This window comes from Lissotriton helveticus, chromosome 2_1, assembly GCF_964261635.1.
Source record: "Lissotriton helveticus chromosome 2_1, aLisHel1.1, whole genome shotgun sequence".
Lineage (NCBI taxonomy): Eukaryota > Metazoa > Chordata > Amphibia > Caudata > Salamandridae > Lissotriton > Lissotriton helveticus.
Genome location: NC_136059.1, coordinates 1450663601 through 1450807779, shown reverse-complemented (window position 1 = coordinate 1450807779; position 144179 = coordinate 1450663601).

The following is a 144179-nucleotide window of genomic DNA, read 5'->3' as shown; positions in this document are numbered from 1 at the left end:
GCCACTCACACATTCACTGGCTCTTATGCACAGTTATTTATATATGTCAACTCTCACATGTACTGTGTTTTACATATGTACTTACTTTGACATGTAGCACTGAGATATTCATTCACTCACCAATACACTCATGCACACAGTCAACCGCCCATACAGCTGTTTCCACATGCACTTTTGAACCCATACATCTAGTGAATCAACTGCTCACACATCTATGCACAGAGTCATACACCTCCCAGCCACCCACACACACACTCAGTCTCCCATACAAATACTTGGGCAACCAATCAATAACCCATATAGTTACTCATATAGCTAATGATCAACACATGCAGCAGATTACAGAACAACAGACATAATGATGCACAAATGAAGACAGTTTAGTCACTAACTCATGCACTCAGTGAGACACATTTAATCACTCACTCATACAGTCAGTCATGCACCTACTAAATCCTTCATCCAGACACTTATAAATCCACTCATTATTCAATATGTAAGACATATTTTAACTTTACAGAATCATACAGTCACTGGATGTAGTCATCAGTGATGTCATCAGTGATGTCATTTGAGATGTCATCAGTGATGTCATTTGAGATGTCATCAGTGATGTCATCAGTGATGTCACTGACCATGTCATGAATGATGTAATATGTGACATGATCAGCAGTGGATTGCGGGTGCGCGATATATAGTTAGTGCAACTAACTATATATGCGAATTTCAATGGTTTTGTGTGAGTAAAATAAGGTTTTGTAACTGCTAATTCCTAACTATATATGGTGTATAACCTATGGTTTTTTCAGTGAATTTTCAAGGTTTTGTAAATGCTAATTCCTAACTATATATGGTCTATAACCTATGGTTTTTTCAGTGAATTTCAATGTTTTTTTAATAGCAAATATCAAAAGCTTTAAAATGTATTCTTCTTTAAATCGAAAAATATATTTTATATGTTTTCAATACAATTTTTTTATGTATATATTTTTTTTTTATTTGTTTCGCTACCGGTCCGCGCACCGGGTAGCTTCCCGTTAGCTCAATTTGGTGCCGCGACCCAGTCCGCGAACCGGTAAACGTTCCGTTTGCGCAACTGCCGCGTTAGAAAACAACATTGTGACGTGTCGCGTAAGCGCGACGTATCGCGTTGTCGCGTAATGTGTCTTATGACGTGCCGCGTTAGCGCACCCGGAAGTGCTCCAGAGCGCGAACCGAGGCGCGAAGCGCAGCTCCCCGGAAGCGATCCGGGGCGCGGCGCGGAGCGCGTAACGTAAGCGTAACAGGTCATGTGACTTGTTAATAAACTTTTCTATTGGTTCCTTTCACTTTTGGTTTCCTAATGATGTAAGGCTAGGTCATGTGACCTAAAAATAACACTTTTCATTGGTTTAGAACATGTTTTTTTCCCAAATGATGAAAGCCCCCACCTTCTTTCCTCACTCTGACTTTCAACTTTGTGAGAGGAAGACCTATTTTGATTAATAAGAAATGGCTTCATTAGTAGCTGCAGCTGGTGCACCCCCACCACCACCACCACCTCCTAGGAAGGAAGGACCACCTCCTCAGGTCATCCTTAATCAAGAGGAGGAGGAAGAAGAGGAAGAAGAGGAAGAGGAGCAAGAGAGGAGACAGTTTTTGCCTGAAGAGCCAAGGAGGTCCCATGTGAAGGATAGTTATATCTGGCAATTCTATACATTTCCCCGTGGCCAAAAAAAAGTAAATGCCCGCTACGTCACAAGTCTGATCTGTGACAAAGCTCTGTCCAGAGGGACTGATAAAAAATACAGCTTTGGGAATTACACCATGCATCGGCACATGGAGAGGTGGCACCCTATAAATTATAGTGCTGCGCAGGTACGTGACCTGCAGGAAAACCCCCCTCCTGTGGCCAGTACATCAACCGAAGAGGCAGTGACGGGACCAGAGGCGAGGGAGACGGTCCCAAACATTCAGATGAACTTCGGGGTCGTGAAGCAAGTCTGCATTTTTTGCGGCAAATTAATTTGCTATAGGGAGAGTAGCATAAATCTTATCAACAGAGCTATTGAAAATCATAAATGTCCAAAACGCCCCAGAAAGTAAATTTTTTTTTGTTGCTACTGTTGAGCCCTTTATAATGAAGGATTTTCGTTACCCCCCAAAAAAACCCCCAAAAAAATATAAAATCGTTCAAAAAATACAAAAAAAGTAAAAAAATGTTCAGAAAAATAATAAAAAAAATAAAAAACAACAAAAACAAACAAAAAAGTTCTTTTCAGAACTACCTCCCATTTATAAAAAATTGCTAGAATGTTTAGCACTCTGGCAACCTCTATTTTTTTTGATTCGCTTCCCGGTTCGCACGCCGATACGCGAACCGGAAGCGAAACAGAATTTTTTTTTAAAAAAAAAAGGAAGAGTGAGTATAAGGGAAGGAAACAGAGAGTAATGTTAAAAGAAAGACAGCTAGAGGGAGTAACACAGAGATACTGTTTAATAGATCTATTTACCAAAGAAAAGATGTAAGAGGGTATAATTGAGAAAAACAAAATAGATAAGGAAGTGAAAGAAAAAAAGGAGAGTAGAAGAATAATAAACAAGAGTTTCTTAGAGAATGTGAGTGAATGTTCAAATTAAGAAGAAAAACAGTAAAGGATGTGGAATGAGAGGTAGGGATAGAACCGGACTAAAAGAACAACCCTGAGGGAAAGTGTTAAGAAAACAGTGAGCGAAAGTAAATAGGAATAAAACAAGATGTATGACAATGACTAAGGTTAAAACATGTGGAATAACAGAGAGAAAAAACAGAAAGCAGAAAAGAAGAAGTGACAGAAAAGGAATAATTGAAACAGCAAAGAAATGTAAATAACATAGTGTGCTTGAACTACAGGGAGAAAGCATAATGAACAAGTAGTGAAAGAGTGATGAGTCAGAGACAGTGAGAGTAATAGAGACGGAGTGAGTGAACAGGAGTGAGGAACTATGAGAACAGAGGGACTGAGAAAAGGAGTGGAAGGAGTAGAGTAAGTAAGTAATAGAAAAAGGAATGAGGGAAGTAGCAAAGGCAGGAAACTGAGGGTTAAAGAAATGAAGCAGTGGAACTAATAGAAGTTAAATGTGATAGAAATGTAACGAAAAGAGTACAAAACACTTACCTTATAATTGTCGTTAGCTTAGTCACTTGTTATTTTTATACTTTCAATCTGTGAAAGAAAGAACAAAAATTTGAAAAATATTAAAACATGTATTTAAAAATTAGAAAAGACAAGGGAAAAGATTGAAAATCATCCAATTTTACAAAGAAATAAAGTTAGAGATAAACATGCAGAAAAAAAGAGAAAGAAACGGTGATAGACAGTCAGAGACAAAAAGAAATTGTAATTGAGTAAATTACTAAGAGAAAAAAAAGGAAGATACTTTCAGTGACAGAAAAGAAGGATAGAAGAGAAAACTAAATTGAAGTTGTGTAAGCTACTAAAAGAAAGTGAGTAAGGTAAACTATATAAGGAAAGGGTGAATAAGGAAAAGAGAGTGAGGGATAGAGGAGACAGAGGAAGTGAAGGAAAGAGTGTCAGATACAGACTGAGTGAGGCAACAAAGAAAGATAAATGAGTGAGGGTGAGTTATACTAACTGATTGCACCAAAAAAGGAGAACCCAAAAATATTTAATTTAGAAAACAAAGGGAGGAAAGATGGAAAAGACAAGCGAAGCAGAAGGTCTAAAAGCTGGAAAATGGTGCAAGGGAGAAAAGAAAAAAGCAGAGTTGGAATAGGGAAACAAAGGTTGAAAGATAAGTGGAGTTAGAGAACAAGGGTGAAAGAGAATAAAACAAAAGGCAATGTGAGTATGTAAAGAGGATTGATAGAAGGTAGTAAAAGACGAGTGAGCATGAGACAAGACGAGTACAAATTAAAATTCACTATACAAAGTACAGAATTAATTATACATGTTAAATGGTTTATTTTTGCTGTTCTTAGAATATATCAAATTTCACTAAAAACAGTGAGTTGAAGGTATTCATCATATAACAGCGGGGAAAAAAAACCACAATCAAAATGATTGTGTTTAAAAAACCCATATAACATAACCAATCAGAAATCAGAACTCCTCAAAAGTAACTTACTTTCCATGACGTTGAAGGATGTCCTATGAACAGCTTATACTCTGTTGTGCTGTTATTATTTTCTGCCAGCCACTTTCTGAAAGAAAAGCTCCATCGTTTTGACAAATATGTTACATACAATAAATGACTTCTCGCTCTCTACCACACTTCTCCTCAAGGCCAAATAGTGTAAGAGACATTTATAACTCTTGGAATTCTTCTAAGCAAATCCCGTCATTTTCTTTTTCCACAACTTTCAGAAAGAAAACGTTCAAGATCACTTTCACAATCCTGTACTAGTAATATCTCACCCTTCTTGCTCACTCATGTTCCACATTTCCTATGACACTGATACTGCTTACTATGAGGCACACTTACACTACCTCTATGACTACTACAATTATTTAATTCTCTTGATCACTGTTAATTACAAAGCAATTTAAAACAGTACATAAAATTATATCAACTCCTAGAATCATTATAGGCCAGTTACCTACCCTAAATTCTTTCTTCTGAAAACACAAAGTAAGAATATTTTAAGTCAAAAGGCAACATTGTTTCATAGTCAAATGGGAATCATTTCCGAAACACCAGCTTTTTTTACATTTTAAATAAGCTGTGTAATAAGCGGATGTTGTCAAAGGACCATCATGTCATATAATAGCTGCAGTTACAAATGTTCTTCCTAAAATCAACGACTGTGTAGCCACAACATTTGTAATTAAAGTTGAAAACTTACTTTCATCAGGTTTATATAGTTGGAATTTTAAAATGACATTATAACCAAAAGTTTGTACAAATAATGTGGACAGCATTGCAGACTTACATTACCTCTACTCCATGTTTTGATTGGCTGCTTGAATTAGCTTATTAAAAGAAACAGTTTTTCTGAACTCATTCAAAGTGCAGTTATTTTTCCATGACGTCAAGTGTTATGGTAAGAACACCGTTTGCTTTGGGAAATACTCTGTTGTCCTTTAACTAATCCGTGCCCACCACTTTCTGTAAGAAAACCTTCTTTTTTTTCAGGAAGTACTTAAAACTCAAAAATAACTTTTCACTCTGTACTACACTTATCCTCAAGGCCAAATAGTGTAGGAGCCATAAGAACCTCTTGAAACTCATCAGAGCAAATCCAGAGATTCCTTCCCTAAAATTTTGGTTGTAAAAACACCAGGTAAGAATTTTAAGGTCAAAAGGCAATCTTTTTTTGAAAGTTAAAACAGAATCATTGCCGAATGACCAGCCGTTTACAGACTTCAAATAAGCTGTGTAATGTCCTGATGTTGTTGAAGGACCGTCATGATATATAATTGCTGCAGTTACAAAAGTCCTTCCTGGTATTGACAACTGCGAAGCCACAAAAGTTTTAATTAAAGTTGTCAATTTTGTTCCATCAGGCCTACATCGTTGGAACATTAAAATGACATACTGGCCATATGTTCGTATAAATAATGTGGACAGCATTGCAGACTTACATTGGCTACACTCCATGTTTTGATCGGCTGCTTTTACTAGCTTATTAAAGGACACTGATTTACTGTCTGGCAAAGTTAAATATATAAATCTTTCTGAGTCTACACTAGTAGTACTTGATACCCTACAGTTCTCGCAGTCATGCTGCCATTGATAAGAAAGGCCAAACAGATGATCTACATCTACACCTTCATCTTGCAATACATCAAGCATATACATTAAAAACTCCTGACAATCTTGCTGAATATTTTGAGAGAATTGCGTTTGACCTGAACATTTGTCTAACAGATTTTGAATTTCAGACACACTTTCTATTTTTGTTCTATCAGTGCTACATTTCTCTAACACAGAATTCAATAAACAGCAAAAACTTTGATCCGAATTGATCACAATCTGTTCTTTTAAAGTTTCTAGAGAAAAGACAACATTAACCACTACATTAGCATAGCAGTTGACACCAGAACTATTTTCAAATTGAAAACCAACAACATCTTCAACAGAATCCATTTTCTTTCTGCTTATAATTTCGGGTTCATCGACTTTTCGTCTTTTTGCTACAACCTCCCTACTATTGGTCACCTTTCTTCGTTTCCGGCCTAACACACGTTTCTCAAACAAAGGATATTGAGGCAAATGTGGCGCATACTCTCTTCTTAACCTATTGTATTCCTTAACACAATCTAGATCCGCACAAATGTTTGTGACATCACACTCAATCAAGTACAATCCCGATAAAGTTCTGACTCATGACAATGCCACATATGCCATACCCTCCTTGAACACAGAACTGCCAATATTCACCAATGCACTGTCTACACTTAAACCTTGCGATTTATGGATTGTCACCGCATATGCCAAGCAAACAGGAAACTGTTTACGGCGAACATATAAGTCTTTTACAAGCAAAAACCTAGCAGAGCAACGACCAATTAGCTGTACTTCCTCAATGCCATCAAATTTAATTTTTAAAAATTCAATTCCATCTCTATTTCTGTATTTCTCAAAATCAACAACATTACCCATTGATCCATTTACCAGACCTCTTTCAACATGTAAATTCCTTCTCAAAATGATACGGCAATTTAAGCACACATTCAGAGTCTTTTCAAAACAAGCAGTTTTAGATATAGTCTTCTCTAATGAATCCAATTTAGATTTCAAATTCTCAGACAAAATAATTGTTGCTCCCATATGCTCTATTCTGTCAATAGCTTCCAGTTTCACAATCTCTTGGTTTTCTAAATTCAACATTTTGTTGTTGAAGATGGCACATTCTGCAAGAGTTGGCATCAAACATATTCCAGATTTCTTCTCAGTAATTTTCCGAAAAATATTCTCTGGCAGAACGTCTTCTTCTGGATACAAATTTGACAGTAATCGTGCATGTAAAGCTTCTTTCCCATGCTCGGTCACTTTTCCGATTCTAACATCTTGTAGAATATTCTTATAATCTTCATCCTTCGCTTGACGCATATTTTCACGCAGTTCAGCATAATTGAAGTTTAACCATATATTAACATTGCCAATGCTCCCTAGGCACTTCCTGGTATCTTCATGTGTAAGTAGTTTAAACACTGGTTGTCCTTTCACTGGTGTCAGGTGCAGAAGATCACCGAAAACAATGATGTGTTTGCCACCAAATAATACATCATACTCTGTTTTAAGAACTTCTTGCATTCTCAAATGCACAAAGGCAAGCATGACATTGGAAACCATGCTTACTTTGTCAATAATAAGAAGTTTCATTTTCCTCAAGACTCTTGAAACTTCACAACAAGCATCTCCAGATAACTTGTGGTATTGTAATTTGTTATCATGCTCCACTGGCAGCATCAGTAGACGATGCAAAGTAATACCTTTAATGTTATGTGCTGCCAGTCCAGTTGGAGCGGTGACAACACAAGACAGCGATGACTCAGTCCTTTTCTGCAAATAACATGAAATTGCTTTAATGAGGAAACTTTTTCCAGTTCCTGCTTCTCCACTCACGTACAGTCGGACAGGCTTCAACGACGTACATGAGCACTCTTTCTTCTCATGACTTAATCCATGATCAATTTGGTTGGTAACTTCGTCATATATTTTCCTCTGCTCAACGTTGAGTTGTCTTTCCAAATCTTCTAAGTTAACCGCATCCTCCTGAGCATGTGCCATGGCCCTTTCCACTTCAATCATGGCAGTGGCAGCTTCATTTTCGATAACTGGTCCTCCTAGTGGATCCTGACTCAATGAAACAGAACTCTGACTGTCCTGAGAACTGTCTCTAGCAATCTCGGCTGCAATTGTTGCTTCCTGCTCGATTTCCGCATTCAACATTTCTAGATATTTTGGAAAAACAGGACATTCTATGGTCTCCTTGGCTGCATTGAAAGAGTCTTCGTAACAGAGGAAATCTCCAAGCAGTTCCTCTTCTGCACGCCAAGGCTTGAAAAGTTGCAAAAGAGATAAATAGAAAAACTCTTTTCTTTCAGGAGATGCGCCACTCAATTTTCGATGATTTACCAATTGGCATTTTCTTTGCTTGACCAGACATCCCTCACTTCCAATTACAGCATACACTCCTTTATCAATATCTTCTTTGATGTTCCTCTTGAATATGTAATTTTGTAGAACCTCATACAGACAAACATTCTCGAGGTGACTGCTTCTATTTGGATAATATGTATCCAACATGTTGGTCTTCAAAATATCTGTACTGTTTGGCTCCTTTTCCGCCAAATACTCAATTTCCCGTACAGGTTTCAGAACTCGATTACGCGTTGCAGCAAGACCAAGACTCGCCCAAATGATACTCCTAGATTTGGCATAGAGACTTGCTGAAGATAACTGGTCAGAACATTCATAAGCTCCGATTTCTCGATGCGACAACATCTTCAGACTGAAACTGTACAACTTCTTACTGAGGCTCTTTTCATGGGAAATGTCCTCCCACATATCCTTCAATTCTGTCTTTTCTTTTTTTGTGATGTAAGATGTTATATACCAAGCCACAGCCATACAGTTATCAGCCACAAACTGTATATCCATGTTAGCATTCCACATGGACAAAATCACTGGGTTGTAGTCGTTGATGTACTTGGACTCTTCGTTTCTTTTCAAATTGTATGTATTTTTGGGTGATTTCCTCGTCACATTATGTCGCAGCGAAGACATCAAACTGTTCACTCTTCCTTTAGAAATCACCGGTCGTGGAAAGCCGAAACGACATTTTGTGTAGAACTTGTCCTTGTTTCTGAATTTACGACGACAGTACTTTCCACAACGATGGCTTTGAAAGCGTAAAACTTGTTCTCTTAGGCTTTTGTCTTCCTTTGTCTTTGGAACAGCACATGTAGAATACTGTTCTATGAAACTCATCACCAAGTCATCCGGATCTGTTCCAAATTTGGGTGCATCTTTGATCCATAGCAGCATATGTATATGAGGAGCACCTCTTGCTTGATACTCCTTTCTCCAGAAGAAATCCAACACCTCTCCAAGAGGTGGATTTTTCTTGTTCATGATGAAAGACATCATAGCTTCAAATCTATGATTGAAGTACCTGCATACATTCACTGGATCCAAAGAGCACAGTTCTCCGGGTGTCTTGAATTCGATATTTTCAATGTTTCCATTTGCCTCTCGTAGAAATTCAAGTAAGTCTTCCCAGCCATACTCGGCACAGCTGAGAGTGAGGAACCATGTGGGAGTTCCTAAGTTCCTCAGCATACATTTTAAATCTCCATGTCGACGGTACCCGTACTCATTAGTACCACGCTGACATGCCATGAGATTAATCAGGTGAGAATCCAAAATACTGTCTTGCACATTGACTTTATCCATAAAGTCCCTTGCCGAGATATTTTGCATCTGTACACCACTTTTCAAGATGTGGTTCACTGCATATGACAGTCCAGACAGATCACTTTCAAACAGTAGATGAAACAAATAGGGAATGCGTTGACGAAACCTAGGATCTTCTGCATACAATCGTAAAGTCCGGTATTCAGAAGCAGGAATTTGATCAGGTCGCTCATCATATCTTCCTCCTTGACTTGTTGGAAATAGCTGTGGGAAACACCGAGCTTCCAAACTTTCCTCCCAAACACTAATGGGACTCCCTTTGGCTTGTTTCATTTGAAACAACTCAATAGCATTCCCCATGACTTCCTTGGAATGCAAAGGATGAACACTATAATGTTCATATATTTCTTCATTTTTAGAGGCTTCTACTTTCTCAATTTGTCCAGCACACAAATCGCTGTCCTCTTCTTCATTTACTTCCTCTTCTGCAACACATACATTCTTGTAGTACTCATTGTTTTTCATCAAATACAATGTTGCCTTTTTGACTTTCCTAACATCCACTAAATCTTGCCAGATTTTCTTACTCTTTGTCGGAACCCCATTAACTAAGATAACCAGAGGTTCCTCTTCCACTTTCTCTACTCCAATTGTATTAATGTTTTTCTTCAAATCTAGAGGCAAATAAACAACTCTTCCCTTTAATCCTCTCTGTAAATCTGATGGAGGCAATTTCCCTGTCTTTGGCTCCATTCGTACAATAGCCTGAAAGGGATGGACACTTAGAATCAAAATAGATTCATAAGTATTTAAATCCTTCAATTCAGAAGGAATGTCAACCAATTCCAGATTATTATGAACCGCTCTAGCAGGCATCCGGTTTTGATTTAATTTGTTACAACAATAAGTACACACACGTTGATCCGATCCCAAATCAAAACAATTTTCTACCATCAAGTATGTTGCGAAATCCTTCCATTCACTATTATTTTCCCTTTCACTTTTTGCATATAAATCCACTAACTTAGTCTGATTCTTATAATAAGTGCGTCGACAACACACACAAGTGAAATTAGGCCTCTCACTTGATTTCACCTGAAACGTGGCAATTTCCTTCTGAAAATTATCTGTACTGGAAACCTGTACACTCTCTTCCACATTACCTTCTTCTTCTGGGTCAATTTCAACATTCTCCTCTTTACTTGCAAAGTAACAAAACTCAATTTCTTCACAAATATTCTTCACATCTACTTCAGAACCATGCAAAAGAGCACTGCTTAATTGTTTAAGCTTAATTGCTGGACTCTTAGCAAAATACAACATTCTCACTAATTTCCTCACTTTATTATGATGGACTGCTAGCATCCTGAAATGATGAAAAACACTCTGGCATACTCTCCTGGAAAGACAAGCCAGTGAATGACCATGTAAACCTGTCACTTCTCTCACTCTGCATGGATCTAATTCCTGCAACAACTTCATTTTCTGTTTTAAACTTTTCTTATTAAATGTCCGTACAAAATCACAAAGCAAATTGATGGAATCCTGTCGCACACTGCAAATACTACTACACTTCCAGGTGTACACTGGACCCTTAGGACGTCTCCCTAAAACTTCATCATCACCTAACACCTCTTCTCCCTCTGTTGACACAAGTTTTTCTTTTTCAACTGGACAACCGTCTTTCACCTCATATGCTCGACCACTGGTGTCAACTGCATGCACCAAATCATTATCCTGGAAGTAACTCTCCTCATTGAAAAATGCCTCACAACTTGAACTATGCATCCATTCTCCTGAAAATACTTCACAAAAATTTGTACGATTAACTATTCTCTTCTATCTACTATTTGTTTTGAATTCATAAATTGCCTTGTTTAGTTTCATAATTCTATTGATTACCAAAATAAATAACTTTCACTTCATTTCCAAAGCCTGATCAATAATTTTCTCAACATTTTTTTTTCTTATAAAAAGCCAGTTTCTGTTGACCTTTCTTTACATTTTTCATCAAATTTACAATTATCCTGTTGCGGAACATTCGTCTACGAATGTCCCTAAATTGATTATGCCTTCTACCGGCACTCACAGAGTTTTCTCCTGCTCTACCACTAACTTTATTAAGGGGCCTTTCCTTCCTGTTTAAATTGACTCTCTTCTTCTGGACTAAAACATGTTCTGTAGTGATACTTTTTTTTCTGGAAATGTTTCTTAGGAAAGATTTCGTTGTCTTACCCGGAGCTTTTTTGGTGACTTGACGAGTTTTTATTGTAGAGGACTGCTGCAAGCATGTAGTAAGCTGCTGTGTTTGACGTTTTGTAGCCTTTCTCCTCCTTTGCCTCGAAGGCATGTTTTAATTTTGAAATGATCTGCAGTTGAATCTGTGGTAAAATATAATAAAAAAATGTATTAACCACTATTACCAAACAGTAAATCAATAACAGTCGTCAAAAAATGAACACACTAGTTGTCAATTCTACATACAATAATTTTTAGTGCATTGACAAATTTAAAACTCACAAATAGTAGCAAAGAAATGGAATGCTTCTACTTTTGACCTGTGCTCTTTTATATGTGAATCTGAACTAATTTTATTAGCATATTTCACTATTTTATTAAAGACACTTCACACAAGCTGTTTTTGAAGTTGTATTTAATTTTAAATAAAACGGTTAACATGGTTACTTTTCATTTCCAGTAACTTAAATTTATTTTTAAAAGTCTATATAGTTTAATAGGCTCAAGCAGGTCAGCTGCCCACCCTATGTCATACAATTCTGACAAATCAGCATCCTCATCATATTCTTCATCATCCACAGGATATAAATCATCCAAGGGATCTACTACCACTGACGTTTCAATGATAAGTTCTATGATAAGATCGAGATCAACAGATTGCTCATTATCACTCATGGTTGATGTTGTCGTTATCTTTAAAGAAAGAGAACAACAATGAGATGTTGCAGAGTAAGAGACAAATCTCAGAGACTATAATAGTAAAATTGTTTAACAAGAGTAACATTTTGTAGATATTATTTAGCCATGTCCAGCGATGCTGAGGAGGTGAGGCCTATGTCCAAGTTTTCAGTGAACAGGACTCATCTCTTCTTAAACTTGGATAAGCCTCACCGACTCTGTGTCCCCTGCTCATACTTAAATGTAAAGGGGCAGATTTATGTTAACAGGCGCATCCCCAGGGATGCACCAGTTAACGTACGCCGCTGCTCTGCCACCCATGGTGTGCCGCATTTACAATGCGGAGCACCATGGGGCAAAAACAGCACAGATGCATCACGCATCTGTGCCAAAAAAGCAGCGCATTGCAGGAATCACGTCGCAAGCGCGACATGACTCCTGTAATGCACAGGTGCAAGCCACACATTGCATGGTACGTCACTCCTTATGCCTGTTTCAAACAGGCGTAAGGATTTGATTCAGCAATGCCATAAAGCTGACTCAGTGAAATCTTGTAAATTTCACTGTGTTAGTATTACAGGGCTTTCATGCAAGTGAACGCCCACCCTGCAACAAAACGCCCACATGAAACCTGACGCAGGTTTCATGTGGCACAGGACTTTACAGCGTGACACATCTGCCTAGATGCATCAAGTTGTAAATATGTCGCAACATAGCGCATCTTTTGCGCCGCCGCTGCGTCACAAAAGTGACGCAACGGCGGCGCAAAAGAGGCGCACGGCCATCATAAATCTGCCCCTAACATTTTAAATGATTGGTTCAGGATGCCGATAAGGTGTGGCCTATCCAGAGGTTTGTTTGAGGTGAGGCCTACTCAGGGTTGCAGATGAAATTTAGGCTTGTTGAAGAGTACAGAGGAGATAATGCATGTGCAGGCCTACCAATGAAGTGAGTCATGTCCACTGCACTCTTGAACAAAGGCCAGACCTCCTCTGTCTCCCTGGACAGGCCTAAACCTCATCTGCACAATGTGATTCGTAATGTTAGGAAACACAGGTGATGTAATTGAAAAACGTGCACATTTTTTTGCTAATTTCACAATCATATCACCTGTGTTTCCTTTGCTTAGGTATCTCATTGTGCAGATGTAGTCTAGCATATCAAAGAGTACGCAGAAGGTGAGCACTGTATGCAACAAATTTGACACTTACAGAAGCCTCAGCTTCTCCATGCCCCCTACACAGTCCTAAATGTATACAGTTTAAACTGACGGTATCTTGTTGCAGATGAAGTGAGGCCTATCTTGCAACATGGTGCATCTTTTGCACCGCTGCTGCATCACAAAAGTGACGCACCGGCGCCGCAAAAGAGGCGCACGGCCATCATAAATCTGCCCCCAACATTTTAAATGATTGATTCAGGATGACGATAAGGTGTGGCCTATTCAGAGGTTTGTTTGAGGTGAGGCCTACTCAGGGTTGCAGATGAAATTTAGGCTTGTTGAAGAGTACAGAGGAGATAATACATGTGCAGGCCTACCAACGAAGTGAGTCATGTCCACTGCACTCTTGAACAAAGGCCAGACCTCCTCTGTCTCCCTGGACAGGCCTAAACCTCATCTGCACAATGTGATTCGTAATGTTAGGAAACACAGGTGATATAATTGAAAAACGTGCAAATATTTTTGCTCATTTCACAATCACATCACCTGTATTTCCTCAGCTTAGGTATCTCATTGTGCAGATGTAGTCTAGCATATCCAAGAGTACGCAGAAGATGAGGACTGTATGCAACAGAGCAATGTACATTACTCACCTCCCTTGACACTTACAGAAGCCTCAGTTTCTCCATGCCTCCTACACAGTTCTAAATGTATATCATTATCATCATAGTGACTAAGAAACTCTAGCAGTACATATTGTGAAACCTAAATGTCTTAAAGTAACGATTTTTTAACCGACAAACAAGTAAATTATTCTCCCAGATTGATGGTGAGAAGTGATATATTTATTTAAAGAAGCAGACACCATTTTGTCATTGTCATAAATGTAAAAAGCATTCCTTTTCTTTAGGAACCATTTTCATGTCATAATTTGAAAACACAGCACAACTCCTATGTACAAGTACACCCTGTCAGTACTTAAATTTGCCAAGCACACATGCGGGCGTATTTACAAGAGCCTTGCACCACGGAGAAATGACTTAAATTTACCAAGTACTCATGAGGGCTTATTTACAAGGACCTTGCACCACCTTTAAAGTCACTTTTAACGTGGGGAAAATGACGTGAATGTGGCTCATAACCTTTGTAAATTTGCCCCCATGTTGACTATGAAACTCTTGCAGAACATATTGTGAAACCTTAATGACTTCAAGAAACGTGTTTTTAAACCGGCAAACAAGGAAATTATTCTCCCATATTCATGGTGGAAAGTGAAATATTTATTTAAAGAAGCAGACACCATTTTGACCTTCTCATAAATGTGAAAAGCATTTCTTTTTTTTTTAAAACGATTTTCTGGTCATAATTTGAAAACACAACACAGCTCCTATGTACAAGCACACCCTGTCAGTACTTAAATTTGCCAAGCACACATGGGGGCGTATTTACAAGGACCTTGCACCACGGGGAAATGACTTAAATTTGCAAAGCAATCATGAGGACGTATTTACAAGGACCTTGCACCACCTTTAAAGTCATTTTTAACGTGGGGAAAATAACGTGAACGTGGCTCAAAGGCCTTGTAAATATGGTCCATGCTGACTATGAAACTCTATCAGTACATATCAAGTAACCTAAATGATTTCAAGAAACGTTCTTAAACACAGTTTTATGTTGATTTTAGAACTTGAAACTGTGTAAATCTTTGTAGCACTATCTCGAGCGCTTTAGGGGGAAGATCAATTTCCCTCCTTAGCGTCAACACCCACGTGACTCGGGGCCACGCCCCTCCCATGTAGCCACGCCCACTCCCGGAAGTACAAAACGCCGCGCTGAGTCTGCAGCCAGTGTTGACCTGCTAGCTACCCTGAGGCGGAAGCCGGGGTGTTTGCTCTTTGACTGAATTTTAATTTTGTATTGCACGCACACTGTTTTATGTTGATTTTAGAACTTGAAACTGTGTAAATCTTTGTAGCACTATCTCGAGCGCTTTAGGGGGAAGATCAATTTCCCTCCTTAGCGTCAACACCCACGTGACTCGGGGCCATGCCCCTCCCATGTAGCCACGCCCACTCCCGGAAGTACAAAACGCCGGGCTGAGTCTGCAGCCGGTGTTGACCTGCTAGCTACCCTGAGGCGGAAGCCGGGGTGTTTGCTCTTTGACTGAATTTTAATTTTGTATTGCACGCACACTGTTTTATGTTGATTTTAGAACTTGAAACTGTGTAAATCTTTGTAGCACTATCTCGAGCGCTTTAGGGGGAAGATCAATTTCCCTCCTTAGCGTCAACACCCACGTGACTCGGGGCTACGCCCCTCCCATGTAGCCACACCCCCTCCTCCTCCTCATTACCATGCTCAGCCCTCGAAAGCGCAGCGGTCGAGCGCAGCGGGCACACCTTCAGCACGCCGAAGACACGCCTAAGACTAGCCCGTCTGTGCCCGTCCGTGACAGGACGGGGCACGAGGCAGAGGCTCTCACTTCCCTTACATCTTCAAGGCTGGTAAGATCGTCATCTGATTTCAAAGCACTGCGCCCCACTCCCAATCCGAGGTGCTCAATATTTAACCTCCACAAAGTCGGAATACGCTCTTGCTCGGAATGTAAACTGTCCACCTCAATATGCCAACCCCACCCTGACACTTCCAGGAGACATAGGAAAAGCAAATTACTGCGCAAAACTGAACCTCTAACTTACGTATTTTACAGTACAAATTGCAGATCATCGCCCAAACATAAATATGATATCTTCAACCTCCTAGCTGAAAACGGTCCCAGTGCCCTTTTCCTAACCGAGACCTGGCTGCACGACAGCGCCGGACCGGATGTTGCTATCGCCCTCCCCGACAACTATGCCATTGTCAGAATAGACAGGGATAAACAGCTAGGTGGCGGGATAGCTATTATCTTTAATAGAGAACTAAAATGCACCCTGGAGCCTGTAGCTATTCCAGACTGTGAAGCGGGTCTATTCAAAATTTCCTTGAACCCGAATTTCACAATGTCAGGCCTTCTGATTTATCGACCCCCAGGCAATTCCTCTCAATGGGCATCCAACTTAGCCAATCTTATCACCCCTTATTACATCACGCTAAGCAATTTTTCCCTGCTGGGTGATTTGAAACTGCACCTAGAGGACCCCACCATCCCCTACTGTTCTAACCTACTTGAAGACCTAAAGGCCCTAAATCTGTCCCTGATAAACTCTAGCCCTACTCATATAGCTGGCCACTTGCTGGACCCTATAATATCCAACATCAGTGAACTAAGTTGTATTGCCACCCTGCCCACAGGCTGGTCTGACCACCATCTTATAAAATTCAACATTAGTTTTCCATCCTCACTCAACCTGCAATATGATGCTCAAGGCTCATGTAGGAAAAATTGGAAGCTAGTAGACCTAGAACTACTAAACTCGGCACTACAACATAACCCACCAAGCTGTAGCTCTAACATGGATTGCCTAGCAACCGAAGCGCAAAATTGGCTCAGCGATGCAGCCAACAAATGTTTGCCCTCTACTTGTATCAAAGGGAGCAGACACCGCCCTCCGGCTCCATGGTATAATGATAGCCTAAAGATCGAAAAATCCAAATGCGAAGCGCTCGAACGCAAATGGCGTAAGAATTACGCCCCTGATGCAAAAAGAAGCTACCAGGACGCCAGGAATCTTTATCACTCGGCCTGTGCAAAAGCAAGAGCTGCTTTCGTCTCAAAAACTATCATGGAAGCCACAAATATGCCAAAAACCCTCTTCAACAAAGTTAAAGAACTGGCTGGTGCACACACTACAGCTGCTGCACCCCCATTAAATACTCAACAATGTCAGGAGTTAGGATGCTTTTTTACTGAGAAAATTTATAAAATCATCCTAGATATCAAGGCAAAAAATACAGAACTATCCGCTCCCTCTGACCCTGCACCAACATCCCTTGGTGACAACTTACTGGAATCATGGCCTGCTCTTTCAGTAGACAAACTGAAATTAATTCTTAAAACCATAAAATCCGGCTCCCCCAGGGACCCCATTCCTATCAAAATCATTAAACAACTTGTTGAAAACTTATTGGAGATCATTGCTAATCTCCTGAATTCATCCCTTGATTTTGCCACTGTCCCAGCCTTGTGGAAACATGCCATGGTTACGCCCCTTCTGAAAAAACCGACTGCAAACCCGGAAATCCTCGCTAATTACAGACCCATATCCCTGCTCCCGGCATTTTCCAAATGTTTGGAGAGACACGTTCACTCTGCTTTAGCTACCTTCGCAGAAGAAAACTCTCTATTACATCCATCACAATCTGGCTTTAGGGCTGGCTTCTCTACAGAAACCGCCCTGCTCGGAGTCACTGAACATATCCGAAAGCTACTTGATCAAGGTCAGACGGTCGCGCTCGTGCTATTGGACCTGAGCGCGGCGTTCGACACCATCTCCCACGAAACTCTTATCAAAGAACTGCACAAAAATGGTGTACGAGGAAAGGCACTGGATTGGATCCGGTCCTTCCTGACAAACCGATCCTTCCAGATCACATCTTCACGAGCCGTTTCGGACTCCCTACCTGCATCCCATGGAGTGCCACAAGGGTCTATTCTAAGCCCTCTGTTTTTTAATTTATATCTCAAACCCCTGGCCGACCTTGTTGAAAAATCGGGTCTCACTCTTATGAACTATGCCGACGACTCCCATATCATCTTTTCCCTATCCGAATCTTGTCCTCATTCCCCTTCGTTACTCAAAGACGGACTCCTAAACATCCTGAACTGGATGACAAAAAACCAGTTAAAACTAAACGGCGACAAGACGGAGATATTGGTCCTGGGAAAAGATCAAGATCTGTGGAATTCCGCACACTGGCCTGATCAGATGGGCGCCCTTCCTACTCCGGTGACCCACGCTCGAAATTTGGGCTTCATTTTGGACAATTCCCTATCCATGAACCAACAGGCCAGTAAAGTAACTGGCCTATGCCTCACCATAGTTAAATGGTTGAGGAAGATCCTATGGATGCTGCCTTTGTCCACGCAAAAGACCGTAGTCAATGCCCTCATTACATCAAGGCTTGACTACGGCAACATTCTGTACCTAGGCGCAAACAAATCTGTAATCGGCCGACTGCAGATGGTGCAAAACGCAGCAGTTCGGCTACTATGCAATATTCCCAAGAACTCCGGAGTCTCGAACCATCGTCGGAAACTCCATTGGCTCAGGATTGAAAACAGAATCCGCTTTAAAGCCCTGAACTACATGTTCAGAATTAAAGCAGGCACAGCACCTAAATATCTTCAAACCCTCGCCTATCTTTATAGTCCCAAGCGAAACCTTCGGTCGCAGACGGCAGCCTTTTTCTGCGTACCGAGATTCAAACGGGCGAGAACAGGAGGCAGATCCTTCGCCCATCTGGGACCCTCCCTTTGGAACACGCTCCCTCCCTTCATTCGGAAGGAAGAAAATTACATCAGATTCAGAAAGCTTGTTAAGACCTGGCTATTTGAACAATAATACTCAATAGCCATTTCCCCCCCTTTTCTGTCCTCAAACTAGCTGTGTCTAGGTGCCGGGAAACCCTTTTTGGGTAGCTGTTGCGCCCTATAAATTGAAAAAATAAAAAAAATAAAAAAAACACATCAAGTAAGCAAATTATTCACCCAGATTCATGGTGAAGTGACTTAAAATGCCCTAACACACATGAGGGCATATTTTACAAGGCCCTTGCACCACTTTTGCGTCACTTTTAACATTGGGAAAATAACATGAAAGTGGCTCAAACATGAGAGTGTATTTACAAGGCCCTTTCATCACTTTAGCGTCACCTTTAACATAGGGAAAATAACGTGAAAGTGGCTCAAAGTCCTTCTAAATATGCCCCATGCTGGCTATGAAACTCTAGCAGCACATATTAAGAAACCTAATTGACTTCTAGAAACGTTTTTAAACACATCAAGTAAACAAATTATTCACCCAGATTCATGGGGAAGTGACTTAAAATGCCCTAACACACATGAAAGCGTATTTTTAAGGCCCTTGCACCACTTTTGCGTCACTTTTAACATGGCTATGAAACTCAAAGAAACTAAATCTATTTGTAAAACACTTGACACAAAGCAACATTTTAAATACACAACTTTCTTCATAATTTTCTCCCTAAAGCATACTATTCTCTATCTAAATTAAATGAATCTTTTCTCACCGTAGCAAATACTTTTTGAGTTTCAAAACAGTCTCAGACACACACCAATTTTTCTTTAGCAGACAAAGGGTATGCACTCCAGAGGCTGCAACCAACAAAGGCACAGAAATGCTGTAATTCATCACACATATCTCTCATGTCACCCAATCAAAACTATTCCCTCACTTTTTTCAAATCAACACCCTTCCCCCCTCTGCCCTTTCTGCCTTTTTTCCATAGCAACCACCTCCTGAAAGACCTGTCATGTTTACAAGTTCACACAACAATGTTTCAATTGAACTCTGAACTCCCAGTACACCTGCGTATCCAGTGCAATCTTTCATAAAATGATTTTTTCTTGACCATTCAAATTACATCTTTCAAAGAACTCATCCATGCACCCTAACTTTCTGTTTACAGCAATCAAAATCCACCAATCACTGCTACTAAATCATTAGCACAGAAACTCCACAGTTTTTTTTATAACAAACTCCTACTGTTTCAACTGCCATTTCATTGCCACACTTCATCTGACTGCAGCAGAACCTCCTCTCACCATGTTTTCTGTCTGGATTGTTGGACATAGTTACATCCACTGGGCTCAAAGGTATGCTGATAACAGAAATTTACACAACCTCAATTTACAAAATGTGGAAATCAACTGGATTGGCCACAGAGGATTAAGATGTCACCAATTGATACCATTGGTGAAAACCTTTTTGCATTTGCCAAAACCTGACCTGTTAATTGTGCACTGTGGAGGAAATGACTTGGGCACTTTGACTGGGGTAGGTCTGGAAATGCTTTTAAAGGACACCTTTGAGCAATTGATGGCACTTTTTCCTCAAACTGCCTTGGTATATTCAAATATATGCCAAAGACAGAAATGGAGGTGGTCCAACCAATTTTGTTCACAGATTGAGAAATCGAGGAAGCATGTAAATAAGTCTCTTTCAGCTTACATGAGAGACCATGGAATGGGCTCCATCTACAACAATAACTTGCGTTATTACATGCAAGATATCTACAGAGGAGATGGAGTTCACTTCTCAGATGAGGGGAACAGAATTTTCACCCTGAATTTAAGACTATGTATTGGTACCTACTTATAACTACCTAGAACTTACACAGAACCCAAAAGCTCTTTTCAGAGCTACCTTAACTATGATTACTCTTTAAAAATGTCAAATGTACCTTTTTTCACTAATTTTCACTTTTGTTCGCTTCCCGGTTCGCTACTCGGTTCGCGTACCGGCAGCTAACCTCGCGAAAAATTCAATTATTTTTTTCTTTTTCGACATATATGAGCCTCCTCAGCCACCCTTAAAAAACCTAGGGGGTCAGGATACGTCTCCCGTGCCCCCTTATACCCTTTCCCAACATTCTTTATCCTCCATCTTGTTTCTAAATTCATCCGAGACACAAGATGGCGGACTTCCGTTACGCTATCGGTTAGCTTCCCGGTCCGCGAACCGGGGCGCGCAACGGCAAACGCAGTTAAAAAAAGGTGGGAAGTTAATTTACAAAGAAAGCACTGCAGACACTTTCACCAAGTTTGAAATAGTTCCTAATGCATACCAGTCCCTACCATTTCCCCAAATTTGAATGAATTCCATCGAGCCATTCAGGCTCTAGCCCTGTCTAAATATCCTTAGGTAAATTACATGACAAAAACACATTGGAAAGAGTTGACATTTCCAACCATTGATAACATAACTTTCAAGTTGTATTTTTATGTGCTGTCATTTGATTGGTTTGGTACATGAATATATATGAAAAATAAGAGGGAATGACAGCCATTATGACTGGAACTCCCTGAGGCACATTTAAAGAGCATTTCCTGGCAAAACCTTAGACACTTTTGTAAAGGTGAGTTAATAGTTTCTATGAGGAGATATGTTGTGCACCTAAAGTTAATTTTATAAAAACGTTTTCTGTTAGTTATTTACTATCCCTCAGTTATAGTTATGGATTGACTTAGGCTTCTCTGTTGTAGTCATGGTTTGAGTTAGAGTTCATCACATGCTGTACTTTATATTTCTACTTCCTGCCTTGTACCATACACTGTCCAAACATAAATTCACTGTTAAAAACTCAGAACTATGTTGTACACGTTAATTAAAAAATAAAAATGTAGAAGTTTCTAACTTAAACTCTATTTCTCTCTCTCTTTTTATGCTACCTTAACAGCAATTATGGATAAAGAAGCTCAGGAAGCTAAACTTCAATCAGAAATTCAACAGGACATAGATGATTTTTATAATGAGGCTGTGGACAAACAACTTTTAGAATTCATGGACAATTTTGATAAAAAAGAGACAATTCATGAAAATAAAGTTGAAGAAATTCCAAAAGAACTTTTACTCGAAATTTCCAACAATTCTTACATTTAACATAATTATATGTTATTTATAAATTAAAAATTGTTTGAGACATTATTATTTTTTTCCAAATATAAGATATAATAGTAGAGTAATTATTTAAAAAATTCAGACTAATGGTTAAAGATTCAACATTTTAATATTACTATGTGCTCAGGGAGTGCTCAAAGGATCTGTTTCTGCTTTCCTGACAGACTATGTTATGGATTCCATATTAGAACATGCAAGACATCTACAGAGGATGATGGTGTACATTGAATTTTAGACTCTTCATTGGTACCTACATGTTGCTACTTTCATCACCCACACAACACAGCAGCTCTATTCAGAGCTACCCTACCTCAAAGCACTCTAAATATATTATTTTACTGTTTCCCTTGGTTTTCCCCTTGTTACGCTATCCGGAACGCTACCCGGTACGCAAACCGGACGCTAACCGCGCGAAAATTTGAAAAAAAATGTGGGTATTTTTTCGCATATATGGGCCTCCTCAACCACCCTCAGAAAACCTAGGGGGTCAGGATACGTCTCCCGTGCCCCCTTATACCCATTTCCCACATTGTTTTTCCTCCATCTTGTGATTAAATTTGACCGAAACACAAGATGGCAGACTCCCGGTACGCTACCGGTTAGCTACCCGGTTCGCGTACCGGGTAGCGCCTCTACCGCGAAAAAACGGAATTTTTAATTTTTTTTATTTTTTGCCCCGCGGGACCCTTTAATAGCCCCCTCATCAATCCTAGGGGGTCAGGAGGGGTCTACCTTGCCCCCTTTCATTAATTTCCCCCTTCGTTTTTCTTCACCTCTTGTCTCTCGATCCTACCGAGAGACAAGATGGCGGCCGCTCCGGACTGTTTAGAATGTTGACAGACACCGGAGAGCCAATCAGCTTCGCTTCGCGAAGTTCCGTTACGCGTCAGGTACGCGAACCGGGTCGCTAACCGGAGCGCTGTTACAGATATATATATTTTTTTGAACGTTAATTTATCAAAATCCACTGGAGCACATATATTGAGACCTAGCAAAGGCACAGCGGGCAAACAATATCTACAATTTTGCCAAGTTTCGTGGAAATCCATTCAGCCGTTCGAGCTAAAAGTGAGTCCAACCGCCCTATGGAAAATTGCATGGGAAAAACGCGTTTTGGGACCCCCCTTTTTTCTCGGCCCCCCTTGACGAAACCCCCCCAAATTTTCAGGGGCTGCTCAGAAACAAAATGTTCCATTCTCCTGAAAAGTTCAGCCAATTCCGTCCTCAAACGCCAAAGTTATTCGACATAGAATTTTCAAAAATCCCATAGGAAAAAAATCCTAACTATATATACCTACTGGCGACCGCCAGTAGGTAAAAAAAAAATATATATATATATATATATATATATATATATATATATATATATATATATATATATTTTCACTGAAAAAACCATAGGTTTCACACCAGTTATAGTTAGCTGAACATTTTACTCATACAAAACCATTGAAATTCCCACGTTACATGCACTCATTCTTCAATATGTAAAACATATTTAAACTTTACAGAAACACACAGAGACTGGATGATGTCATCAGTGATGTCATTTGAGATGTCATCAGTGATGTAATCGGTGATGTCATTTGAGATGTCATCAGTGATGTCACTGACCACGTCATGAATGATGTAATATGTGACATCATCAGCAGTGGATTGCGAGCGCGCAAGTTATAGTGAGTCCAACTAACTATAACGTGGGAATTTCAATGGTTTTGTATGAGTAAAATGTTCAGCTAACTATAACTGGTGTGAAACCTATGGTTTTTTCAGTGAATTTCAAAGGTTTTTTAAATGCTAATTCCTAACTATAACGAGGGTCAAACCTATGGTTTTTTCAGTGAATTTCAAAGGTTTTTTAAATGCTAATTCCTAACTACAACGAGTTTGAAACCTTCGGTTTTTTAAGTTAAATATTATGTTTTTTTAATAGCTAATTTTTATAGCTATTAATTATTATATTTTTTTCTATTTATTCAAATATTCTATATTTTTATAATAATATTTTTTTAATGTATTTCTCCTGTTTTTTTTTTTTATATTTCAACCATGGAGCGCTCAGGTGACGCGCACCCGTAAATGCAGCCGTACACGTAGCGTGAGCGCTATCTCCGCAAGTGAAAAAAAATATATTTATGTATTTAAAGTAAATAATATTGCAAGACATTCAGTGGCATACACATAAAAGTAGTATTTTTGATTTTTAATGACTGTATTTTAACTTTTATACACATTTCCGAAAATCGAGCAAAACTCATTCATTCGTGCCGCGTAAGCGCCCCCGGAAGCGCCTTCATGAGCGCCTACATACGTGCCGCGTAAGCGCCCCCGTAAGCCCCACGGAGCGCGCAGCGTAAGCGCGCGTCAAGCCATGTGACGTTAAAACAACACTTTTGATTGGTTAATAACAGTTTTTTTCACAACTATGGAACGTCTCCACCCATTTCCCTCACTACCTCTTTGTAATTGCTGAGAGAACACCTCTTCTCCATTCTTCTTCAAAATACTTCTTTTTCTGGAAAGATGTCTGGTTCCAGGGACCCCTCCTCAGACTCTGATCTGGAATTCCTGCCTGAGGACCCCCCCTGAGAAAAGTGAAAGAGCACTTAATTTGTAAGTTCTTTACTTTCCCAGAGGGGTAAAAGAAATGCAATGCTGCAAAGGTAACGTGCCGGATTTGTGACACAACTCTGTCACGTGGGGATCCCACCTGCAAATACAGTTTCGGGAATGCCACCTTGATCCGGCATGTAGAGAGGAGGCACCCAAATAATTTCATAAGGGAGAGCACCAGGGACCTGGCACGCAATCCCCCAAGAGATGGCGGCAGCACCTCCACCGGAGGAGCAACACCTTCCGGAAGAGCAGCAGCTCATTTGATCCCTAACATACAGCCGGTCTTCGGAGGTTTGAAAATCGTCTGTAAAGATTGTGACGAACTTCTCTGCTACAGGGAGCAGAGCATTGAACTTATTGCTCACAGAAAAGAGGAACACCGCTGCTCCACCAAGCACTAATTTTCCCCCTTTTTTTTGCTCCTGTTGAGCAGTTTTGGATTCCCTGGTTTTGTTTTTCTCCCCTAAAAAACCCCAAAAAAGTTTAAAATCGTTCTGAAAAAGTATAAAAAAAATATAAAATCAAAAAAAGAAGAAAAAAAAGTTATTTTTAGAACTACCTCCAATTCTCCAAAAAGAGCTATATTCCTTATATATTCTCTCATTCTTTTTTTCAATGAATGTGCACTGCATAAATGAATGGATAAAATGACTGAATGAAGGGGAGAAAGTGACTGAGGGAACAAATGACAGAAGGGGAGTGAGTGTGGTTGAGTTTATGACAGTGAGGGATGGAAGGTGAGTGAGGGTGAGTGAAGAGGGAGTGACAGAGTGAGGGGATGGAGGGAGTGAGGGTAAGACAGAGGGAGTGAGGGAAGAGGAGTGAGGAAGTGACAGGACAGAGGGAGTGAGAGAAGGAGTCAGTGAAGTGGAGTACGGTGAGAGAGGAAAGGAGAATGAGTGAGGGAGCGAAGGAAGGGAAGAGAGGGGAAGGGAAGTGAAGCAGGGGGACTGAAAGAAGGTGAGTGTGAGAGGGGAGTGAGGGGAAGGGGAGTGGACATGGGGAATGAGGATAAGTGAGGGAAACGGAGTAAGGGAACAGGGGTGAGGGAGGGTAAGAGAAGAGCAGTGAGGTTAAGGAAAGAGTGGTGATAGAGGGTGGATAAAGGCAAGTGAGTTTGAGACAAGGGGAGTGAGGGAGTGAGGAGACAGAGGGAGTGAAGGAAAGAGTGAGAAAAGGGGGGGACTGAGTGAGGGAGCAAAGAAAGGTAAGTGAGGGAGTGTGGGAGAGTTAAAGGGAGTGAGCATGAGAAAAGGGGACTAGCAGAGAATGAGGGGACCGAGGGAGTGAGGCTAAGAGAGAGGGAGTGAGGGAAGGAGAGTGAGGATGTGAGAGGACAGAGGGAGTGAGAGAAGGAGTGAGTGAAGTGGAGTAAGGTGAGTGAGGGAAGGGGAATGAGTGAGGGAGCGAAGGAAGGGAATAGAGGGGAAGAGGACTGAAGCAGAGGTACTGAGAGAAGGCGAGTGGGGTATGAAAGTATAGGGAAGGGGAGTGAAGGATGGGGAATGAGGGATAGTGAGGGAACCGGAGTAAGGGAACAGGGTGAGGGAGGGTGAGAGAAGGGCAGTGAGCGTGAGTAAAGAGAAGTGAAAGAGGGTGGATAAAAGTGAGTGAGGGTAAGACAAGAGGAGTGAGGGAGTGAGGGGACAGAGGGAGTGAAGGAGTGAAAGAAAGGGACTGATTGAGGGAGCAAAGAAAGGTAAGTGAGGGAGTGTGGGTGAGTTATAGGGAGTGAGCGTGACGGAAGAGGAGTGAGCGAGTGAGGGGACGGAGAGAGTGAGGCTAAGAGAGAGGGAGTGAGGGAAGGGGAGTGAGGAAGTGAGAGGACAGAGGGAGCGAGAGAAGGAGTGAGTGAAGTGGAGTACGGTGAGAGAGGAAAGGAGAATGAGTGAGGGAACGAAGGAAGGGAAGAGAGGGGAAGGGAAGTAAAGCAGGGGGACTGAAAGAAGTTGAGTGTGGGAAAGGGGAGAAAACATGGGGATTGAGAATAAGTGAGAGAAGCGGAGTAAGGGAAAGGGGGTGAGGGAGGGAGAGAGAAGAGTAGTGAGGTTAAGTAAAAGAGTGATGAGAAACTAAATTTTGTTTGTCAAACTTACCTTATAAGTAATGTAAACTTAATTACATATTTTTACTAAATTTAATATCTGTGGAAGAGGAAAAAGTTATAATTTTTATAATATATATTTCAAAATACAAGAGACAAGGCAGGAGCTTAAAAGTCATAAAAGGGTACTAAGAGATAAAGTAGGAGTGAAGGACACAGAAAGGGAAAGAAAGGAACGGTGTAGGACAGAGAGAGGGAAAAAGAAATAGAGGGAGAGCAAATTACTAAGAGGATAATGAGGCGGATAGATTCAGTGATACAGAGGAAGAGAGGGAGAGAGAAATGAACTGAAGGTGAGTAAGATACTAAAGGAATGTGAGTTATCAAAATTGAAATTGAAAAAATAAAAAAAATAAAAAAAACACATCAAGTAAGCAAATTATTCACCCAGATTCATGGTGAAGTGACTTAAAATGCCCTAACACACATGAGGGCATATTTTACAAGGCCCTTGCACCACTTTTGCGTCACTTTTAACATTGGGAAAATAACATGAAAGTGGCTCAAACATGAGAGTGTATTTACAAGGCCCTTTCATCACTTTAGCGTCACCTTTAACATAGGGAAAATAACGTGAAAGTGGCTCAAAGTCCTTCTAAATATGCCCCATGCTGGCTATGAAACTCTAGCAGCACATATTAAGAAACCTAATTGACTTCTAGAAACGTTTTTAAACACATCAAGTAAACAAATTATTCACCCAGATTCATGGGGAAGTGACTTAAAATGCCCTAACACACATGAAAGCGTATTTTTAAGGCCCTTGCACCACTTTTGCGTCACTTTTAACATGGCTATGAAACTCAAAGAAACTAAATCTATTTGTAAAACACTTGACACAAAGCAACATTTTAAATACACAACTTTCTTCATAATTTTCTCCCTAAAGCATACTATTCTCTATCTAAATTAAATGAATCTTTTCTCACCTTAGCAAATACTTTTTGAGTTTCAAAACAGTCTCAGACACACACCAATTTTTCTTTAGCAGACAAAGGGTATGCACTCCAGAGGCTGCAACCAACAAAGGCACAGAAATGCTGTAATTCATCACACATATCTCTCATGTCACCCAATCAAAACTATTCCCTCACTTTTTTCAAATCAACACCCTTCCCCCCTCTGCCCTTTCTGCCTTTTTTCCATAGCAACCACCTCCTGAAAGACCTGTCATGTTTACAAGTTCACACAACAATGTTTCAATTGAACTCTGAACTCCCAGTACACCTGCGTATCCAGTGCAATCTTTCATAAAATGATTTTTTCTTGACCATTCAAATTACATCTTTCAAAGAACTCATCCATGCACCCTAACTTTCTGTTTACAGCAATCAAAATCCACCAATCACTGCTACTAAATCATTAGCACAGAAACTCCACAGTTTTTTTTATAACAAACTCCTACTGTTTCAACTGCCATTTCATTGCCACACTTCATCTGACTGCAGCAGAACCTCCTCTCACCATGTTTTCTGTCTGGATTGTTGGACATAGTTACATCCACTGGGCTCAAAGGTATGCTGATAACAGAAATTTACACAACCTCAATTTACAAAATGTGGAAATCAACTGGATTGGCCACAGAGGATTAAGATGTCACCAATTGATACCATTGGTGAAAACCTTTTTGCATTTGCCAAAACCTGACCTGTTAATTGTGCACTGTGGAGGAAATGACTTGGGCACTTTGACTGGGGTAGGTCTGGAAATGCTTTTAAAGGACACCTTTGAGCAATTGATGGCACTTTTTCCTCAAACTGCCTTGGTATATTCAAATATATGCCAAAGACAGAAATGGAGGTGGTCCAACCAATTTTGTTCACAGATTGAGAAATCGAGGAAGCATGTAAATAAGTCTCTTTCAGCTTACATGAGAGACCATGGAATGGGCTCCATCTACAACAATAACTTGCGTTATTACATGCAAGATATCTACAGAGGAGATGGAGTTCACTTCTCAGATGAGGGGAACAGAATTTTCACCCTGAATTTAAGACTATGTATTGGTACCTACTTATAACTACCTAGAACTTACACAGAACCCAAAAGCTCTTTTCAGAGCTACCTTAACTATGATTACTCTTTAAAAATGTCAAATGTACCTTTTTTCACTAATTTTCACTTTTGTTCGCTTCCCGGTTCGCTACTCGGTTCGCGTACCGGCAGCTAACCTCGCGAAAAATTCAATTATTTTTTTCTTTTTCGACATATATGAGCCTCCTCAGCCACCCTTAAAAAACCTAGGGGGTCAGGATACGTCTCCCGTGCCCCCTTATACCCTTTCCCAACATTCTTTATCCTCCATCTTGTTTCTAAATTCATCCGAGACACAAGATGGCGGACTTCCGTTACGCTATCGGTTAGCTTCCCGGTCCGCGAACCGGGGCGCGCAACGGCAAACGCAGTTAAAAAAAGGTGGGAAGTTAATTTACAAAGAAAGCACTGCAGACACTTTCACCAAGTTTGAAATAGTTCCTAATGCATACCAGTCCCTACCATTTCCCCAAATTTGAATGAATTCCATCGAGCCATTCAGGCTCTAGCCCTGTCTAAATATCCTTAGGTAAATTACATGACAAAAACACATTGGAAAGAGTTGACATTTCCAACCATTGATAACATAACTTTCAAGTTGTATTTTTATGTGCTGTCATTTGATTGGTTTGGTACATGAATATATATGAAAAATAAGAGGGAATGACAGCCATTATGACTGGAACTCCCTGAGGCACATTTAAAGAGCATTTCCTGGCAAAACCTTAGACACTTTTGTAAAGGTGAGTTAATAGTTTCTATGAGGAGATATGTTGTGCACCTAAAGTTAATTTTATAAAAACGTTTTCTGTTAGTTATTTACTATCCCTCAGTTATAGTTATGGATTGACTTAGGCTTCTCTGTTGTAGTCATGGTTTGAGTTAGAGTTCATCACATGCTGTACTTTATATTTCTACTTCCTGCCTTGTACCATACACTGTCCAAACATAAATTCACTGTTAAAAACTCAGAACTATGTTGTACACGTTAATTAAAAAATAAAAATGTAGAAGTTTCTAACTTAAACTCTATTTCTCTCTCTCTTTTTATGCTACCTTAACAGCAATTATGGATAAAGAAGCTCAGGAAGCTAAACTTCAATCAGAAATTCAACAGGACATAGATGATTTTTATAATGAGGCTGTGGACAAACAACTTTTAGAATTCATGGACAATTTTGATAAAAAAGAGACAATTCATGAAAATAAAGTTGAAGAAATTCCAAAAGAACTTTTACTCGAAATTTCCAACAATTCTTACATTTAACATAATTATATGTTATTTATAAATTAAAAATTGTTTGAGACATTATTATTTTTTTCCAAATATAAGATATAATAGTAGAGTAATTATTTAAAAAATTCAGACTAATGGTTAAAGATTCAACATTTTAATATTACTATGTGCTCAGGGAGTGCTCAAAGGATCTGTTTCTGCTTTCCTGACAGACTATGTTATGGATTCCATATTAGAACATGCAAGACATCTACAGAGGATGATGGTGTACATTGAATTTTAGACTCTTCATTGGTACCTACATGTTGCTACTTTCATCACCCACACAACACAGCAGCTCTATTCAGAGCTACCCTACCTCAAAGCACTCTAAATATATTATTTTACTGTTTCCCTTGGTTTTCCCCTTGTTACGCTATCCGGAACGCTACCCGGTACGCAAACCGGACGCTAACCGCGCGAAAATTTGAAAAAAAATGTGGGTATTTTTTCGCATATATGGGCCTCCTCAACCACCCTCAGAAAACCTAGGGGGTCAGGATACGTCTCCCGTGCCCCCTTATACCCATTTCCCACATTGTTTTTCCTCCATCTTGTGATTAAATTTGACCGAAACACAAGATGGCAGACTCCCGGTACGCTACCGGTTAGCTACCCGGTTCGCGTACCGGGTAGCGCCTCTACCGCGAAAAAACGGAATTTTTAATTTTTTTTATTTTTTGCCCCGCGGGACCCTTTAATAGCCCCCTCATCAATCCTAGGGGGTCAGGAGGGGTCTACCTTGCCCCCTTTCATTAATTTCCCCCTTCGTTTTTCTTCACCTCTTGTCTCTCGATCCTACCGAGAGACAAGATGGCGGCCGCTCCGGACTGTTTAGAATGTTGACAGACACCGGAGAGCCAATCAGCTTCGCTTCGCGAAGTTCCGTTACGCGTCAGGTACGCGAACCGGGTCGCTAACCGGAGCGCTGTTACAGATATATATATTTTTTTGAACGTTAATTTATCAAAATCCACTGGAGCACATATATTGAGACCTAGCAAAGGCACAGCGGGCAAACAATATCTACAATTTTGCCAAGTTTCGTGGAAATCCATTCAGCCGTTCGAGCTAAAAGTGAGTCCAACCGCCCTATGGAAAATTGCATGGGAAAAACGCGTTTTGGGACCCCCCTTTTTTCTCGGCCCCCCTTGACGAAACCCCCCCAAATTTTCAGGGGCTGCTCAGAAACAAAATGTTCCATTCTCCTGAAAAGTTCAGCCAATTCCGTCCTCAAACGCCAAAGTTATTCGACATAGAATTTTCAAAAATCCCATAGGAAAAAAATCCTAACTATATATACCTACTGGCGACCGCCAGTAGGTAAAAAATATATATATATATATATATATATATATATATATATATATATATATATATATATATTTTCACTGAAAAAACCATAGGTTTCACACCAGTTATAGTTAGCTGAACATTTTACTCATACAAAACCATTGAAATTCCCACGTTACATGCACTCATTCTTCAATATGTAAAACATATTTAAACTTTACAGAAACACACAGAGACTGGATGATGTCATCAGTGATGTCATTTGAGATGTCATCAGTGATGTAATCGGTGATGTCATTTGAGATGTCATCAGTGATGTCACTGACCACGTCATGAATGATGTAATATGTGACATCATCAGCAGTGGATTGCGAGCGCGCAAGTTATAGTGAGTCCAACTAACTATAACGTGGGAATTTCAATGGTTTTGTATGAGTAAAATGTTCAGCTAACTATAACTGGTGTGAAACCTATGGTTTTTTCAGTGAATTTCAAAGGTTTTTTAAATGCTAATTCCTAACTATAACGAGGGTCAAACCTATGGTTTTTTCAGTGAATTTCAAAGGTTTTTTAAATGCTAATTCCTAACTACAACGAGTTTGAAACCTTCGGTTTTTTAAGTTAAATATTATGTTTTTTTAATAGCTAATTTTTATAGCTATTAATTATTATATTTTTTTCTATTTATTCAAATATTCTATATTTTTATAATAATATTTTTTTAATGTATTTCTCCTGTTTTTTTTTTTTATATTTCAACCATGGAGCGCTCAGGTGACGCGCACCCGTAAATGCAGCCGTACACGTAGCGTGAGCGCTATCTCCGCAAGTGAAAAAAAATATATTTATGTATTTAAAGTAAATAATATTGCAAGACATTCAGTGGCATACACATAAAAGTAGTATTTTTGATTTTTAATGACTGTATTTTAACTTTTATACACATTTCCGAAAATCGAGCAAAACTCATTCATTCGTGCCGCGTAAGCGCCCCCGGAAGCGCCTTCATGAGCGCCTACATACGTGCCGCGTAAGCGCCCCCGTAAGCCCCACGGAGCGCGCAGCGTAAGCGCGCGTCAAGCCATGTGACGTTAAAACAACACTTTTGATTGGTTAATAACAGTTTTTTTCACAACTATGGAACGTCTCCACCCATTTCCCTCACTACCTCTTTGTAATTGCTGAGAGAACACCTCTTCTCCATTCTTCTTCAAAATACTTCTTTTTCTGGAAAGATGTCTGGTTCCAGGGACCCCTCCTCAGACTCTGATCTGGAATTCCTGCCTGAGGACCCCCCCTGAGAAAAGTGAAAGAGCACTTAATTTGTAAGTTCTTTACTTTCCCAGAGGGGTAAAAGAAATGCAATGCTGCAAAGGTAACGTGCCGGATTTGTGACACAACTCTGTCACGTGGGGATCCCACCTGCAAATACAGTTTCGGGAATGCCACCTTGATCCGGCATGTAGAGAGGAGGCACCCAAATAATTTCATAAGGGAGAGCACCAGGGACCTGGCACGCAATCCCCCAAGAGATGGCGGCAGCACCTCCACCGGAGGAGCAACACCTTCCGGAAGAGCAGCAGCTCATTTGATCCCTAACATACAGCCGGTCTTCGGAGGTTTGAAAATCGTCTGTAAAGATTGTGACGAACTTCTCTGCTACAGGGAGCAGAGCATTGAACTTATTGCTCACAGAAAAGAGGAACACCGCTGCTCCACCAAGCACTAATTTTCCCCCTTTTTTTTGCTCCTGTTGAGCAGTTTTGGATTCCCTGGTTTTGTTTTTCTCCCCTAAAAAACCCCAAAAAAGTTTAAAATCGTTCTGAAAAAGTATAAAAAAAATATAAAATCAAAAAAAGAAGAAAAAAAAGTTATTTTTAGAACTACCTCCAATTCTCCAAAAAGAGCTATATTCCTTATATATTCTCTCATTCTTTTTTTCAATGAATGTGCACTGCATAAATGAATGGATAAAATGACTGAATGAAGGGGAGAAAGTGACTGAGGGAACAAATGACAGAAGGGGAGTGAGTGTGGTTGAGTTTATGACAGTGAGGGATGGAAGGTGAGTGAGGGTGAGTGAAGAGGGAGTGACAGAGTGAGGGGATGGAGGGAGTGAGGGTAAGACAGAGGGAGTGAGGGAAGAGGAGTGAGGAAGTGACAGGACAGAGGGAGTGAGAGAAGGAGTCAGTGAAGTGGAGTACGGTGAGAGAGGAAAGGAGAATGAGTGAGGGAGCGAAGGAAGGGAAGAGAGGGGAAGGGAAGTGAAGCAGGGGGACTGAAAGAAGGTGAGTGTGAGAGGGGAGTGAGGGGAAGGGGAGTGGACATGGGGAATGAGGATAAGTGAGGGAAACGGAGTAAGGGAACAGGGGTGAGGGAGGGTAAGAGAAGAGCAGTGAGGTTAAGGAAAGAGTGGTGATAGAGGGTGGATAAAGGCAAGTGAGTTTGAGACAAGGGGAGTGAGGGAGTGAGGAGACAGAGGGAGTGAAGGAAAGAGTGAGAAAAGGGGGGGACTGAGTGAGGGAGCAAAGAAAGGTAAGTGAGGGAGTGTGGGAGAGTTAAAGGGAGTGAGCATGAGAAAAGGGGACTAGCAGAGAATGAGGGGACCGAGGGAGTGAGGCTAAGAGAGAGGGAGTGAGGGAAGGAGAGTGAGGATGTGAGAGGACAGAGGGAGTGAGAGAAGGAGTGAGTGAAGTGGAGTAAGGTGAGTGAGGGAAGGGGAATGAGTGAGGGAGCGAAGGAAGGGAATAGAGGGGAAGAGGACTGAAGCAGAGGTACTGAGAGAAGGCGAGTGGGGTATGAAAGTATAGGGAAGGGGAGTGAAGGATGGGGAATGAGGGATAGTGAGGGAACCGGAGTAAGGGAACAGGGTGAGGGAGGGTGAGAGAAGGGCAGTGAGCGTGAGTAAAGAGAAGTGAAAGAGGGTGGATAAAAGTGAGTGAGGGTAAGACAAGAGGAGTGAGGGAGTGAGGGGACAGAGGGAGTGAAGGAGTGAAAGAAAGGGACTGATTGAGGGAGCAAAGAAAGGTAAGTGAGGGAGTGTGGGTGAGTTATAGGGAGTGAGCGTGACGGAAGAGGAGTGAGCGAGTGAGGGGACGGAGAGAGTGAGGCTAAGAGAGAGGGAGTGAGGGAAGGGGAGTGAGGAAGTGAGAGGACAGAGGGAGCGAGAGAAGGAGTGAGTGAAGTGGAGTACGGTGAGAGAGGAAAGGAGAATGAGTGAGGGAACGAAGGAAGGGAAGAGAGGGGAAGGGAAGTAAAGCAGGGGGACTGAAAGAAGTTGAGTGTGGGAAAGGGGAGAAAACATGGGGATTGAGAATAAGTGAGAGAAGCGGAGTAAGGGAAAGGGGGTGAGGGAGGGAGAGAGAAGAGTAGTGAGGTTAAGTAAAAGAGTGATGAGAAACTAAATTTTGTTTGTCAAACTTACCTTATAAGTAATGTAAACTTAATTACATATTTTTACTAAATTTAATATCTGTGGAAGAGGAAAAAGTTATAATTTTTATAATATATATTTCAAAATACAAGAGACAAGGCAGGAGCTTAAAAGTCATAAAAGGGTACTAAGAGATAAAGTAGGAGTGAAGGACACAGAAAGGGAAAGAAAGGAACGGTGTAGGACAGAGAGAGGGAAAAAGAAATAGAGGGAGAGCAAATTACTAAGAGGATAATGAGGCGGATAGATTCAGTGATACAGAGGAAGAGAGGGAGAGAGAAATGAACTGAAGGTGAGTAAGATACTAAAGGAATGTGAGTTATCAAAACTAAATGAGGAAAGGGGAGTAAGGAAAGGGGAGTGAGTGAGAGGGAAGGGGGAGTGAGTGAGGGTGCATTCACAACAATGAGGGATGGAAGGTGAGTGAGGGTGAGTGAAGGGGCGTGAGAGAGTGAGGGGACAATGGGAGTGAAGGTAACAGAGAGGGAGTGAGGGAAGAGGAATGAGTAAAGTGGAGTATGGTGAGAGAGGAAAAGAAAATGAGTGAGGGAGTGAAGGAAGGGAAGAGAGGGGAAGGGAAGTGAAGCAGGGGAACTGAAAGAAGGTGAGTGTCGGATGGGAATGAGAGGAAGGGGAGTGAACATGGGGAATGAGGATAAGTGAGGGAAGCGGAGTAAGGGAACGGGGTGAGGGAAGGTAAGAGAAGAGCAGTGAGGTTGAGGAAAGAGTGGTGATAGAGGGTGCATAAACGCGAGTGAGCGTAAGACAAGGGGAGTGAGGACATAAAGGTAGTGAAGGAAGGAGTGAGAGAAGGGGACTAAGTGAGGGAGCAAAGAAAGGTAAGTGAGGGAGTGTTGCTGAGTTAAAAGGAGTGAGTGTGAGGAAAGGGGGAGTGACAAAGTGAGGGGATGGAGGGAGTATGGATATGAGAGGACATAGAGAGTGAGAGAAGGAGTGAGTGAAGTGGAGTAAGGTGAGTGAGGGAAGGGGAATTACTGAGGGAGCAAAGGAAGGAAAGAAGGGGAAGGGGAGTGAAGCTTAGAGACTGAGAGCTGGAAAGTGGTGGAGGGGAGAGAGGGGAAGGGGAGTGAAGGAATGGGGAATGAGGGGTAGTGAGGGAAGTAGAGTAAGGGAACGGGGGTGAAGGAGGGTGAGAGAAGGGCAGTGAGGGTGAGTAAAGAGGGGTGATGGAGGGTGGATAAAGGTGAGTGAGACAAGGGGAGTATAATATATATTTCACAATACAAAATACAAAATAACTTGTACAACATGTTATATGGTTTATTTTTGCTGTTCTCAGAATATATTGAATTTCACTAAAAACAGTGAGTTCAATACTACTCATCATATGACAGCGGGCAAAAAAAAACACAATCAAAAATATTGTGTTTAAAAAACCCATACAACGTTTCAATAAATAATGTAAAACTTAGAAAAAAACATATCTTAAATGTTTTCTTCCAAATAAAAATTTCTTACGTACATATCAACAATCACAAATTAATAAAACATTAGTATGTCATTATTATACTCTCAAAGTAAAGTAATATAGGAACATAAATTAACAACATTTACCCGAAATACTCATTTTTGATTCATTTACTTTTCCACGAGGCCAAATAGTATATGAAAAGTCCTTTTTTTTGGAAATTACTTAATAGTACTTTTAAACTTCCATTTACCCGACTTTCCGAATGAAAAGCTCCAACATCTATTCGATCATCTAACAATTGTTATATTTCCACCTCTGGCTCACTCATGATCAACATTTCCTATAATACTGATATCACTCACTATGTGATACACTTACACTACCTCTATGAGAACTACAAGTTTTTTATTATATTGATCACTCTTACTAACAAAGTAATTTTGAACAGCAGACTAACTTTATTAACTGCTCTAATCTTCCTAGGCTAATTACTTTTTCTAAAATTTGGGTTGTAAGAACACTTGGTAAGAATTTTGTAAGTCAGAAGGCAAACATTGTTTGAAAGTCAATTGAGAATTGTTACAATAAGTCCAGCCTTTTTGACGTTTTAAATAAGCTGTGTAATGTCCTGATGTTGTAGAAGGACCATCATGGAAAATAATTGCTGCAGTTACAAAGGTTCTTCCTGAAATTGATAATTGAGAAGCCACAAAATTTGTAATTAAAGTTGTCAATTTAGTTCTATCAGGTCTACATCTTTGGAACATTAAAATTACATACTGTCCATATCTTTGTATAAATAATGTTGATAACATTGAAGAGTTACCTAGGGTACAGACCATGTTTTGATTTGCTTCTCTAACGAGATTATAGAAAGACACTGATTTGGAGTCTGGTAAAGTTAAAGTAGTACTACTTGAAAAGGAACAATTGTCGCAGTCATGCTGCCATTTATAAGAAAGGCCAAAAAGATTTTCAACATCTATACCTTCATCTTGCATTACAACAAGCATATACATTAGAAATTCCTGACAATCTCGCTGAATATTCTGTGAAAATTGATTTAGACCAGAACATATGTCTAAAACATTTCGAATATCAGAAACACTTTCTATTTTTGTTTTATCACTGTTACATTTCTCAAACACAGTATTCAACAAACAACAAAATCTTTGATCCCGATTTTCTACAATCTGCTCTTGTAAAGTTTGGAGAAAAAAAACAACATTAACCACTACATTAGCATAGCAGTTGACACCAGAACTGTTTTCAAACTGAAATCCAACAACATCTTCAACAGAATCCTTTTCCTTTCTCCTTACAATTACTGGTTCATCTAGTTTTTTTCTTTTTGCTACAACCTCGCTACAATTTTTCTCATTTCTTCTTTTTCGGCCTACCACACGCTTTTCAAATAAAGGATATTGAGGTAAATTTGGGGCATATTCTCTTCTTAACCTATTATATTCTTTTACACAATTTAGATCTGCACTAATCTTTGTCTCATCAAAATCAATCAAGTATAATCCAGATAAAGTTCTGACTCGAGATAAAGCAACATATGCAATACCCTCCTTGCACACAGAACGTCCAATATTCACAAAAGCACTATCTACACTTAAACCTTGAGATTTATGAATAGTCACCGCATATGCCAAACAAACAGGAAACTGTTTTCTGCGGACATACAAATCTTTTACAAGCCAAAACGGAGCAGAACAACAACTCAATTGTTGTACTTCTTCAATTCCATCAAATTTAATTTTCAAAAATTCAATTTCATCTCTATTTCGGTAATTCACAAAATCAACAACATGACCCATTGCTCCATTTACTAAACCTCTTTCCACATCTAAATTCCGTTGTAAAATTATACGACAATTTAAACATGCATATAGACTCTTTTCAAAACCAGCAGTTTTAGATATTGTCTTCTCTAAAGAATCCAATTTTGATTTAAACTTTTCTGACAAAATAATAGTAGCTCCTTCATGCTCTATCTTATCAATAGCTTCCAGTTTTACAATCTCTTGATTTTCTAACTTTAACATTTTGTTGTTGAAAATTGAACATTCTTGCAGAGTTGGCATCAAGCATATCACAGATTTGTTTTCAGCAATATTCCTATAAATATTCTCTGGGAGAATATTTTCGTTTGGAAAAAAAATTGAAAGTAATCGTGCCTGTAAAGCTTCTTTGCCATGTTCACTTACTTTTCCAATTCTTATATCTTGAAGAATATTTTTATACTCTTCATCCTTTGCCTGTCGCATATTTTGAAGCAGTTCTGCATATTTAAAATATAACCATATATTAACATTTCCAATGCTCCCTAGGCACTTTCTGGTATCTTCATGCGTAAGCATTTTAAACACTGGTTGTCCTTTCACAGGAGTTAGCTGCAGCAGATCTCCAAAAACAATGATGTGTTTGCCTCCAAATAACACATCATACTCTGTTTTAAGAATTTGTTGCATTCTTAAATGCACAAAAGCAACCATTACATTTGATACCATGCTTACCTCATCAATGATAAGAAGTTTCATTTTCTTCAGGATTCGGGAAACTTCACAACAAGCTTCTCCAGATAGCTTGTGGTATTGTAATTTATTATCATCCTCTACTGGCAGCATCAAAAAACGATGTAAAGTAATCCATTTAATGTTATGTGCTGCCAACTCAGTTGGAGCGGTAACAACACAAGAGAGCGATGACTCAGTTCTTTTCTGTAGATAAGTTGCAATTCCTTTAATTAGAGAACTTTTTCCAGTTCCTGCTTCTCCACTCACGTACAGTCGGACAGGTTTAAATGATGTACATGAGCACTCTTTTTTCTCATGACATAAACCATGCTCAATCTGTTCTATGACTTCGTCATATATTTGTTTCTGCTCAAAGTTTAGTTGCTTTTCCAATTCTTCTAAGTTTACTACATCCTCCTGAGCTTGCTCCATTGCTCTTTCCACCTCATCCATGGCAGTGGCAGCTTCATTTTGGATAATTGGTCCTCCGAGTGGATCCTGACTCAACGAAGCAGAACTCTGACTGTCTTGAGAACTGTCTCTAGCAATCTCTGCTGCAATTGTAGCTTCTTGCTGTATTTCATTGTTCAACATTTGCAGATAATTAGTGAAAGCAGGACATTCTATAGTATTTTTGCTTGCATTGAAAGAATCTTCATAACTGAGAAAATCTCCAAGTAGTTCCTCTTCTGTACGCCATGGCTTAAAGAGTTACAAAAGAGCTAAATAGTAAAATTCCCTTTTGTCAGGAGATTCGCAACTCAATTTTCGATGATTAATCAAATGTCCTTTTCTTTGTTTCACCAGACATCCTTCACATCCAATTACAGCTTATACTCCTTTATTTATATCTTCTGTAATATTCCTCTTAAAAGTACAGCTTTGCAGTACTTCATAGAGACAAACATTGTCAAGATGAGTACTTCTATTTGGATAGTATGTATCCAACATGTTTGTCTTGAAAATATCTGTACTGTTTGTTTCTTTCTCTGCCAAATACTCAATTTCTGGTACAGATTTCAAAACTTGGTTTCGTGTTGCAGCAAGACCTAGACTCACCCAAATGATTGTTCTGGATTTGGCATATAGACTTGCTGATGATAACCGATCTGAATATTCGTATGCTCCAATTTCTCGGTGCGACAACATCTTCAGACTGTAACTGTACAATTTCTTACTTAGGCTCTTTTCATGAGAAATTTCTTCCCACATTTCCTTTAGTTCTGTCTTTTCTGATTTTGTTATGTAAGACGTTACATATCGAGCCACAGCAATAGAGTTGTCAGCAACATATTGAATATCCATGTTAGCATTCCACATGGACAAAATGACTGGGTTATAGTCATTTATGTATTTGGACTCTTCATTTCTTTTTAAGTTGTATGTATTTTTTGGTGATTTTCTTGTCACAGTATGTCGTAAAGATGACATCAAATTGTTCACTCTTCCTTTCGATGTTACTGGACGTGGAAATGCAAAACGACATTTTGTGTAGAACATGTCCTTAGATTTGTATTTTCGACGACATTATTTTCCACAACCATGGGTTTGAAATCGTAACACTTGTTGTCTTAAATTGTTTTCTTCTGTACTTTTTGGTACAGCACATGTAGCATATTGTTCAATAAAACTCATCACTGTCTCATCTGAATCTGTTCCGAATTTGGGGGCATCTTTGATCCAGAGCAGCATATGTATGTGAGGAGCACCTCTTGCTTGATACTCCTTTCTCCAAAAGAAATCCAGAACCTCTCCAAGAGGAGGATTTATTTTGTTTGTGATAAAAGACATCATAGCTTCAAATCTATGATTGAAATACCTGCATACATTAACTGGATCCAAAGATCACAGTTCTCCAGGTGTCTTGTGTTCTATATTTTCTATGTTTGCATTTGCCACCCGAAGAAATTGAAGTAAGTCTTCCCAAGCATACTCAGCACAGCTAAAAGTAAGGAACCATGTAGGAGTTCCTAAGTTTCTTAGCATACATTTCAGTTCCCCATGATGACGGCACCAAAACTCGTTGGTACCACGCTGACATGCCATGAGATTAATTAGCTGAGACTCCAAAATAGTGTCTTGCTGTTGGACTTTATCCATAAAGTCCCTTGCCGAAACATTTTGCAGATGTACTCCACTTTTCAATATATGGTTCACTGCATAAGAAAGTCCAGACAAGTCACTCTCAAACAGAAGATGAAACAAATATGGAATACATTGGCGAAACCTTGGATCTTCTACATATAAGTCCGGTATTCAGATGCAGGAATTTGAACAGATCGGTCATCATATCGACCACCTTGACCTGTTGGAAATAACTGATGAAAACAACGAGCTTCCAAGCTTTCTTCACATACACTAATGGGACTTCCTTTTGCTTCTTTCATTTTTGTGGTACTGATTGTTTTTTACCAAATACAACGTTGCCTTTTTGACTTTCCTAACATCCACTAATTTTTGCCAGATTTTCTTACTCTTTGTAGGAACCCCATTAACTAGAATAGCCAGAGGTTCCTCTTTCACTTTTTCAACACCAATTGTATCAATATTTTTCTTTAAATCTAGAGGTAAATAAACAACTCTTCCCTTTAATCCTCTCTGTAAATCTGAAGGAGGCAATTTCCCTGTCTTAGGCTCCATGCCAACAATAGCCTGAAATGGATGCACACATTGAATCAAAATAGACTCATAAGTATTTAAATCCACCAATTCAGAAGGAATGTTTACCAACTCAAGATTATTATGTACAGCTCTAGCAGACATTTTGTTTTCATTTAATTTATTATAACAATATTTACTGATGAGTAGTATTGAACTCACTGTTTTTAGTGGAATCAGAACCCAAATCAAAACAATTCTCTACCAACAAATAAGTTGCAAAGTCCTTCCACTCATTATTATTTTCCTTTTCCCTTTTTACATATAAATCACCTAACCTAGTCTGATTCTTATAATGAGTTCATCGACAACACACACAAGAAAAATTTGGCCTTTCACTTGAAATGACCTTAAACTTTGTAATTTTATGGTCAACATTTTCTGTACTTAAATTCTGTACATTCTGTTCCACATTACCTTCTATTACTGTATCAGTTTCTGCACTGCCCTCTTTTTCACCAAAGTAACGTAACTCAATTTCTTCACAAATGTTGTTCACATCTAATACAGATCCATGCAAAAGAGCACTGATCAACTTTTTTAACAGTAGTGCTGGACTTTTTGCATAATACAACCTTCTCACTAATTTCCTCACTTTAGTATGATGTACTGCTAACATCCTAAAATGATGAAAAACACTCTGACATACTTTTCTAGAAAGACAAGCCAGTGAATGGCCATGCAAACCTGTTTTTTCTCTTACTCTGCAAGGATCTAACTCTTGCAACATTTTAATTTTTTGTTTTAGACTTTTTTTAGTATATGTACGTAAGAAATTGCGAAACAAATCAATTGAATCCTGTCGCACACTACAAATACTACTACAATTCCAAGTGTACACTGGAGCCTTAGGATGTCTCCCTAAAACTTCATCAGCTAACACCTCTTCTGCATTTCTAGGCACAATTTTTTCTTTTTCAATCGGACAACCGTCCTTCACCTCATATCCTCGACCACTGGTGTCAACTGCATGCACCAAATCATTATCCTGAAAATAACTGTCTTCATTAAAAAATGGCTCACAACTTGAACTATGCCTCCATTCTCCATTAAAAACATCACAAAAATTAGTTCGATTAATTACTCTTTTCCACTTACTTTTTGATTTCAAAACATTGATTACCTTGTCTAGTGTACAAATTCTATTGATTACTAAAATAAATATTTTTTTTTTCATTTCAAAAGCCTGATCAACTATCCTCTCTATACTTTTCTTTTTCTTATATGAATCAGTTTTCCTTTTGCAATTTTTAACATTTTTTAATAAATTTAAAACAATTCTGTTATAAAACATTCGCCTACGAATGTCAATGAACTGATTTTTACGTCTATTAATATAGACAATATCATATCCATAAACTTTTTGTACATTTTTGCTGGGATTTTGCTTTTTCTTTGTAGTTGCAGAAACATTTTTTTTCTTTTGTGCATTATCTTGACTTTTTTTACATTGAGTTAATTTCTGTATGAAATGCTTAGTTGCCTTACTAGGAACATTCTTCTTTTTCTCCGTATTTTTTTTTTTTACATACATCTTGTAATTGCGTTTTCTTGGAAAAGTAAGTTTTCTTCTTTTTTTAATGAGATTTTGTAGGCATTTTGCTACTTCTTTTTGTTGATAATTACAATCTGTTGTAAAGAAAATTTAAGATATTATAGACCACTACTAACATACTACATAGCAATTACAATAACTAAACGATATAAACACTAGTTTACAACATAAGTAATTTTATAGCACAGCAACTGTGTCTCACCAGAGTAGGTAATCATGCAGTGAGTGCTGTTTCTCACTTTATCCATTAATATAAATGGGGTAGCCCAACTGGTCTAGGACCTGGGTATTTAACAGTATTGGAAAACAATGGTCCACAGACTAATATTTTATAAAGTCACAATTTTGTCAACGCATTCATAATTTTCAAAGAGAAGAAATCTCACAATGCTACAGCCAACATAACAATAAACAGTGGCGATTTATTAATTTTTCTACCACTCTCATATGATATAAATCAACATTTGTAATACATATAGGTCATGCTGATTGCCCCAAAAGAAGCGTGCAAAAGTAGAGAGATGAAATAGTGCTCAGTGATAAGAAAAATATAGAATTGTATAGATTTGTGACATAAAAAACACACTTTTTGTAGTTTATACACTAGGGTTAATGATTATCCCTATATTCAAACCTGGCCATAAATCAATTCATCCATAAGTTTTGAAACATTCTGAAACCTACATATTTATAGTAATTTAGAGTGCACAAAGGAATAACACTATGTAGGTCCAGATAAGTTATCAAAAAAGTGTCGATGTTTCGACTCGACTTCTGGCCTTGCGGTGAATTAAGCCTGGGCAGTGCGAGTCTTCATCAGGACTAAGAGCGGGCAACCATATATCGTTTGATGACCCTATAAAACAAAAAATGTGTTCTAAGTGGCCTGTTGCTAATGAGTTTAAAAGAGAAAATGAAAAAAGGCAGGGCGAATGACTTACCCTGACGTGGAAATAAATCCTGTTCTATTTTTTCATTAATGCAATTTTCAATTAATGTAAGGTCCTCCTAGAAAACAATGTAGTCTGGTAAGGACCTGGAAGTTAAAAAGCCAAACGCCGTGTAAATGGAGGAGGATAAGGATATTACCTTGATGGTTAAATTCCCTCGTGATGCTTCGCTCATGGGATTTTCAATAAACTATCAAAACCTATGAAAGGAATGGATATGTTGGAGTGACAAGGAATACTCATTTAGGTTATCATACTACCAGGAATTTGGAAAGGTTCTACCTGTATCATTATACGCTGTGTGTTATATTTTTCATCCCCATGAATCGATACTTCACAGTTTCCAAAATCGATAAAGTAAGGCTGGAAGAAGGGAGGGAGGACAATACTTTAATATTTTTGGAAACACTTGCCCAAAACTGTTAGACAATTCCACATGACAATTTGCGGCTTACCTAATTTCAATGGAAGAAGCTCGAGGCAATTACTATTCTATGATTCTTCAGGGAGGCAGTTAATGTATGATACCCCGTATTAGAGACGCTGCAATCATAAAGCGTAACCCTGTCAGAGCCCATTCAATATTCATAGTCCCCACTATTCCTAATTATAATTGATCAACTCACCTAACTCATTTGTTCCATATATATCCGGGATATCGATGATTATTATCAAAAAATTAATTTGATGTCTTCGCCATAAAACGCTGAAAAAATCAAAGATTTATATAGGTAAAGTTGAATTACCCCATAACCTTCCTTTTAAACTACCGCCATGAGGAATCAAGTAGCGCTTACCTAGTTCGTTCGTTTTAATATGGCGAAGAGATTGCCATCAGGTTCTGTACGGATTTCCGCTATTGATTTAAAAAAGTTTTTCGTGCCGCCGTCATTGGAACGCTGAAATATTAAAGCGTGCCCACATTAAAATCTTAAATGAACCAGTGATGTAATTATCGTAGCCGGACAATACCACGCTTACCTAACTCGTTTAAAAGTAAAGTAAAGTCCACATTTGTAAAGCGCACAATCACCCGTAAGGGTCTCTAGGCGCTGGGGGGCCGTCGGGAAGATTAAGCGAGCTATTGCCCAGAGTCACATGGTGCTGGGCTAACCTGCCGCCGGAGCTGGGGATCGAACCGTGGTCCCCAGATTCCAGCGTCAGTCGCCCTGGCCGCGGCGCCACACCTCTCCCCAACAAGCGTCGTGGCCCATTTCACCAAATCAACGCGTCTGTGATCCAAGGCCGTTCTGTTGATGTTTTTTTAAAAAGTGGGGGTTAACCGGAAAACCGGGTGGTATCATAGAAGAAGGACTATTTTGAAACCAGTTCCTTATGTTTAGAATGGCACCATCTTGGAGGATCTCCAGATGTATCGAAATAGAGTGGTTGCATATTTTTCATAAAGGAGTAGTTATTACTACAGCGTATTATAAGGATGTTTTGGCGGGCATTTTATTTCATTGTAATAATCGTTAGCTACATATGAAGCGATATTCTTTTTTCTTTTTTCTGGACAATTAGAAGGCTGAATTCAGAGTGACCAACATAAACGAAGGACTGCATCATTATTTACATCTTAGACGATCAAGATAAATGCATTTTATCTTCAATTTGGAGCCTACAAAATGAGTATAAGTTTGATAAAAACCATGAATATAGGTTCGATTAAAAAACCTCCATACATATATGGCATGTACTTAATATCACATTAATCTTTGACGAAGAATTTACACAAACACACAGTAAACCATACTGTTTTCACATTTATACATATACAAGTTTACAATACAATGTCCAGAAAAATGATCACGATAAGATTCATCTATGATTCACAATGTAATCAGCCCAGATTATACAATCAGAAGAGACACTTGTCTAATAATCTCCTCCATTTCGTTCAATCCAGACTGTACAGTGTCCAGGAGGGGTATACACATACACTCTCTCTTGTTTAAGATTGCCCCCAAGTCACCTCCTCTTGGGTTTGGTCTTACTTTTTCAATTAATAATATAATAATATTAATAATCCACATTTGTAAAGCGCACAGTCACCCGTTAGGGTCTCTAGGTGCTGGGGGCCGTCGGGAAGATTAAGCAAGCTATTGCCCAGAGTCACATGGTGCTGGGCTAACCTGCCATCGGCGCTGGGGATCGAACCGTGATCCCCAGATTCCGGAGTCAGTCACCCTGGCCGCGGCGCCACACCTCTTCCTAATTACCCACCATTGGAGGTTGTCGGGATCATGGTCAAATCTAGTGAAATGATCCACTAGGGGTGCACCTTGTGTTTTACAACATATCCTGCTAGTATGTTGCAGGATACGGCATTTGATCTTTTGAATTGTTTGCCCCACGTATAAAAAACCACAAGGGCACTTGATAGTATAAATTACCCCCGAGGTATTACAATTACTATGGGATTTTAGGCTGTATGTCACATCATTGTGCACAAAACTTGTACATTCCAAGGTGAGTGGACAGGCCTTACATCCGCCACATTTCGTATAACCCAACATTGGAGTAAATCCCCACAGTGTTGTTTGGCTAACTTGTTGTGGTGATTGCAAGAGTGATTTTATGAGATGGTCTCTGATATTCTTGCCTTTCCTGAATGCATGTAGTGGAGGGGGCATCCCACCCAATTCATCTTTTACCAGGTGCCAATGACGGTTTATCAACTTCTTAATTACACTGCTCTTGGTATTGAAGGTTGTCACGCACACTAGGCGTTCAGCACTTTTTTCTTTTGGTTGTGGGTCTAAAAGGTGTTCCCGATGATTGTGCCAAGCACGTTTATGTGCCTTTTTAAGAAGATGTGGCGGATATCCACGTTCAATCAATCTACCCAGTAGCAGAGAGGATTCCTCAAAATAGTCCTCCTTTTTTGTACAATTCCGCCGCAACATCAGAAATTGGCCGAATGGTAAATTGTCTCTGAGGTTGCGGGGATGATGGCTCGTGTACCTAAGAAGAGTGTTCCTTTCACTGGTCTTGCGATATAAAGTGGTATACAGAGTACCTGCCTCAGCCTTGATCTGAATGTCCAGAAAATTTATAGACATGTTGTCTGACTCAACTGTGAACTGAATGTCCACTGAGCGTTCGTTGAGCCAGCCATGAAATATTGATAACATCTCCTTATTGCCTTTCCAAATCAGGAAGACGTCATCAATATATCGGGCCCACATAGAAATGTAGTTCCGATATAGGTTGCATGGATTGAGGACAAATTCAGATTCAAATTCACTCATGTAAATTATCGCCAGATTTGGCGCAAAGCTTGCCCCCATGGCTACGCCCCGGGTCTGGATGTAATATTTATTTTGGAACACAAAGAAGTTTTTAGTCATTGCGTTAGTGAGCAACTTGATAATAAAATCAGTGGAAACTCTGTGTGGTGCTGGTCTCTGATTTAGAATTCGCTCCATACATATTAAGGCAGACTCTTGGGGTATGTTTGTATAAAGGGCAGTAATGTCCATGGTGACCAACAAGGAGGTAGTGTGGTCATACATCCGTCCGTCCACCAATTGCATGGTTTGGGTGGTGTCTCGTTAATATGTAGACGTGGCTGTAGCTATAGGTCTTAAAAAGATGTCTATGTATTTACATAAAGGTTCTAACAGAGAACCATAACCCGAGATGATCGGGCGGCCCGGGGGATTAATCATCCGCTTGTGCACCTTTGGAAGGGTATATATGGTGGGCATGCGTGGGTGTTTGCTATTTAGAAACTCATATTCTAATTTATTTATTAAACCATCTTCCAGAGCTGTTTTGGTGATGGTGTTAATAAGTAAACTGATTTCTTTTGTCGGATCTTTTTTCAGCAACATGTAATTGCCTTCTGTTACCAGCTGGGAAAGTACCTCATCTTTATATTTATCAATATTCTGGACAACTATTGCTCCCCCCTTGTCCGCGGGTTTTATCACTATATTGCCGTTTGTCTTTAAGGCAATTAGAGCATCCTTTTCCTGTTTACTCATGTTGTAAGGCACATACTGACGACTAGTCAGTGCCTTGTCGGTATCACGTAAGACCACTTATTCAAAGGTAAATATTTCGTGATCTAAAAGGTGGATAGGGGGATTGAATCTAGAGGGTGGTCTTAAACCACTACCAGAGAAAGTTGGATTGTAGGGAGTTTTCAAAAAATAATGTTTTAATCGTACCTTTCTGAAGAATTGGTGTAATTCAATCTTCAGATTAAATTTGTTGACAGGATTGTCTGTAGGATAGACTACCATCTGTAAAAAAAACATGTCAGAAACATTACAGATGGTAGTCTATCCCACAGACAATCCTGTCATCAATCTGTCGGACCATGAACTTACCCCCGTAGAACAGGACGTCTTATCAAAGGGTCTATCTTTTGTCCCCACATCTATGCCCAACAAATTTAATCTGAAGATTGAATTACACCAATTCTTCAGAAAGGTACGATTAAAACATTATTTTTTGAAAACTCCCTACAATCCAACTTTCTCTGGTAGTGGTTTAATAAATAAATTAGAATATGAGTTTCTAAATAACAAACACCCACGCATGCCCACCATATATACCCTTCCAAAGGTGCACAAGCGGATGATTAATCCACCGGGCCGCCCGATCATCTCGGGTTGTGGTTCTCTGTTAGAACCTTTATGTAAATACATTGACATCTTTTTAAGACCTATAGCTACAGCCACGTCTACATACTTACGAGACACCACCCAAACTATCCAATTGGTGGACGGACGGATGTATGACCACACTACCTCCTTGTTGGTCACCATGGACATTACTGCCCTTTATTCAAACATACCCCAACAGTCTGCCTTAATATGTATGTAGCGAATTCTAAATCAGAGACCAGCACCACACAGAGTTTCCGCTGATTTTATTATCAAGTTGCTCACTATCGCAATGACTAAAAACTTCTTTGTGTTCCAAAATAAATATTACATCCAGACCCAGGGCGTAGCCATGGGGGCAAGCTTTGCGTCAAATCTGGCGATAATTTACATGAGTGAATTCGAATCTGAATTTGTCCTCAATCCAAACAACCCATATTGGAACCACATTTCTATGTGGGCCCGATATATTGATGACGTCTTCCTGATTTGGGAAGGCAATAAGGAGATGCTATCAATATTTCATGGCTGGCTCAACGAACGCTCAGTGGACATTCAGTTCACAGTTGAGTCAGACAACATGTCTATACATTTTCTGGACATTCAGATCAAGGCTGAGGCAGGTACTCTGTATACCACTTTATATTGCAAGACCAGTGAAAGGAACACTCTTCTTAGGTACACGAGCCATCATCCCCGCAACCTCGGAGACAATTTACCATTCGGCCAATTTCTGAGGTTGCGGCGGAATTGTACAAAAAAGGAGGACTATTTTGAGGAATCCTCTCTGCTACTGGGTAGATTGATTGAACGTAGATATCCGCCACATCTTAAAAAGGCACGTAAACGTGCTTGGCACAATCATCGGGAACACCTTTTAGACCCACAACCAAAAGAAAAAAGTGCTGAACGCCTAGTGTGCGTGACAACCTTCAATACCAAGAGCAGTGTAATTAAGAAGTTGATAAACCGTCATTGGCACCTGGTAAAAGATGAATTGGGTGGGATGCCCCCTCCACTACATGCATTCAGGAAAGGCAAGAATATCAGAGACCATCTCGTAAAATCACTCTTGCAATCACCACAACAAGTTAGCCAAACAACACTGTGGGGATTTACTCCAATGTTGGGTCATACGAAATGTGGCGGATGTAAGGCCTGTCCACTCACCTTGGAATGTACAAGTTTTGTGCACAATGATGTGACATACAGCCTAAAATTCCATAGTAATTGTAATACCTCGGGGGTAATTTATACTATCAAGTGCCCTTGTGTTTTTTTTATACGTGGGGCAAACAATTCAAAAGATCAAATGCCGTATCCTGCAACATACTAGCAGGATACGTTGTAAAACTCAAGGTGCACCCCTAGTGGATCATTTCACTAGATTTGACCATGATCCCGACAACCTCCAATGGTGGGTAATTGAAAAAGTAAGACCAAATCCAAGAGGAGGTGACTTGGGGGCAATCTTAAACAAGAGAGGGTGTATGTGGATACACCTCCTGGACACTGTACAGTCTGGATTGAACGAAATGGAGGAGATTAATAGAGAAGTGTCTCTTCTGATTGTATAATCTGGGCTGATTACATTGTGAATCATAGATGAATCTTATCGTGATCATTTTTCTGGACATTGTATTGTAAACTTGTATATGTATAAATGTGAAAACAGTATGGTTTACTGTGTGTTTGTGTAAATTCTTCGTCAAAAATTAATGTGATATTAAGTACATGCCATATGTGTATGGAGGTTTTTTAATCGAACCTATATTCATGGTTTTTATCAAACTTATACTCATTTTGTAGGCTCCAAATTGAAGATAAAATGCATTTATCTTGATCTTCTAAGATGCAAATAATGATGCAGTCCTTCGTTTATGTTGGTCACTCTGAATTCAGCCTTCTAATTGTCCAGAAAAAAGAAAAAAGAATATCGCTTCATATGTAGCTAACGATTATTACAATGAAATAAAATGCCCGCCAAAACATCCTTATAATACGCTGTAGTAATAATTATGAAAAATATGCAACCACTCTATTTCGATACATCTGGAGATCCTCCAAGATGGCACCATTCTAAACATAAGGAACTGGTTTCAAAATAGTCCTTCTTCTATGATACCACCCGGTTTTCCGGTTAACCCCCGCTTTTTAAAAAAACAACAACAGAACGGCCCGGGATCACAGACGCGTTGATTTGGTGAAATGGACCACGACGCTTGTTAAACGAGTTAGGTAAGCGTGGTATTGTCCATCTACGATACTTACATCACTGGTTCATTTAAGATTTTAATGTGGGCACGCTTTAATATTTCAGCGTTCCAATGACGGCGGCACGAAAAACTTTTTGAAATCAATAGCGGAAATCCGTACAAAAACTGATGGCAATCTCTTCGCCATATTAAAACGAACGAACTAGGTAAGCGCTACTTGATTGCTCATGGCGGTAGTTTAAAAGGAAGGTCATGGGGTAATTCAACTTTACCTATATAAATCTTTGATTTTTTCAGCGTTTTATGGCGAAGACATCAAATTAATTTTTTGATAATAATCGTCGATATCCTGGATATATATGGAACAAATGAGTTAGGTGAGTTGATCAATTATAATTAGGAATAGTGGGGACTATGAATATTGAATGGGCTCTGACAGGGTTACGCTTTATGATTGCAGCGTCTCTAATACGGGGTATCATACATTAACTGCCTCCCTGAAGAATCATAGAATACTAATTGCCTCGAGCTTCTTCCATTGAAATTAGGTAAGCCGCAAATTGTCATGTGGAATTGTCTAATAGTTTTGGGCAAGTGTTTCCAAAAATATTAAAGTATTGTCGTCCCTCCCTTCTTCCCTTCTTCCAGCCTTACTTTATCAATTTTGGAAACTGTGAAGTGTCGATTCATGGGGATGAAAAATATAACACACAGCGTATAATGATACAGGTAGAACCTTTCCAAATTCCTGGTAGTATGATAACCTAAATGAGTATTCCTTGTCACTCCAACATATCCATTCCTTTCATAGGTTTTGATAATTTATTGAAAATCCCATGAACGAAGCATCACGCGGGAATTTAACCATCAAGGTAATATCCTTATCCTCCTCCATTTACACGGCGTTTGGCTTTTTAACTTCCAGGTCCTTACCAGACTACATTGTTTTCTAGGAGGACCTTACATTAATTGAAAATTGCATTAATGAAAAAATAGAACAGTATTTATTTCCACGTCAGGGTAAGTCATTCGCCCTGCCTTTTTCATTGTCTCTTTTAAACTCATTAGCAACAGGCCACTTAGAACACATTTTTTGTTTTATAGGGTCATCAAACGATATATGCTTGCCCGCTCTTAGTCCTGATGAAGACTCGCACGGCCCAGGCTTAATTCACCGCAAGGCCAGAAGTCGAGTCGAAACGTCGACGCTTTGTTGATAACTTACCTGGACCTACATAGTGTTGTTCCTTTGTGCACTCTAATTTACTATAAATATATAGGTTAGAGTATGTTTCAAAACTTATGGATGAAACGATTTATGGCCAGGTTTGAATATAGGGATAATCATTAACCCTAGTGTATAAACTGCAAAAAGTGTGTTTTTTATGTCACAAATCTATACAATTCTATCTTTTTCTTATCACTGAGCACTATTTCATCTCTCTACTTTTGCACGCTTCTTTTGGGGCAATCAGCATGACCTATATGTATTACAAATGTTGATTTATATCATATGAGAGTGGTAGAAAAATGAATAAATTGCCACTGTTTATTGTTATGTTGACTGTTGCATTGTGAGATTTCTTCTCTTTGAAAATAATGAATGCGTTGACAAAATTGTGACTTTATAAAATATTAGTCTGTGGACCATTGTTTTCTAATACTGTTTCTCACTTTATGGCAGTGCAGAACAGGTTCAACATTAATGTCACTCTCTGACTGCACTATCTCTCTCTTTGCGTATGTCATCTCACTCTCTGCCTGCGCCATCTCTCTCTTTGCGTGTGTCATCTCTCTCTTTGTGTATGTCACCTCACTCTCTGCCTGCACCATCTCTCTTTTTGCATGTGTCATCTCTCTCTTTGTGTGTGTCATCTCACTCTCTGCCTGCGCCATCTCTCTCTTTGCATGTGTCATCTCACTCTCTACCTGCGTCATCTCTCTCTTTGCATGTGTCATCTCATTCTCTGCCTGCACCATCTGTCTCTTTGAGTGTGTCATCTCACTCTTTGACTGCGCCATCTCTCTCTTTGTGTGTGTCATCTCACAGAGAGAGAGATGCCACAGGCACAGGGAACATCTCTCTCTTTACATGTGTCATCTCACTCTCTACCTGCACCAGGTCTACCTTTACGTGTGTCATCTTACTCTCTGCCTGCACCATCTCCCCTCTGCCGGCATCATGTCTCCCTCTACCTACGTTATCTCTCTCTTTGCGTGTGTCATCTCATTCTCTGCCTGCACAATCTCTCTCTTTGCGTGTGTCATCTCACTCTTTGCCTGCGCCATCTCTCTCTTTGTGTGAGTCATCTCACAGAGAGAGAGATGCCACAGGCACAGGGAACATCTCTCTCTTTACGTGTGTCATCTCACTCTCTGCCTGCACCATCTCTCTCTTTGCATGTGTCATCTCACTCTCTACCTGCGTCATCTCTCTCTTTGCATGTGTCAACTCATTCTCTGCCTGCACTATCTCTCTCTTTGAGTGTGTCATCTCACTCTTTGCCTGCGCCATCTCTCTCTTTGTGTGTGTCATCTCACAGAGAGAGAGAGGCCACAGGCACAGGGAACATGTCTCTCTTTACATGTGTCATCTAACTCTCTGCCTGCACCATCTCTCTCTCTTTGCGTGTGTCATCTCACTCTCTACCTGCGTCATCTCTCTCTTTGCGTGTGTCATCTCACTCTCTGCCTGCACCATCTCTCTCTTTGCATGTGTCATGTCTCTCTGCCTGCGCCATCTCTCTCTCTTTGTGTGTGTCATCTCACAGAGAGAGAGATGCCAAAGGCACAGGGAACATCTCTCTTTTTGCGTGTGTTATCTCACTCTCTGCCTGCATCATCTCTCTGTTTGCGTGTGTCATCTCTCTCTGCCTGCGGTATCTCACCCTCTGCCTGCATCATGTCTCTCACCGCCTGCATCATCTCTCTGTTTGCGTGTGTCATCTCACTCTCTACCTGCGTCATCTCTCTCTTTGCGTGAAAATGCTTTTAAAGGACACTTTTGGGCAATTGATGTCACTTTTTCCAAAAACCGCCTTGGTATATTCTAATATATGCCAAAGGCAAAAATGGAACTGGTCCAACCAATTTTGTCCACAGATTGAGAAAGCAAGAAAACATGTGAATACATCTGTTTCTGCTTTCCTCAGAGACTATGGTATGGGTTCTATATACCACAACAACTTGCGTTACAACATGCAAGGCATCTATAGGAGAGATGGTGTACATTTTATAGATGAGGGGAATAGAGTCTTCCTCTTGAATTTTAGACTCTGCATCGGTACCTACTTGTAGGTACAAAAAACACCCACATAACACAACATCTCTTTTCAGAGCTACCCTACCTCTAAGCACTCTAAATTCTTTTTTTACTCAATTTTTTTTTACTGTTTTTCCCCGTGGTGTGCTCAGGGTACGCGTACCTGTAAACGCCCATGTACGCGCACCCTGAGCTTATTCCGCGAAATTAACAAAAAAAAATGGTTTTTTTTTTGCCCTTCGTGGTCCTTATAGGCTACCCTGAGAAAACCTAGGGGGTCAGGGGGTCTCTACCCTTCCCCCTTTCAACGTTTTCCCCTTTTATTTTTCACCTACCGAGACACAAAATGGCGGACTCTCCGGACTGTTTCGAATGTTGACAGACACCCGAGAGCCAATCAGCTTTCCACTCGGGCACTTCCGTGGCGCGCCGGGTGCGCTTACCGGTACGTGTACCCAAAGCGCTCTGAGCGCGCATATTGATATATATGTGTTTTTGAAGTTAATTTTCATAAACACCACTGGAGCGATTTTCACCAAATATAGAAAAGGCCCTACTACGTACCAGTCCCTACCATTTTGCCAAGTTTGGTGTAATTCCGTTTAGCGGTTCGGGCTGTAGCCGTGTCTAATCGTCCTATGGAAATTAACATGGGGAAAACACATTTTGGGTCGCCCCTTTTTTCTCGGCCCCCGCTTCACGAACCCCCCGACACTTTCAGGTAAGGAGCGGAGCGTAACGGGCCTTCTTTGAGAAATTCACAAAGATTCGTCCACCTATAACTACCTACTGGAGACCGCCAGTAGGTAATATATATATATTTTTTCTTTCTTTCCCAAAAAAGACATCTAAAGAAAAGAAAAGATTCATAAAGGATATAGAATGGGGTACTATACCCATAGACAAAATGTTGCCTTATCAGCGCGTAAAAAGCTGCAGCGTGCAATAAACACAATGATAATGAATCACTAAATGTATATAAGACTCAGCGCACAAGATGGTAAAAATGCAATGATAATGAATTGCGAGTTCTTACAATGTAGAATAATACATGTCACGTATAGTTTAATGCCATGCATATATTGTATATAATTAAAAACTACTAGTCCCATGATGCACCCTAATAGCTAAATGGGATAAATAGTAGACAGAGAAAACAGCTCACTTACCGTGAAAAAAGCCTTTGCTAGGCTGAAACGCGTTGGTCCGAGCTTGAAGCAGCAATAAAACTGAAATAAAACCCAAATCTTAACGTTTTGGGCCAAGATCCGGCACCTCTGCAGAGCTCCAGTAGATGAGCGCGTGGAGTCCAAGGGATCGCATTGTGGAAAATATATATATAAATATATATATATTTATATATATAAATATATATATATATTACCTACTGGCGGTCGCCAGTAGGTATATATAGTTAGGATTTTTTCTCTATGGAATTTTTGAAAATTCTATGTCTAATAACTTTGGCGTTTGTGGACGGAATTGGCTGAAATTTTCAGGAAAATGGAACATTTTGTTTCTGAGCAGCCACTGAAAATTTGGGGGGGGTTTGTCAAGGGGGGGCTGAGAAAAAAGGGGGGTCCCAAAACGTGTTTTTAACATTGAGTTTTCCATAGGGCGGTTGGCCTCACTTTTAGCCCGAACGGCTGAATGGATTTGCACGAAACTTGGCAAAATTGTAGGGACTGGTAGCCCGATGTGCCTTTGCTAGGTCTCAATATATGTGCTGCAGTGGATTTTGAGAAATTAACGTTCAAAAAAAGATATATATCTGTAACAGCGGACCGGGCAGCGCTCCAGTTCGCGTACTTTTCGCGTTACGGAGCTTTGTGAAGCGAAGCTGATTGGTTCTCCGGCGTCTGTAAACATTCCAAACAGTCCGTAGCGGCCGCCATCTTGTCTCTCGGTAGGATCGAGAGACAAGAGGAGGCCAAAGCGAAGGGGCAAATGACCATAAGGGGGCATAGTAGATCCTCACTGACCCCCTAGGTTTGATGTGGAGGTTTTAAAAGGGCCCCGCGGGGCAAAAAAATAAATAAATAATAATAATCGAACGGCTGAATGGATTTGCACGAAACTTGGCAAAATATTAGGGACTGGTAGCCCGATGTGCCTTTGCTAGGTCTCAATATATGTGCTCCAGTGGATTTTGAGAAATTAACGTTAAAAAAAAAGATATACATCTGTAACAGCGCTCCGCTTCGCGTACTTTTCGCGTTACGGAGCTTTGCGAAGCTGATTGGTTCTCCGGCGTCTGTAAACATTCCAAACAGTCCGTAGCGGCCGCCATCTTGTCTCTCGGTAGGATCGAGAGACAAGAGGAGGCCAAAGCGAAGGGGCAAATGACCATAAGGGGGCATAGTAGATCCTCCCTGACCTCTTAGGTTTGATGTACCATTTTGCCAAGTTTGGTGTAATTCCGTTCAGCCATTCAGGCTGTAGACGTATCTAAATGTCCTATGGAAAATTGCATGGGGAAAACACATTTGAAAGTGTTGAAATTTAGAACCAATTAAAATGTTACTTTGGTTTTGTATTTGTGTGTGATGAAAGTTAAGTGGTTATGTATATATCTAAAATGAGAGGAAACCACAGCCATTTTGTGATACTACTGTCTGAGGTATATTTGTGAGGAATTTTTGGTGCTCAATTTCTGGTGTTTGATTTACACAGTACTAACACTTCTCCTACTTTTAAAAAGGTGAGTTGTTAATTTGTAAGGGGAACTATGTTGTACACTTTAAGATAATTTGAAAAATGTTTTCTGTTATTTATTTACAGTCCTTCTGTTATACTAAATACTTGATAAAGTTAGTTTTATATTATGTATTACTAAAAACGATAAATGAAAGTGATTATTTTTTTCTGCAATTTACAGCAAGCAATTTCAAAATAAAATGGCTCACAATGAAGAGACCGTGGCAATTTCTTTTGAATTATCCACTACATTTATTGAAATTGACAGCACCAATAATGAAATATTCTCACAAGGAGGAGATGACTTGATTGATTTTTTTGATCAATCTCTTGATGGCGAATTTATCGAATGTTTGGAGACCATAGAGTTACAAGAATCATCATTGTAGACTTTTCATGAGGAGATTCCTGATGAGATGATTGAAGAGGAAATTCCTGATGAGGACATGTTACTAGTTCTTTCAAATTTTGAAAATTCAGAAGAATAAATTTATATTTAGAAATCAAAAATTGTTTGAGACATTATTCATTTTTATTTTTAATTTATGAGGTTGTAGCGAAGTGATTGTAGTATAAAATGAGACTTATAGTATAGAGTGCAACATTTTTATGTTACATGGTAAGTTTACTCATATTTACTTTCCTTCTCCCACTATATTATCTCCAATGTGTATTTGACATCTCTTCTTCATCTCCGGCCTCCTTTCTCTCACTGTCTGTGTCTGATGCATCTTATGGCTGCCATTTTGTGTAATTACAGAAGAGAGTAAAATAAAATAGTTCGGAACGTGAAAAGGGGGCAAAGTAGAGTACCCCTCACCCCCTAGGCCTTCTCAGGCGGTCCCAAAAGGATCAGTTTCTGTTTTCCTGAGAGATTATGGTATGAGTTCCATATACCACAATAACTTGCATTACAACATGCAAGATATCTATCTCCTATTACCAACTTCTGGAGATATTCGCGCTAAGCGCGAATATCTCCAAAAACTAACACCTGCCCTGAGCAGTTCTTAGCCATGTTATCCAATGGGAGGTGGATAACATGGCATTAGCTCGATAATGCATGAATATCGCTGACTTTTTAGCGATATTCATGCATTCATATTCATGCATTGCGGCCGTTTTTATCGCATTTGCGATAAACCTTGATAATAGCAAGGTTTATCTGCGATAATTTCTGACGATGCTTAGCGGTAAAAAATTTGTTGCTAAGCATCGTTAGCGATAAATATCGCTTAACTTTGGTAATATGCACCAACGTCTGTTAACGTTCGATTCGAAGGAAATGAGGAAGTGTTGAAAAACATTGTCTGCGCCATCTTGCCTTTTTTGAAATGCCACACTTTTGTCGTGCACGGCAGCCATTTTAGATGCCTTGACCAGACCCACTCTCTGCACGCTGTTGATCCGTAGCATGGCTCCCCACCCTCGCAAGCATCTTCCCCAGGCACTGGTCACCCCCGCTCTCTGTCTTATGCATCGGCAATAAACCTCCCCCCATCTGCGCTGCTCTTCCCTGAGAATCACACTCTGTGCCCGCCCGACACCTCCCTTTCGCCCTATTCACTACCGCACCCTCTGACACTCCTCTTCCTCTGTGTCCGATTGTCCAGGCTATCAGCTAGCCCTGCAGATGTAGTTTATGTCCCCAGCTGTAAAGAATCACCCCTCTTCAAAGGAGTTATAGTAGATCAAGGCCCACACCCGATGAGATCCGTCAAACCTCACGCGTTCCTACTATCTGAAAACCATCCTGTATTGTGATTGGGGAGGGGACCGAGCCTGAAGCGGAAGATTCCAGGGATGACTCTTTGTACATCAAAGTTTTTACAATTATGTGTCACATTAAAAATATATAGCACTCCAACAAAGTAGTAGGAATATAAAACTTTAATAACTTATAAATATATACAACAAAACAAAAACAGTAAAAACATTTAAACAATGAAGAGAACGTGGCAATTTCTTTTGAATTATCCACTACATTTAATGAAATTGACAGCACCAATAATGAAATATTCTCACAAGGAGGAGATGACTTGAATGATTTTTTTGATCAATCTCTTGATGGCGAATTTATCGAATGTTTGGAGACCATAGAGTTACAAGAATCATCATTGCAGACTTTTCATGAGGAGATTCCTGATGAGATGATTGAAGAGGAAATTCCTGATGAGGACATGTTACTAGTTCTTTCAAATTATGAAAATTCAGGAGATGTTGCCTGGGTGCCGCACTGATTTGGGTATCCGGCGTGGGGCGTCCCGGGGGGTGGGTTGTCAGTAGCGGTCTGTTGTGCGAATAGTTCCAAGGCAGCAGAACGCGCTGAAATCTGGATGGCACGAAGGTGATGTCTAGTAAGTTGCCGCCCAGCAAATAACGGCGTGGGGCGCCGCGGGGGGGGGGAGGCAGTCCAAAGTTCCGTTAAAAGGGCAAAGGAAAGGATCGGTGGTTTAAACCATCAGTCAAAAAGGGGAGGGGGTGCAACAATTTTTCCTACCGGGTCACACTGTGCTTTCACCGGAACTGAGGTCTGCAGGTTTCTAGTCATTCAAACTGAGGCTGTCCCGCGGCTACAGTTTCGTCACTCCACGGGCGATCATGGCAGTCATTCCCCATCGGGGGTGTCTGCGGGGGTCGGGGACTCCCGCGGCTCCTCTAGAATCTTCAAGGTCGTGGAGGACTACGGTGGTGGAGTCAACCAGTGACCGGGCCATTTCTTCATGCTGGGCCCGCTCTTGCCAGGTCGACCGCCATTTTGAGAGTTCGGTAGCTACTGGCGATCGCGGGGTCAAATGACCGGACGGGCTCCACCCTGCCGGGTGAGACGTTGCAGCATCGCCACAGTGGCAGAACCCTTTTCCGGGCGCCTGGAGCGCTGAGGGTGCAGCTGGGAAGCCTCCACCTGGGGAGGCGGGAGAGGCCTGTTCGCACCGTCTCTCCCACCCAGTGCACCCCACGGCGTCTCGCTTGACATTTGTTATGGCCGGACCAGGCGATGAGGACGAGGGGGGGGGGGGGTCGGAGGCATATGCAAGACATCCCCCCCCAGTGTTGTCGCAGCCATTATAAAAGAAAGAAGAAATGTCCCGTCCATCTTTGGGCCGGACCTCCGGTGGATGGCGGCCGGACGCCCTTTGCTATGGCCCCATGAACGGGTTCCTTGGCTCATCCGGTGGGGCAGGCCTTGGCGTGTGGTGCCTCTCCTAGGCCTTTCGTGCAGTGGCCTCTCCACTCCCAGGCCCTCCATGGATGCTGGCCCAGACTGGGAGAGAGAGGGTCTAACCTGCAATTCTCCAGGGTTACCGCCACCGCGGCCGGATCCCGTCGGCCTCGGCCTCTGGTTGATGGTGGCCGGACTGGGAGAGAGAGGGGAGGGTCGAGGACACGGACATTCCCCCCCCTGCAACTCTCCAGGGTGGTCGTAGCAATCCCCCTGGCCGGGTCCCGCTGGCCTCGGCCTCTCCTCCGGCTACACCCTACGTGATGATCTCCTGGCCGACGGTTGGCAGCAGGACCCGCCTTATATGTGTTGCTTCCGGCTGGGCGTTATTATTGCATATGTCCTTTTCACTAGGGGTGCTCTCTGGTCGGGCCAGATGACCTATCTCTAGTAAATGGTCCGGGTGAAACAGGTGCATCAATCAGTGGGGAGTAGATAGGCATGACAGATTACAACGGGGGACAAAGGTCCGCATTACCTACCCTTTCACTACTTGCAAAGATTTTCCTACGTTTATTTGCAAACAGGGAATACCTCCAAAAAGAACCAATTCCCAAACAGTCAATGTTCGGGCAAACAATCAATCAATGAGGAACGAAATAGGCACGACGTGTTAAAGGTTTGCGTTACCTACCTTTCACTATCTGCAAAGGGAGAGAGAATATTCCTATTCTTCCTCGTTTGCAGGCAGAGAAGATCCTTAAGAGAACCAACTTCGAACAATTCAATGCTCGATTCAAACAATCAACAAGGGGTACTGTGAACACAAATGAACGCCGCTTATGTACATACACATTGCTATTTTCAACAGGTTGTTCCTAATGTTTCTATTTTAGCCAGGTCAAAAAGAGATCCCATTAGTGGCCTACTGATTTTGCTCGATTCCTTTTGTTTTTTTACACGATTTTTCGCTATCTGCAAAGACTAAACAGAGTATTGCGACTCTGTGCTTGTTTGTAAATAGAGAATGAACCAAAGAGAACAATCAATGAAATGGAGAGAGAAGCAGGCACGACGGATTACAACGGGGGCAAAGGCCTGCGTTAACTACCCTTCACTATCTGCAAAGAGAGAGTACTCCTAATAGAAATGAGGGGGGGGGGGGCAGCATTCAAAGCAGATCAGTGTGCATAAACACGAAAATGTTTTTACTTACCACGTACTTGACATTTGACAGCTTATGATATTTGCTATTAAAAAAACATTGAAATTCACTGAAAAAGCCATAGGTTATAGACCATATATAGTTAGGAATTAGCATTTACAAAACCTTGAAAATTCACTGAAAAAACCATAGGTTATAGACCATATATAGTTAGGAATTCGCATTTACAAAACCTTGAAAATTCACTGAAAAAACCATAGGTTAGAGACCATATATAGTTAGCTGGACATTTTATTGACATAAAACCAATGAAATTCCATATATAGTTAGTTGCACTAACTATATATCGCGCACCCGCAATCCACTGCTGATGATGTCACATATTACATCATTCATGACATGGTCAGTGACATCACTGATGACATCACTGATGACATCTCAAATGACATCACTGATGACATCACTGATGACATCTCAAATGACATCACTGATGACATCATGACACACCAATACCAGTTACTACATACGCACTCACTGATTCCTACGTCTACACACACATTCACTCATTCACCGATACAATCACTCATACATACAGTCACTCATTATTACAACACTATCATATGCACTCATACACCTATGCAGACACTCACACACTGCCACTCATCCATGGAGTTACTCACACACCTAGTCAGTCCTGTAAAGAATCAATCACACTTCCATTTCCTCATCTATACAGTTAAGCACAGAACACCATACTTCAGTGACATCACTGATGACATCATGACACACCAATACCAGTTACTACATACGCACTCACTGATTCCTACGTCTACACACACATTCACTCATTCACCCATACAATCACTCATACATACAGTCACTCATTATTACAACACTATCATATGCACTCATACACCTAGTCAGTCCTGTGAAGAATCAATCACAATTCGATTTCCTCATCTATACAGTTAAACACAGAACACCATACTTTTCACACATATACTAACACATACTTACTCTCTTATACAATCACTGATACAAGTACACATTGATATGCACAGAGTCACACACCTCCCAGCCAGCCACACACACACTCAGTCTTCCATACATCCACTCATTCTTCAATATGTAAAACATATTTAAACTTTACAAAAACACACAGACACTAGATGATGTGATCAGTGATGTCATTTGAGATGTCATCAGTGATGTCATTTGAGATGTCATCAGTGATGTCATCAGTGATGTCACTGACCATGTCATGAATGATGTAATATGTGACATCATCAGCAGTGGATTGCGGGTGCGCGATATATAGTTAATGCAACTAACTATATATGGAATTTCATTGGTTTTATGTCAATAAAATGTCCAGCTAACTATATATGGTCTCTAACCTATGTTTTTTTCAGTGAATTTTCAAGGTTTTGTAAATGCGAATTCCTAACTATATATGGTCTATAACCTATGGTTTTTTCAGTGAATATATATATATATATATATATATTACCTACTGGCGATAGCCAGTAGGTATATATAGTTAGGATTTTTTCTCTATGGGATTTCTGAAAATTCTATGTCTAATAACTTTGCCGTTTGTGGACGGAATTGGCTGAAATTGTCAGGAAATGGCATATTTTGTTCCTGAGCAGCCCCTGAAAATTTGGGGGGGTTTCGTCAAGCGGGGGCCGAGAAAGAAGGGGGGTCCCAAAACGTGTTTTTAACATTGAGTTTTCCATAGGGCGGTTGGACTCACTTTTAGCTCGAACGGCTGAATGGATTTCCACAAAACTTGGCAAAATTGTAGGGACTGGTAGCCCGATGTGCCTTTGCTATGTCTCAAGATATATGCTCCAGTGGTTTTTACGAAAATTAACTTTGAAAAATATATATTGGGCTACATTGGGCTATATATATGTTGGAGCCCAATGTAGCCCAATGTAGCCCAATGTAGCCCAAAGATGGCCACCAGAGACAAAAGAGCCCAAATGTAGCCCAAATATCAGCCAGATGTAGCCCAACTATAGCCCAGTGACAGAATGTCCCAGAGTGTTCTAAAGAACAACTAGAGCGCTAACAGTCTTACTTATGACAAAAGTATGGCACACATGAAGTCATCTTGATTGGAATAAAGTGTTAACACTTAAAACATTTAATTTGCAAAGGAACAAAATGAGGGGTTTCATTTTGCCATAGAAATGTTATATATATTACCTACTGGCGATAGCCAGTAGGTATATATAGTTAGGATTTTTTCTCTATGGGATTTCTGAAAATTCTATGTCTAATAACTTTGGCGTTTGTCGACGGAATTGGCTGAAATTTTCAGGAAAATGGCACATTTTGTTTCTGAGCAGCCCCTGAAAATTTGGGGGGGTTTCGTCAAGCGGGGGCCGAGAAAACAGGGGGGTCCCAAAACGTGTTTTTAACATTGAGTTTTCCATAGGGCGGTTGGACTCACTTTTAGCTCGCACGGCTGAACGGATTTCCACAAAACTTGGCAAAATTGTAGGGACTGGTAGCCCGATGTGCCTTTGCTATGTCTCAAGATATATGCTCCAGTGGTTTTTACGAAAATTAACTTTGAAAAATATATATTTGGCTACATTGGGCTATATATATGTTGGAGCCCAATGTAGCCCAATGTAGCCCAATGTAGCCCAATGTAGCCCAAAGATGGCCAACAGAGACAAAAGAGCCCAAATGTAGCCCAAATATCAGCCAGATGTAGCCCAACTATAGCCCAGTGACAGAAGGTCCCAGAGTGTTCTAAAGAACAACTAGAGCGCTAACAGTCTTACTTTTGACAAAAGTATGGCACACCTGAAGTCATCTTGATTGGAATAAAGTGTTAACACTTAAAAATTTAATTTGCAAAGGAACAAAATGAGGGGTTTCATTTTGCCATAGAGATGTTATATATATATATATATATTCACTGAAAAAAACATAGGTTAGAGACCATATATAGTTAGGAATTAGCATTTAAAAAACCTCGAAAATTCACTGAAAAAACCATAGGTTATAGACCATATATAGTTAGGAATTAGCATTTAAAAAACCTTATTTTACTCACACAAAACCATTGAAATTCCATATATAGTTAGTTGCACTAACTATATATCGCGCACCCGCAATCCACTGCTGATGATGTCACATATTACATCATTCATGACATGGTCAGTGACATCACTGATGACATCACTGATGACATCTCAAATGACATCACTGATGACATCACTGATGACATCTCAAATGACATCACTGATAACATCTCAAATGACATCACTGATGACATCACTGATAACATCTCAAATGACATCACTGATGACATCACTGATGACATCATCCAGTGACTGTGTGTTTCTGTAAAGTTTAAATATGTTTGATATATTGAAGAATGAGTGGATGTATAAGTGTCTGGATGAAGGATTTAGTAGGTGCGTGACTGACTGTATGAGTGAGTGAATAAATGTGTCGTACTAAATGCATGGGTTAGTGACTAAACTGTCTGAATGTGTGCATCAGTATGTCTGTTGTGATGTAAACTGCTGCATGTGTTGATCATTAGCTATACGAGAGGTTATATGTGTTATTGATTGGTTGCCCAAGTATTTGTATGGGAGATTGAGTTTGTGTGGGGGTGGCTGGGAGGTGTGTGACTCTGTGCATAGATGTGTGAGCAGTTGATTCACTAGGTGTATGATTTCAAGAGTGCATGTGGAAACAGCTACATGGGCGGTTGACTGTGTGCATGAGTGTATTGATGAGTGAATGGATATCTCAATGCTACATGTCATAGTAAGTACATATGTAAAACACAGTACATGTGAGAGTTGGCATATATAAATAACTGTGCATGAGAGCCACTGAATGTGTGAGTGGCTGTATGGATCATTGTGAACTTGTATCAGGGATTGTATAAGAGAGTAAATATGTGTTAGTATATGTTTGAATAAGTAAGGTGTATATAACTGTATAGTTGAGGAAATGGAGGTGAGATTGTTTCTTTGCATGACTGACTAGGTGTGTGAGTAACTCCATGGATGAGTGACAGTGTGTGAGTGTCTGTATACACTGAGTGTATCTAAGGTTATATTAGAGTCTGAAGAGGTTTATCGTATTAGCACAAGAATGATGTCAAATGAGATGTCATCAGTGATGTCATCAGTGATGTCATTTGAGATGTCATCAGTGATGTCATCAGTGATGTCACTGACCATGTCATGAATGATGTAATATGTGACATGATCAGCAGTGGATTGCGGGTGCGCGATATATAGTTAGTGCAACTAACTATATATGGAATTTCAATGGTTTTGTGTGAGTAAAATAAGGTTTTTTAAATGCTAATTCCTAACTATATATGGTCTATAACCTATGGTTTTTTCAGTGAATTTTCAAGGTTTTGTAAATGCTAATTCCTAACTATATATGGTCTATAACCTATGGTTTTTTCAGTGAATTTCATAGGTTTTTTAATAGCAAATCTTTATAAAAATAATACATTTTAAATCTAATTTTATATTTTATAATTTTTTTATTTTTTTTTAATATAATTTTTAGTGCGCTCCCGGGGCGCGGACAGGTGAACGCACGGGTAAGCGCAATCTGGCGGCGCGCCCCGGGGCGCGTACTAATGCGCGTCCCGGAAGCGCTATTGCCGAGAACGAAAACAACATCGTGACGTATCGCGTAGCCGCCACGCCTTGCGTCATAAGACACGTATCGCGTAGCCGCGAGATGCGTCTTATGACGCACCGCGTAAGCGCACCCGGAAGCGCATACGATCGCGCAACGTAAGCGCCCCGATGCGCTTACGATACACGCCCGGGGCGCGCCCCGGGGCGCGTAGCGTAAGCGCGTCAAACCATGTGACTTTAAAATAACACTTTTCATTGGTTCAGAACTTTTTTTTTTCCAAATTGTGTGAAACCCACCCATTTCTCTCACTATTGCTTTGTACTTGGAGAGAGCAAGAGCTGTTGTGTCTACTCTATCTCCTACTTTTCTGATCTCCAGCAATGGCTGCAAGAGAGTCATCCAGCAGTGATTCAGAGGGATTTTTAGATGAGGACCCTCCTCAGCAAAAGAAAAAAACCCATTTCATCTGGAAATTTTACGACATCCCAGAAGGACAGAAAAAAGTCAACGCTCCCAAAGTAACATGCAAAATATGTGGGAGTAGTTTATCCAGAGGCAATCCTCTGAAAAAATATAGTTTTGGCAATGCCAATTTGATCCGGCATGTCAAAAGAAGACACCCTAACAACTTTGCCAGGGAGAGTGTCAGAGAGCTGGCACGGAATGTACCAACAGATGGCGGCAGCACCTCCACTGGTGGAGCAACACCTTCGGGACCACCCCGTGGAAGAATGATCCCTAACATTCAGCCGGTGTTTGCGGGCATCAAATTTTTGTGCGCAGAGTGTGACGAACTGCTCTGCTATGGGGAGCAGAGTGTTGAACTGATTGCCCTAAAGAAACAGCAACACCGCTGCTCTTCCAGTCCCTAAATTTCAAATTTTTTTGCTCCTGTTGAGCAGTTTTGGAATCCTTGTTTTTGTTTTTCCCTTGAAAAAAATCCAAAAAAAATATAAAATTGTTTTAAAAAGTCTAAAAAAATATAAAACAAAAAAAACAACAAAAAAAAATATATAAAACAACAAAATGAAAAAAAAAGTTCTTTTCAGAACTACCTCCAATTTTTAAAAAGAAGCTTTATTTTTTTAAAAGTCTGTCATTTTTAATCTCCATGGTACGCTCCCCCGTACGCTCCCCGGTGCGCGTACCGGGCGCTCACCCCCGCGAAAATCGATTTTTTTTTATTTTTTTTTTTCACCCGCGGGAGCCTTTTATGGCCCCCACATGAAACCTAGGGGGTCAGGGGGTGTGTACCCTGCTCCCTCTTGCTCATTTCCCCCTTTGATTTTTGCCACCTCTTGTGTCTCAATCCTACCGAGACACAAGATGGCGGCCGCTGCGGACTGTTTCGAATGTTTATAGACACCCGAGAACCAATCAGCTTGCCGTGCGCAGATCGCGTGGCGCGCCTGGAGCGCTCCCCTGTACGCGTACCTGGGAGCGCTCCAGGCGCGGCTCTAGATATATATCTTTTTTTGAACGTTAATTTCTCAAAATCCACTGGAGCACATATATTGAGACCTACAAAAGGCACATCGGGCTACCAGTCCCTACAATTTTGCCAAGTTTCGTGGAAATCCATTCAGCCGTTCGGGCTAAAAGTGCGACAGACCGCCCTATGGAAAACTCAATGTTAAAAACACGTTTTGGGACCCCCCTTTTTTCTCGGCCCCCCCTTGACGAACCCCCCCCAAATTTCCAGGGGCTGCTCAGAAACAAAATGTTCCATTTTCCAGAAAATTTCAGCCAATTCCGTCCACAAACGCCAAAGTTATTAGACATAGAATTTTCAAAAATCCCATAGGGAAAAAATCCTAGCTATATATACCTACTGGCGACCGCCAGTAGGTAATATATATATATATATATATATATATATATATATATATCCTACTGGCAGTCGCCAGTAGGTAGTTATAGTTAGGACCTATTAGGAAAACCGCAGCATTCTATTGGCAATAACTTTGGCATCGATTGATGAATCTTCTTGAAATTTTCCAAACTTTTGGCCAGCTCAGTTCCGTGAGGGTATGATTGGTCAAGCAGGGGCCGAGAAAAAAGAGGGGTCCCAAAACGTGTTTTCCCCTTGCAATTTCTCATAGGACCTTTAGACACGGCTACAGCCTGAACGGCTGAACGGAATTACACCAAATTCGGAAAAGAGGTAGTCCCAAGTTCCGACTTGTGCCTTTTGCTTATATGGTGTCAATCTGTTTAGTAGTTTCTGAGAAAAGTACAGTAAAAGTCAGTTATATATCTATGGGCACGGTGGATCCGCGGCTTGTGCGAGGATTGACATCGTATTATAAGCGCACCGTCCCGATCAAGTGCTCAATGCTAATTGGCTGTAAACATTCGAAACCAGGAACTGTTGGCAGCCATTTTGTGCCTCGGTAGAAGCGAGGCTGAGGAAGTCAGTGGACTCTGTGTTCAATACAGAGAAAGGGGGTAGGGTAGAAATAATTTTACCCTGTAGACCCCCAGGGTCCACATTTTTTTTTTTAAACAACCGGGATGCGTGGAGGGTGCGTTGGCTGTGCCGTAAAATAAATAAAATAAAAAGGAGTTTTAAAAAAAAAGTAATTTGTCTCCAGGGGATTAAATTCCAGGGGCAAAATGATTACATTTTATGTGGGGCCCAGAGGGGACCCCCAGCCTCAGGGATCGTAAATGCCTGGGGCTAAAAAGAAAAAAAATGGTGGGCGGAGGGGTCAAAAGTCCTGAAAGCCGCGGGGACCATCACCCGTCGGGGGTTTATGTATTGTGGGAGGGGAACTACGTGGCTCCCCTACTGGAGCACTCAAGGGCCCCGTTACCCACTGGGGCTACAAAAAAAGTATGGCTAGGGAGGGGAAGCTGTAAGTTCTCCATAGCCCCATGGACCACCACTCCCCGGGGCTTTATATAGCGTGGGAGGGACATTTCCTACAGTGTTCCCGGGTGTCTATCCCACCCTCCCATAGCAAGGAAATCTGTTCTCTCTTTCAAAATCAAAATCAGATTGCTTTTCCACATGGGGAGTTGTATGTAAGTAGCTTGTGATGGGGAAAAGTAATGCCGAGTCCCAAACGCGTACAAGTTGTGCATCAAAGGCGCTGGAGTCGTGTACCCTACATATTATGAGTCCTGCATCCAGCGGGTACACACCAGACTTGTAATTTTACAGTAAAAAATATAGCAGCTATTAGTAATTTCTAATATCTCCAGGGACCCTAGCCCCTGGGTCTTATAACAAAAGTTGGTGACCGTGAGGGGAGCTACAAAGCCCCCACGGTCCTGCCGACTTCCCATGTTCTTCAGGAGTTGACATTGCTTTTCCGCAAGGGGAGATGCTAACTTGCATGTGGAAATGCAATCTGCTTTTTATTTTGAAAGTGAGAACAGATTTCTCTGCTCTGTCTTTCAAAATGCAAACTAAGTCTGCTATGGTTGGGCGGGAGCCGTGAGATTCCCGCCCTCTCAAAGCAAACAGCAATGTCCTGGCAGTAGGCACCCCGGGGCACTGCATGAGGCGGCCGTCGGGTGTTGCGGTCTCCAGGGCTCTCGAGGGCTCTAGGCATAGGGTCACGCAGTCTGTCTCTCACAATACACAAATTCCAGGGGGTGGTCGTTCCCGGGGCTTGAGGGGGGTCATTGAGGCCCATACACTTCTAATTTTGTAGGGGGGGCCTTGGACGCGACAGTGATGCAAGGGGGTAGTAAATCTGGTACACAGTGTTTTGTTTTAGTTTGCTTTCCTTTTTGGTCTTGTAGAGGTTCCAGGGTTAATATAACGGTTTTTGTACAGCCATTACCTTTCAACTCTACCCCCAAATGGCTTTCTCCCAGTTCATGGAACACTTAAATGAGCACAGAGGTTAGAAGTTCACCACACTATGTTGGTAATGGAAAAAAGTTACTATGCTGGAGTTTTTAAGTCGTGGGTATGGACTCTGGTAAAGATCTGGTAAAGAGTTAGCCTCAGAATTACACTTCAAATTATAAATATCACACCTATTGGGGACCGCTTACCCCCCCCCAAAAAGAAGATGTATATACTTTTATTTATCAATGAAGACTCCTGACCGCTTGTCGCAGGGCGGTTCTGCACAGGTGCGGACCTCTTTCCCAAAATCCTTCGTTAATAATGAGCCACTCCACACAAAGTACGTGTAGCAGTTGCTTGTTGTATTTAAGCATTCTTCAGACTAATGTCTTCCATGACGCGTTTCACTCCGTAAAGGAGCTTCATCACATGACGCGCCCCAACAGGCATTGCAAATTTAAAGTGCTTTAAAAGCCCAAACAGCCGTAAAAAGAAGACTGAATGGCATGAAATGTGCAAAAATAAATATAATGACAGGCAGTGGCAGTATATGAAAAAAAAGGTGATACATAGGATGGTGTCAAAAGAGAATGTCAATTGTGCATAATAATAAGCGCTGCATTTGCATAACAATGAGAATTTTGGCAAGTGCCTTCATAATCAAAGAAAGCGGTTCAAAATCTATGAACTTTAAAAGAGCAGCGCAAATTGAGCAACACAGTCACCAACAGGGGCAATTAAATCTTGAACATGCATTGAAGTTCCACAGTAATAGATGTGCATTTATCAAACCTATTCAAATTACGAAGTCCCCTAGTGCCACATTGCTGATATAAAAAAATACACCATATATTTGAACACCATTGAAGTAAACAGCTCCTCGCATAAGAATCCATAATACTAAAGGATCACAGATCATTAAAGGATCCAAGTAAGTCAAAAACAATTTCATCTAAATAGAAAATATATATATTTAGAATAAAGTGCAAGTGCATCTACACAATACCATTTAGATTGAAAAGTGCAACATAGCAGCAGCTGTCTGAATAAAGTGCAATTGCACATTGCAGAGAGAAGTACAATTCATTCAAGAATCACCTATGATAACAATATATAGATAGCACATTGATGCTAAATCACGCCACAAAAAAGTCATGTAAGTGCAAAAAAAGTGCTGTGCAAAATAAGCATCAATAATATATAAAGCTGACTAACAGCAAAGCAGAGCCTCAATGTAAGTGAACCACATAATGTCAAGTCTTCAAAAAGAGAAACAGTGAAGAAAATAGGACTCAATAGAAACAAATTTGAATCAGTTTTCAAAGAATGAATACATCATAATTAAAGGGCACAAAAATTATGAGAAATTATACAGATCTTCATTAATGTTTAATCCACTTGGAACTCTGGTATCTAACGAAAGAATGAAGTGGGTTTCTCTTTGCCTCAGTAGTTTATCACGGTTCCCGTCCCATCCGGGGTTAGGGACTGAACCTAGAACAGTATACTCCAAGTCTTTGAGTTTATTATCATGTATGGACTTAAAGTGTATGGCCACTGGATAATTACTATCAGAGTTGACACTGGATAATTACTATCAGAGTTGACGATGGCTCGCACGTGTTGCAAAATGTGCTTATTAACTGGGAGCTTTGTGCTCCCAATATATTCCAGATTGCAAGTGCACTTGAGTTTATAGATTACATACTCTGACCTGCAGGTCAGATATTCACGAATTGCAATCTGTTTCTCACTAAAAGCAGTTTTATAGTGGGTGCCATTTTTTGCAAATGTAGAAGCACGACAGGATGTGCATTTAAAGAAACCCATTTTAGACAACCAGGTTTGTTTAGGTGGAACTTCTGGCATGGATCTGTCAAGGGCATCCCTCATAGAGGGCGCCTGTCTAAAAGTGATTGCTGGTTGGCTTGGCATGATAGGGCCTAGAATGTTGTCTGTCATAAAAATGGGCCACTCAGAGCAGATGATACGGCGGATGGTCTTTTCCAGGGTAGAAAAAGTGGTAATGAGGCGAACTGGGCAGGCTGCTTTGGGGTCTGTAGACATAGAAGCTTTGGGAATAAGCAGATCCTCCCTTGATTTGGTTTTAGCTTTCAAAAGGGCCTGATCTAATATTTTCTTTTTATATCCTCTTCGGAGGAATCTCTGAACAGCCTCAGCTAAGCAACCATCTGAGATCTTTTCATCACTGCAAATCCGCCTGATACGGATAAATTCCCCGTACAGAACGCCGTTTATAGTGTGTCTAGGATGCAAACTTTGGGCATGAAGAATTGAATTGCCCGCTGTAGACTTTCTATGAAGTTTAGTGTGAAGAACACCTGCCTCTATATAAAGTTCAACATCCATAAACTCATACTTTTTTATATTAACTTTTATTAAAACAATAAATAACTGGATATGTAACTTTAAGATAACAATACAATAAATAACTAGAAATATCACTTTAACAAAACATTATAATAAACAAAATGGAGTCCAATAGAAGTACGATAGGTAATCTGCAGAACAAAAAAGATAATTAGTCTTTAAAATTAAATCGATGTGACTAAATGAGGTCAAACATTACAAGTCAAATTAACAGTTGAAGATATTTCCTTCTTTTAACATGTGCAGTGTGCCTGATACAGTTCACTTGTCTTATAGGCTTGCGTTCAAGTGGTGTCTGTATGGAAGAGCCTACTGTGTCAGATTTACATTAATACAGATCAGCAGGTCTTTAAAATGATTCAGAGATGAGACAGAATTAGGTGAGAGATCAAGTCATTATGCAGGACAATATTCTTTTGGGCTTATTTACAAGACTCTTGCGCCAGTTTTGTGTTACTTTTCTAATGTTGAAAGTGATGCAAAAGTGGCGCAACGGGCTTGTAAATATGGTCTTTCATTTCTAAAGCATTTAATCGGAGGCATTGTATATCTAGGTCGCTCTGCTTACATTGTGTAAACTTTTTTTTTTTTAAGTTACTTTATTCGGTTAAAATGTTAAAACCATCAAAGTACACATCAAAAAAACACATTAAAACACATTACATTAATACCACAATTCATTCCAATACTCTAGCTGTTGACAAATTCATCATAAATCATCATGAAATAAATACTCCTACCAGTCAAAAAATTCCTCGAATTTTAAATAAATATATAAAAGTTTGACCTAAACCAATGTCCATCATTTACAAAACAATTTTACCAGAGACACAATAGAAATTAACAAAATTCACATTAGGATACAGTGAGCCTATTCCTACGCCTGATTGCACCTGTGATTAAGCTGGCGACCCCAAAACAGACTACTGGGGATGCTAACATTTGCAGGTAAGCCAATGCTGGCCTAACTTGCTCAAAATTACGACCTCTTAATAGTGGAGTGATAAATTTCATGTGTAACAAAGCATACAAATCGCGGAAAAATATCATGTAGAGGGTGTTCTGTTCCGAGAAGTTGTCACAAGGACAATGACCCAACGTGCCTTGTTTAAAAAACCCTTTTGGAAAAGCTAGTAGCCAGGGCACCATATTATACTTAAATCTAATTAATACAAACAAATGAAAACGTTTATTTATATACGTTAAATATGGTTGCAACTGCCTGCCTACACTCAACATGACAAAACTCCTCACATTAGGTTTAGCCAATTCCCTTTCCTCCATTTCTAACATAGATCTATTCAAGAACTGCTGCTTTAGTTCTTTGATGGCTAACTTACCAAGAGCTCTAGGGCTTAAAAATAAATCAGGACATCCAAGAGACTCCATTTGATTCTTGATATAACGGACCCATGGTATGAATAAGCCCTTGTCCAAAGACACGCAGTCTTGAATGATCCATTGATTCAGGTTAGGGGGCGGTTGTGCCCAGATTCTCAGCCAGCTTATTTAAGGGGCAACCGCAATATGATCTGAAATAAAACCGGCGCCAAGGTCCTCATGAATATTAAAAATTGGAGTAGAATCCGGGATCGACAGCAACCTTCGAAAAAAATTGTTTTCTACTGCCTGAATTTCAGCAGTCTCAATATACCCCCATACATCACTCCCATAGGTCGCCATAGGGAGGCATTTAGCATTATAAATCTTCATGAGTGCCGGGAGTGGTTTAAAGCCAATTCTCCTTGCAAAACCTAAAATGGCCCAAGAAACTCTGGCAAGTGCGTTCTTTTTGTGTGCGCGCTGCGCAACCCACAAGCGTCTTTCATCAAAAAGAACTCCTAAATATGGGAAGGCGGGGACTTTAATAAGTTCCGTCCCCTTACAGTAAAATTTGGCCTTCCTAGCTCTAACCGTACCAATGGACATTGAATGCAACTTTTTGAGATTTGTGATTAAATCTAGAGAGTCCATGAAAACAATAAAACAATCTAAAAGAGACTGCAGCCCTCGCGCCGTCCTTGCCACCAAGAGCGCATCATCTGCATTAAGTAATGCCAGGATCATTTTTCAGCAGGCACTTGGGACATCTTTACATGAGGAAGTCAGCGAGTCCCCAAGTTTGTTGATATAAAGTATAAACAACAGGGGCGCTAAAATGCACACCTGTCAAACCCCTTTTTTTACAGCCCATGCATCGATTAAACTGCCGCCCTCATTATAACAGACTGCGGCAGAGGTATTTTCATGAATGGCCGCCAAAAAAGAGATCAAGTCTGCCTCCAGACCTTTACTATGAAGGGACGCCCAGAGTTTAGATCTATTTACGAGATCAAAAGCATTGGTTAGGTCCATAAACGCCAAATGAAGATCCCCAAGCTGTGCTACCGTGTACTTCCCTATTATTAAGTGGAGATTCAGACATCGTCCCACTGTGCCTCTTTCCCTGCCTGAATCCATACTGGAGATCAGAGATGATGCTATTCTTATCTATGAAAAAACAAAAGAGAGAGCAAGGGATTCTGTTCACATTGCGTGAACGGGGAGTACTCCTGTACCCCTAGGTTTATCGATAGAAACAGAAAGAGGAGTACCACCAACGTGGAATCAAAGATTCCTAATGGGGTGTGTGGTTGTACAAAAGTGAGAAATTCTCCTTTTGTTAAAAAACCCCTCACTCACCACCTAGTGGTGACAAGCTTCATCATCGGGGTCCACCCTAATGACCTAACGCCATCAGGGTGTGCTACAACACCTGTTTACAGTGGAGCAGGTTTTGAGTGACGGTGCATGAACAAAAAAAGGTGTGTTAAAAATTGTCATAGGTTTAACTTGGGAGAAATAAAACTTTATTTTCAAGCAACTGGACAATGTTAAAAACAATGGCGAGATAAGGTGAGGGTGATTATGAGCCTGTGTATCTCTATGTGTGTCTGGTCTACATGTTTCAACCGTGAATGTATTATTTAACCAGGTTTTCCTCAGGACCAAAAAACCAGGGAAGTGGATGGTCTGCGCCCCCTAAAAGACACACCCTATCCTACTCTCTGGAACCACAAGGGGCAAAAATGTGCCTGTGGTGTCAGCTTATACCACCGTGGGTAAGCGTAAAAATTATCAAAATACTCTCAATGGGGGGCGTGGCTTAACGGGCGATGATGGCGGTCGCAGCTTCTTAGAGCTCCCGCCGGCCCGATAGACATCCGTGCATTTATCCTGGCCCCCAGACCCATACCACTAACCAACTGGGGAGCGAGTGTGTCCGACGGTGCAGGGAGCCTTCCGGTGACGGCGGTGGCGCCCCTGGGCGGTGTGAAGCGGCGGAACTGCCGGTGGCGTCCGGCGGCCTTGTGGAGGACAGTGAAGCCGGGGTCGCAATTTTGGAGCTGCCGACCGTGGAGGCCAGTTTGCGGGTCGGCCATGCTGCGGCTTCCCTGGGGTGCCTGCGATCTTCTGAGACCAGCCGAGCGACGAGTGAGTCCCGAGCTGCCGCACTGACCACAGGAGAGGCCAGTGAAGAGTGGAGTAACCCCCTGGGGGGAGCAGCGGCCTACACTGATACTGAGCAGCAGGGGCCTCGATTTTGGCGATGCTGGGCTGGTGCTGAAATCTGACGACGGTGGCCCGGCAGTGGCCCTTGGGAGGCTGAGATCCGGAGCGGAGGCCCTACCCGAGGGACTGTACATGCCATACCGACATCACCTGGTGAGGAGGACGGGTGGGCAGCCGAGCAGACTGACGTGATCTGTGCCCGTGCCTGGCGTGGCCCAGCGGTGGCGTACGAACACATAGTGGTTCTCCTTGGGGCCCTAGGGCCAGTACTGTCGGCGGGGGCACTGAGGAGGGCGGCCACCGCTGTGAATGTGCCCGCAACACTAGACAAGCTGAAGCGGCGAGGCCGGCGGTGGGTAGACCGTGAGACGGCGGAGCCAAGGGGTCACCGGTGCAGAGACCAACGCGCTGCGAATTGGAGATATTTGCCCAGAGACGGACCGGGGAACCAGCCTAGCGCTAGCGACAGTGGTGCTGAGGACACTGGTGCCTGAGTGTGGCGGACCAACTGGGCAGTTCTACGCTGGACCTTCCTGGAAGTCCAAAAACCTGCATTGGTGTGCACACTTGCTGAGTAACGACCCCGGGGTCAGACCGCAACCATGACCAGGGGCGGTGGCGAGGCCCCCAAACATGGTCCCATAGATAAATTCACCGGGCCCAGAGGAGGGTCCGGGGCCTCCAGAGGAAGTCCTGGAGTGGGGCCGGACAACGCGGCGCTTATGGCGGCGATCACCCAGTCCCGGGACATGCTGGACGCCAAGATTGGGGCTGTGGGCGCAGATGTGACCCTGCTACGTCAAGACCTACGGAATGCGGTGGCACGGATTACGGAGACGGAATCTAGAATTTCGGTGGTGGAAGACGACGTTAAGACCCTGAAGCAGAAAATGGCGGCGATGGAACAATCTCAGAAAGGCCTCGCGCTCCGCGCGGAGGACGCTGAAGGGCGCGCACGCAGGAATAACCTCCGCTTCGTGGGCTTTCCGGAGAGGAGAGAGAAAGGGAATATGGAACTGTTTCTGACCCAGTGGCTGGAGAGCTGGCTGCCCCCTGGGGTTCTTTCTACTTGCTTTGTTATTGAGCGGGCACACCGAGCTCTGACGCAGAGGCCGCCGGAGGGAGAACGGCCCAGGCCAGTGATCGCTAGACTCTTGAACTATCACGATCGCGACACTATCCTGCGAGAACTGCAAACACAACAACGATGGACAGAATGTGGATCAATGTCACACATTCACCCCAGTCCAAAGATCTGGGCCCAAATCCATCGTTTTTCCACTCCACACCACCCTGGGTTAGACAATGGCGATATGCAAATCAGCGCTGACCCTGTGCCCCATGGGAACAGTCCAGTCCGAACTACAAAAGCCATGTCCTTCCCAGAACGGAAACAAGCATCTGAGGACCGGCCCGGTTTCGAGGTAACACCTCTCTTCAGCCCGGCTAGCTTGATTCCAGTGGTGTGGAGTGCCTGGGACTCATGTCTGAGCATCCCCAGTACACTTAGAGCGGTAACTGCAAACACAACAATGATGGACAGAATGTGGATCAATGTCACACATTCACCCCAGTCCAAAGATCTGGGCCCAAATCCATCGTTTTTCCACTCCACACCACCCTGGGTTAGACAATGGCGATATGCAAATCAGCGCTGACCCTGTGCCCCATGGGAACAGTCCAGTCCGAACTACAAAAGCCATGTCCTTCCCAGAACGGAAACAAGCATCCGAGGACCGGCCCGGTTTCGAGGTAACACCTCTCTTCAGCCCGGCTAGCTTGATTCCAGTGGTGTGGAGTGCCTGGGACTCACGTCTGAGCATCCCCAGTACACTTAGAGCGGTAACTGCAAACACAACAATGATGGACAGAATGTGGATCAATGTCACACATTCACCCCAGTCCAAAGATCTGGGCCCAAATCCATCGTTTTTCCACTCCACACCACCCTGGGTTAGACAATGGCGATATGCAAATCAGCGCTGACCCTGTGCCCCATGGGAACAGTCCAGTCCGAACTACAAAAGCCATGTCCTTCCCAGAACGGAAACAAGCATCCGAGGACCGGCCCGGTTTCGAGGTAACACCTCTCTTCAGCCCGGCTAGCTTGATTCCAGTGGTGTGGAGTGCCTGGGACTCACGTATGAGCATCCCCAGTACACTTAGAGCGGTAACTGCAAACACAACAATGATGGACAGAATGTGGATCAATGTCACACATTCACCCCAGTCCAAATATCTGGGCCCAAATCCATCGTTTTTCCACTCCACACCACCCTGGGTTAGACAATGGCGATATGCAAATCAGCGCTGACCCTGTGCCCCATGGGAACAGTCTCGGAGTTGCGTCCACATCCTGTCGTTGTAGAGTAACGACGTAATGTACGCATGCCTGAAAATGTATTAGTTTTGAGTTGATTTTGCGCTATATAAATATGCTTAAAAAAAAAAAGGAGGAATAGCCCACACTTACTATCACAGGTAAAATGGTTGCATATGTTATTTATAGCACAATATAATGTGGTAGGGCGGAGGAGCAGCATTTTACAAACACAATAAATACACAGACACAGATAGATAGTTGAAGTGGGTACCGGCACGTGTGCTCGACTCCATTTTATTACGTTGTTGTTGGTAACAAGTAGAATAGTAATCATGATATCATATACAGATATTTATTCAGAAACGGTTTATGACTTCTGCTGTACAAAGGTAGGTGCATTGTATGTCAAATAATACACAGAAGATTCTATCGTAAAGTGTTCATGAGTTGTGGTGCACTGAGGTAGGGGCGGTTTGTGTGGAGCCTGCGATGATGATGCATTGTCCAGGCAGACCGCACTGATAAAAATGTGTTTTGACTATTGAATTTTGCCTTAACAAGGACACGTTGCTATTACTTACGGTGTACTGAGTTAGTGGTAAGTCTGGTGGTTATCGTGTGCTCACCCTGCAATGATGCGTGGTCTGAACGGGCTGCACTGAAATCATTCACTGTTGCATACTGGAGTATATGAACTTTGAGGGGGGGAAAAAACACTAGCATCAATGGTTATCAATTGCTGTGAAAACTAGGTATCGATGTTGAGGGTGATACCCCAGAGGTACTTGGTATTGCTGGTGGTGGAGGTACATTTTGACGCAAACTTGTACATTGTATGTTATCATAGTTCACATGATGCAGCTATTAAAGGTGCTTGCACATACTAGCAGTGCAACAGCACTATTTTTTTCTCTCCTTTAAATAAATTGAGGCTGAATTTAATGCTCTCTGTCGTGTAGATGAAAGATACTGAAGACAAATTTAGATCCAAAGTTTAATTCAAGTTGTGAACCTTGCTGTCCGCAGTGTCGATGGAAACCACTAGTCGATACAGACATAAGTCTGCGGTGCAGTGGCGTTGAGTTCGCATTCGGCCTGTATCAAGAAAGCACGCGGTCATGGCGGCAGCCACATGGCAGGCTGCGGACCTTCGCGGACCTTCGCTGCGGCGCATTCTGATCTCTTTGCAGAAGTGAACCACGCTCAAGACGTAGACTAACTATTTATAGTCTTACGCTGGTGTTGTTTACGTTGGACTAGCCCACTCTGCTCCTGTTTCAAAGGAGGGGGGTGAACACAGCTACATGACCGAAATATTCCCTAGTATCTGAGATAATATTGTTGCGGCCACTATTCAGTACACTACACGTATCAATGGTATATGTACACACTGAAAAGTTTTTGATTTCTATTGTGAATTGTGTATAGTATTTCACCGGTAGTCTTAGCATTGTGTACATTATTGTTGATGTTCGAGTTCTTTCCCTTATACGTACTTGGTTGCCACATCTCTGTAGGTTGAGCTAGTGTACTGTTGAGGAGATATAATACTTTGGAAAGGTCCCTGGTACTGTTTTGCACTACCTCTGAGGTAGTAGGAAGCAGAGGTCCGTGGGGGTGGTTTTAGTGGTGGTGGCGCTGAGTATTGTGATTTTGTTGGATGTCAGAAGTGTATAATTACAATCTCTAAGACATATTCAGCCTGATTCATGTACGGGACGTTTTGCGTGTCCCTAATAGCGATTTATAGCGACTCGCTATAGAGGAAACGCAAAACGGCATTCATGTACTTTTCGGGGAAAAAATAGCGACGCGGGCGCTAAAGCCGTTAGCGACCAACTAAAAACGCAGAAAAATCGCTATTCCCGGCTACCTGCGATCGGGATTGCGACTCGCAATCCCGTGCGATCGGGAATGCGACTCGCAATCCCGTGCGATCGGGAATGCGACTCGCAATCCCGTGCGATCGGGAATGCGACTCGCATTCTCACGCGATCGGGAAAACGGGAAGACGCATTCCGAGCACCGTGATGACATCACATCCAGGAAGCAGGCAGTTCCCACCCCCAAACACCACAGTGACGCTATCCTACGAGTGAGCACGTCGGAAAGCAGATGCCTAACCAGCGATAGCGACTCCAGAAACGCCTGAAATAGCGACCGCCATGTCTGAGGAACCTGTCCCTGGCCCCAGCAACAGCGCAGGACGAAAGCGAAAGCTCAAGTTCTCAGAGCAGGAGCTCGAGAACCTAATTGAAGGGGTGGTGGCCAACCATGACAGGCTGTTCGGCCTCAACTCCAGGAAGGTCCCAGAGCAGGACAAGCGGAGGATCTGGCTGGGAATAGCCTCCAGCGTAAACTCGGTGGGTGTGGCCGATAGGTCATTGGAGGAGCTAAAGAAGCGCTGGTATGACCTCCGAGGTCGTGCCAAGGAGAGGGTGGCGGAGCGCCTTGGTGAGGCATCGGGCACTGGAGGTGGCGGACCGACAGTCCCACCCAACACACCCCTGGAGGACCAGGTTGAGAACACCTTGGAGAGGGAGGCGTGCGTTGGCGTGACCCCTCTGGACTCCTCCCGCCCCACCCAAGACACCCAAGGTAAGTGGCATGCGACTGCGACCCTGTCCCCTATGACCGTCCCTGACCAAATAGGCTCACACATTGGCCCTTAGTCATGCCTATGTTGTGCATCAGGAAATGCCCTGAAGCATTGTGGGAGATGTAGTATGTCCACAATGTAGTAGTACCACAATGCAGCCAGAAAGGTTCCAAAGTACGCAAATCCACAGCCATCCAGGGAATGTCACCCAGCATGCATGTAACATCTGCACGTCTGACAGTCACATGCAACTAATGAGTATCCACTTACCCTCACAGGTGGCGCAGATAGCAGTGACAGCGAGAGGCTGCAGATTGATGAGGAGGCCCAGGAGGAGGATTCACAACCCGAAACCCAGGCACCAGCCCCTGCCGCTGCACCAACACCAGCAGCCAGGCCCCCCACCGTACCTGCTCCTGCATCTGCCGCTGCACCAACACCAGCAGCCAGGCCCCCCACCGTTGTGGCCCCTGCATCTAGCATCCCACCGGCAGCCAAGGCCAGGCCCCCCACCGTAGCTGCATCTGGATCTGCCGCACCACCCGCAGCCAAGGCCAGGCCCCCCACCGTACCTGCTCCTGCATCTGCCGGCCCACCGGCTGCCAAGGCCAGGCCCCCCACCGTACCTGCTCCTGCATCTGCCGGCCCACCGGCTGCCAAGGCCAGGCCCCCCACCGTACCTGCTCCTGCATCTGCCGGCCCACCGGCAGCCAGAGCCAGGCACCCCACCAATGTGCCTCCAGTTCCTGCCGCACCAGCAACACCTGCTGCGACACCACCTGCAGCTCGTGCAACGAGATCTGGGCCTGTGACAGCAGCAACACAGCGGCCGATCAGCAGGAGGGGCAATGGGCATCTCCATGCCTGTATGAGCGTCGAGCGGCGCATGCTCAGAATCCACCAGCGCCAGTCGCAGCAGCAAGGAGCCATCCAGCTCCAGCTGCACAAAATTGGCCGCAATGTGGCGGGAGTTGGAGACAGGATGGACCGCATGACAGCGGCCATGGGCCGCATGACTGCAGCCATGGAGGAGAACACTGCTGCGCTCATCAAGCACCGCAGTGTAGCAAGCAGGCGCCACCACCAGCTAATGAGCCGGCTGTCGTCCTATAGTAGGTCAAATTATGTGGCAGCAAATGCCACCACCCAGTTGTCGCGGCGCTCTCTCACCCAGCAGCACCAACTGGTCCAGTGCTGCGAGGACATAACCAGGGTCCTGGAGCACCTAACCACCGCCGTGACGGCACTTCACACACCTGTGCTACCGGCCACTGTAGGGGGAGACGATGCCAGTGAGGGTGCCTCCAGCGTGAGCAGCCAATCTGCCACGTAGGTCCCGCCACCTAGGCGCAGCACCAGGGCAACGCCTGGTACAGGTGCCCAGGATGAGGATGAGCCTCACAGGCGCCTGGGCATTACGCGCCGGAGGCGCCTTTGACACTGTCTGAGGGACACTGGCACAGGCTGACGCTAAGCCTGCCAAGAACCTTCACACTGCAGTATGCAGGAATACTGTAATTTGTAAATAGTTGAAACCATAACCTTTTTCTTGTGAATGAAACAAATACATTTATTTTGCTGCACACATTAGCCTTGTGTAATCATTACATTTTGCATGCAATTGTGATATGTGGGGTGGGGGAAGAGGGTGGGCTAGAAATTGTTCGCTGTGATGTGGTTGCGATGTCTGTGGCCTTCAGCTGGGTTCTCCCCGCGTGCATGGTGCGCATGTGCTGGTGGCCGGTCGTCCCCCTCAGATTCACTGCCTGAGATGTCAACAGGTATCCGGCGCTTGGTTGCAATGTTATGAAGCATTGCACAGACAGCCACAATGCGGCAGCACGCTGCAGGACTGTAATACATCGCCCCACCTGTCTTGTGCAGAATACGGAACCTGCTCTTGAGCAGGCCAAATGTCCTTTCTATACAGTTCCTTGTCCGGATGTGCGCAACATTGTAGCGCCGTTGCTGAGGTGTGGCAGGGTTGAGGTAAGGGGTCAGGAGGTATTCCCGTAGGGCGTAGCCACTGTCACCTGAATGAGAGGAGCAGATGTTGATTGCCTGTGCAGCGCAGTTACTTCATAGCAATGTGACATTGTCGACAAAGTGTACTTACCAAGTAGGTGTCCTTCCCCAAACTCTCCCCTGAGCAGTCGTGTGTGGAGTCCGCTGTGCCTGAAGATAAAGGAGTCATGGGTACTCCCTGGGTACTGGGCCACAATGTCAGTGATGATGGTCTTGGCATTGCAGACCATCTGTATGTTGAGGGAGTGGTAGGACTTCCTGTTGCGGTACATATACTCCGTGGCAGCTGGTGGGCAGATGGCGACGTGGGTACAGTCTATGCAGCCGAGGACATGGGGAAAATGGGCGACATTGTAAAATTGTAGTTTTGTCAGGTCCAATTCCTGTTGGCTCGTGGGAAATGTGATGTGGCGGTGGAGCTGGCTGAGCATGGCGTCAACAAAAGTGTGGAGGCAGCGTGACATGGTGGGCTGGGATATCCCCCCAGCAGCGGCTACTATGCCCTGGAAACTGCCGGAGGCCAGGAGGTGCAGGCTGCACAATACCTGCACATGTGTGGGCACAGAATTGTTTCGCCTTGTTGGGTGCTGCATGATGGGGTCGAGTTCTTGTATCAGCCAGGTGATCATTTCCCCATTCAGCCTGTATTTAGCATAAATCTGTTCTCTGGTTTGGCCCAGCAAGGTGACCCGCTGCCGGTAAATCCTTTCCTGCCTCATGCGTCTCCTCCGTGCTGCTCGCTGTAGCCTTCGCCGCCTCACCACCATGTACATCCCTGGCATTGTGGAACGCCTAATGCTGCTGCTGAATGTCCTTATGTGTGATTGGTCAGGCCTGGACCTGTTGGTGATTGGCCAACAGTTTTTCAAATTTTACTTAATCATGGCTTTTATGGTTACCACCTGCTTTGAGTTGTCCTTAAATTGCGCCGCGCAAACGTGCGAATTTGCGCTTTTTCGCTATTGTATTTTTTTCATGAATGCCGATTGAGACAATATTGCGTTTCGCTATTCATTTCGCAGATTCCGTGGTTGGTCGCTATTTCCGTATCGCTAATGCTCGACTACCCGGAGTCTGCGACTATTATAGCGTAATCGCTATTTAAATCGCTATTCTGTGCTTGCGAATTCGCTATTTTGTACTTGAATGCCGATTCCGTGTTTTGCACCCGCAATTGCATTTTCGCAGCCATTGCGGGCGCAATTTCGCTTCATGAATCAGGCTGATTGCTCTTTAACATGGGTGTGAGTTCGATGTAATTCACATAGTACATGTTCGACGTTCTTACAGTAGTTAAATGTTGATGTTAATTTGTTAGTGGTAAGTGAAACTATTGCCTGTTTTTTTACGTAGCATTGCAGATTTGGTTTCTGGTTAAAAATATGGGAAAGTGGTCAACATAATAAGTAGAAATTGTCATTTTAAAAACCTTTGAAATTCACTGAAAAAACCATAGGTTTCAAGCAGGTTATAGTTAGGAATTATCCTTTAAAAACCTTTGAAATTCACTGAAAAAACAATAGGTTTCAGGCAGGTTATAGTTAGGAATTAGCATTTAAAAAACCTTAGAAATTCACTGAAAGAAACATAGGTTTTAGGAATGTTATAGTTAGCTGGACATTTCACTCATACAAAACCATTGAAAATCCTCTATTATAGTTAGTTGTACTAACTGTAACTTTTGCGCCTGCAATCCACTGGGGATGATGTCACATATTACATCATTCATGACATGGTCAGTGACATCACTGATGACATCACTGATGACATCTTAAATGACATCACTGATGTCATCACTGATGACATCATCCAGTGAATGTGGTTTGGATCCATATTTCAATATGTATTATATATATAGCAATCTGCATTGAAGAATGAGTGGATGTATAAGTGTCTAGAAGGACAATTTAGTAGCAGTGTGAGTGACTATTTACTTGACTAATTTATAGTGTCTCACTAAATATATTGGATAGTGACTAAACTGTGTGAATATCTGTATTACTTTCTCAGTTGTTGTGTAAACTGCTGCACCAGTTCCTTACTAGCTACGTGAAAGTTTATATTAGTTATTGGTTAGTTAACTGATTATTTGTATGGGAGAGTGAATCTGTGTGTAGTTCGGTGGGGTGTTTGTGACTGCTCAAAGATGTGTCAATAGTTGATTCAGTAGGTATATGATTTTAAGACTACACGTTATAATACTTGTTTGGGTGAGTGAAAATGTATATGGATGTGTCGATTCTATCTGTTTTATTGCACCTTTTATTTCTTCTTGTGCAGAATGCTTGTCCAATTCTTCCTTTAATTTGTCAATTTCTTCACATTCCATTTCTAGTTCCATACCTGAAAAGTGCCATCAATTTACCAAAGGTATTCTTCATTAAGATTTCTCTTTTAATAGTAGTAATTGTGCTTGGGTCATGTCCACCACAGTGCACAATCATAAGGTCTGGATGTTGGCAATCCATAATGCTTTCAAACTAAGGGAGTAATTGTTGCCATTTTAGTTCTCTCTGGCCAAGCCAAATAAGGTTTACAATAGGTAAATCCAAGTCACTGTCATTCCACTTTTTTTAGAACTCTCTCTGCCCCCCACCCCAAACAGGAAAGTGTGACCCACAATCCGCACTCTGCCCATTTTGGAGGCAAACAGGAGTAGCTTACAGGAGAAGGCAGCAGCTGAATGAGACAGTTTTCAAAATTAAAGGCAGTTAAAATAGAGGGTAGCACCTAATTTAAAATACAACAAATGTGATTGGATGGTGTAAATTTGCAGGTAGCTAAAATTAGGTTGTGGTTGGGATATGCTTATAATTCCCAAAAATCAATGGCACCTGCTACAGGTCAATTTGAATCCAATAGCAGTGAGCCTTCCAAACATGGGAGCCGATTAGGATGGCGGACGGACTTTTGGTATATAATAAAAATGTTTATTATTATGGTGAGTGATTTAAGTTATAACCTTGAGATAAAACACAGGCTCTAACAGTGTACGGATTAACATGATAATGAAGCAGACCTAGGATACTAATTTCCACATGTATAGTTAGAAACTTACATTAGGCTCTTCTTCACTCACATACCAGTTATGTAAAGACTCATTTGCTTATACATAGTGATGTAGTAACTGGTACATCCTGTAACTTTAGCAGAAAAGCATGCATGTACCCACTACTGATATAGGTAAACAGTCACTTAGACACTCACAAATGCACCAATTAAATCATTCATATGTAAATGTACTTACCTATAGATCCACTTACGTAGTCCTTCCGGGTTTCACAGTGACAATGAAATATGTACTAATTTACCTATAGAGCCATTCATATCCCCAGCACTCAGGCAATTAGGTAAACAGACACTTGCACACACATGTTCTCTTATTTCTAATTAGAAAACCAAACAGTTACTTACAAACCCAGTGACAAAGTGACAGAAGCAATTGCACAACCACTCATTTACCCACATAGCAGTTATGTATGTAGAAATAACATAATTAGTACAGTTCCTAAGATAGACATTGGACCAACACACCAAGATGCTTATCTGTAGAAAAACTTATAAACATACTTATAGTTATGGAGTTAGAGCACCTGTTACGCACTGAGATAAACTTTTATATATTATTTAATGTACTTATAGTATGCAATGTAGTAGTATTTAATATAAAGTTACATTATTTAATCTTTGCTTTTGAATGAATGAATGAATGAATGGGGTTTTGTATAGCGCAACGTTCACTCCAGGGAGCATCTTGGCACTTTTTAGGACATCAGCAGAAAGATTGACAGGGGGGAGGGGGAGAGAGAGGGAGAGCAGCAAGAGGTTGATGGAAAGGATCATATTAGCGACAGTATTTGATGATCTGGATTACCAAAGATCCAAGTTTTTAGAAGCTTCCTGAAAGTGGGTTCGTTACGGGTGTGCCTTAGTAGAGTAGGCAGGGTGTTCCAGGCCTTTGTACCAGGTGCTGCCAAGGTTTTGCCTCCCCAGGTTTTCATTATAGAGTTGGGAATGGTGAGTAGATTTTCTGATGTAGACCGCAAGGTTCGTTTAGTTTTGTAGGGCCTAATTTTGCTTCTCAGGTATTGTGGGCCAGTTTTGCTTATGGCTTTATAAGTAATGGTTAGGACTTTGAACAGGATCCTTTTATGAATAGGCAGCCAGTGGAGAATCTTTAGTGCTTCGGCTGAGGGAGAGCGCTTTGGGAGCCCAAGTACCAGCCTTGCGGTGGAGTTCTGGACTACTTGCAGTCTTTTTACCACCATCTTTTTTGTTCCTGCATACAAGCTGTTGCAGTAGTCCAAGCGTGACAGGACCAAGGCCACTGCCACGGTTTTCCTAGCGTACAGAGGAAGTAGATCAAAGAATTTTCTTAGGATTTTTATAGTTTGAAAGCACATGCCTGCAATAGTAAGTGCCTGTTTATGAAAGGAAAGCGTGGGGTCGAATTTAATACCTAGGTTTTTGCGGTATCTACTGTGGTTGGCGGGGTGTCTGAATTAGAGGGCCACCATAGGGTGGGTTTGACATCGTTGGATTTTCCAAACAACTTGATTTCCGTTTTTGAGCTATTGCATCTGAGATGATTTGATTCCATCCACTTCATTACCGTTGTAAGGCAGAGGGAATTTTTCTTCTGCTGCAGTGGAGTTTTTATGTAGGGTGAGGATCAATTGCGTATCATCTGCGTAAGCAATTGCTTCAATATTGAAGGAATCAATTAGCGAAAGCAGGGGGGACATGTACAGATTAAAGAGGGTCGGACTCAGGGAGGATCCCTAAGGGACCCCCGAGGAAAGCAGTTTTCCTTCAGATTTGTAGCTGCCGAGTGTGTCAATCTGGTTTCTCTTTTCCAAAAATGATGTTATCCAGGCAAGAGCTTTGCTGTTTATTCCGATGTGCTTCAATCTATCTAACAGGATGTGATGGGAGACAGTATCGAAAGCCACGGAGAGGTCCAACAGAATAAGCACTGCCTGCCTACCCTGGTCCAGAGCGAACTTAAGGGTGTCTGTGGTATGGAGCAGTACTGACTCTGTTGAATGTCCCGGTCTGAAACCAGATTGCTTAGGGTGTAGGATGTTTGAATTTTCCAGAAACTCATTCAGTTGTGCATTAACTATTTTCTTGGCAATTTTACACAAACAGGGGAGGAGGGAGATGGGTCTCAAATTGGAAAGAGTGGTGGGATCCGAGAGTTTCTCTTTTGAAGCGGTTTGACTGCGGCCGTTTTCCAGAGGTCAAGAATTTTTGCGAGTTTGAATGTGGTATTGATAATTTGGTTAATGACAGGGTTTACTATGTCCACTAATGAATGAAGAATTTTGGGGGGGAATGGGCCTGATTTACATGATAGAATAGCGTTCCTGGATAATTCTAGACTGATGTCTTTGAAATCCTTAAGTTCTTCTTTAATTTTTGTGTCTTGGGTTATGGAGTGCTGGCGTGGGCTGTCGAGAAAGTCTTTTATTAGGTCTTTAATTTTGTTTTTGAAGAACACTGCGATGGCATCGCACAATTCCTGCAAAGGAGGTATTTCACAGTCTAGCCTGGCCGAATTTGTGAAGGATTTGACTATTTGAAGATAGTTTTTTGGTTGTCATCTGCTCCACTGATAAGATTTGTATAGTAATTTTTCTTCTCAGATTTGATTTGTAAGTGATAGGCATTAAGCGCTGTTCTAAAGCGTTTCATATCCTTGACCTCATAGTGTTTCCTCCATTGTTTTTCTAATTGTCTGCATTGGCCTTTCATGACTTTCAATTGGGGGATAAACCAAGGGGCTGATTTTCATCTTATGATCTTGGCTTTCTTTATTGGAGCTAGGGTATTTGCTATGGAGAGCATCCATTTGTTGAACAGGTCGTTGTCGATGTCAGGGTCACCTGTTATGGTTGGTTTAGTGGTTTCCGCCAGGGTCTGTAGGTCAGTATTGGCAAGCATATTATTCCAATTTCGTGTGGGGCCTTGGTGGTGGGTTTTTCCTTTGTATGTCCATTATCATAGATGAAATTAAAAGGAATAAGTTTATGGTCTGTCCAGGTAAGGGTGCCTGGAGAGGTCGTTATTATGTTAGTGGCATTGGTGCATATCCCGTCAAGTGTATGCCCTCCTGTATGTCTGGGCCCTCTATTCTGAATTTCCAAGCCCAGGGAGTTGGTAATTTCGCTAAAGGTTTTAGTATTTGGGCATTCATCTACCTCTAAGTGTAGATTGAAATCTCCCAAGATCGTGAAATTGGAGTAGCGCACCACCAGGGGGCTCAGATAGTCTCCAAGGGTATCTAGGAAGTTACCTGTGGGTCCGGGGGGCCTGTAGACAAGTACTCCGGCGAATGTGATGTAATTATCTATTTTGAATTTGAAGCAGAGGTTTTCTGCATCTTTTAGTTCAGTGGTATGAGATGTGGAACATTTCAGGTGGTCTCTGTAAATAATGGCTATCCCTCCTCCCTTTTTCCCGTTTCTATCTAATCAGGAGATGGTGTAGCCCTGGGGAAGTCCCTGCGCTATGTCTGGGTTTGAGCAGTCTGACAACCATGTTTTGGTGACAAAAAGGCAGTCAAAGGCGTGATCAGTCAGCAGATCATGCACATGTAGGGCGTGTTTTGATAATGATCTGACGTTTATACGGCCGCACTGGAGTTGTTTGTGAGAGGTGTTGGTCTTGTGCGGAAGAGTGGACTCCCCCTTGGGGCTAGGCTCTGGGTTTATGGCACCTCTGCATGTGGCACAGGTGAGGGGGTTACCGTTAAATTTTGTGAGAGGTATAGTATGGCAACTTCTGACCTGTGTGTTGAGAATGTATAGTTTTTCCCTGGAGTAGGTTATTTTTGGCATGGAACAGGCAGCCCCGGCCGCGGTTCGAGCGGGACGGGCGCAGACGGGCTTGCCTTTGGCGCGCCAGAGGCGTGCCCGCTGAGCACGTCAGCTGCACGTCGGCACCATGCTGGGGCTTTATATGCAACTGCCTTATTAGGACTAGAGCGCCAACCCTGCCCAAAATTGCCGCCCTAGTGTGCAGATGCAGGAAGTGAGGGTACGTGGCCTCGTGGGTACTCCCTCCACACAAACAGCATGGAACAGCTGCGGTGGACCGGGGAGACCAACTACCAAAATGTGAGTAATCATTTTTTTTAAAACGAGCGTGTGCTCAACACAGATGTATTCACAATTTTTAAGTAAAAATTACAGTTTTTTTAAAATGTCCAACAGAGCGCTAGCGTAGAGGATACAGGAGCCGTACAAAACTTCAGGCTGATAGTCGGCGCCATGCTGAAGCTTTATATGCAACTGCCTTGGTAGGACTAGAGCGCCAACCCTGCCCTAAATGGCCGCTCTAGTGTGCAGATGCAGGATGTGAGGGTACGGTGGCCTCGTGGGTACTCCCTCCACACAAACAGCATGGAACAGCTGCGGTGGACCGGGGAGGCCAACTACCAAAATGTGAGTAATCATTTTTTTTTAAACGTGCGTGTGCTCAACAAAGTAGTATTCACAATTTTTAAGTAAAAATTACCGTTTTTTAAAAATGTCCAACAGAGCGCTAGCGCAGAGGATACAGGAGTCCTACAAAACTTCAGGCTGATAGTACGCTGCACGTCGGCGCCATGCTGGGGCTTTATATGCAACTGCCTTGGTAGGACTAGAGCGCCAACCCTGCCCAAAATGGCCGCTCTAGTGTGCAGATGCAGGAAGTGAGGGTACGGTGGCCTCGTGGGTACTCCCTCCACACAAACAGCATGGAACAGCTGCGGTGGACCGAGGAGACCAATTACCAAAATGTGAGTAATAATTTTTTTTTTAAACGTGCGTGTGCTCAACAAAGTAGTATTCACAATTTTTAAGTAAAAATTACCGTTTTTTAAAAATGTCCAACCGGGCGCTAGCGTAGAGGATACAGGAGCCCTACAAAACTTCAGGCTGATAGTTTGCTGTGCGTCGGCACCATGCTTGGGCTTTATATGCAACTGCCTTATTAGGACTAGAGAGCCAACACTGCCCAAAATGGCTGCTCTTTTGTGCAGATGCAGGAAGTGAGGGTACAGTGGCCTGGTGGGTACTCCCTCCACACAAACAGCATGGAACAGCTGCGGTGGGCCGGGGAGACCAACTACCAAAATGTGAGTAATCATTTTTTTTTTAATCGAGCGTGTGCTCAACAAAATAGTATTCACAATTTTTAAGTAGAAATGACAGTTTTTTTAAAATGTCCGACAGAGCGCTAGCGTAGAGGATACAGGAGCCCTACAAAACTTCAGGCTGATAATCAGATTCTTTCATGTGTTGAAAGAAGATTTATAATGCCAAGAAAGAAAGGAGAAAAAAACTGAGGAATCACTACCATCTACTTGAAACTAAAAAGTACACAATGTGGAAAATGTACTCAGACAAAATATGGCTGCTGGTAAGATAACTAAGGAGTTTGTTAAAACAGTATTTAAGAAATGCAAAATGTGAAAGAACAGCTTTACAATCACGTGACTATTGAGAAAGAGTAAGTCATACTGAAAGTAGAAAATGTTCTAAAAAATGTCTGGTTTGAGAAGAAGACAGAAACAAGTTAAGTAAATACGAGTAGGAGTGTTTAAAAGTAAGGTAATACACAATTTGCTATGAAATATGAGGGAGAGTAAGAGGAAAGACTGCATTGAAGCAAAAATAGCATTTAGAAACTTGATAAAGTATTTGCCCTGAAGGAAAACTATATACTTTGATACTAAACAGACTGATAATACTGGATAAAGCAGTGTTGTGGATAAAGGGAAAAAGTAAAAGAAAAGGATTATCCATGAAAGTAATTTCTTTAATGAAGAAAGCAACTTGTAAGAGAACATATTAGTGCATGCAGCTTAAACAACTGGACGATGCTATGGGTTAAAAGATGGTTCTCCTATTCCAAAAGAGGAGGCGGTTCCTTGAAATGTAGAGGAAGAGATAGCAGAAGAAGTACAAGGAAGGCATAGATATGCCCCAGTGTATACATGGGACTGCAGACGTATTTGTACGGATTGACAGGAATCAATTGATCTTTTAAGACATTTTCTATGTCAAATTTCAGATAGAAGTGTGAAATGGAAAATTGCTATTTTTCATGGTTTAGATCCATGCAAACTTAGGAAATACACTACTGTACAAGGACACTTACTGGCATGCCTATCCAGGAACGTGTGCCCAAGTACCTTTCATCATTTTGGAATTTTAGTTAATCATTCAAAAATGCGAAATTTAGTCAGAAGACTTTAATTTGTAAAAATAAAACCTGCATTGACTTTAGATGAAATTAACAAAGCACTGTTGTATGCGCAGTATCAGAGGTTGAAAATGTTTGTGAAGATATTCAGTTACGGTTGTTTGATTCTGAAGAGAAGTCTGGGCAAAATGGAATGTTGGTATGTTCAGGTATAGAGGAAGAGAACACAGATGTTAGTACTGATAACTTAGCACGAGCAATAGCTGTTTTATTTTAAAGAAGTTTCTTCAGGGAAATCAAACCATGTTTGCATATGTTGTCAACGCACTTACTATAAAAGTCAAATTTGTGAAATGTAGATTTGTTCTCAAAAACTGAGCAAAAAAAAGAGATAAGTGGTTAGAATTTGTTGCACATTTATTTGTGTAGGAACCGTTTGATATGTCAACATGGCAAGTCATATGTAAGTATTGCTATGACAAATTAGAGAAAAACAAAATGCCTGTGAGAGCAAAACATAATAAGTTAGAGTTGGTTCAAATTATCGAGGAACTTTGAAATCTAAATGTTTGCGAAACAATACTGATACAATCTGTACGCCCTTTTCAAGTAATAGTTCGTATGGATCCAAAGACTTGGAAACTACCACGACTGAGCTACAGAAAGACCTCAAAGGTATATTTGTGTACTTACCTTTTGATTATACATGTAATATTGAAACAGTGGATGTAGACACAGATATAGATGAGCCCCTTTTTATTCTAGTGAATGGTGTGCCTACAAAAAGAAAAAATGTGCCAAAAACTAGTGGTTGTGAGTAAGGAAATAAAGCTAAATTCTACCTAAACTTAACTTACTTGTGAGTTGAGCATGCTAATTGAAACAAACCAAAATATTAGAAAATATTTTTAGAAAGCAAAATAAATATTACTCACCGAGCCCTGCAGTCTCTTCATACTTTGAATGGTCTGGTAAAAACATATTCAACTTTTCTCCTCATGCCTTCGGGATTCGTCTTTCCTGAGACCATTCCAGCTCTGGGAAGAATAATGTATTAAGCATAATTTGGAAATGAGATTACAAAAACTTGCATGTGTCATGCATTTTCAATACCACTGAAAAATCATCAATATTCCTGGATGAGAGCATTACGTTGTTAAAATACTTTAATGTTTTAAATGCAAAAAGAACAATTGATGGACAGAATGGAGAACAATGTCATACATTCACCCCAATACAAAGATCGGGGCCTAAATCCATTGTTTTTTTGCTCACCATGCCAATCCATTTTGAACCCAGGCATATGCAAATCAATATTGATCCTGCACCCAATGGGAACAGGCCAGGTCCTCTCTCGACTGGAAACAAGCATCCTATGACCGGTTTCGGGGTTTCACCCCTCATCAGCCAGAATAGCTTGACTACAGTGGCATGGAGAACACGGGACCCACATCTGGACATGCCCGTACCACTCAGGGTGACAAATGCAAAAAGAGCAATTGATGGACAGAATGCAGAACAATGTGATACATTCACCCCAGTACAAAGTTCTGGGCCTAAATCCATCGTTTTTTGCTCACCATGCCATAAGAATGATGGATCAAACTCAGATCCTTGTCACTGGGGGTGAGTGTTTGCATTGCCCAGCTTTCCGTTCATCAACTGTTTCTTCTGTTAATGTTTTGAACATCACATAATTCATCTTGTGTGAATTCATTCAATTTTTAACCCCATCAATTTTCTGTATTTCTTCGTCTTGTACGAATATTAAAGATAATTTATCATTTCAAATCCTATAGGGATGAAGTTTAGTATTCCCTAAAGCGAATAAGGTAAGTTTCTAGTTTCTTTCTGGTGCTTACTTTCCCCCACAGGTTCTGTAGCAGAAGGTGTTCAAGCACCATTTCAAGTCTTCCAACTAGCAGAAGGCTTGAATATGAAGTTATGGTGATGTCTTTGGTGCTGCCAAATTGCCTTTGCAGAAGAACTCAGTATATCTCTTAGAGACATAACTAGTAAAGGACAGTAAATACCCCAAGAAGAATAGGATTTCTTTCAATTTTCTACTGTCTCCACATTCACATGCCCTACTTTTTCAAAGTTCAACCCCAAAATAAATTGGAATGAATGCAAAATTATTAGCAAACGTTTGGAAAACAAAAAATACTTCTTTTAAGAATCATATTTTCTGATTTAAAAAAATAAAGGTGTTTATTTTGTAGGGGATGGATGTGTATATATTTTAATGTTTTAATGTAGTGTCCTATATGTTTATGTAAGTGTGTGTGTAGGTATGTATGTATACGTATGTATGTGTTTTTTAATGTAAGAGAGTGCATGTTTTTGATTGTATGAGAGTGTATGTGTGTCACTGATAACATCATTCAGCTTATTTTCTACACATTTCTTTATAAACTAGTATGGCATTAGAGGTCTGAAATTAAATACAAAATAGCTTAGAATAATATGAAGCATCATTAATGATCTGAATAGTGAAACTACAGTAGTTCAATACAACACACTCACTGAGTAGTGGCGCATCATAACCTTGCGCACACTACTGCATCTTCATTTTTAACCTTACCGAAGGGTCTCTGAATAAAATGTGATCTTCTTTAGGTAACATTGAAATCATATTCTCCACCTTACACATTATACCCCACACACCCACATGCACTGTCACAGCTGATACAAGAGAAAATCTTCGACAAAGACCCCTCTTGCGGTGCCCATTGGGCATTGCAGCGCCAGCCCCACATGGAGCAAAACGCCCAATGATGCAGCATGAGTGTGAGGGCAACACTTTCAACTAAGGAAGATCCCCTGGAACCATATATTCCCACCACACCTTTTCCTTAACATTTTCTATACCCTCTCCTTATAAGAACAAGTACCCACACTGATTAGACGTGTCAAATATAGAGACGGGCACGGACAGTGGACCATAATCTGGCTCCTAGTCCCCCTCTTTTTGTTTCATGCATCATTAATGACATCACAGATACAGCTCCCTTTAGATGTAGCAAGCATGTGGTATGTGAAACGTTGACCCCAAACCTTAAACTTCACGGACAGCCTAGTTCCAATTAGCAATCAGCCACAGATATATGGAAAACCCTCATTGCACATGGTGTCCGATATCTATGCAACTGTTCAAAATACTCAACGACTGTTCCAAAATTAATGCTGTGCTACGGACAGCATTTATCAGTATCAAACCCCTCACAGTCACCAAATTTACATTGAGAAATTAAGTTGATATGAGTAGAAAATTGGGTACTGTAAACAGTGTTTACTTTATAGAGAGAGTTTACTATGTTCCACACTGTTTTAAGACAGTAAAACTCTCACGAGAAATATACCACAGAGTATTAAAAAAGCCTCTATTTAGAACAGTGTACACTCAAAAAAGACACTATTTGCTTTAAATAACCATGGCCTGAAGTGATAACGCGCATACTTCTGTAGTCGTTATACTGTGGCGAAACTTTACAGCTACACAAGTGCATGTACATTGTTTAGTACCTGGTGCACACAGTCTTCTATGTTATGGAGAAATTGTAATGCTACAACAATTCTGTCTAATAATCTTAGGCGGCTTACAATACTTAGCATCTACTATGTAGAAACTTTGCCCTGTTAGAAACTTGTTCAACAGAACCAAAAAACTTGTGTGAAACATAATGGGCACAAATCGTCACCTGTCATCCACACACAGGGGTCGATTCACAGAACTAATCTAAGACAAAATCCTAAACGTACTACTTTTAATATCCACAGAAGGCATTTAGTAGTAGTAAAGTTAGGATTTTGTCTTAAGTTAGGGTTTTGTCTTAAGTTAGGATTTTGTCTTAAGTGAGAATTTTGTCTTAAGTGAGAATTTTATCTTAAGACCAAAACTTAAGACAAACTTAAGTTTAACTTAAGACAAAATCCTAATTTAAGGCAAAATCCTAACGTATGACAAAATCCTAACTTTACTACTACTAAATGCCTTCTGTGAATACCAAAAGTAGTAAGTTTAGGATTTTGTCTCCGATTAGTTCTGTGAATCAGCCCCACAGAGTTGCTCTTTAACACTTCAGGAAGGTGCCCCGCTTTTTGCCCCAATGCTGATGGTTATGCCTCTAAAATTGCATGGGAGCCTGCTGCCCAGGGCACTGTGTCAGTGTTTGTTCCCTAAAACAGATATTTTGGAATTGGTATGCAGGGGTCAGTCATTCTAGGCTTTAGGTGTGAGGTAGGAGAGGGAGGACTGAGTGGAGGTGTCCGGTAGGTTTGGGAAAATGTTTGCTGTTGCTGAGGTACATGGGGCCAATGTTGTGTAAGGCTTTGATTGCATGTGTGAGGAGTCTCAAGCATGCTCATTTGCGGATTGGGAGCCAATGGAGCTCTTAGAGGTGTGGGTGATGTGAGTGTGGTGTTGAAGATTGAGTGTTGGGTGGCAGTCATTTTAACATCTATCTTGACTTGACCTGCCTCTGTCTTCCTGGACTGCAACGCTCATCCTCGCTCAGGCTATCACATTCATTCCAATGCACTGCCTTTATCAATTCCCCTTATGCCACCACCTAAAGACTTCCTCCCTTGTCACTGACGCCTCAGAAGGTGCTTGGCCCTCTGTCTGCAAATATTATGCTCTCACCTGTGAAGGTAAAAGACGTCACAGTGATACATTTTTACAGTTCCACCTGTTCGCACGGCGCAGGAATAGTGAGAGAGATGGTAACAGAGTTCCTGTGAGGGGGTGACTGTCACGGAGCTGGCGATCAGAGACAAAAGGAGGGGATAGAGGACATGCTGGCAGAGTATCACCCTCTTTTGCATGTCAGATGAAGAAGTAGTGGGAAGGTGCTGCTTTGCTCCAGACATAAAACTATATGTGGTAGCACAATGGGAGCAGGCGATAATGTCACCAACACTCAGCTTTAATGGGATGCTTGCCCATGTCAAAGTAAATATTGTAATCCACTTCCTTGCCATTAGATCCTTCCAGAGGAAAATAGGGACAGCAACTGCTATTTCCTATGCCAGCTATAGAAAATGTTTGCATAAGGCATTTAGAGTCATCATTACTCAAGTTATGCGGTGAGTCCTCACTGTGGACAAAGTATTCCTTTTAGCACCTGACTCTGAGGTAGAGCAATTCAAGTTTCACTCAGGGAGATGCAAATAGGCTATACATGAGGAACCTACCAATTAACAAAATAACATTCAGTAAATCAGTCAGTCAGTCAACAATACTTGGTTTGATTACAAATATAATCATTAAAATAAAACATACATACACATACACAATAAGCTAAAAAGTTTGAAAGATTGTAATATACTAAAGCTAAAAGGTTTAAAAAGGCAATGAATTTCGGAATTTTAAGACAGATCTTAGAAAACTCAATACATCCTTGTTAAGAAAGTGCTTTTTAGGTCTGTCTTGACAGAATAACCAGTTCCTTACAGGATACAAATAGTATACTTTGGCTCTGGCTAGAAATGTATTTCCCATTACCTCAAGCTACTGACTGTTTGATGTATCGTTCGTTCTGCCTTTTATTGAAATACACGATACTCTTTTTTGCTTCTGAAAAATAAACCTAGTCATTGCACGGTACATTTAGTTCTGTATCGCCTATGTGCATTTCTCACTTAAAGCAATCCCATGTTTCCACTTTGTTTCCCCAGTATTTGCAATGTTGACAAGTCTGGCTATAATGTAGTAAAATGCATGTTTACATGTCCACAGTGGCACATTATAGCATATTAAAGCCAGGATAATCGGCTTTCTCACTGATTGTATTTAAAAAAAAGAAAGGGAAAGAGTTCACGTGGAATTTCAAATTGAAATTCCTTCTTAAGGGATCTGGAAGAATAAAAAGACCGCAAGTCACACACCCTTAGGGAATAACATCGGGGTCAACACACTGTATGTCTAGTCTGTTTCCTTTACATGCAGCAATTTTGCATCACCAGGTCTTAGCCCTAAAAAACCACCTGTACCTCTATGTAACTCGAATAACCCTTTAATTACCTATGATAAAAACATTTAGGCTTTTTACTATTGAAAAGTCACACGTACTGGGTTTTTCAGGATACTCACATTTAAATAGGACATCGATGGTGAATGGTAAAAGGCGACTCAACATCAGCTTTCATCATTAAACAAGAAATGTATACAACCTTTGACAAAACCTTTCGTTTTTAAAGACGTTCTCGTGACTTGCCTCCATATTTCCCTTTAGCCCTGAAACATACCTAATAACCAATGTTCTTTATTTTTAAAGTCACCCATATGTCACGCATACGTGAGCCCATCTCCTGGATTACAGCCAAGCCAAATTTCTATGAAACCTGTTGTCCATAATACAACGCAGCCAAAACCTAAGCCCTGTCTTCCTGGATTGTTGTCTTGAATCTGGAAACCAGATGAAAACGTATATCTTAAATAAGAAAACCCTCAAAAAGTAAGTGCAAATACATATTTGTTAGTGCTATGCAAGAATCCTTTTGAAGAATCATGCTACTTAAACTTCTCAGAAGGAGCCGTAAGTTTTTTGTCACTAATATCGGAATTCAAAGACATTTAGTGGCATATTTATGAGGGCTTTGCATCATGTTTGCACACATGCAACATGGGACATGCATGGCGCAAATCTCTCAGTCGAGTCATACCGATTAAGCCACGCAAAGCCACTTTGCATGATTTTGAGTGGCCTTACAAATATAGAGTAATGAACTGCAGTGCAAATCACTGGTTTGCTTTACTCTGCTCAAGGGAGACATTACATGGGCTTTGCGGTGGGTGTTCCCATGCAGCTCCGATGGTTTTAGGCGTTTCCAGATTCACAAAGAGTTGTAAACCTGAGAATGCAACAACATCTTATGCCTCCCCTGTTGAGGAGTAGTGAGATAAAATATCTTTATTTCTCATTATTTTTGCCTCTATGGATTGTTTTTGTGCAGGTCCTGCACAAAAACAATCCTGCCTGTAATTCAGGCACCCTTGTCCCCTGGTGCAAGGATACCTGTGTTGTTTCTAGTCTGCCAAAATGTCACCAGCACAAGGTGAAGGACAGAAATTAACCATATTGGATAAATACAGTGCATTCATGCCCTTTCCCTGTGATGCAAGGCAGCGTAGCAAGGGAACTTGCTGCGCTGCCGTTCACCACAATTCCAGTAAATTTGCTCCTCAGAGTGTGCCGAAACAATAAATTGTCCGGAGTGAGCTGCAACACTTCCATATGTACAGTCAAAAAAATGATGTGGATGGTGATTGTAAGGAATTGCATCTTTTTGCACGGTCATCCTAGCATTTTGGACTGACGCTGCTGGCTTTTCAACTCTGTGCATTGAGGCCTGCAAACCAGACCTCAGTGCCAGCGCACTGACCCTAAAATGTGCATGTTACATTGGCTTATATCCAACTGGCATAGCTAACTTACCTATAAGATCCTAGTATATGGTGCTTAGTATACCCAGGACTGTTATGTTAGGTCACCCCCATGGTTTGCATTACTGGTTGTGCCACTCTGGGTGTGACACATGTAAACCGAGTCTCCTAGTCCAACATTGCAAAGTGGAAGAGTACATTGAACTGCTAACTCTACTTTGACATTTAAAGCTATTGCAAAACCAGACTTAACCCTAACCTTTGTGCAAGCACTCTTTATGGCAGGCCTAACGTGCCCTAAGACAGGAAGCAGCATATTTCTCAGGCAGTAAATGTATTTGACTTGTTCTGACAGCAAAAAGGCAAAACTGTCTTTTTTACTCTGGATAGACTTGGTCCCACCATTGGCAAATACAGAGTTACAAGCTCACTACTCAGCTGTACTAACTCTGGAACAACGCAACCAAACGTAATACTCCAAAGTATCAAACAACTCATTGCATTAAGCCCCACTTGATAGTCAAGTTGAAAATAATGTAACTTGTTGCGGTGTGCAACTTTTGTAAAGTTGCCACTTTGTTGTTTTCAGTCTCCTGTGCACTTAATGGTTTCAATTCTTTTTTCCTCTGGGACTGCTTTTTGCACTCCTCGGTGGATGTACTTATGGCTCCAAGGAAAGGTAACAATAGATGCACAGGATATATGTCCTCAAAAACGCGTCGTCACAGACTCTGCCAGAGTCTGTGACGACGCGTTTTTGAGGACAAGATTGATTTTAGAACACGATTAATTTGTGGAATTGAACTTTAACGGATATGCAACGTGAAGATTGAAATAAGGCTATTGAGCCGCCGCCCCATTTGAAGACACGGTCTCACCTAGTTGTGACAAAGAAGATTAACTCGCCGTCGTGATAATATTTATCGCAGCCAGAGTCAATTTGAAGATTGCTCTGTACCATATACACCTCCTTATTTCCTATGTGGGCGAGCTGCATTGTAAGATAAGACAGCTTCGCTTCAATATATTTCTTTATTTTTCCATGTGGGGGAGCTGGATTAAAAATTGAGATTATTACATCTTCGCAAGGCAAGTCTTCCGTTTGCAGAGTGACCCTCCGAGCCATTCTCAAATCGTGTTACCTGTTTTTGACCATCTACACCAGGTTTTTACAAATATAACTTCTAACAGTTCTGAAGATGGTCTCACAGATTAACACTTAGGAGACCGAAACGTTGACCAGCGCCTTCTCCTTCTCTATTTCATCAAATTGAGAATTAGGAAAGGTGTTATCTGGACCTACAGAGTCATATATTTGTTTATGATTAATGGACCTGTAGGCCTGCTGATATATATTTGTATTTCAAATTGATTACCTTTTAACTGAACGATAAATTCAATATTTTTCAATACACCCTTGCAGTGCTGTCTTTGTTTGTTTTATGTTGTATTACATTGTATATGTTGGTTGTAATTTCTTTATGGGATTGATTCCACCAGAGGACCATTGAATTGTCCTTAAAAAGCTTGCAAAATTTGTCCCATAAGTTATCTCTTGAAAATAATATCCCTTGAAGGCACTCCTTACCTTTCAATATATTTACACAAGCCCTCAGGGGTATTTTGGGTTGCTCACTGACACAAATCTGCTCTATTGATTAGACAGATAGGATGACACTAGGGACAGGGAAGGGGAAGTCGGTTGCTAAACCGCTTTTCCAGAGGCGTGTAGCCCTCTTGGTAGCCACACCTCTGTTTTGGACTAAGGGGCTCTGGATGCAGAGAGAGGGATTCTGCCATGTTGGGAGTAGGCAGAATGGGATAGTAAGATGCCAAATTTCCCAGGAAGTGGCTATCAGGAGGGAGGTAACCTAGTAACTCATTGGCTACTGACCACCTCTACTCTGAGGGCACTTTTTGACCATAAAATGGGCACCACTGGCACCCAAAACTCAGATCCTGACTGGACTGAAAGAAGGACCAAAGAAGACTGCCATGCTGTAACAACAGCCAGGCTAAATGAAGCTGCACCAGCATCAACTGCACCTGCTGAAAATGCTGGATAGCAAAGCAGAAGGGATTGCACATGCTGTGACTTGATCGTGGAAAAGTCATCTCCAGAACCCAGCCAAAGAAACAGACTCCAAGGGTCAGTTGTCTGACTACCTTTTTGCAGCAAAGGGCTGCAAGAACTGAAGAAACCTGCTGGAGCAAGTTGATAACCCAGAAAGTTCACACCGCCACCAAACCTTACTTTGCAGCACCAGAGTTCAGGATGCGATGCTCCGGGTTGCACCCGAGTCTGCTGGACCTGCAAGAGTAGTTGGAGTACAGCTTGGTCAACAAGAAATGAGTTACTGCCCAAGAAAAGATTTGGCTGTGACTGAAACACTGGGCTACTGGTAGTCCAGTAGCAACTGGAATTCTACCAGGACCTTGATGGACCTCGAGGGACATTGCCACCTTAAACAGGACCACTTTCTCCATGGACCGATAAATAGCATTGCCGCCTTAACCAGGACCACTTTCTCCATGGACCGATAACTAGCAGCAGGAAGACTGTCAATCGCATCACACCCACAACACCCTTAAGCATCTTTAGCATCCTGTATCCCTTGCATAGGACCACTTTTTTAAAAGCCTACAGCAAATGACAAAAGTGCCTGTAACTGACTAAATACTGCTTTGACTACTAAGGCAACTTTTTCTGAGGACCTTACTGGCCCCCCTGACTTTCTCCCTGTCAGAGTCGGTCCCCCAAAGTAACTTTAAAAGACCACATTACAACTAGCCAAAGATTTGTAGTCAAAAGATTTTTAAATGTCAAATGTGTTGGATTTGCCAATGCCAATTCATGGTTGAGTAAAACGTGCCTATTTACTGTACCTTGTAAAATCTACATCTCTGATGATTCACAGAAGGAAGGAGACAGTGGTAGTACACTCCATTGTGGAGCTCCTAAAAGTGGTATCCAATCATGTTGGAGATGAGTGTAGACTTCCCTGCATTGCTGCTGATGTTTCCAGAGATTTTAAGATGTCCTCCGGAAGAAATACAGTCTAGTTTGTGCAGGTCAGCTAATGTTGGTGGCATTGAGTCTTTCCGAGAGTATAGAAGAAGTTAGGACTTTTATCAGAGGCTTCTAGACTCATTGAGGAATCATGGTCATCAGGAACAAAGAAAGTCATATAGATTGGCCTGGGGTTTATGGGCTTGATGGTGTGTGGAAAAGGATCTGGTTTCCATTACAGTTGATGAAGTTCAAGTAATTAATTTTTTGACAGAATTGTTTGCTAAGGGCCGGGCACACAGAACTGTTAATATGTATAGATCAGCAATAGCAGCTGGACATGGTTTGGTGATTAAGGAAGATTCCCTGAGCACAAAGTACACGTATCTGTGAGTACTACAGATAATATTGATTTCACAAATAATTGTCCAAATCAGCACATCCAAGTTGTGAGAAAATCCTTATTTTTATTCCCAATCCATAGGTGTTCGTGAAGACTTGTGGATACAGCAATACAATCTTGATACAATTTGAAACAGCCAAACGCCAACACGTGTTTCGTCAGGGGAAGTTATACCCAATGACTTCTTCAGGGCTGTAATAACAAATACGTACCCAATTTATAATGTCTTAAAAGAATTTTTTAAAACCAAAACTAACAAAACCTATACCAAAATGACACAGGTTAAGCCCATAATCCAGGAAAAAGAAAAGAAAAGAAAAACCGGAAAGAGAAAAAAGATCAATACCCAATAAGTGAAAAACAAGAAGAAAGAGGAAACCAAAGTGACCAAGTATATATAGAAACAAACCAGTACCACCACATAAAGCATAGCAACACCACATAAAGTCAAGAATGAGTTATCAAAACCAGATCCACACTGTGTGAAACATTTAAACCGACTACTTCAACCATAAGAGTGCTCAGGTAACTACACCTAAAAATAAATAACTAGAGCTCACCCTTGGTAGTTCTCACTTCCAGCTTTGTAAAGTTCTGATCGTATCAGACCACTATGTTTGGAATTCTAAAACGGGATTTTAATGAAATATAATAAGATATCTGATGCTAATACTTCTATACATATCTAACCACAAAGTTAAATATTTAAATTCTCTTACCCTTAAAAAGCTTTCAAAACCGTTCCAGAAACAGTGTCATTCAATAGTAATTCGGTAATAAACACCAGGCAAAGTCCGCCTTCACACTAAGGAACCATCATAAATATCTGAAAGAATATGATAAATTCGAGCAAAAATAAATTAGTTTATGCCCATTTACGTTACCGTTTTCTATCTACAAACATTGTTTTTAATATGACGACCCATATTCATAATAACTAACTGGTCCATGTGATTATAGCGTAATTCCTTTATCACAAATGTGCCCAGTCGTACCAACATAATTAAACAAGTTAAAAACCAGACCCACATCTTAATTCTAGGATCTGTGGAAAAATTTAATCTATAAAATGACAATACTGTCACACCACTCACCTCGGGTATTCCCAGCGACCTCAAGTCAACAATTCTGTATCCAAAAACGGCGTGTGTTACTCGCGCCATCTTGGATCAGTATGTTTATACCAAGACTATAGAAGGCAAAAACGGACTAATAAAATCGGAACGTATTACGAAATACAAATATTGCGTCTCCAATAGTACTGTATATCACAGTTAGGGCGGATGATCCATGTCGCAACTGCTGTCTAATATAGGGGCATATCGAAAATACAGCAATTAGTATTTGGGAACCTACAGATGTAAATATGTCCAAGACGGCCACTCGTGATGACGCATTTGTCAAGACAGCTCCTCAGTAAAAACGGCACCATATTGCAACAAACCGATTATAATTATATAATATAAGTTATGGTAAATAGTACTACCAATTTACCAATGAAACACTACACTTTTCACAATGATGTCTGTGTGGTCAATTCTAATCAACACTGGAACAGTTATAAGTATAAAAATAATTAATTTTTAAGGGGGATTTCATATTCAAAGGAATTTTTTAACTCGTATTAATAAGTTAAGCAAATCTACCACATGTATACAAAATTCAATACAAAGCCTATAGAGTGATATATGTCGCAAAATAGGAACACTATCAATCAGCTCACCACGGAGTAAAAAGACTCACTTGAGTCTGGTGCTGAGATGCCAATACATTTTATGAAAAAAAGAAAAAAAAAAGGAAAAAAAGGGAAAAAAAGGCAATTGTAATAAGAGGTCATTATTAGTAAGACAATATATACAAGAAAGAAATGAAAGAAAAGAATGAAAGAAAAAGAGAGACCCAAAGGAGAAGAAAGTGAAGGAGAACTAGTATCAACAGTATGTACATGTATCTAACATAGTAATAAACATGCATATTCTCTATACATATTTATATTTTGGAACCTAAAATGTGTAAAACACCCCATACCCTCAGTGATAAGGGAAAGGCATATTAACACAGAAGAAAGGCAAAGTATACATCCATGTATATTGATAACAGGAGAAAGAATAATATTGATCTGTTGGGACTCTTCACATAAGTATGTTTAAACAGTTAGAAATGAAGAGAAATACATTGGGTTCACTCATCTACCCAAAAAGTATTGTAATTCCGAATCAATATTAATACCCTGCTCAACTGCATGATGAGTATCCAACGTGCCTCACATTGGCGTAGGCGTAGTTCCCTGTTACCACCTCTAACATCATACGGTATACTTTCTATACCATGGAAGGAAAACGATTTCCTGTTTCCCTGGCTAGGACATTCATGTGCATGTATTGCTAGTGGATAACGTCCATCCATATTTTTTAACGCTCTAAAATGTTCAGCAATACGTTCCCTAAGGCATCTTATGGTACTGCCCACGTAAATATTAAAGCACTTGCATATGATAATGTAAACGACATACTTGGTATCACAGTCAATATGTTGGTAAATTTTGTAGACTGGTAAGTTGTTATATTGAAATTCCTTGATACCATGTTCAGCTAATCTACACATACTACATCTGCCACATTTATATGAGCCACAATTCAAATTACTTAACCAATTTCGGTCCCTACTCTTGGTTATGGGGTAACTAGGATTAATAAGTCCCCTCAGGGTTGTACCCCTACGATATGTGACACTAGGATGTTTAGAAATATATTGACAGATAGTTTGATCAGAGGTTAACAGGTGCCAATGTTTTTTCAGTATGTTGTATATTCCATGTGACCAAGGATGATAATTGGTAACTAGATGTAGTGGTTGAATGCAATCAGAGACTTGTTTTTGATTTTAAAGTGTCCTGTCTCTTAAGTTTAGAGGATCTTAACCTAGCTTTTCTGATAACGTCTGGATCATAACCTCTCGCCAAAAATCTGGATTCCATATCATTTGAACAAAGCAGAAAATCATCATCCTTGCTACAATTTCTTCGTGCTCTATATAATTCACCATAAGGTATTGCGTTTTTCTGAGCCTTCGGGTGAGCACTTGTAGCGAATAGTGTCGAATTACAAGCAGTACTTTTTCTGTGTAACACACTGTTGATTTTGCCTTCCTCAATAAACAATTCAATATCAAGGAATACAATTCTCTCTTTGTTAGAAGACATAGTAAATGACATGTTATACTTATTGTTATTCATGTGATCAAAAAAGTTATTTAGTTCCACATCCGAGCCTGTCCAAATAATAAAACAATCATCAATGTAACTGCCAAAATAAACAATAAATTCCTGCCACCTTGCCCCTGCTGGTCCCCAAATGTGCTCCGCCTCAAAGCCGCCCATAAAGAGACACGCTAATGACGGAGCAAACTTGGACCCCATCGCCACTCCACATTGTTGTCTGTACCAATCCTTACCAAAAAGGAAAACATTGTGTTTAAGAATCAGTCTCGACATTGACAGTAACATGTTCGAATGATACAATAACTCAGCCGGTCTTTTATATAGGAATTTCTCCAACATATCCAAACTCTGTTCATGGTTAATATTCGTATATTACGAAGTTACATCTAATGTAACCATTGTCATAGAGGGATCCCAAAGAACATCTGAAAGTATATTAAGGATGTGTTTTGTGTCCCTGATGTAGGATGCCAAATTAACCACAAAGGGCTGCAGATAAATATCAACAAACTCTGCAATCCTCTCCATCGGGCCCCCTATACCCGACACAATTGGCCTTCCCGGAGGCTTTCTCAAATCCTTATGCACCTTAGGTAAAGTGTATATGCATGGATAACGAGGTTTATCAATTTTCAAATACGCATACTCATTATCATTAAGTAGTCCACTGGTATGCCAGATTTCCAATTCATTGTTGACAACCCGTGTGATTTCAAAGACTGGATTGTTAGAAAGTTTAAGTTAACAGTTTTCTTTGGACAGTTGGTCCAGGATCTCAGACTCATACGTTGATTTCTGCATCACAACAATATTGCCACCTTTGTCGGCTTCGCGTATGATGATGTTATCATTTGTCCTAAGTTGTTTTAAGGCAACCTGTTCACCCTTAGTAAGATTATGCATATATATCATATTTTTGTGATGTTTTTTCATTGATACTTGTCAAGTTCATTAATTACAATCTTATTAAAAACCTCAATGTTATTACCAACAGGTAATTGTGGAGACCACCTAGATTTTGGTTTTAAACCACTATCTTCACTAGCATCTGAACAAAACTCTAGATCCTCCAATACCTGGTGCAGAGTAATTGGATCATGCTCGTTTTCAGTAATAGACAGTAATAACATAGTGTCACGAATATCCTGAATAGATGGATTACCCACAAAAGTTTGCTTCGTTGCTCTTTCTTTAATTGCACAGTTGGAAGAAAAATATTTTTTTAGTTTTAAGTTACGAACAAATTTGTATAGATCAATCTTAACATTGGACATGTCAAAAACCGGCTCGGGCAAAAGCTACGACCTTTACTCAAAACAGACAACATATCATTCGATAGTGTTTCATTAGAAAGATTGATCACTTGGATACCCAAATCTATAGGTGTTACTCTCGCTTCCCTTTGTTCCAAGATCGGGTGTGCATTCCCTCCCTCACCTTTGGACCTGCCTCTCCCTCTACAACCTCTTTTTGTCTTGGACGTTCCTCTCTGGGTTTTGTAGCAGGGTCTTTGTTGCCCATTCGAATGCAAATTATTTCTTGTAAAAAAGCATTACCAGGGCTACCTCCAGTTGCACCCTCTCCAATTCCACCATCCCCAAGACTTGAGACCGTACTTGTTGATGCTGAGCTACGCTAATAGAAGTTTTACTTTCAGCTCTATGTAAGTCTTGTTTGACTAGATGGTCAAAACGTTTGGCGAATGTAAAGATCCTGCCACTTAAGTAATCTTTCTCATCTCTTTTTAACTTGTGTGCTTTCCTCAATTTAATATCCTCCTCATATTTAGTTAATATATCTTCCAATATGGAATAATTCTTTTTACTTACATCTTCCATATTTAAATCTTTAATTTCTGCTTCCAATTTATCCACTTCCTCAACTGCCTTAAGAACCTTTCTGTCAGCATTCTCTATTAGGATGTTCATCAGCCTCATAGAGTTCTCTGTTAGTTCCTTTTCCCAAATTAGCAACAAATCCTCCTCCAAATCATCGTAAGTGGGGAAAATTTGAGAGCGAAGTCCCCTAGGGATTCGCTCTAATCTTTGATATTCTTTCAGTGTGGCGCCATCCCACCACTTAGAAATTTCGGTCTTTCTTAGTTTTTCCAATCGAATAAACTTCGCTTTCAATCCTTCATTCGGCTTAGTACTGCTCGAATTCACTGCTTTGTTAATAGAAACACCCGCATTTAGATTTTTAAACAAGTCTTCAGCCACTTTGCCTCTTTCTTTTCTGGAGCATATTATCCCAAAAAATATATACACTAAAATAGTGAACCACTAGACCTGCCGCTACCCCAAATTTGTACACAAAATAAAGCAACAGATGGTAAGGTTTTGACAGCGCATAGTCCAAGTGGCAAATAGTAGGAAAGCGAAATATTATAATCAAGGTGGCATCAAAGGAATCAAAGACAGCTACCACCTAACGCTGTCAAAAACAGCAATTACCAAGTAATGCCGTCACAATAAGGAGATTAAGGAAGATTCCCTGAGCACAAAGTACACATATCTGTGAGTACTACAGATAATATTGATTTCACAAATAATTGTCCAAATCAGCACATCCAAGTTGTGAGGAAATCCTTATTTTTATTCCCAATCCATAGGTGTTCGTGAAGACTTGTGGATACAGCAATACAATCTTGATACAATTTGAAACAGCCAAACGCCAACATGTGTTTCGTCAGGGGAAGTTATACCCAATGACTTCTTCAGGGCTGTAATAACAAATATGTACCCTTTTTTTTTTTAAATCTTTTTATTAAGAGTTTTTGTTACGTAAAGGACACGGCATTATTACAAAAAACAAAATGCAACACATTAAGAGAGAAAACAGTACGTACAAATACAGCAAACTCCTACTTAAGGACTAATCATAAAGAAAGAAATAGAGAAATATTTTTCTACAGTATTCCATACTCATACTTATATATCATTTCTTCGATCTCCTATATTTACTCTTAATTTTTTATATCCGACATTATAATACAATACTTTTCTTTTTTTTTTTTTTCCCAATATCCATATGTACTATCGTTACTGACTCTCATTTCATTCAAATGGGGTTTTTAATCTATTTCACTCTCTTTCCATCTTGTAATAGGGCCCCAGATTAACTTACCCAACTTCCTACCCCTTTTCCCTTTCCGTGCATATATCTCTTTCTCAACATTGTATGTTGTTAATAATTTAGCCAGCCAATTATGAAAAGTAGGGGGAATAGGATCGATCCATGCTGAGGCTATGCATAGTCTCATGACTGCTGGTGCTACAAATAAGAATTCCCTTCCGGTTGATAGCTGTTGACCTTCCTCCAAATTCACTCCTAGTAATATGGTTCCGGGAGTTAACACAATTTCAGTTCCTAATATGGTATTTATAAAACGTTCTATTTCTTTTTTCAGTGTGTCTAGCTTAGGACAGGTTGCAAATACATGTTTTAAGCCTGCATCCCGGCTTCCACACCTGTAACAAGTGATGCCCACTGTACCCCCCCATTGTGCTATTTTAGCAGGAGTATAATATAAATGATATAGCGTTTTATAATGTTGCGCCTGCAATGGTGCCGAGCATAAAAGGGAGTATCCATATTGCAAAGAGGCATCAAAGCTTTCCCCAATAATATTAAGGTTTGCCTTCCATTTTCCATTCCATTTATCATAATCATCCTGTTTTGATTTTATCAATTCAGCGTATAGCCTCTTAATAGTGCAATCTTCCCCCAGTTGAATCAATTCCATAATCGGATCTTGCATAAATCCCATTGAGCCTCCCTTTTTGTTCTGCAAGAAGCTCCTAATTTGTAAATATTTAAAGAATTGCCTGGTGTTTAGGTTAAATTTACTCTGCAGTTCTGAGAATTGGAGTAGCCCCTGAGGTCCCATTATGTCCCCTATTCTTGTGATTCCCTTTCTTGCCCACTCACAAAATATCGAACCCGAAAAGATCTCTTGTGGAAGATTTGGGTTATCTGCAAGTCTAGTATATTTATTATATTTCCCCAAACCAGCTCTTTTACTGAAGTTTTTCCAAATTGTATTTGCAGTTATAAGCGTCTTGAATTTTGTCTTTTTGTAGTAGCTTGCCTCTGTAAATTTCAAGAATACGTTCTCCACTTCTGTTCCAAGGGTTAAACCATATATTGCCAATGTTCCAAATTCACACCAGCCATCTAGTTCTGCCCCTCCCATCAAACCTATCATGTTTTGAATAGCTGCCGCCCAATAGTACAGCTTTAGTTCTGGTACTGCCCACCCTCCCCTCTCTCTTGTTAGTGTCATGAATCTAAGGGCTCTTCTGGTTTTCCCCTTAGCCCAAATAAATCTATTTATAATATGCTCTAGCTTTCTAAAAAATTTGAGATCAAATAACAGGGGTATGGCTCTAAATAGATATAAAAATTTTGGAAGGATCAACATTTTTATTATATTCGTCCTCCCTACTATTGTCATGTGTAGATTATCCCATCTATCTAAATCTCTTTCTACTTTCTTAATTAATGAGGAAGTATTCTTAACTACTAAAGATTCCATATCTGCCAAGATTGTTACCCCTAAATATATTCCTGAATGGACCACTCGAATATCTGTACAAATAGTATAAGGGTTTTTAATTATCTGTGTTTTTGATGTGTTTAACTTATAACCCGATATTTTCCCAAATTTTTCCGCCTCGCTTTCAATGTGTACTATAGATTCGGTAGGATTAGAAGTGATTACAGCAAGGTCGTCTGCATAAGCTAAGATTTTACAGTGCCCAATAAGAGTAGTTAAAGGTGTGATCCTCATAGACGCCTCTATTCTACGGATTAATGGATCCAAATATATCGCAAACAAAAGCGGTGAGCAAGGACAACCCTGTCTTGTGCCTCTTTTTATTTGAAATTGTCGCGTTGTGGTAAATAAATAATTAATTACCGGTTCTATTTTTGACTGGATACAATATAAACAGATAGCTCAATAAATAAGAGTCAAGATACGAGGTAGCTAGAGTTGACAGGCTTTAATTAAGCATAAAGGACTGGAACAAGACAGCCTGTACGGGAATAGGATGGCAGGGCCCGGCAGCTGCCGGGGCAGGATCTGGGAATGGCTAGCAACTTTTAATAACAGTCCACAATATTTATAGTTAAACAATAGCATTACAGTTAATACAGTAGGCGTAGCAGTGGGTGGAGTTCGTAGCAGTCGCGAAAGATAAGGCATAAAGTGGGTGTAACAAGAGGTGTGTACAGGGCGTATACATAGACATGTGATGTAAACGTAACAGAATATGTCATAAAAGGGGCGGAAACATGGAGGGGGCTACCTGAGCAGCTGGGACCTCTAACCCAGTGGTGCGCGCAAACTGACAATGACGTGTTACTAGGGAGAACTGGGGGGCTATGACTTTTGTGCTAGAAGAGGAGACGAAAGTCTGGAGTGTCAGAGCGACATGTACCCAGGCATATCTAGTATCTGTTGTTTAGAGTACATGTTGATAGAATCCAAAAGTTATCAGGGCAAAGGCTAACAGACACTAAGACTGATGCATGCATTATTCTACACGTAGTGCGTGCTGAGGAATATTAAATGACCATTAATACAGTATTTCTCTTACATGGAGACGTAAAGGCTAGACCATGACTGAAACTATTGATGCGATTCAGTAGCTTAGGAATGCAGAGAAGGAGAGCTGGACTGATAACTAGAATCATAACATACTCTTGGCAGACTGGCAGGCAGAGCCAGGCCGAGCCAGGCACTGCGAGGCATGAAGTAAGTGAAGGGTCAGGGATACAGGTGGGGGCTGTATCGCTCCTCGGAGAGGGTTCAGGAGACAGGAGCTGAATCTGGTGTCCGGGCCCTTTTGAGGCCTAGAAACGGGGACTTTTCAGTAAATTAACGTGCACACTGTGAAACGTGGCAACATAGCTTTACATAGGCCTAATACTCGTAGCTTTCACGAGAACTGGGAACTGGCATACTAAAGTTGGACACAACTATAATTGCGTCTTTAATCGATCAGAGGGGAATACATGCATATCGATCATGCACATATAGCATAAGATGGGGAACACGTAGGGACACAGAACATGGCAAAATTTACTTTTCCACATTCCCTCCTTGTCACTACGTTTCCATCAGGAAACATCAATATTCATGATACCATCTATCATTTCATACAGTATCATTTGCTCGTCTCGAATTGTCTTGGAACGGGATTTAGGACTAGGAATACAAGAGGTAGCACAAATGCCGCAAATCGCAGGGCCACATTGTATACAGAGGCAGCAACTGAATATGATCGCTACTGCAATACCTAGAAATGACAATACTTTCCATCCCCAGGTAGATATAATACTCCAGAGCCAACCGGACCATGTCCAGGTGCCTGGATTCTGGTGTAACTGATGGGCAATTTTATGAAGTCTGGTTATAGCTGAATAAACAGACGGCGCGTTATTAGGAATGAAAATGCAGCAACTAGATCCGATGACTCTACATGCTCCTCCTCTATCGGCCAGTATGACGTCAAGAACGAGACGATTTTGGAGCACGACAAATCTCATAGCAGATTGTTCTTCGGTTAAGTTACCTAGAGCAGAAGTAGTCTCATTCACTACTGCTTCAAGGGTTCTGGTTAACCTACGGATTAACTTACTATTCTGGATAGGGCCTATAAAGAAGAAAAAACCTTTATTAAAATCTTGATATTGTTCTAGAGTAGTTTCAGTTTGATCGACAATTGGGGACTCAATCTCCCTTCTATGTCTGACGTGTACTAGATGTGTGTTTCTATGATAATCAGATGGGGCTAGGAAAACTGGTGGCAGTAGGAAGGCAATGTAACATGTTCCATCCTAATCGAGGGGCAGACGAACATATGCGGTCTGACCACAAACAAAATAAGAATGACGTGAGGCTCTGAAAATAGATTTCCCACTGTCACTATACTCGACAGTAGTAGTACAATCACTATGTCCTACATGTGCGGAACCATTATTTCGGACACATAATTCGCCTTTGACTGGTAGTACTGAAATGGCAGGTAAGTCTGGAGTAGTATCAGACTGAACATTCAGGACCATAAAATTCGAAGAATAATTACCTAAATTATAAACTTCATTTTCTAGATCTAACCCTGTTCTATGGGTGAGACCTTGCTTGTCTGGAAAACATGTACTGTTCAGAAGGGACATATCATTTGAAGATGACGTTAACGTGGACCATGCTCCACACGAACCATTATGTGAAAACGGATAAGGAAAGAGTGGCAGAACTCCCTTCGGTGTCTGGAAAGGGGGAAGTCGACCACACACCCAACAATTAGTAGCATTGCTGGTCTGGTGTGAATAATGTAACATTCTGATGAATGTGTTATTGCGCATGGCAAGACGATAGGATAACTCGTGAGGAGGCAGATCACTAAATGTGTGCTCTACTGTAGTATTAGAAAACTTATTTACATGAGAAATTGGAAAACATAAATGAAATGCATAACTTGTGCAGGTAACCATCAAACTTAGAAACAATAGAAAACTTAGAAAAACGATACATCGGATAGAGTTTTGACTAACTCTCTCACTATGGGGGTCTATCTCATACATGTCAGAAACCTGTCTAACCGCTTCACCCGAGGGGGACTTAGACAATTAAACTGGCTGACTTATTTTACTAGACCGGAGCTTCTTTTTATACTCCTGCTGCGGAGTGTCCTCTAACAGGGGAGGCTTGATTTCGAAATCAGTAGCGGGACAGTCCTTGAGAATAGGGCAGTCTTTAGAATTCTGGCAGTCCTTTAAAATGGAACAGTCCAATGTTTTTATGCGACATCCATGGAATTTCTTGACGTGGGACAGGTGCACCCAGCCTTTGCGGCCTTCCAACTTCACGGCCGTGCGGGTGGTCAGAAGGACTAGTTGAGGTTGCTTCCAACGGGGCTCCAGCGGACTTGAACGATCAAAGTTCCTCACAAGTACAAAACATCCTGGAACGATTTCATGCGGTTTCACCTCGGTATTGTCTGGAAATGCGGCGGCAACCTGTGAACGACAAGAGTGTAGGGCAGACATCAAGGAAGCTAGGTAATCTGTCAGCATATTACTTGAAACATCTGTAATACTGCGGGGTCTAGGTGTTCCCCACATGTTTGGGGGGCGGCCGAATACGACCTCATAAGGGGACAGACCTGATCTGGAATGTGCAACCATGCGCATAAAAAATAAAGCAACTGGCAGGGCAACTAGCCAGTCTACACCTTTCTCTTTACATGTCTTGGCAATTCGAATTTTCAGGGTCTGATTATGTCTCTCTACGAGACCGGCTGCTTCAGGATGGCGTACACAATGGAACTTCCACTGGTACCCTAACAGAAGGGAAACTTGTTTCATAAGTTCAGATGAGAATGGCTGGCCGTTATCAGAATATACGACCCTAGGGAGTCCATAACGGGGGAAGAATTCACGAACCAACTGCTTGGCAGTGGTCGCTGCTGTATAATCTGGAACTGGATATGCTTCTGTCCACCTGGACAAAGCGCATACAACTACAAGAACATACTTGAAACCTCGACATCGCTCCATCTGAATATAATCCATCTGGAGGACTTCAAAAGGGTGGTCAGGGGGTTGGAATCCACCTTGTTCCACCGGGACACTTTTACCTGGATTGAACTGGCAACATATCATACAAGTACGGACTTTCTGCTTGGCTGCAGCTCGTAAATGCTTGTTGAACCAAATGTTCTGGATACTGTCTAGCATAGCTTTTTCTCCTAAATGTGCTGGACTATGTGCGGTATTAATAATGACTTGAACCATTGAGTCGGGGAGAAACCATGTGGCTTTTCCCTTCGTCAACCATCCCTGATCTGTCTGGACCCCTCCTTGTTCGGACCATTTCTTGATTTCTTCAGGAGTAGCATGTAACTGTATGTCTATGACATCTTGTGTAGGGTCCTTAACTGTCATACATGTAGTCTGTTCTGGAATGAATGTCTGTGTCTTGTTAACTGGAATGTCTGGTGTCTGAGCTGTAAGCTTGGCTGTTCGATCTGCTAGATCGTTACCTTGGGAAATAATGTCAGTGACTTTCGTATGTGCCTTGCACTTCATGATAGCGATAGCTGTCGGTAAATGTATTGCATCTAACAGAGCTTGAATGAGGAGACCATGCTGAATCTTGGTTCCATGAGAAGTCATAAAACCTCTTTCTTGCCAGAGCACTCCAAAGTCGTGTACGACTCCGAATGCATAACGTGAATCTGTGTAAATATTAACTTTCAGGTTCTTGGCACGTATGCAGGCTTGGGTCAGAGCGACTAGCTCTGCTGCTTGAGCAGACAGGGTGTCAATACGGTGTGTTTCAATAACGTCGGTGTCAGTAGTTACTGCATACGCGGCTACTAGTTCTCCTGTACTTGTTCTCATACATGAACCATCCACATAAAGTGTCAGGTCGGGATCAGGTAACGGAATATCTGTCAGGTCTTGTCTTGGCTTTGTCATAGTGTTAACTACTTCCACACAGTCATGTGTGGCAGGATTTGAAGTAACTGACGGTAACAGTGTAGCAGGATTTAGAACGTTGCAGCGTCTGAATTCTATGTGTGGCTGGAATAGTGTCAATTCATAACCTGTTAATCGTGCAATTGTCAAGTGCTGAGTCTGTGTTCGGTTTAAAAGAACTTCCACGGAGTGTGGAACTTGTACTGTCAGGGAGTGTCCTAATACTATAGAATCACTTTGTCTGATAGCTAGTGCTGTGGCTGCAACTGACTTGAGGCACGCAGGCAGAGCCTGGGCTACTGGATCTAATGTGCTCGAAAAATAAGCACAGGGCTTGTATTGTCCTGCTTGATCTTGTGTGAGAACAGATAATGCTGTACCTTCACGTTCTGTGACAAAAAGCGTAAAAGGCTTACTGTAGTTCGGTGTTGCTAGAACAGGAGCTTGGCATAAGGCTTTCTTTAATTCATTAAAAGCAAGTGTATGTTCAGATGTCCAAGGGAGGACAGTCGATACGGCTGCCTCCTGTGTCGTTAACTGTATCAGTGGCTTGGCTAGAAATGCATACTGAGGAATCCATTGTCTGCAATAAGAAGTAAGGCCAATAAAAGCACGTACCTCCTTCTGTGTCTTGGGCTGTGGAAGACTCGCTATTAGCTGGATACGGTCTGGTGTCAACTGCCTACCCCACTTGGACAGTAAGTGGCCTAAGTAGATCACTTGCTGGACACAGAATTGAAGCTTCGAAGGGGACACCTTGTGCCCCATCTCGGCTAGGAAATACAGAACTGTAAGTGACGCTCGCTCGCAGTCACGTTCAGAACGGGCTGTGATCAGTAGATCATCGACATACTGGAGCAGGGCAGTGTCTGTTGGCATGTGAATATTGTCTAGTTGTCTTTTAAGCGCTTGACTGTAAATACCAGGACTTTCTGTGAAACCTTGAGGAGCTCGTGTGAATTTATAGCTCCTTCCATTTAAACAAAAACCAAAAAGGTACTGGCTGTCTGGATGAATGGGGACACTGAAAAATGCATTCTTGAGGTCTATTACCGTAAAAAATATGGCTTCAGAATCAATAGCTGTCAATAAGGAAGAAATATCTGGGACTACTGGATACTGGGGTATGATACATTTATTAAGTTCTCGAAGGTCAATCACTAATCGATATACTGGAGGTGCATTTGGATCAGTACGTTTCATGACTGGAATGATAGGAGAATTACATACATTGGAGTCAGTTTCTACAACCACTCCTTGAGCAATGAGCTCGTCAATAATTTTGGATAAGGCTGCTACAGCCTCAGGTGGCAATCTGTACTGTCTGATTCGTGGCAGGACAATACCTTGCTTGAGGGTCACACGATGGGGTGTGATTTGCATAAAACCAACATCAGTTGGACCTTGCGCCCATAAATGCTGCGGTACATTGGACAATCTTGGATCAAAATCTCGTAATACATAGTGACCTTTATAGTCCCTTAAAAACAATCGTATTCCCTCTGGGGAACAGCAAATAACTGTACCTAATTCTTTCAATGTTTTAATACCTAACAAATTTTCTGGACATGACTTCGTAAGTAATAAATCAGTAGTTCGGGACAATGGACCAACTTCTAGAGTAACTGGCTTGGATATCTCGTTTACAATAGGCTTTCCTGAAAATCCAAGGGAAACATTTCTAGAGCCTGAGAGCGGAGCCCCTGGAACCTCGTCATGACTGATAGTAGTCCTACTTGCCCCTGTATCAATCAGAAACTTTCTGTCTTTCCCTAATACTTGACTGTGAACATAGGGACCCTCTTGATCTACAGGTATCTCGATGAGAGGCAAGCCTACCTCCCTCTCTAGGCTGTTTCATGAATACTGTTGATACTCTGGATACTCTGTCTGGGCATACTGGTACATCTGCTGTGTAACATGCTGTGTTGCAGCTATAGGCTGTGATGCTGGAACTGGCTGTGGTGCATTCTGTGGTGACTGAGAAGTCTGTGAAACTTGCTCTTGTCTAGGCGGGCGTGGTCTTTCTTTAGTCTTACCAGTGGCTATGTTGTGTTTCAGAACTGCACACTCGTTTATAAAATGACCTGGCTGTTTACAATAATTGCATGCCCCTTTAACGGGAGCTGCAGGATGACTGGCTTGATTCGTACCCCTCTTCTGACTGTCTTGAGGAACAGATTGTGCAACTAATACTTTCATTTTCGTGTCTTTCATACGCTTCCTTTCATGATCTTGCTCTTCTCTGATTCTATTCTGGTGATACTGGAGCATCTGGAGCATTTGGGACGGGGTATTAGCTTGCCAAGTACTTTCGACTTTCAAAACTCGATTTTTAACTTGTGGACTTGAATTCTCGACTAGTTTAGTAACAAAAAGATGAGGGTATGACTCGCTACTCGTCTTCAAACCACTGTTAATACTAAAACATTTCTCGAATCTAGAATAAAAATCACTAGTATCTTCGTCTGGTTTCTGTTTACAGGCTGAGATTGCATCCCAGTCTTCCTTTTTCGTGGCTAGTAATCTTGGCAAAACTTGTATTAACAGTTCGGGCAATTCTTTACATTTTTCTCCTAGACCGGTACCTGGTACACGTGTATTTTCTTCAGCTTCTAGAGCTGCCCAATCTATCTTTTTCTCTCCCACCTCCCATTCTTTTTCTTTGAGTTTTTCATATATGCCCGCAGGCAACAGGACCTTTAACATTTTAATTATATCTGGATACGTGTATTCTCCCATACGGAGCATGTCTTTTAATTCACGGTGGAACCCTGCTGGATCTTTGTCGTGACAGGGAATTAACTTTTTCATCTCTAAAAGTTCCATCTTCGTAATCGGGGTGTAAACAAATACTCGTTGCATTTCACCATCCGGTGTCCTAACTGGGTGTACTTCTCGTAACGGATGCTGTCTATCCATGTAAAACGGTTTACCTTCCGGGGGTGAGATGTGAACAAAATGCGGGTTCAGAAACGTTCTATATTTGTGGCGCTGTTCTAGAATGACACTAATTAAATCGGTACCTAAACCTTTCCATTTATACTGGAGTAACTCGTTCAGAACATCATGTAACGGACCTGGATCAGAATGCTGACCCTCATACAGTGTAATGAGGTGCTGGATCATATACATACCCACCAGTCGCTGCTCGGCTGGGGGCAGTTTCAGAAACATTTGTGCCACTATTTCGTCTGGAAAAGTGGTAGAATCAGTAGCCCATCGGACTGCTGATCGGGCTAGTTCTTGTTCATGCATGGTACTAAGTTCACTATAACCGATTCGTGATTTCAGAATGTGATCGGTAACTTGAAATACTTGCTCTAGAGAACCTTGTTCTGGTGCTGGAGGATGAAAAACTTTCTTGTGTTCTAGGCGTGAATGTCGGTCTGGAAATCTGATTCTACCTACATACGCTATTCTAGTGGGATTCTCGTCGTCTACCTCTTCAGTAGAAGAGTTGTCTTCTTTCTCACTTACTTGTGCTGCTTTACGATTGTCGTGTAACCTTATTATTTCCTTACGAATTTTCTTGTACATACTTTCTATACTACTGAGTGTCCTGTGTCTTCCCTCGGCTATATTATCACTCCACCTTGTCAGAACTTTCATTTCGGTCGGATCTTTAGTCGGATAATCTTGTTCCCTTATTAAACAATTTATTAGGAATTTTAATAGCATGAACTGAATCTCAGCTTTCCTTAGAGACATGATTTCGCCAATACTTTCTGGATCGTCTCCTGTACGGATGAAACGATATATTCTGTCTAGATCTTCTTTCATATTCGGTAGGGTGTCCAAATACTCGGTCACCCGTCTTACACGCAATGAATATATAACCATATTATCATCGCCTGGGACTGGATCATAACGGCATTCGGTAAGAGCTCGCTTGATATCTGCAACGGACTGATATTTGGGCGTACGCTGTAACGCACGTTCATGTAACTCGACTAATGTTACACGTTTGTGTGGCGGCGGGGTACCAGGAGGACCTCCCCCCGCGGCCCCTAAACTGGAATCGTCGACTGATACTCTTCGTGCTGGCAGAGTGACTAATGTAGCGGGTACTTGTAACGTAGGCTGGACCGGGGGTACCGTAACAGGTGCTGTAACAGGTGCCCCGGTGACTGGAGGAGCAGGAATTACATTATTTACAGGAGCTGGCGGAACAGGGTTTGCATATTCTGGGACTGTGTCGTCCAAATAGGACGAGAGAAAAATATCAGCTGCGGTCGGTTTGTGACGTAGCTTAATCGGAACTAATGGCGGCGGGAAATTACATGGTGCTTCCGGGGTTGCTTTTGGCAAGCCCTCGGCAAGAAGAGGATTCATACCCTTAATGAGGGCATTTCTCTGTCTGTCTGACTGTTCGGCTTTAACTCGTTCACCTATTTCGATTAATTCCCTTTCTTGGGCTCTTTCAGAGGATTCTCTACTTAATTCTGACTTTCTGATTTCTTTCTCTGTTCTCCTGTGAGATTCTTTGCGCCATAACTCGATGGCATCTTTCTGGGACTGTCTGGATTTCTTTTTCCATAATACTTCTTCTACTCGCATGATGCACTCGGCATCCCATGTACCCGATACGGGCCATCTATACTTTTCCTCTAATTCCTTGGTGTACTCCACCCATAAGTCTAGATATAATATGGCACTTATGCCATGCTTATGATACATAAAATGACCTGGACTGTCCCTAGGCGGGACAGGAACTGCTTCCTCGAGCAGACCCTTTCTAGTTTTTAACTGACGTAATTTTGAGAACAGAGGCATGACTTTGACTGGAATCTAGACACAATACAATACACGATGAACACAATAATGACTGGGGAAACAACTCATTCATACCACGACATTGAAAACACATTGAAATGACATTTAAAATAACAGTTCGGACAGAAACATTACCTGGAATACTTGAAAACAAAAACACATGAATTTCTCGAGAACAGAACTTACTAGAATTACTAGATGCACTGCTGAAACAGTACGAAACATACCGGTCTCATAAAGAGACACGTCAGGACCCGCATCCACCTAGGTGGACACTTCGTGTTGGATTTGCGTACCCAAACCCACGGACCAGAGACAAATTAATTGACCCTGTCTAGATACTACCCCAGCAACGGTACTCACCGGGCAGCAAGAACGGAAGGCCTCGGACTGGACTGGACTGCTACGACGACGGACTACGAACTTCGGACTTCAGTTACGGGTGGGCCTCCGGATACCTCGGACCTTGGACTCTCGGCTTGGGCTCTGGTCGGGACTCGCCGCGTTCCTCCACCGCCTCGTCTGGATGCTGGACCGCAACCTCCGTCTCCTCCGTGGGCCTGAGGGATACTTGAAGCAGAAATATCTGCCACTGCGCAGGATGGTTCCGTCACGACTGCAGAGGATCAGGGGGCTTGCGTGGCTTCTCCGGCGCGTGGGGAAAGGGCAAGTCCCTATTCGGGCGCCATTATGTGGTAAATAAATAATTAATTACCGGTTCTATTTTTGACTGGATACAATATAAACAGATAGCTCAATAAATAAGAGTCAAGATACGAGGTAGCTAGAGTTGACAGGCTTTAATTAAGCATAAAGGACTGGAACAAGACAGCCTGTACGGGAATAGGATGGCAGGGCCCGGCAGCTGCCGGGGCAGGATCTGGGAATGGCTAGCAACTTTTAATAACAGTCCACAATATTTATAGTTAAACAATAGCATTACAGTTAATACAGTAGGCGTAGCAGTGGGTGGAGTTCGTAGCAGTCGCGAAAGATAAGGCATAAAGTGGGTGTAACAAGAGGTGTGTACAGGGCGTATACATAGACATGTGATGTAAACGTAACAGAATATGTCATAAAAGGGGCGGAAACATGGAGGGGGCTACCTGAGCAGCTGGGACCTCTAACCCAGTGGTGCGCGCAAACTGACAATGACGTGTTACTAGGGAGAACTGGGGGGCTATGACTTTTGTGCTAGAAGAGGAGACGAAAGTCTGGAGTGTCAGAGCGACATGTACCCAGGCATATCTAGTATCTGTTGTTTAGAGTACATGTTGATAGAATCCAAAAGTTATCAGGGCAAAGGCTAACAGACACTAAGACTGATGCATGCATTATTCTACACGTAGTGCGTGCTGAGGAATATTAAATGACCATTAATACAGTATTTCTCTTACATGGAGACGTAAAGGCTAGACCATGACTGAAACTATTGATGCGATTCAGTAGCTTAGGAATGCAGAGAAGGAGAGCTGGACTGATAACTAGAATCATAACATACTCTTGGCAGACTGGCAGGCAGAGCCAGGCCGAGCCGGGCACTGCGAGGCATGAAGTAAGTGAAGGGTCAGGGATACAGGTGGGGGCTGTATCGCTCCTCGGAGAGGGTTCAGGAGACAGGAGCTGAATCTGGTGTCCGGGCCCTTTTGAGGCCTAGAAACGGGGACTTTTCAGTAAATTAACGTGCACACTGTGAAACGTGGCAACATAGCTTTACATATGCCTAATACTCGTAGCTTTCACGAGAACTGGGAACTGGCATACTAAAGTTGGACACAACTATAATTGCGTCTTTAATCGATCAGAGGGGAATACATGCATATCGATCATGCACATATAGCATAAGATGGGGAACACGTAGGGACACAGAACATGGCAAAATTTACTTTTCCACAGCGTATTACCCATATTCACACGTACAGTTGCTACCGGGTTTAAATATAAGGATTTTATTGCTCTAAGATATCCCTGTTTTATACCTATCCTCTCTAATACGCACCATAGGTACTCCCAGGAGACCCGATCGAATGCTTTTTCAGCGTCTAATAACATCGCTGCCATTTGGTCTCCTGTGACTGTTGTTACATCAAATAAAGTTATTACTTTGCGTATGTGATGGGTAGTGCCTCTTCCAGGTATAAATCTGTGTTGCGCACAGCTTACTATTTTATGTATTACTCTTGCAAGTCTTGACGGTAGTGCCTTGGAAAATATTTTTACATCTGCATTCATTAAGGTAATGGGCCGATAAGATCCTGGTTCCTCCGGGTTTTTCTCTTTCTTTAGTATTACTACCACCTCAGCACTCGCCCATGATTTTGGTACTGAGACACCCAGCTGAGCGCCCTGCATAGTCAACATTAAGTCTTTCTCCAAAATATCCCAGAATACTTTATAAAACTCTATGGGTATTTGATCAGGGCCCGCTGCTTTCCCAGAGGGAAGTTTCCATACTGCCTCTTTAATTTCTTTTTCCAACAGTGCCCCCTCTAAGCCATCAGCATCGTCCTCATCCAGTATGCCTGCCCTGGTCTGGTGGAGATACACCTGTATATCCTCTATATTTCTATCTGTGTCTCTCCCTGATAGTTCGTCATCATATAGCTTCTCATAGAATATCCTAAACACTTCCCTTATTTCATTAGAGTCAGTGTGCAGTCTGCCCGATGTATCTCTGATTTCTCTCACTGTTCCCTTTGCTTCTTCCTGTCTTGTTCTTGTAGCCAATATTCTCCCCACTGACTCACTCAATTCATAACACTTCTCTCTTTTAGTTGTGTAAATTTTTCCTGCTTTGCTAGCTATGTGACTCTCTGCCTCTCCTTTTACTTTCACCAATTTTATCAGAGCATTTTCCACTGGAGTCCCATTTAATACACATTTTTCTAGATCCTCCTCTGCTTTAAGTACCTTTTCATATAATTCTGCATTCCTCAGTTGCTCCTGCTTCCGTTTATAAGAGCTAAAGCTCTTAGTTTCCCCCCGTACCCCTGCTTTAAAAGCGTCCCATACCACTCCCTGTTCTGCACTATCTCTATTGATAGCGAAAAAATCCCTAATTCACTTATTCATATGTTCTATATATTTGTCCTCTTTTAATAAATCTCTTTCAAAGGTCCAATTTGTGAATTGTCTAGGATTAGTATTTGTTGCTATTGTGAGTATTAAGGGGTTATGGTCGCTGAGAATACGTGGCAGCCTTTCAATGTTTACATTCGATATGTTGGTACTTGAAACAAAGAAATAATCTAGCCTTACACAGATCTGATGGGGGGCTGAGTAATATGTGAAGCCCTTATTGTTCGATCTTTTCTTGCCCCATACGTCTGATAAAGCATTATTCAGGATTAGACTATGTATAGCCTGGTTAACCCTCCTTTTTCGGCCTTTATACTTTCCAAAGGAGCCCAATCCTAATCCGTCTGCACCATTTATATTAAAATCTCCTGCCAATATAATTTTCGGTGCCCAAGTAGCTAATTCCACATCTAGAAATTGAAACATTTCGGGGTCGTCTTCCGTTGAACCATACACACTTACAAGCGTTGTCCATTCTCCATCTATCAAACATTCGACCATGGCCCATCTTCCCCATTTATCCTGTGCTTTTTTCCTAGTCAAAATGTTTTTATCTCTAGCTAAGATAGCTACCCCTCTTTTTTTTACCCCTTGACTTGAATCTATTAATAAATGAAATCCTAGATTTTTGAGAAAATTTATTTGTGTAGTGATAACATGTGTTTCTTGGATACATACGAAATCCACATTCATTTGCTTTAAGGCAACTGATACTTTCGATCTTTTTTGGGCATCATTCAAACCGCACACGTTCCATGTTAGACATCTAACACCCATACCTTAGTTTATGATGTACCTTTCCCCCAGCTACTCGCCTATTCACCCTATTTGTCCACAATTCTGTGAGTGCTCTATCGTCTCTATTCCTTGTCTTTCTTTCTTCAAGTTCTCGCTTGTCGACCCATGCTCTCAATTCATTTATTTCTGTTGCTAAAACACTTCTCTCTTTTATGTTTCGTGCCGTGTCCTGTGCCCCCCCTAGTTCCCCCCCTGGTCCATCCCACCCCTTCTCCCTCCCTCCCTTACTGGCAAATAGGTCAATCCTGACCTATATGTGACAGCCGAGCCCGCTAGGGACTCGCCCTCATCCACTCTCCCGTGCTCCCGATTCTTATACCCTTAATTCAATTTGTATGCAGCTCATCAAACTTTTTAAATTTTTATTTTTTTGTTATGGGAGCTACCTGTCTTATATCCTCAATCCGATTGGCATGAGTATTCCGTTCCCTATGTGTTCTCTCTTCTCGGAGAAAGGACAGATACTCCTGTGCGACTATTTCAGAGAAGAATACCCTGAACTGACCATTATTCCCTACTTTGAGGCGAGAGGGAAACAACAGATATACCTCACACCCTAGGTTTTGAAATGGTACTATAAGCTGCCTCATGCGCCATCTTCTCTCTACTGTTGTGTGGCAAAAGTCTGGGAGGGCAAAAAAAGTTATGTCCTTATATGTGCGTTTCTTAAATGGTTTTGCCTTCGAAATTATTTCCTCTCTAATCAAGTAATTACCAACATGGACAAGAATAGCTCTTGCTTTTGGACTCACATTACCCTTTTTCTGCGACAGAGCAAATCGATGTGCTCGTTGGACTTCTTTGTCCCAGTCCCAGTTGTCCATCTCTGGAAAGGCTCCTCTTAATAACTCCACCACAAAGGTTCTCACATCTCCGCCCTCCTTCCCTTCCTCCACGCCTAGCAGTCTTATGTTGTTTCGCCTCTGTCTGTTCTCAAAGTCTTCCAGTTTCCACAATATATCAGATTCAGTTTTCTCATGCTCCTGTTTAAATTCCTGGATTTTTACCACCTCGTCTTCTAATTTGCCAGTTCTCTGCTCAACCTCCAACAATCTGCCAGTAACTTCAGTGTATAATTCATTTACTTTGCATAAAGATTCTTGTATTTTCTTATTCGCTCGTTTCGCTCTCTTACTTTCTAGTCGTGCTTCCCCTTGTATTTGTTTCAGTGTGGTGAGTAGGAGATCAAATTTATCCGTGTCTTTATGTGAGTCTGGTGAAACTTGTTGCTGGTACTGAGCCTGAGCCTGAGCTTGAGCGTGCGAATGATCCCATTCCTTACATATCTTCACTTCTTGTGGGTCAACCCTCCTTGCCCCATCTAGATGTTTCTGCGATATGGGTAGGCTATCCCAGTCTAAATTTTTTGATCGACCTCTCTGTGCTCTCTGTCTTCTCTGTGGCATATCCCCTAATCTGCTGAATCTTAAGTGAGATCTCCCCCTATATTTATATTTTGCCGAGGAAAGATCCTCTGATTCTTCGGTGCTGCTTACTGAATAACGGCCTCGGGATGAGGTGAAACTTAGGTCTGTTTCATCCGTTTTGTCAGTTTCCTCTCCGCTATCTTTATCCTCATCACCGCATATTAAAGAGCTTTCTCCCCTAGTTTGTGCCGCAGCAGTAAGTTGTCCGATATTACTTTTCTTCCTGCCCTCATCTTGATCAGGCTTTCTAGAGTCTTGTAATAAGAGATCTTTTAAGCTGTGAGACCTAGCCATTCTAGAGGAGTTCGTTTTTCTATTTTCCTTAGAGATAGCACCAGTACCAGGTTTAATCATATGTTTTGCCGCTATATCACTATCAGCGTATGGCCTCTTCATTATAGCGTATGGCAGAGTGGTTGTAATTCCCTTTGGCTGTGTAATTACTTCACCTTGTTGGCCATTATGTGGTGCTTCTACTTGTACTCCTTGTTCTCCTGGATCTCCTGGATCTGCACCTGGGTCTGCACCTGGGTCTGCACCTGCCTCTGCTGCTACTAGCCTGGGGGGGATTTCCATTCCCTCCTCGGCCAGATCCATCTGCACAGATAATTGGTCCGATAGTGCAGTTGCTTCATGCAACCCTGCGTTTGCGTCTATGTCTGATCTAGCCCCTTGCATATCAGGTTGCTGACATACTCGTGAATGGGTGAGAGAGTAAGGGACAAATTCGGTTTGGGATAGTGATATATCAAGATTGTTCACCTTCAGAGTCAAGTCTGCTTCTTTAAGCGAACTGCCCGGTATTTCCTGTGCTTCATATATTTGGTTGCCAAGTTGTATCCTCAGACCTTCATCAAGCTGCGCGCTGCACTGCGCCTCTGCAACCTGCTGCAGACTGTCTGAGTTCAATTCAGTTACATGATGAACGGTGGTGTCGTCTTTAACTCCGCCTCCATTGACTCCGCCTTCCGTAGTGTTGTCACTGGGCTCGCCGCTAAAAGATGCACCAATCGTGCGCTCTGTAACCTCACCAATATCAGAGAGCTCTTTCGCCACTGTTACTGTTGCCGCAGCTTCCCCCGTCACAGCACTTCCTTGTGTGCTCGTCGTAGCCTCAAGTGCCGAATCTGCAGGAGTCTCTACCATGTCCGCTCTCCCCGAAACCAACGCCGGCAGCGTAGTCACAAGGGCAATCTCAGGGGCCACCGTCAACTCTTGACAATCCTGTGAAAGGGAGAATGGCGTTAAATCGGCCTTCTCGATCTCTTCGGTCTCAGCCCTCGACTCCATCGGGCCCGCCGGACTGCACACCAGTGCTGACAATGCTCGCTCCGAACGCGGTGAAAATGATTCAAATATCAGGGGTTGACGGAGTATGGCCTCTCTGATGATTTCAATTGCAGGATCCGTCGACCCTCCTCCAAGTAAGTCTTTGCATTGGTCTACTCTTCTTTTCTCGATTACCGCAAGGCGTTCCAGCTCGCGCTTCCTTGCAGCCTCTCTCCGTGCCTGAGCTCTATGATGAGCTTTTCCCCTCAAGTTCGCTGCAGGGATATCGGGCTCACTTTGTGCGCCGGTCTCTTCATCTTTCTGTTGATCATTCTGTTCTTTCGGTGGCCTCTGCACCTTAGGAGCCATAATGCGCGTAGTAGCCTTCCAGTTCGCATAAAGATGAGCAACCACCTCCTTTATTATGAACGCTGCAGTTTTCCAGAGAGTGCTATGTTCTGTTGGCTGATTCAACTCTGCCTGTAGCCAAATATGCGGAATTGCCAGTATGGAAGATCCCATAACCTTCACTGCGATACTCAGTTACATTTTGTAGCAGGCCATCCTCAGCTACGCTCCATCCAGGCGACTCCCGAACCTCTCAGTCCTCTCCTTATCGTCCCATTCAACTGTCCATCATCATCTCAGGATAGGGATCAGGGAGAGTGAGACAAAGGCTGCTGCCCCCTACGGAGTGCCGGCGGCCATCTTGCCCTGAGTTAACAAATACGTACCCAATTTATAATGTCTTAAAAGAATTTTTTAAAACCAAAACTAACAAAACCTATACCAAAATCACACAGGTTAAGCCCATAATCCAGGAAAAAGAAAAGAAAAGAAAAACCGAAAAGAGAAAAAAGATCAATACCCAATAAGTGAAAAACAAAAAGAAAGAGGAAACCAAAGTGACCAAGTATATATAGAAACAAACCAGTACCACCACATAAAGCATAGCAACACCACATAAAGTCAAGAATGAGTTATCAAAACCAGAACCACGCTGTGTGAAACATCTAAACCGACTACTTCAACCATAAGAGTGCTCAGGTAACTACACCTAAAAATAAATAACTAGAGCTCACCCTTGGTAGTTCTCACTTCCAGCTTTGTAAAGTTCTGATCGTATCAGACCACTATGTTTGGAATTCTGAAACGGGATTTTAATGAAATATAATAAGATATCTGATGCTAATACTTCTATATATATCTAACCACAAAGTTAAATATTTAAATTCTCTTACCCTTAAAAAGCTTTCAAAACCGTTCCAGAAACAGTGTCATTCAATAGTAATTCGGTAATAAACACCAGGCAAAGTCCGCCTTCACACTAAGGAACCATCATAAATATCTGAAAGAATATGATAAATTCGAGCAAAAATAAATTAGCATATGCCCATTTACGTTACCGTTTTATATCTACAAACATTGTTATTAATATGATGACCCATATTCATAATAACTAACTGGTCCATGTGATTATAGCGTAATTCCTTTATCACAAATGTGCCCAGTCGTACCAACATAATTAAACAAGTTAAAAACCAGACCCACATCTTAATTCTAGGATCTGTGGAAAAATGTAATCTATAAAACGACAATACTGTCACACCACTCACCTCGGGTATTCCCAGCGACCTCAAGTCAACAATTCTGTATCCAAAAACGGCGTGTGTTACTCGCGCCATCTTGGATCAGAATGTTTATACCAAGACTATAGAAAGCAAAAACGGACTAATCAGATCGGAACGTATTACGAAATACAAATATTGCGTCTCACAACTTGGATGTGCTGATTTGGACAATTATTTGTGAAATCAATATTATCTGTAGTACTCACAGATACGTGTACTTTGTGCTCAGGGAATCTTCCTTAATCTCCTTATTGTGGCGGCGTTACGTGGTAATTGCTGTTTTTGACAGCGTTAGGTGGTAGCTGTCTTTGATTCCTTTGATGCCTCCTTGATTATAATATTTCGCTTTCCTACTATTTGCCACTTGGACTATGCGCTGTCAAAACCTCACCATCTGTTGCTTTATTTTGTGTACAAATTTGGGGTAGCGGCAGGTCTAGTGGTTCACTATTTTAGTGTATATATTTTTTGGGATAATATGCTCCAGAAAAGAAAGATGCAAAGTGGCTGAAGACTTGTTTAAAAATCTAAATGCGGGTGTTTCTATTAACAAAGCAGTGAATTCGAGCAGTACTAAGCCGAATGAAGGATTGAAAGCGAAGTATATTCGATTGGAAAAACTAAGAAAGACCGAAATTTCTAAGTGGTGGGATGGCGCCACACTGAAAGAATATCAAAGATTAGAGCGAATCACTAGGGGACTTCGCTCTCAAATTTTCCCCACTTATGATGATTTGGAGGAGGATTTGTTGCTAATTTGGGAAAAGGAACTAACTGAGAACTCTATGAGGCTGATGAACATCCTAATAGAGAATGCTGACAGAAAGGTTCTTAAGGCAGTTGAGGAAGTGGATAAATTGGAAGCAGAAATTAAAGATTTAAATATGGAAGATGTAAGTAAAAAGAATTATTCCAAATTAGAAGATATATTAACTAAATATGAGGAGGATATTAAAGCGAGGAAAGCACAGAAGTTAAAAAGAGATGAGAAAGATTACTTAAGTGGCAGGATCTTTACATTCGCCAAACGTTTTGACCATCTAGTCAAACAAGACTTAGATAGAGCTGAAAGTAAAACTTCTATTATAAGTGAACGTAGCTCAGCATCAACAAGTACGGTCTCAAGTCTTGGGGATGGTGGAATTGGAGAGGGTGCAACTGGAGGTAGCCCAGGTAATGCTTTTTTACGAGAAATAATTCGCATTCGAATGGGCAACAAAGACCCTGCTACAAAACCCAGAGAGGAACGTCCAAGACAAAAAGAGGTTGTAGAGGGAGAGGCAGGTCCAAAGGTGAGGGAGGGAATGCACACCCGATCTTGGAACAAAGGGAAGCGAGAGTAACACCTATAGATTTGGGTATCCAGGTGATCAATCTTTCTAATGAAACACTATCGGATGATATGTTGTCTGTTTTGAGTAAAGGTCTGAGCTTTTGCCCGACGCCGGTTTTTGACATGTACAATGTTAAGATTGATCTATACAAATGTATTCGTAACTTACAACTAAAAAAAATATTTTTCTTCCAACTGTGCAATTAAAGAAAGAGCAACGAAGCAAACTTTTGTGGGTAATCAATCTATTCAGGATATTCGTGACACTATGTTATTACTGTCTATTACTGAAAACGAGCATGATCCAATTACTCTGCACCAGGTATTGGAGGATCTAGAGCTTTGTTCAGATGCTAATGAAGATAGTGGTTTAAAACCAAAATCTAGGTGGTCTCCACAATTACCTGTTGGTAATAACATTGAGGTTTTTAATAAGATTGTAATTAATGAACTTGACAAGTATGAGATATCAATGAAAAAACATCACAAAAATATGATATATATGCATAATCTTACTAAGGGTGAACAGGTTGCCTTAAAACAACTTAGGACAAATGATAACATCATCATACGCGAAGCCGACAAAGGTGGCAATATTGTTGTGATGCAGAAATCAACGTATGAGTCTGAGATCCTGGACCAACTGTCCAAAGAAAACTGTTACCTTAAACTTTCTAACAATCCAGTCTTTGAAATCACACGGGTTGTCAACAATGAATTGGAAATCTGGCATACCAGTGGACTACTTAATGATAATGAGTATGCGTATTTGAAAATTGATAAACCTCGTTATCCATGCATATACACTTTACCTAAGGTGCATAAGGATTTGAGAAAGCCTCCGGGAAGGCCAATTGTGTCGGGTATAGGGGGCCCGATGGAGAGGATTGCAAAGTTTGTTGATATTTATCTGCAGCCCTTTGTGGTTAATTTGGCATCCTACATCAGGGACACAAAACACATCCTTAATATACTTTCAGATGTTCTTTGGGATCCCTCTATGACAATGGTTACATTAGATGTAACTTCGTTATATACGAATATTAACCATGAACAGAGTTTGGATATGTTGGAGAAATTCCTATATAAAAGACCGGCTGAGTTATTGGATCATTCGAACATGTTACTGTCAATGTCGAGACTGATGCTTAAACACAATGTTTTCCTTTTTGGAAAGGATTGGTACAGACAACAATGTGGAGTGGCGATGGGGTCCAAGTTTGCTCCGTAACTAGCGTGTCTCTTTATGGGCGGCTTTGAGGCGGAGCACATTTGGGGACCAGCAGGGGCAAGGTGGCAGGAATTTATTGTTTATTTTGGCAGGTACATTGATGATTGTTTTATTATTTGGACAGGCTCGGATGTGGAACTAAATAACTTTTTTGATCACATGAATAACAATAAGTATAACATGTCATTTACTATGTCTTCTAACAAAGAGAGAATTGTACAACGGCCCCTCGCGGCGGGATGCCTGGCTTTCACCTTGCGGATACCCTGCCGGGGTTATCTCACAGGGGAATACCAGGACGTGTTCCCTAAGCAAGCGCTTAGAAACCGCTCGGTGATTTGCGCTATATAAATTCCTGTACATTTACATTTACATTTACATATTGAATTGTTTATTGAGGAAGGCAAAATCAACAGTGTGTTACACAGAAAAAGTACTGCTTGTAATTCGACACTATTCACTACAAGTGCTCACATGAAGGCTCAGAAAAATGCAATACCTTATGGGGAATTATATAGAGCACGAAGAAATTGTAGCAAGGATGATGATTTTCTGCTTTGTTCAAATGATATGGAATCCAGATTTTTGGCGAGAGGTTATGATCCAGACGTTATCAGAAAAGCTAGGTTAAGATCCTCTAAACTTAAGAGGCAGGACACTTTAAAATCAAAAACAAGAGTCTCTGATTGCATTCAACCAATACGTCTAGTTACCAATTATCATCCTTGGTCACATGGAATATACAACATACTGAAAAAACATTGGCACCTGTTAACCTCTGATCAAACTATCTGTCAATATATTTCTAAACATTCTAGTGTCACATATCGTAGGGGTACAACCCTGAGGGGACTTATTAGTCCTAGTTACCCCATAACCAAGAGTAGGGACCGAAATTGGTTAAGTAATTTGAATTGTGGCTCATATAAATGTGGCAGATGTAGTATGTGTAGATTAGCTGAACATGGTATCAAGGAATTTCAATATAACAACTTACCAGTCTACAAAATTTACCAACATATTGACTGTGATACCAAGTATGTCGTTTACATTATCAGATGCAAGTGCTTTAAAATTTACGTGGGCAGTACCATAAGATGCCTTAGGGAACGTATTGCTGAACATTTTAGAGCGTTAAAAAATATGGATAGACGTTATCCACTAGCAATACATGCACATGAATGTCCTAGCCAGGGAAACAGCAAATCGTTTTCCTTCCATGGTATAGAAAGTATACCGTATGATGTTAGAGGTGGTAACAGGGAACTACGCCTATGCCAATGTGAGGCACGTTGGATACTCAAACTTCGTGCAGTTGAGCAGGGTATTAATATTGATTCAGAATTACAATACTTTTTGGGTAGATGAGTGAACCCAATGTATTTCTCTTCATTTCTAACTGTTTAAACATACTTATGTGAAGAGTCCCAACAGATCAATATTATTCTTTCTCCTGTTATCAATATACATGGATGTATACTTTGCCTTTCTTCTGTGTTAATATGCCTTTCCCTTATCACTGAGGGTATGGGGTGTTTTACACATTTTAGGTTCCAAAATGTAAATATGTATAGAGAATATGTATGTTTATTACTATGTTAGATACATGTACATACTGTTGATACTAGTTCTCCTTCACTTTCTTCTCCTTTGGGTCTCTCTTTTTCTTTCATTCTTTTCTTTTATTTCTTTCTTGTATATATTGTCTTACTAATAATGACCTCTTATTACAACTGCCTTTTTTCCCCTTTTTTTTTCTTTTTTTCATAAAATTATTTGGCATCTCAGCACCAGACTCAAGTGAGTGTTTTTACTCCATGGTGAGCTGATTGATAGTGTTCCTATTTTGCGACATATATCACTCTATAGGCTTTGTATTGAATTTTGTATACATGTGGTAGATTTGCTTAACTTATTAATACGAGTTAAAAAATTCCTTTGAACATGAAATCCCCCTTAAAAATTAATAATTTTTATACTTGTAACTGTTCCAGTGTTGATTAGAATTGACCACACAGACATCATTGTGAAAAGTGTAGTGTTTCATTGGTAAATTGGTAGTACTATTTACCATAACTTATATTATATAATTATAATCGGTTCGTTGCAATATGGTGCCGTTTTTACTGAGGAGCTGTCTTGACAAATGCGTCATCACGAGTGGCCGTCTTGGACATATTTACATCTGTAGGTTCCCAAATACTAATTGCTGTATTTTCGATATGCCCCTATATTAGACAGCAGTTGCGACATGGATCATCCGCCCTAACTGTGATATACAGTACTATTGGAGACGCAATATTTGTATTTCGTAATACGTTCCGATCTGATTAGTCCGTTTTTGCTTTCTATAGTCTTGGTATAAACATACTGATCCAAGATGGCGCGAGTAACACACGCCGTTTTTGGATACAGAATTGTTGACTTGAGGTCGCTGGGAATACCCGAGGTGAGTGGTGTGACAGTATTGTCGTTTTATAGATTACATTTTTCCACGGATCCTAGAATTAAGATGTGGGTCTGGTTTTTAACTTGTTTAATTATGTTGGTACGACTGGGCACATTTGTGATAAAGGAATTACGCTATAATCGCATGGACCAGTTAGTTATTATGAATATGGGTCATCATGTTAATAACAATGTTTGTAGATATAAAACGGTAACGTAAATGGGCATTAACTAATTTATTTTTGCTCGAATTTATCATATTCTTTCAGATATTTATGATGGTTCCTTAGTGTGAAGGCGGACTTTGCCTGGTGTTTATTACCGAATTACTATTGAATGACACTGTTTCTGGAACGGTTTTGAAAGCTTTTTAAGGGTAAGAGAATTTAAATATTTAACTTTGTGGTTAGATATGTATAGAAGTATTAGCATCAGATATCTTATTATATTTCATTAAAATCCCGTTTTAGAATTCCAAACATAGTGGTCTGATACGATCAGAACTTTACAAGGCTGGAAGTGAGAACTACCAAGGGTGAGCTCTAGTTATTTATTTTTAGGTGTAGTTACCTGAGCACTCTTATGGTTGAAGTAGTCGGTTTAGATGTTTCACACAGCGTGGTTCTGGTTTTGATAACTCATTCTTGACTTCATGTGGTGTTGCTATGCTTTATGTGGCGGTACTGGTTTGTTTCTATATATACTTGGTCACTTTGGTATCCTCTTTCTTCTTGTTTTTCACTTATTGGGTATTGATCTTTTTTCTCTTTTCGGTTTTTCTTTTCTTTTCTTTTTCCTGGATTATGGGCTTAACCTGTGTCATTTTGGTATAGGTTTTGTTAGTTTTGGTTTTAAAAAATTATTTTAAGACATTATAAATTGGGTACGTATTTGTTATTACAGCCCTGAAGAAGTCATTGGGTATAACTTCCCCTGACGAAACACGTGTTGGCGTTTGGCTATTTCAAATTGTATCAAGATTGTATTGCCGTATCCACAAGTCTTCACGAACACCTATGGATTGGGAATAAAAATAAGGATTTTCTCACAACTTGGATGTACTGATTTGGACAATTATTTGTGAAATCAATATTATCTGTAGTACTCACAGATATGTGTACTTTGTGCTCAGGGAATCTTCCTTAATCTCCTTATTGTGACGGCATTACGTGGTAATTGCTGTTTTTGACAGCGTTAGGTGGTAGCTGTCTTTGATTCCTTTGATGCCACCTTGATTATAATATTCGCTTTCCTACTATTTGCCACTTGGACTATGCGCTGTCAAAACCTTACCATCTGTTGCTTTATTTTGTGGACATGTTTTGGGGAATGGTTTTTTCTGCAGGACACAATGTAATGATGAAGATATTATTAAGGAACATTGGGATTGTTAAATGTCCAGGTACTAGATATACAGCCCAATGGGATGTTTTTAAGGTTTTAAAATTTCTACAGAGATGGAATGATGATGGAGAATTGAATTTGAGGGATTTGTCTTTGAAGTTGACAATGCTGTTGTCCTTGGTGTAATTTCATAGGGTTTCTGATGTTCGTGCTTTTGAGGTGTCCTTTAGATCATATACCCCAGAAGTTGTATGTTTTCATTTGAGAGAGAAAACTAAGACACATTTTTCATCAATATTTTATCCACATTTTGATGAGACAGTTGTTATGTAGTGTGGTGTGTACAGGCGTACAAGCTCAGAACGGTTTTGCTGAGACTGACTGGAGTGGAACTTTGCTTATTTCATTCAGACATCCTCATAGGGTGGTTTCCCCTCAAACCCTGGCTAGATGATGGGTGAAAGATATAATGCAAAGATATGGCGTGGATGTAGGTCTGCTTAGTGCCCATTCTGTGAAAGGTACAGCTGCTTCAAAGGCTTGTATGGTGGATAGAAGTTTGCAATTCAGCGGAAGAGATTGTTTTTTAATGAAGAAGTTCCTTGTTCGAGTTGTGGACCTTATTTGCAGATATCTTTACAGTTCAAGTTTTCAGTTCATAAACGTAGGATGAGGACTGGTTTCTAGGGAGTTTTATTATGTTTTGGAATGTTTAAAGATTCCAAGTTCTATAACCTTTAAAGATGCTGCTGAGTGGTGGCAATACAAGTATTTACTGCATAATATTGGCCTCCATGTCCTTAATAAAATCCAGATTTTCAGCCCACCATGGCTCTGGAAAATCTAAATGACAGATTCCGTGTTTGCCGGGGTGCCTTGATCTTTATGTCCACTATCCTTCTTCTGCTTTGGATATTTAGTGCACCTGGTTTTCTTCATGCATTGGGGACTAGCTAGGGAAGCCACCGCCTTGGCACTTCCCAGTGTACTTCTGCACTATTGTGGGTGCCCCTGTCTTTTTTTAAGACAACACCACTATTTTTCACATTTTGCTCCCTGGGTGGAGGTTTAAGGTGTTCCCCTGCAGCTTTCATTTTGGTAGTGTGTTTCTTTATGATGCACATTCATCTGCTGTTTTGGGATCCCAACATGAAGATGTCTGGGCCATGCTGAGCCTCTCTGGGCCACTCAGTAAATACAAACTTCCTTGCCACGAACCACATACTCTATAATAACAAGTGTGCAAGTTGATGGCAGCCGCTCTCCCAGTGCACCTATTCTTTCATGGTGTAGGAAGTGGGCAATGTCCTTGATGTTGTAGAAAGCCCATTTCATTGAGACATGTTACTAGTAGCGGTGGAGCCCCTGGGATGGGGTAATTATGTTCAGAATGTTGTAGATGACAGTGAGCCTTAACATGGTTCCCCGCACCTCTAAGGGAAAGTTTGATCAAGAATGCATGAACACATACTGGTTCACGGTGGCTACCATACCCACAATATGGGATTTTCAATGAAAAAGGCACTCACACAAGTTTTTACAATGACAGTTGATATCCCTGGATCAGGAGCACCTGTTGCAGCTCACCTCATTCTGCGCCTTAACATGGTTCCCCCCACCTCTAAGGGAAAGTTTGATCAAGAATGCATGAACACATACTGGTTCACGGTGGCTACCATACCCACAATATGGGATTTTCAATGAAAAAGGCACTCACACTTAAGTTTTTACAATGACAGTTGATGTCCCTGGATCAGGAGCACCTGTTGCAGCTCACCTCATTCTGCACCTGACCATTGAATTCACAGAAGGATACCTCGAGCAGTCTCCAACCAACTGGACAGGGGTTTCAAAATTAGAGTCCTGGTGGTATGCTCCATTCATCAGGTTGGCTCTCAAGGGTTCTTCTGATCCCCCGAATATTTTGAGAAGTCTTCTAGATCCTCAAACACCCCTGCATCCTCCTTTTTAATAACAAATTAACTGTATGGAGCTGAGCTTATCTTACTGTCCATCTCAACTGAAGTCTTTATCTTGGGTGTTTCATGACAGCAACCTAGGGTTATCCACATCAGACCACTATCATTTCCTGCACTCTCCAGACACCCGCATCTTGCACCACTTGTAGGGTAGTTGAGCGCAACAACTTGAGTTTTAGTCCCCACTCCTATGGTACCACAACTAGACCAGCCCACCAAACAATTCAACAGATGTGTAGGCCTCCTCCTTCAGGGTTCCCAGAAAGTCCATCCACCATCTGACATAGGGCAGCTTTAGGGAGGTGGGGGTGGTGAGCTCTGGAGAAAGTCCTTAAAGGCCCACTGTACATGCCTAGAGTAGGTACACCCCAAGCTGAAGACGGAATACTTCAGCTATGCTAGTCCCTCCTCTGTTGTTCAAGGCCAGTTATCAACATTCTGAACCTGCAGAGGGACTTAAAAAAGAAGGCAGAGTTTCTAGTGGTTTGTGGTACCCAACCTCCTAATATTTGTAGCCCTCCGCAAGCAGAGGTTTGAACCAGTTTGCCAGCTTGAATGGGATAGACAGGTTGTAACCCACACATCTACCATCATTTACCTGCATATAATGCATAGTGGGTAACTACCAATACTGCCAGAGACTGCTAGGAATACGTTTATTTAAATGAGGGTGGTGGAACACCTTTCCCTGAAGGATGGACACACAAGAAATTCCCTTTGGTATATTAAAAGGCTTTAATAATATGTTAAGGACCTGTTTTAATGTGGAATATATAAATGAGGCATCATGGACAGTATTACAAATGCAATAAATGTAAAGATGATTACTATGGCTACATAATTGTACAGTAGATAGCTTTTGCTAAAATATATGATGGAGTCCCTTCTTTTCTAGCTTTAGATAATATCTTCAATAGCACCAAAATCTTTCCTAAAAAAGGAACTTCCTAAGTGATTCCTCCATAGATACCTGTTCATAACGGAGTGTTTTTCCAGTCTGGTGCTTGTTGAAAGAAGCAAGGCCAATCTGTGGATATGTTATGATGTTGTTCTTTCGAGAGGCAGATAGCGTCGACAAGCACCAATGTACCCAGTACGAGACCTTGGTGCTGGCTGTTGTGGAAAACATCTGAAATTGACCTGACCTTATATACAATTTCTAAGCATTATTATGAGAAAAATAAGCCTTGTGGTTTATGATGTAATGTGTGAATAGAAATGTGTGAAGTTTCTTAAATAAACATTTAAGGCTATATGTAATTTATTGTCAAGGGTGCTCTGTCGCAAAAGTAAAAGAGCATCCTGTCTGCCAAACCCTTCATCTGCCTATATTATTTAGAGATGCGCAGACCTTACGTATCCTATGGATGGAGCCCCTGTAGGCTCCGTTGATAGAAAACTTCCTCTAATGCCCTGATGCAGTAGGGGCTGGCAGACAGTGGCGGATTATTTGCTAAGGCAGTGGAGCGTCACCCCTCTGCCAGGAAGCAGCAAAAGAAAGTAAAAAATAAAATGATAATAATGGAATGTTATTATCATTACACATTGTCTTCTTGCTGCGGCAATGAGTGTGAGGGGCCGGGGCGGAGTTGCAGAACACTCCCGTGCACAATGACAGTTTGGTCGGCCCTCTCGCGCTGCCCAGACCAGTCATGCGCATTTTCTAGCCAGCATTACAGTCTGCATGGAGAACATGCTCACCCCTCCAGCCCCTGGCGGAGAGCCATGACACGGTGCTCAGACTAATCACAATGCTGCATTGAAGTGTTGTGATTTGCTTAGGGGTTGTAACCTGGTTGCCTTCTTCCTGTTCTGACCTGGAGTCGGACACTGGTGAGCAGGAGAGAAGATGCGGAGCACAACGGTGGTAAGGTAAGTGTTATTTTTTTAATGCAGCCCGCGCCCCCCTCAGATGCATCCGCTCCCACCTATGATCCGTGTCCAGCACCCCTGTTGGCAGAAGAAGGAGATTACACCCCCTGCAATACTTAAGTTGGACGGAGTAATGTCTTATTTTCGGTCAGTCTCATCCAGATAAAACATGGTGGTAAGGAACAGAGGAAATATAATGACCTCTACACCCTGGGAGAAATCTTCCAGTGTGTGGGAACCATCCTTTTTTTCCTTTTTTTATAAACAAACATCCACTTTGGGAACAACTAAAAAAATGGAAAAGGTTTTGTGAACGGACATAAAAATCAACAACGGCCATCCATCAAACTTTTAGCAACTGCCGTTCCTTTCAATGTACAGAGATGACTGCTGGGCTGGTAGTCATCTCTAAATCTCATGGCTGGTAGTCCATTAGGATGGCACAGGTATTGTCTTCTACCATCCTGAAAGCTGGAATATACCGTCCATCTAACTTACGATTGTATCTTTAGTTCTAGATTTAGTTTTCGGATTAGATATTTTCACTTGACCACCCTCTCTTACTCAGGCAGTGGTTTTTTTTGTTTTTTTAAGGTTAATTTTTCATTTAGTTACCATGACCCACCTTCATCTCATACACAAAATTATTTGCCTCCCTATCCTCCGTATTTGCATATATTTCGATAAATTTAGTCTGAGACACCTTTACAATTGTCTATGTCTTGCTTGCATGCATCCTGAAAGAGTTTGGCTCTTCTTGTTTCTGTGACTGTATTACCATTGTTATCATATTGCTATTTTTCTTTCACAAAACTAATATCATACTATGCATTTTACCATATTTAGAGAAAATCGTTTGAAAAGATGCTGGATTGTGTAAACGTTAGAGCAAAATTATTATTGTGACATGAAGAGCAGGTAGGGAACAATAATTTTGCACGTTTTAGATTGATGAACATACATGAAAGGACGGGGAGTGGGATGGTAGTGATAGTGAGTAGTGCGTGATGTCTTTATGGTACTGGTGATTCATGTCCTCCTCCATGGGGGATGGTCCACAGGGCCGGCTCTAGGGGGGTGCGACCGGTGCGATCGCACCGGGTGCTGACTTCACAGGGGGTGCCTGTTTGCTTAAACGCACCTGCTGCCGTGTTCCTGGCCTCCAGCAATTTTCAGTCAACAATTAAAATGTCAATAAAACTCCGGCTATTATTGCGTTTTCTGGCAAGATCGGAGTTTTACTCGTGGATGTTTTGAGTCATGGTAAAGTAGCACAGAGGGTTAACAGGGCCGGCTTTAGCACTGGTGGCGCCCAGTGCGACAGTGTTTATTGGTGCCCTCCCCAACCCCCCCGCCCCCCCCCCATCCCCCCTTGGCTGTGACTGAAAACATTTGGCTGTGACTGAAACACTGGGCTACTGGTAGTCCAGTAGCAACTGGAATTCTACCAGGACCTTGATGGACCTCGAGGGACATTGCCGCCTTAACCAGGACCACTTTCTCCATGGACCGATAAATAGCAGCAGGAAGACTGTCAATCGCATCACACCCACAACACCCTTAAGCATCTTTAGCATCCTGTATACCTTGCATCGGACCACTTTTTTAAGAGCCTACAGCAAATGACAAAAGTGCCTGTAACTGACTAAATACTGCTTTGACTACTAAGGCAACTTTTTCTGAGGACCTTACTGGCCCCCCTGACTTTCTCCCTGTCAGAGTCGGTCCCCCAAAGTAATTTTAAAAGACCACATTACAACTAGCCAAACATTTGTACTCAAAAGATTTGTAAATGTTAAATGTGTTGGATTTGCCAATGCCTATTCATGGTTGAGTAAAACGTGCCTATTTACTGTACCTTGTAAAATCTACATCTCTGATGATTCACAGAAGGAAGGAGACAGTGGTAGTACACTCCATTGTGGAGCTCCTAAAAGTGGTATCCAATCATGTTGGAGATGAGTGTAGACTTCCCTGCATTGCTGCTGATATTTCCAGAGATTTTAAGATGTCCTCCGGAAGAAATACAGTCTAGTTTCTGCAGGTCAGCTAATGTTGGTGGCATTGAGTCTTTCCGAGAGTATAGAAGAAGTCAGGACTTTTATCAGAGACTTCTAGACTCATTGAGGAATCATGGTCATCAGGAACAAGGAAAGTCATATAGATTGGCCTGGGGTTTATGGGCTTGATGGTGTGTGGAAAAGGATCTGGTTTCCATTTCAGTTGATGAAGTTCAAGTAATTAATTTTTTGACAGAATTGTTTGCTAAGGGCCGGGCACACAGAACTGTTAATATGTATCGATCAGCAATAGCAGCTGGACATGTTTTGGTGAATGGTTTTTCTGCAGGACACAATGTAATGATGAAGATATTATTAAGGAACATTGGGATTGTTAAATGTCCAGGTACTAGATATACAACCCAATGGGATGTTTTTAAGGTTTTAAGATTTCTACAGAGATGGAATGATGATGGAGAATTGAATTTGAGGGATTTGTCTTTGAAGTTGACAATGCTGTTGTCCTTGGTGTAATTTCATAGGGTTTCTGATGTTCGTGCTTTGGAGGTGTCCTTTAGATCATATACCCCAGAAGTTGTATGTTTTCATTTGAGACAGAAAACTAAGACACATTTTTCATCAATATTTTATCCACATTTTGATAAGACAGATGTTATGTAGTGTGGTGTGTAAAGACGTACAAGCTCAGAACGGTTTTGCTGAGACTGACTGAAGTGGAACTTTGCTTATTTCATTCAGACATCCTCATAGGGTGGTTTCCCCTCAAACCCTGGCTAGATGATGGGTTAAAGATATAATGCAAAGATATGGTGTGGATGTACGTCTGCTTAGTGCCCATTCTGTGAAAGGTAAAGCTGCTTCAAAGGCTTGTATGGTGGATAGAAGTTTGCAATTCAGCGGAAGAGATTGTTTTTTAATGAAGAAGTTCCTTGTTCGAGTTGTGGACCTTATTTGCAGATATCTTTACAGTTCAGGTTTTCAGTTCATAAACGTAGGATGAGGACTGGTTTCTAGGGAGTTTTATTATGTTTTGGAATGTTTAAAGATTCCAAGTTCTATAACCTTTAAAGATGCTGCTGAGTGGTGGCAATACAAGTATTTACTGCATAATATTGGCCTCCATGTCCTTAATAAAATCCAGATTTTCAGCCCACCATGGCTGTGGAAAATCTAAATGACAGATTCCGTGTTTGCCGGGGTGCCTTGATCTTTATGTCCACTATCCTTCTTCTGCTTTGGATATTTAGTGCACCTGGTTTTCTTCATGCATTGGGGACTAGCTAGGGAAGCCACCGCCTTGGCACTTCCCAGTGTACTTCTGCACTATTGTGGGTGCCCCTGTCTTTTTTTAAGACAACACCACTATTTTTCACATTTTGCTCCCTGGGTGGAGGTTTAAGGTGTTCCCCTGCAGCTTTAATTTTGGTAGTGTGTTTCTTTATGATGCACATTCATCTGCTGTTTTGGGATCCCAACATGAAGATGTCTGGGCCATGCTGAGCCTCTCTGGGCCACTCAGTAAATACAAACTTCCTTGCCACGAACCACATACTCTATAATAACAAGTGTGCAAGTTGATGGCAGCCGCTCTCCCAGTGCACCTATTCTTTCATGGTGTAGGAAGTGGGCAATGTCCTTGATGTTGTAGAAAGCCCATTTCATTGAGACATGTTACTAGTAGCGGTGGAGCCCCTGGGATGGGGTAATTATGTTCAGAATGTTGTAGATGACAGTGAGCCTTAACATGGTTCCCCGCACCTCTAAGGGAAAGTTTGATCAAGAATGCATGAACACATACTGGTTCACGGTGGCTACCATACCCACAATATGGGATTTTCAATGAAAAAGGCACTCACACACGTTTTTACAATGACAGTTGATATCCCTGGATCAGGAGCACCTGTTGCAGCTCACCTCATTCTGCGCCTTAACATGGTTCCCCCCACCTCTAAGGGAAAGTTTGATCAAGAATGCATGAACACATACTGGTTCACGGTGGCTACCATACCCACAATATGGGATTTTCAATGAAAAAGGCACTCACACTTAAGTTTTTACAATGACAGTTGATGTCCCTGGATCAGGAGCACCTGTTGCAGCTCACCTCATTCTGCGCCTGACCATTGAATTCACAGAAGGATACCTCGAGCAGTCTCCAACCAACTGGACAGGGGTTTCAAAATTAGAGTCCTGGTGGTATGCTCCATTCATCAGGTTGGCTCTCAAGGGTTCTTCTGATCCCCCGAATATTTTGAGAAGTCTTCTAGATCCTCAAACACCCCTGCATCCTCCTTTTTAATAACAAATTAACTGTATGGAGCTGAGCTTATCTTACTGTCCATCTCAACTGAAGTCTTTATCTTGGGTGTTTCATGACAGCAACCTAGGGTTATCCACATCAGACCACTATCATTTCCTGCACTCTCCAGACACCCGCATCTTGCACCACTTGTAGGGTAGTTGAGCGCAACAACTTGAGTTTTAGTCCCCACTCCTATGGTACCACAACTAGACCAGCCCACCAAACAATTCAACAGATGTGTAGGCCTCCTCCTTCAGGGTTCCCAGAAAGTCCATCCACCATCTGACATAGGGCAGCTTTAGGGAGGTGGGGGTGGTGAGCTCTGGAGAAAGTCCTTAAAGGTCCACTGTACATGCCTAGAGTAGGTACACCCCAAGCTGAAGACGGAATACTTCAGCTATGCTAGTCCCTCCTCTGTTGTTCAAGGCCAGTTATCAACATTCTGAACCTGCAGAGGGACTTAAAAAAGAAGGCAGAGTTTCTAGTGGTTTGTGGTACCCAACCTCCTAATATTTGTAGCCCTCCGCAAGCAGAGGTTTGAACCAGTTTGCCAGCTTGAATGGGATAGACAGGTTGTAACCCACACATCTACCATCATTTACCTGCATATAATGCATAGTGGGTAACTACCAATACTGCCAGAGACTGCTAGGAATACGTTTATTTAAATGAGGGTGGTGGAACACCTTTCCCTGAAGGATGGACACACAAGAAATTCCCTTTGGTATATTAAAAGGCTTTAATAATATGTTAAGGACCTGTTTTAATGTGGAATATATAAATGAGGCATCATGGACAGTATTACAAATGCAATAAATGTAAAGATGATTACTATGGCTACATAATTGTACAGTAGATAGCTTTTGCTAAAATATATGATGGAGTCCCTTCTTTTCTAGCTTTAGATAATATCTTCAATAGCACCAAAATCTTTCCTAAAAAAGGAACTTCCTAAGTGATTCCTCCATAGATACCTGTTCATAACGGAGTGTTTTTCCAGTCTGGTGCTTGTTGAAAGAAGCAAGGCCAATCTGTGGATATGTTATGATGTTGTTCTTTCGAGAGGCAGATAGCGTCGACAAGCACCAGTGTACCCAGTACGAGACCTTGGTGCTGGCTGTTGTGGAAAACATCTGAAATTGACCTGACCTTATATACAATTTCTAAGCATTATTATGAGAAAAATAAGCCTTGTGGTTTATGATGTAATGTGTGAATAGAAATGTGTGAAGTTTCTTAAATAAACATTTAAGGCTATATGTAATTTATTGTCAAGGGTGCTCTGTCGCAAAAGTAAAAGAGCATCCTGTCTGCCAAACCCTTCATCTGCCTATATTATTTAGAGATGGGCAGACCTTACGTATCCTATGGATGGAGCCCCTGTAGGCTCCGTTGATAGAAAACTTCCTCTAATGCCCTGATGCAGTAGGGGCTGGCAGACAGTGGCGGATTATTTGCTAAGGCAGTGGAGCGTCACCCCTCTGCCAGGAAGCAGCAAAAGAAAGTAAAAAATAAAATGATAATAATGGAATGTTATTATCATTACACATTGTCTTCTTGCTGCGGCAATGAGTGTGAGGGGCCGGGGCGGAGTTGCAGAACACTCCCGTGCACAATGACAGTT